The sequence below is a fragment of the Medicago truncatula genome, chromosome 8 (assembly GCF_003473485.1).
Source record: "Medicago truncatula cultivar Jemalong A17 chromosome 8, MtrunA17r5.0-ANR, whole genome shotgun sequence".
Classification (NCBI taxonomy): Eukaryota; Viridiplantae; Streptophyta; class Magnoliopsida; order Fabales; family Fabaceae; genus Medicago; species Medicago truncatula.
This window is the reverse complement of record NC_053049.1, coordinates 11,486,958-11,628,283: the sequence shown is the minus strand read 5'-3', so window position 1 is coordinate 11,628,283 and position 141,326 is coordinate 11,486,958. Positions and strand designations below refer to the sequence as shown.

Below are 141,326 nucleotides of genomic sequence, written 5' to 3'. Positions count from 1 at the left end.
TAAACCACGAGGTATGTTATTTGAACACCACTTTTTGTACAACTTATGGGACAATCAAGAATATAGAAAGAAATGTATGTTTTGACACGAAAACCAAAACAATAGAGAGAGAAAGTAATAGCATAATGAGTGTATGAAAGATAGGGTTGTCTCAAAAATTGTAAGAAAATGGTTGTACAAATATCATTTCTCTTAAACCACATAAATCTAGATTCCACCACCATCCACTCTCACCCCCATTTGAAGTTGTTGTCTGATTTTTTCTTTTTAGATTCTTATTTTTTATAAAAGTTGTAACAAACTTAGTCAACACTCTTAAAGTGATTATTTTTTAAAAAAGGTTATTATTTAAAAAACTATAACAAACTGGTTCAAATTATAAGATCACAAATTATTTTATTAAAACAATAATTACCTATTTTATTCTTTGTATTAAATTAAATAGTTGTATTTTTTTTTTTGGTGTGAACTCTGGTATTTTATGTTGAGACGGTTAGAGATTAATATTTCCAAATACCATGATTGTTTATGAGGTTGACATATTTCAACAAATGATGTTTTTTGTTGATATTATTCCATATTTCCATATGCATCAATCTAAAACAATACTCATAGTTAAACATTCAAGAGACCATATTATTCACAAGAATACCGCATCATATTAGTTATTATTATTTTGACACATATTAATTGTTTATTGTTATTATTATTTTGACACATATTAATTGTTTATTGTTAGCATAGAAAGTTGAAGAAAATGATTTCTTTTAACACTGCAATTTCTTTGTTTCTCCTTCAAACTACTAAGTCACCTTATTACTCTTTACGCATCATTTTAGATAATTAGGTGTAGTATACTTTATATTTGTTTTTGGTAATCATTTTTTTTTTAAATGAGTTCGGATGCTTATCTCATTAGAGTTAGAGTATTTTAAGACTCGGGAATGCTACCATTCCATTTATTTATTATTTGAAATTTTGAATAGGCCATTCCATCCCATTTATTATGACAATGTACTAGCTATCTTAAATATTACTATAATTACATTACATGATTTAATAATTAGAATAAAGGTATTCCAAGAGTTTGATCTAGTAGTAAAAAAAAACATGTTTTGGATTTGGAGGTTTCGGATTCAAGATTCGTTAGTGTCATTAGAAACAGGTAAATATAAATCTCTTTGTAAATGTTATTTAGTTCGAATGTCTTGTTTGTCTTTGACCAGGAGGCAGTATTTACTCACCCTAAATTTGTTTAGTAAAAAATTAAATTAAATTATCGAGCAAATAAACGAAGAAAAGAAAAATATGGTGTAGAGTATAATGATAGAGTAATGATACATGTACCACCTCATGTGGCAATACACCCTTTACACCCATACAAAATTCTGACACGTGGCAATCTGGACCCCACACAAATAGAAGATAAAGTGTGGTTGTGAGATGAACTTACCAAAATATCCCTAATACATAGGGTGTACAATGGGATGTAGGAATAAAGGGTGTTCATGTAACATTTTCCATAATGATATGGTGTTATAATTGGATCTAACAGCGTTTGCGGTATATAATGACAGTTTGGGTACAACCTAGTGTGCTTTTGAGTTTGTTGTACGTTAATTTTGAGGGGTGGGGTAATTCAAACCTTGTTTGTTAGGTTAGGCATGCAAAATGAGAATGGGTCCAAAACTGAGAGTAGGTTCGGCCACATAATTTATAAATTTCACTTCTTATTCTAACGTCATTAGTGGCTACATGAAGAAAGGAAGCAGAAGTTGCCAAAGCATAAGATAGAAATGATACATGCTCACTTCTAGTGACCTTAAAAACATTGCCATCTAAATAATCACACATGTACTTGGTGATTTGTTGGAAATCTCAGCAAGCTCAATGGAGAGCAAAGACTTTCCCCTTATCAAAATGTCACCACAATCACTCTTAACAATTTGAAGCTCTCTTTTGATGGAATGTTGCATTAGTGTAAAGTGGGTGATTTAAGGACAATAAGGAACTCAATGAAGGTGTACCCAATATTACTCCTCAATTCAAACTTTTGAGAATTAGGTTTTAGAAATTATGCTCTCACCTAGTTCATTTCAATTGTTGTAATCCTTCCCGTAACATAAATCATGATAAGTTGGAGAATGAAAGAGCTGATAAATGATATTCATATATTGCATTTATAGAACATTTTTCACCTTCTATTTTATATATTAAATTGTGCATTTTAAGCTTCCATAAGTAATTCTCAAGTCCAATAACACTATGCAACTTGCAGTACATTAACCTGACAGACACTGTTTTCTTTTTTTCGTGATTAAGGTGAACAATGGTTAATGATGAATAGCAGCTGTTTCAACATTCCCTCACACCCTCCCCCAAGAAATATAAATTTGAAACACACTTTATTTATAACACTCAATTACTCGCTCTCAACCACAACAGAAAAATGCACATATTCAAGTGTCTACAAAAATAGCATAAAGTTACTTCAGGTTGTAGCCAAATTGTCACAAGTGAAATCAATCTATTTTTACTGGTATATGTTTCCAGCAAAAACCAAAAACCAGTTGCTGAACTCTAGGAGCATTCGGACACTAGCTGTTTCATGTTACAACACACTAATCGGTTCACATGTTGACCTGTTTGACAAGTAAAACTGATAACCCCTTTAAGTTCAGATTCATTGATGTGAATATCATATTTATTTGTAATAGCAAAATAATTGCCTGTGGAGACATTGTCAAATCAGACGGCCACAAAAAGGATTCGTTATCCTTAAAATGGTATCCCTTTCCAGTGGTGAATTTCATTCTGTGGATGTTCTGTTTTCTAGTGTGTAAAATTTCATCAATCAATTACAAGAAATAAAGATGAAAAGTACATAGTTGATTTGAGACAGAATTGCAAGAGAAAGACAGCAACTACAATAAGATTAGTTACCAATATACAACATCTCAAACCCTCATAGTCAAATAACTTAACACAAAAAAGAATACAAAAACAGAACCTCAAAACAACTATGTCATCTATTAATTTCACTTCATCGGCATCAGCACAAAAGCACACAGGACCTCACAATGCCGCCTTATTTGTCGAGCTCCATTGCCTGCGCAGCTTTAGCTTTCGACAGAGCTGACAACCTGGTCTTCAAGTATTTCTTTCCCACCTTAAATCCACTTCCACCACCCTTCTTTTTCTTGTCACTACCATCAACCTAAACAAATTTTCCAACAAAAACAAAACCATACAACCATTAATCCTCAAGATTCACACAAACACTCACAAAACAACAATTCAACCTCTCTAATCTCAACTTTTAGTTTTCCTTCCAAGTTTTAAATCTAATATCCAGCTTTAATTGCACAATCACACACATAATATGTAGGCACCTATGAATCACCGCCACTTTAGATTGAAAGTGTTCTAATATGGGTCAACGCCTGACCACAAGTATGTCCCAAAGGGCTCCTCGCACAAGGAATCATTGGGGTTGTGATACCGGCTACCACACATGAGGCCAAGCATAAACAGCTAACCTGGTCCGTGGCACTAATCGCTCACGGGACCAGGCACTCACAGTTGTCCAAGTAAAGGTACAGAGACCAAAACCTTTAAACCTACTCTATAAATACTAGCTCATGGACATTAGGTCAGGTATGCTCACTTTTACCCACATACACTTATCATTCCACTGCGCTTGCTAACTTGTCTGTCGGAGCGTGTGCAGATACACCACCCTCATTCGCCCAGAGAAAAAGGCTGCAGTCGACAGAGGGGCCCTACTCAGGCCATTAAATGCCAACACCCAAGGATCTCAAGTCTGGCAGGATTAGAAAGTGTCTGGTATTTGACACTGACACATCTAATAACATTCGATTACTTTTATTTTCATAGATTATTATCGGTGTCTATGTCACGCGTGTTCTATGCTTCTTAGTTAGCGACATTCATTCAACTTATTAACATATTTGTTCATATCCATTTTATGTTCATCAAACACTTCAAACTCAACACCTAATTTTAAGCTACTATAAAGTATAAACTCATGTACTATCGAATGCTATGAAATAGCAAAAAGTAGATTATGGTTGACCCACTATCTCAATAATAAAAAAGTTCACAACTTTGGCATAAAAAATCAAATTAAATCTAAAACAAATATAGGAAACCCAAACTCACCAATATCATTTAAAAAACAAAATCATACCAATTTATGTTCATCAACTAACTTCACTATAATTCAGTTCAATCAAACACTGCAAACTTTGCATGGAGATTATGGTTGACCCATTATCCCGTTAAACAAAAAGTTCACAACTTTGGCATAAAAAACTAAATTAAATCAAAAAAATATACAAAACCCAAAATCAAATATTATCTTTTTTCAAAAAATGAAGTAAAAATCAAAAGCAAGCTCTTACTTTCATCTTGTTTTTCTTCGCTTGGAGCTTCTTTTCTTTCTTCTCCTTCTCAAGTTTTTCTCCTGAAAGAAATCGTTACAAAAATGAAATCAGAATGTGAAAAATTAGAAGATTAGGTTTGAAATTGGGGGGCAAAATCGAAGGTGAGGGTGTACTTCGGAGTTCGAATTCGTGCTGTCTCTTTCTCTTAGCGAGGTCGTTCTTCTTCGACATTTTTGCTTCGTATGTTGCAGTCTCAAATATGCTGTTGATTTTCAGAAAACCCTAATTTGTATGAATTTGGGAAAACCTTTTCTCTTCTAAGAATTTTGAGTTATTTTGCATTTGGTCCTTCAATTTTACCGGATTTATATGGTTTCCCTCTGAACCATAGAAAAAAATTCCATAATTTTTAAATATAATTTTTTTTTTCTCTCTCAAAAAAAAAATATATATATATAATTGTTTTTCTTATAATAGAATTGAAAAAGTGATATATTATAGACTTAGGTACCGTTTGGCCAGATTTTTTTTCGGTCTAAAAGCTACTTTAAAACAAAGTTAAAATAAACCTTTTTAAAGAAAAAGTTAAAGCTGTTTGGTTTCTTTATTTTTTTTAGTTCTAAAGTTATTTTTAAGTTAAAAGTTGTTTGGTAAAATATTGTACAAAAATTTGAATTTGTTATTTTTTTTTGTGGTGTCTGGGGTTCGAACCTGCGACCTTGCATATATTTATACATTGTCTATATCAACTGAGCTAAGCTAGAGAATAATTTGTTTTTTCTTTTCCAATTATATTGTATAACAAATTTTGTTATAAGAATATCATATTTTTGGTGTCATTTAAAAAGATAAGAATTTATATTATATGATATTATATTTGTTATATTGTTGGTGTCATTGAAAAATATATGTTTAGTTTTTTTAATGAGAAAAAGATATGCATAGTTTGTTACAATATAAATGTGTAAAAAGTTGGAAAAATATTAGAGTTTTGAAGGCCAACTTGACCCTCTTTAAAATAATAGTTGTCTTAAAGGTGAATTTTCATAAGATCTTATTGGTGGGTGTTAATGCGGCGGAGTCCTGGTTCATTGGATGCAGTGGGAATAAGGTGTGTACTGTTACAGACTCTAGAGATATGGAGATTCAAATAATTGGGGAATTTAATGTGATGTTGTTAAGAAAATGGTGTTGGAGGTTACATGTTGATTAGGGTGGGTTGTGATTCGAAGTGTTGACCGCTGAATATGGGTCATACGGGGGTCAATGTTTATAGGAGGTGGTAATTATGAGCCTGTTTTATGGTAGGATTTATGTCGGGTTAAGGAGGGAGTAGAGGAGAGTGTGAGGAGGTGGTTTAAGGAAGATTTATTGAAACGTGTTTGAAATAAAGAAGATACTTCTTTTTGGAAAGATCCCTGAGCAGAAGGGGGACTTTTGTTGATACTTGATGGATTTAGGTGTTTTTTAGATATTCATGTTGATTGCAATATTTCAGTGGCGGAGATGAGGATGTTAGGATGGAGGGTTAAGTCCCAAGAACGGATCCCTTCAAGGCTGCCAGCCCAGCTAATTTTTTTTTTTTTTTTTTTTTTTTATATTCAATCTCAAATTTTATATCATATATGTTTAATATGGAAACATAATTATATATGACGTATTGGTCTAGTGGTCAAGTGCATGTTTTCCTAACTCATAGTCTTGGGTTCAAGTTAGGACTATTGTTTTTGTCATTTTTTTAAAAGAATTAATTAATATAACATAAATGTAAAAATGAACATGACGGAATTGACACGGCATAAACTTCAATAATAACTCATCAACCACTAGACTACCGTGTTTGATATGTTTTATTGGTTGCAACATTATCATATATTAAAAGTTTGTAAATTACTCGTACATAATCAATAAATACATATAAAGGGATACAATTTTTGGGTGAGATTTTTTATTTCGAATTGCCCATTTATTTAAAATATTTTTATCTTTTTATAATGTTATTTAAGTTGTACAATTAAAAAATGTTAAATTCCACTAAAATATGAACAATTTTTTATTTTTAGTGTAATTAATTTCGCTAAAATAATTAGCCACATTGATAATTTCATCCCAAATCCGTTCATGGTCGGGGGGTCAAGGTGAAGGCTTTTTGTTTGGGAGGAGGATCAGATTATTATGTATTGTTCTTTGGTGGATAATGTATCTGATAATAGGACATGGAAACACGATCCTGAATAAGGATACTCAATTAAAGAAGTTTATCGTATTTTGTCTCAAGAAGTGCAAAAGGGCAGTGTGCCTTTTACGGAGCTCATTTGTAACAAAGCAGTGCCGCTTAAAGTCCCACTTTTTGCATGGAGAGTTTTGAATAAGAGGATTGTGACTAAGGACAATTTGGTCTGCACGTGGATTTCTTCATACTGGTTCTTTTTTGTGTCGTAGGGGCTTCGGGAAGGAAGAAATTATTAATCATCTTTTTTTTATTGTCCATTTTTTAGATGCATTTGGTCTTCATTGTTGAATAGTTCGAGGATTTCTTGTTATACCAATTGATACATGCACGCATGCTATGCAACTTGGTGGACATAATTTCTTTCGAATGGATATTCATCATTGTTTGCAAGTGGTTTGGTTGGTTTGTATTTAGGTCATTTGAAAGGAGCGAAATTAACAGATTTTTTCTAACAAGAATTTGTCTCTTGAGCATTTGATTGATAGGATTAAGCTGCATTCTTGGTGGTGGTTGAAGGCGCAAAGACCTACTTTCCTTTTTTACTTTAGTTCTTGATGGTGTAACCCTTTGTTTTTGGTGGTTATTCCCCACCTTGATGTTGTTCTTGTGGTTCCTTATTCTATCTTTTTTGTTTATATTTTTCGATTTTGTTGATTTTTATTTCAGGCACACCTTGTGCTTGAGTGGTTTTAGCCTTTTAATTAATATATTTCTTTTGGCTTCTTATAAAAAGATATATAATTGGTTTTAAAAATAAATGTGAGAATGATGTAATTTAATTATTGTTATAGGGGTGTAACAAAAAAAATGCTTAACTAGCAAAAATCAGCAAATTAATAGGAACAACAAAAAGAATTAAGTTATAGGGGAGTACTATGTTTATGTATATATCGTAAAAATTTGTCACAAATGCGGTTTATATCCTTGTACATGAAAAGTATGACAAGTGACATCCGTAAATAATAACAAAATAAGACTAGAATTAATTCATAACAGAGTCCACCACTAGAATTAGTTAATGGAGCATGAGAAACTCTGTTGGAATTGCTAAATGCACAATCATTTTGTGTTTTCCCTAAAGCATGACAACTACAAATAAAAATGATTACAAAAAAATATTTTATAAGCATCATTATGTGGAAAGATACATTTATTATCAAATTATACTAAGTTAAAGATAAGCTACAAATCTCAATGTATATGGTAAAAAAATAGTTACGTTTTATTATTTTCTAAGTCAACTTGAACAAAGGGTAAAACTAAAAATGAAAAAGCTTCAAAATTAAGTTTTGAAGTCAACAAGACTCGAAAACTACATTAGTGACACCACGGTGTTTGGCTTCGATATTAGATTAAGATAATGTTGGTTGTTGTTTGACAGCCCAAGAGATTAAATTATCCAAACAAGATAACTCTAATAAACTTTAAAAGTAAACTTATTGTTGGGGAGATCTGGGAACGTCATCGAGCTAAATGTTTAGGATTCGAGAGAGACATCAGACTCTTACCCAAAATCTTAAAGCATTAGACATATGTGTCTCCTCTCTTATATATCCAACTTTCTTTCATTCTTAGTCGACGTGGGACATAATGACTCACACTTGATTACCCAACACTTATTAAGATGGAGTTCTCTTGATCTAATTTACATTCGATAAACTACACACTAAATCATATATTCATTGATTAAAAAACTACGTTAACAATACCATAGTACTCGGCTTCAATGCTAGATTGAGAGAAAATTGAATGTTGTTTCGCATAACAAAATATTAAATTATCAAGACAAGTTAACTGGAATAAACTTTAGGGAAATGCTGACTAGTGTCTCTCGGACACTGGTTAAGAAGACTAACTAGTTAAAGAGATTATTATAGTAAAATATTTTTGGAATTTGTGTAGTCAAACTCATAAAAGTGTAAAAAGTATTATTTTTAATACAATTCTTTTTTGTTTTCCTTAACCATTATCTAGGAGACACTAGAGTTAACATAGTCCTATATGTGTTTGGATTCAGGGTTTAGGATGAGAAGGGAGGGGAGGGTTTACTTTTCATTTTTAAATTACAAATTATATAACATGTTTTTCTAAAATAAATTAAGTGTGATTAAAGTATTATATGATCGTTTATCATGTTAATATGTTAACTTTTTAAAAAACATTTCATAGTATCCTTAATTTAAGAATGAAAAGTAAACCCTCCCTCCCTTCCTCTCCTAAATCCTCCATCCAAAACACACTCTAAACTTTAAAATTAATTTTATTAAGGAGTTTTGTTGATCTTATTTACATTCAATAAACAATGTTATCTGACCCTAAACTTTTTGTGTTGTTTTTTTTTTCTTCCTTTCTTCTTTTCCTTTCTTTTCTTTTCATTTTGCATTGTAACAAAAAAAAAAAACTGCGTTATAAATGATATCTTCATTAGTTGGTTGCTATGTGAAACACTGGTCTGAGTGTTGTTCTCCACCTTTGATAAAGTCTGGCCCCAGGTAAGTTCAATATGAAACTTCCAAAACAATTGGCGGTGAATATTATATTATTGTTGATTTTATATATTTTTCGTTTTCAATGTGTCAATTTCATATTTTTTTTGTACTGTTATATCTTCATGTGTTATTATAAAAATAATAATAATAATAATAATATATTTATAAAAGAAATCAGATAGTATAAATTTAGAACTTCAATCTTCACCAATGGTGAGTTGAGCTAAAAGGATAGTCCCTCCACAAAATGATGAATTAAATTTTTATTAGACATGTAAAATAAGAGAACAATAAATGAGTTGAATGTATTATCATAAAAATGAATTTAATGTAACATAATTTTTTGATAAATTTATATAAAATGTGAGTTGATTAATTTTTTTACACAATTGCGAGTTGTACGATGAATTTGAGGTTAAAAAATGATTGGAGACAATACATTTAAATTCAATCTTCATGTTAAATCAAAACACTTTTTTTTAATTTAAATTAAGATTAAAACAAATTGATCCTATTCGAGAAATATATAAACCACTGAAAACACTTTTTTTCTAAAAGCCCCGGTCAAATGTTTAAGTTTAAGCAAACATATTGGATTCAAATCTAGGCATGAGTTCGAAGAATTAGTGTTTGTAATTGTACACAATGAATACCTAATTTATACTAAAACATATCAAAATCAATTATGTATTTTTAGAATTAGTTTCATATCTCGTAAATGTTGAGTCTAAGCATGTATTTACTATACAATAATTCAAGATCTGTTTTTTGAAGTGTAAAACAATCTGTGACGTGATTGATTTCAAGTAGAATTGTTTTTACTTTTAGAATTGATTTTACTTAAAGCAAAAATTTGTAGATTTTGAATATAGAATTGATTTTTACACACAAATCCCTTTATATCAATTTTTTTAAGAATATTTTTTGTCACACCAAACATACAATGAGTAATGTTAGGAACACTCTCTTTTGAACACTCTCTTTAACACTCACTCTCTTAATAGCCGAAACTAGTGTATGTCCCACTATTTTAAGTGAAACCAATTTTCAATGTGTGAGACCCACCTTGATTTAAGCCAATAATGAGGTGAGTGTATGAAAGAGTGTTGAAAAGAAAGTGTTGCGACATTACTCAACATACAATAAAGTTGTTGTAAAAGACCTACCCAAATAAAGTTAAGACTTTGTATTGTTATACAAAGTTCTTTTTTGCTTTTCTGATTTGACAATTAAAATTACTCTCGATTGAAAAGTCACACTTATTCAATAAGATTACTCTCGACTATAATTACGAGTTATAGTAAAGATAAATTGTTAAAAAAAAATTGAATTTAAATAATGATTGATTTGACCAAACTTTATATATATTTTAACTGAAGTTTAAACAACCAAAACCGAAAAATAAATTCTTTCGGAAAAAGAAAACCGAGAAGTAGAGAGTTAAAATACAAAATTGAATAAAAACATTTTCATATTGCCCCTCCACAAATCAGATATAATAAAATTAGAATTTCAGTCTTCACCAATGGTGAGTTGAGCTAAAAGGATAATGCCTCCACAAAATGATGAATTAATTTTTTATTAGGCATGTAAAATAAGAGAACAATAAATGAGCTGAATGTATAATTAATTAATTATTATAAAAATGAATTTAATGTAACATAACTTTTTGATAAATTTATGTAAAATGTGAGTTGATCAATTTTTTTTTTACACAATTGTGAGTTGTACAATGAGCTTGAAGTTAAAAATGTTTGGAGACAATATATTTAAATTTCATCTTTATGTTAAATTTTGTTTTTATTCTATATAAAGATAAATACAGTTATTGTACCAAAAAAGAAGATAAAAACAATTATACGTGGGGGGAAAATAAGGGTTGAAGTGCCAAGATGTCATTTTCTTTTCCTCAAAAAAAAAATGTCATTTTTTTAAAAAGATGATAAGATAAACTGTCATGTTAACTCCCTCATAATTGACCAAATAATAATAAATAACATTTGCATTTGAAAAAATCAAATATACTAAAATTGTTTTTCGTGTCTACAAAAAGTGAATTGAAACTTCCTTAAAAAAAAGAAGTGCATTGAAACATGCACTAGCAATAGCCAATATTAATTATAAATGAATTTAATTTTTTTAGAAAAAAAATGTTAAAATCTTCATATTTGGATACATTCATATATATATATATAAGCGACTTGAACACTAATATACCAAAATCAAAATTCAATTCAAGAGACAGAAATTAAAAAAATCTAACTTTTAATTTAAATTAACACTAAAGCAAATTGATCCTATTCAAGAAATAAACCACCGAAAAACACTTTTTTTAAAAAACCCCACTCGAATATTTAGGTTTAAGCAAATGTATTGGATTCAAATCTAGGTATCAGTTGAAAGAATTAGTGTTTGCATTGTACACAATAAATACCTAATTTATATTAAAAGCATATCAAAATCACTTATGTATTTCTAGAATTAGTTTCATATCTGGTAAACGTTGAGTCTAAGCATGCATTTACTATACAATAATTCAAGAGCTATTTTCTAAAGTGCACAACTAACTCCGATGTATTTGATTGCTTTTAAGTAGAATTGATTTTACTTACATAATTGATTATACTTGAAGCTAAAATTTGTAGATTTTGATTATAAAATTGATTTTCATATGTAAATCCCTTTATATCAATTCTTTTAAAAATAATTTTTGTTACACCAAACATACAATAAAATTGTTGTAAAAGACCTAACCAAATAAAGTTAAAACTTTGTATTGTTATGCAAAGTTCTTTTTTGCTTTTCTGATTTGACAATTAAAAATCTTGATTGAAAAGTCACACTTATTCAATAAGATTACTCTTGATTATAATTATGAATTATAGTAAAGATAAATTGTTCAAGAAAAAAATTGAATTTGAATAATGGTTGATTTAACCGTACTTTATATATCTTTTAACCGAATTTTGAACGGGTTAAGATCCTCTTCATTTATCACCCTCTCAATTTCTACCAATTATCACCCTTTCCAAAAAAAATTCCCCAAAATTTTGAGGTTTAGAAATATAATTTGGATTGCTTCACCTTTGAGTTGGTCACAATAAAGTGATCAATTCACATAAAAAGTATAAGGAGTAATACCAACTATTTACAAATAAATCAATTTTGATATTAAATGGACCCATATCCATAAGTCCATAATAAATCATAATATATTTTCTTTTTACAGTACAAATCATAATAGTTAAAATATCAAGTATTGATTTTCTTACTTTTTGTCAAAAAAAGTATTGATTTACTTACTTTAATAACTATGTTACTTTCTTTAGATTTAGACAAGCAAAATCCTACTTAATAATAAAAAAAAGACAAGCCAAATCCTAAAAATATAATTTTCCATCATCTCTATTACAATTAGTTAGATATCTTATGATTTTTTTTTTTATGTAAACCAGACATCCTCCGCATGTAACTGTATCACCTAATTCTTTGAATCAGGTAAAATCTCTATACAACTTCCTCCTCTATAAGATCGGCCGCGGATGATATAGCTACTCGTAGTCCAAATAAAATCTATCTCAATAGTCGGATTTCAACCTCCATCTTAAGATAACTTATGAAATTTTAAAAGAGAAAATCCAAAATTCAGATATCTGATATCTCAAAACTATTTTTTTTAAAATATCCGGCGAGAAAATGTGTTGTGCCAACAAATCATTAATAAAAAAAAAAATTAAAACAACAATTTGATTACAGACAGATCTTTGAATCTACATACTCATAACATGCACTCATGACATGTCGGTAATAATTCATTTTATTTTCCTTTTTTTAATAATTAAAAAAAAAAACAAAAAAAGCCAAAAAATGAAAATGTTAGAAAAACCAAACACATGCTCTATCATTCATCACCCTTTTCACATTCTTCTTCTTCTCACACAGATCTTCACTTTCTCTCTCTCTCAATTCATCTTCTTAGCTCAAACTCTTTCTGGGTTTTGCTTCAATTCTTCAAAAGATTCTAACTTTACAAAAATCTTTGTAAATGCTGTTCAAAATGTGGATCTTGTAAAAGCTATTGATTTTATCAAGAAAAAAAAAGACATATTTTTTTTTATATTTTTCAGGTTCAGATTGTTCCACTTTTTCCTTTGTCATTGGAAGAAGTTTAAAGGTGAAGTAGCTTTTTGAGGTTGTTGAAAAGGTTGTTACTTTACTCAACATTCTAGTCAATTTGAAAAAACAATGAAAAATTAAGACTTTTGAGTTGTGTTAAGTTGAGTTGCATTTCTTTGAACTAAATAAGTTGACTTTGAAATTTGAAAAAAGAAAAATTTGATGAAAAAAAAGATAGGTGATAGTGCTAAGATGATAGTAGGTAGGATATGATATATATATATATGAAGGTATAAATCTTGGTATGTGTGTGTTTATGATGTTTTACACTTTCAATAAATATTTGGAGGAATTGATGTTAGTACATCTTTAAGTTTAATGTTGTTTTGCTTTAAATGCTAAGATGCTAGAAGTTAGGTTGTCATAACTCATAAGTACTAATAGCATCTAAATAAGGGTTGTTGCTGTCATTAGTTTTGGTTGTGAGAACATGAGATCAACTAAAAAAGTAGTTTTAGATTCTGTGTTTTTTAAGCTACTTTTTTTCTTGTACTAGGTTCTGTGGTTTTAGATTCTGTGGTTTGGATTAAGATCAAAATTATTTATGTTAGCTTACCCTTTTACAGCTTCACTTAGACAGCTTTTGAAGTGATTAAACTTGTAGTTTTGACTCAAACATTTTAATGATACCAGGCATGAAAGTATCATTTGTCAGTTCATAAGATTGATCAAGGCACATCATTGAAAGTGGAAGAGGTTTTTCGTTACTTTCAAGTGTGATTTTAGTAAATCGAAATGGGGATTCAGTGTTCGAGACTCGTTCCATGTTGTGTGAATTCGCAAGTTAAGGCGTCGGTTCTTGAAACTCCAGATGCTGGTAGGTAGACTCATATCATATTTTGGTGAATTTGTTGGTATTTGATATGGAATTTTCTGATATCTGTTTATTTTAATTTTTTTTTCTTCCAGAAAATGATGATAGAAGTGAGGTTAGTAACTGGCCTATGTTCCGTGAGTTTACACTCGAGCAACTTAAGAATGCAACATCTGGTTTTGCTGTTGAGAATATTGTATCTGAGCATGGAGAGAAGGCTCCAAATGTTGTTTATAAAGGGAAGCTGGAAAATCAAATGAGAATTGCTGTTAAACGGTTTAATAGAAATGCTTGGCCTGATACTCGGCAGTTTTTGGTAAATGTTCCCTTCTTCCACCATGATTTATTCAACCACACTCTTAGGTTAAATTCTTTTGTCAATGACCATGCATTGTGAAAACCGATGTTATTGTTATTCTTTGTAATGCATTCAAATATATGGTAATAATAATAATGTTAAAATTGTAGATGTGTGACAGTGGACCATCTGTGATAGGGACATTCTAACTTAATAATGTTTTCTCTAAGGTTCTATTTGGATAAACAACTTAATTAAGTGTTTATTATCGTATAAGTGCTGATGCATAGTCTATTTTTATAACAAAAGATAAAATAAAGACAAATTGAGTACATGTAGACCATATAAGCTGTTTTCATAAGCTATCATGGAGAGATTTTGAAAATAAGCTGAAAACAACTTATGTACATGTCATAAGCTGTTTCCATAAGCTCTCTTAAACAGTCTCACAAGTGGTTATGCCAGCAGATAAGCTCTGATAAGCCAATCAAAACAGGTCTGAGTTCCTTTTGTGCAGCAGTCAATTTCTCAAATAACTCTTGGCTAGCATGTAGATTCTTCTCATGTTGTCTTGGTCAATTTGCATATGTATGGAACATGCAAGTGTATCTATTGCTCTACATTGTTGTATCTAAATGTTTAAGTTTCATTATTGCTATGAAGCTAACGGTGCATCCAGATTTGCTAGACACATTCCTTTCCCTCTTTCTTTTCACTTTCAATTGATCAAACCAAACGTTTCACAACTGCAGGAGGAAGCAAAAGCAGTTGGCCAGCTTCGTAACCAAAGATTAGCAAACTTGCTTGGTTGTTGTTGTGAAGGAGATGAGAGGTTGCTTGTGGCAGAATATATGCCAAATGAAACACTTGCAAAGCACCTTTTCCATTGTAAGTGCCCCTTTCATTTCTCAAATGACATCAGAACGTGTGCTATGACAGCAAATTACAATTGTTGATTATAGTCATAATTAGGATTAGTCTCTATTAATTATCGCTGATACAGTTTCTTATTCGTCCTTATTTTGAGAGATTGTCTGTCTATATATTTCTACATCCCCGTTGTGTAATGTGAGTCGGCCATTCTAAACTATTCAACTACAGTCACTTTACCACATAACTAATTTTTATGCGATAGTTCCAAAATTTCCAGTTGATTTGTCGAAATCGATTTTATAAAACAATTATATACTCCTAAGTTTTAACTAGTGTGCAAGTATTCTTCTCTCTCTAAGAGGAACAAACTGATTAAATGTATCAGATTTTAGCCTTATTATATGTTCACTTTAGATCTTCGAGGACATTTGATTTAGAAGATTTGGTCGAGCAAACCTTGTTTCAATATTGCTTTTAAAAAACATTTTTTTAAGCGTCAAATTGCCAAAATTTAACATGTCAAATTACAAACAACTGAACATGTCAAATTACCAACCCTTTATTCTTGATTCACGATGTTGCGCTTTGTCTCTTCCAGTGTCATGTTTTCTACAATATATTGTCATAATGATTATGTTATTAAAGTGATGCTTTATAAAACCTCAACCAGACCCTTGAGTTTATTTGGTGTGAAGTAATGTGTTCATGTACTCATGTCTCTAAATCAGGGGAATCACAACCTATGAAATGGGCTATGCGACTAAGGGTTGTTCTGCATCTTGCACAAGCTCTAGAGTACTGCACAGGCAAAGGGCGTGCTCTATATCACGATCTCAATGCATATAGAGTCCTCTTTGATGAGGTGAGTTTTTGTGCCTACCTTTGCATTCATCTAAGTAATTAGAATGATATAAAACGTGTTAGAATTTTTGCAGGATGGTAATCCTAGGCTTTCTACTTTTGGACTTATGAAAAATAGCAGGGATGGGAAAAGTTATAGCACAAATTTGGCATTTACCCCTCCAGAATATCTCAGAACTGGTATGTTATTGCCATATATAATGGCTATTGTTAGTTTTGTAATTTTTAATATTCTATTGAAGTTGTATTTAGTAAATCATATTTTCCGATCCTCGGAAATGTAATGGTTGGGCAATTTAGTCCCTCAAATTTACGAAATAGCAAATTTAGTCCCTCAATAAAAAATGTTTCTTTAGTTAACATCCATCAAAATCAATGAAAGACCTACATATTGATGGAATAATCTCTGGTTGCATCAAGATAAGCATAAAACCTTTAAAATTGTGGTGCTAAACTTGGAAAAAGGACTAAATTGGCCGACATTCAATTTAAGGGAATGAATTACCATTTTGTAAATTTGAGGGACTAAATTGACCGACCCTTACAATTTCAAGGACTAAAATGCTGATTTAGTTGATTTGTATTGCTATTTATATGTTCATTCATATTTTGTAAGATTTGAGCAACACATAATTTCTTGTATATCTTCCATTTTATGTAGGGAGAGTAACACCAGAAAGTGTAATATATAGCTTTGGCACTCTTTTACTTGACCTTCTCAGTGGAAAGCATATCCCCCCGAGTCATGTAAGTCATTCTTGCAGGGACCAAAGTTAACACTTAAAAGTGATATTTTATATTATATATGAACTTGAATATCTGTAATATTTTAAGTTTTTGGTAAGCTATAAACTTTTGCATATCTAATTATTAGAGAACTTGATGCAGGCCCTCGATTTGATCCGGGACAGAAATCTGCAGATGTTGACAGATTCTTGTTTGGAAGGACAATTTTCTGACAATGATGGAACTGAGCTGGTACGCTTGGCATCTCGGTGTTTACAGTATGAACCTAGAGAAAGGCCTAATCCTAAATCATTGGTTGCTGCTTTGGCTCCTCTTCAGAAAGAAACCGAGGTTGGTTCATTATAATTACGTAGTTAGGTTAAAATATCCTGTTTGAAATACTTGCTGCTTAGATTCTTTTGTAGAGTTAAGGCAGGGGTAGAATGGGATTCATATCTTTTATTAGGTTTATTTGCATAATTCCGATATCGAAATGATATTTCGACACAAATTTGATTGTAAATTTTGATAACAATTTGCATGGTTAACGCAATTCAAATGCAGTTGAATATATTCAGTGGGGTGTCAGTGTCGCAAGTCACAACACATTCACCATCCACTGAACATAGTTAACCACAATTTTTGAATGCCATATACCACAATTTAAGGTATTCAAATATACATTATATCCATTAACTATCCAAATTACGTTCAAATATATATACTATGATCAAATATACAGAAAGTTGTTGTTAATGACATTCAAAATGGTGGTTAGTTGTGTTTAGTCGGTGATTAATGAGTTGTGAAGCTTGTTATTCTCATTAATCATCAATTGACCATGCATTTGAACTGCATTAACTGTCTAAATTGTTATTCCATTGTGTCAAAATAACACGGCTCTTTCCTATATTCACATTTTTTTTCCTTGCACTCACATGCATTACGTACATGATGACAGCATATTGTAGTTAATCAAACTTGGAAGTGCACACATGATTATCTTTGTTGTAACAAAATGTATTGATACTCATTTATTCTTAGGTTCCTTCACATGTATTGATGGGTATACCCCATAGCACCAGTTTTGCATCATTATCTCCACTTGGTGAAGCATGTTCAAGAAAGGACTTGACTGCTATACGTGAAGTTCTGGATAGTATTGGTTACAAAGATGATGAAGGAGTTACAAATGAGGTTCTATATCTAAATCTTATTTTAATGAATTTCTACATAAAACTTTCAAATTTGTTTTGAAAAGATTGTAACTTATGTATTCTCTTTTCTGATATTGCAGTTATCATTCCATATGTGGACTGATCAAATGCAGGACATATTAAATTGCAAGAAAAAGGGGGATGCTGCTTTCCGACAGAAAGAGTTTAGAGAAGCAATCGAGTGCTACACACAGGTAGAGTTCTTACGCAGATAAGTTGGATTAATCTTAATTGGCTTACGCATATCACAATTAGACCTCTAGTCAATATTTTTTTAAAACCAAATTAATCAGGTAGTTGGTAGAGATTATTTACACATAATCATTTTGGTATCTTATGGATCCATCCTATTTTTCTTAGACTTAGTTTCTAATCATAGTAATTTAGTTAATGAGATTTGATTGTGTTTATACGCAGTTCATCGATGCTGGAACAATGGTTTCTCCAACAGTCTATGCACGACGCAGTTTGTGTTATCTCATAAGCGACATGGCTAACGAAGGGCTAAATGACGCAATGCAAGCGCAAGTTATTTCACCAATATGGCACATTGCATCATATCTTCAATCTGTTGCACTTGCAACACTTGGTATGGAGAATGAAGCACAAGCAGCACTTAAAGAAAGCACAACACTCGAGTCGAAGTGGAACGCGACTTCGAAACAAAAGTGAAGACTTTGTACAGAGACAAATACTTGTTGCTGATTGTGTCTTGCATGATGATAATTACCCTAAGAAACATAAATTTCATCTAATAGATTCACCTCAAAGAAATTGCATGTTCTTTTTATTTTTGAAGACTTTTTAAAGAAACAATGATTGAATGAATGTTGTTGGCAACACCCCCTCCCCTTTTTTGTTGGGTCGGCTAGGATGTTTATTTTAGCTCTATGATTTTATTTGATTGATTGAGCATGAATCAAAATTTTATTAAATTTTTGTTTTTAGTTTATGAAAGGTTAAAAAATGTGAAGCGTGGATGTATTTTTTGTGTTGGAATGTCAAGGAAGAGTTGCCATTTCTTAGATCCCAACCCATCATCTATTTTGTCAATTTTTTTTTTTGGTAGATAGATGAAATGACAAAGTTATTATAAACTCAAACACACAAGTGGAGGTACCGGAGTTCGAACTCCGGTCATAGCATCCGGCCTAACAATTTCAGCATTTTTGCCAGTTGAGTTAGGATTTCTAGATATCTATTTTGTCTATTTATTATTATATTTAATTTAACATACACCATCTCTCTTTGTAAATATAAAGTTCAGAAAATAATTTTATACCTAAATATAAGTTTGTTTTAGAATTTGCTCCTCATAGGAGTTAAAGTTGGTGTTGAGGCTTGATTGAACCTTGGTTTTAGGTTTTTTTTTCTTTCTTTTCTTCCCTTTCTTTTGTCATTTTTCAAAAATAAAATAAAAATATCCATTAGTTTTTGGTGGGACCTTATTGACTTACAAGGACAAAAACTAGTATTTTGGTGAGTGAGGATAATTTGGGGTTTTCAACAAACACATTAGTGTGTTTTTTGTGTGAAGTTTGGTCCAACGTTAACTGCTCTTCTGAGGATCACAACAGTACCATATTCAGCAACCATTTTTGGAAAGAAAAACCAATTCTTTTACAACTATATTTGTTAACTTTCTTCATCTTTCAAATTTCAACCATTAAAGATTGAGGCTTTTTCATGAATACTCATCAACAACCATTAATGGAAGAAGAAGATAACACCATGATGGAGGTGAGGGAAAGTTTCATGCTTCCCTTCGGTGAGGCGACGATCATTCTGGAGGATGTTATGGTTTTGGGGGTTTCTCTCTTTTTGGTGATCCTGTTTTCACATCCATTCAAGGTGAAGAAATGACAAAGGTGGAAAACAAATTGATCTCTGCAAGAAATGAACTTTACAAGACAAAAACACGTGCACCTAGAGCTTCACTATGGATGGAATTTTTCATGAGTAAAGCTAGTAAAATTGAACATGAAGCATTCATTTCTGCATGGCTTTCCATTTTTGTTTTTCCTCATAAAAGCTTGTTGATCAAAAGTTCTTTGTTTCCTATTGCTGTTCATCTTGCTAGAGGAAAACCTATTGCTTTAGCACCGTCGGTTCTGGCTTGCTTATATAAGGATTTGCGTTTGTTTAAGGAGACAATTGTTGGATTGACAAAAACTACAACAGAAGGTGCTAAATTTCCATTGAAGGTGGAGGTTAATGTACAATCACCCATTTACTTGGTTAAAGTTTGGCTTTGGGAGAGGTTCAAAAATTTGCAACTCAGTAGAGAATGGATCAAGATGTTCCAGCTTGTGTGCCTAGATTCAATGAGAATGAAACCATTGCTTGGAAAAATTACTGCAGACCCTTATCTGATGCAAGTTTATTCATTCCATCTAGATGATATTGATGCCGGTGTTTACTGCAGACCCTTATCTGATGCAGGTTTACTGCAGACCCTTATTTTGATGCCGGTGTTACCACACGTTATGCAACATGGTGGAAGAGAAGTGCAGGTTCATCAACATGTACAGCTCATGCTGAGATTCCACTTGAGTTTCTTCATCCTAAACTTGTTACTTTTGGAAAGCCTTGTGACTATAGTTCAAAAGCTAAGGGAGATGATATTGTTGATGGTGATGTTGAAGATGGCTTGAATTCTGAGAAAAACTCTGTTGATATTGTTACCGGCTCTGATAATTCTGTTGAAGATGGTTTGAATGCTGAGAAAAATATGGCTGTTGATGGTCCTTCTCCTTTGTTATCTGTTGCTGAGGATGGTAACCATGTTCAGTCTAAAGATGGAGATGAGAGCATGGAAGCAAGGCTGTCAAATGACGATATCTGCCAAGCTGAGACTCCAACTGAAAGGTATAGCTTTTTATCTGAAGAAAGCATAGCAGAACTTGAACAAAGAATCAACCAACTCGAAATAGTGCATACAAAACTGAAGACGAAAAGGTTAGGCCCTCAGTTGAAAATATTATTGGCTCATAAAACAAAAACCTTACCAATTGTTTACATATCTTACTTATTTCTTACTTCTTATACCCTTTTACTATGTTATTTATTATATCATATTAATGTTGGTACTTTGTTCTGCTTTTACTTCATTACTCCAACATGAAACTATATTAATGGCATTGAAAGTAATTTGAAATTCAAAGCATGTGCTGAAATCTGAACTGTATTGTTCCATTTCCAGTTGGGAAATCTAAAACATCACCACTTTCATTTGTTATAGTAAAATCTATTAATGGTGGCATTGAAAGTTATTTTATCTATTACTGTTAAATCTGTGACATTAGAACCTAGTGTATCCAGCTCAAAAAGTGTTAAGTTATTGTTGGCAATGCCGATTTTCTCTGTAACAAGCTATTTGTGTCTAATAATTATCATATCAAATTTTTTCATTTTCGTTGTTTATAGAAAATTGAAAAAAATATATAAATTGTTACATTTTAATGCTTTTCTTTGATTTATATCAAATTTTTAATCCTAAAAGGAAGGAGTAAAAGCACAAGTCAAGTATTACTTCAACCAAATTCTCTTTTTAATACATGTTAAAGAAAAAGCCTATTCATTAAGATTGTGAGTAACACCCTAACTAAGTGTTGTGTTACATTGCTGGCAACGCAGACGCAGGTTGTTACCGTGAAGCCACTTGACAGAAATGGATTTCAACAGAACAAGGAATTTCTCGCAGAGTTTTTAGCTTTTTGTCTTTTGAACCACCCTAATCTTTTCAACTTAGTAGAACTAATTAAAGATGGCAAGGTTTGTCTGGTCACAGTTGACAAACAAGACCATATGAAACATGAACTTTTAGGATATGGATGTTGGTACTTTGTTCTGCTTTTACTCTATTTATTATGGTGTTCTGGAAGAATATGCAAGTAGTTTTATCAATGGTGGTTAGACAAAATGATTGAGTTTGCTTTTTATTTTATGAATCTATATGTAGTTCATATTTTTATTCAGTTCAAATTTTAGCTATATTTGATCATCTCTAATTACTTGACTCTCATTCAAATAACCACCATAGTTTGTCTCTTCTATATATTTGTTTCATTTCAATTTGAAATTCTACTATTTTCTCTTGGCTGAAACAGTTTCAGGTCACCCTTTTTCTTTCATACAAAATAATGAAGTTACCATTTTTCTTTGATTCATTCATATCAATCATATAGAGTGGATGAAAAAAGAGATAAAACTTGTGCAGAACCTGTCATGCCTTATCTCTTCTTTGTCTCATAGATTTCATATTTGAAAGTTCAAATTATGTAGCTCTTCACAGTTCCACATCAATTGTCCAAGAGAAATTTTGTGTGAATGTCAATTTGTTTTGTGGTTTTCATTCTCTGCTACAATAATATTTATTAACCTGCCTTCGATTTATGTCTCTGTTATATCATAAAACATTCAGACTTGCTCTTTACGTATACAGGTTATCGATATATTCCCACTGAAAGTTACAGTATACCATACTAGGTAGTGACTATGGAATGGAATGATCGTTTGGCATTTTTAATGACAAATAGTTCGATATTAACACACGTGACCTATGCTACAGTTGTATGCTTCACTCACAATTTGCATATACATTCGGCAGTTCCATTAGGTAAAAACAAATACATATTATTAACACAACTTTTAAAAGCTTGGATATGGGTGATGGATGACCTTATTTGATGTGCAAAATACCTTGTCAATTAATAGTACATATACAAGGAAAGGGAAACACCACAGATGCATAATAGCCAAATACATAATTTAAGAGAAAAGGGGATATTAGGGTAAGAGGGATGCATCCTAAAACATGGTAATGATATTATTGTCTGCCTCTAGTCTATTGAACCACTACATTAGAACAGAGACTCACAAGTTCACATGGCTAAAAGAAAACCTTGACTCAAAAATAATAATATTCCTGTACAAGATGACAATGAATTTATGGATGATCCTTGTTGCTGTCCGATTTCCCTATATGCTTTTCTTCAGATTCTGATTTTGAACCCAAAAAAAATTCTTTCACAGTGCTTTGTGCGGAAAGTAGCTGCTTTTTAATCTGCCAATAAGAAATTAGGACATCAGATCTAAGAAAAAACAATTCCCACAGGTTTCCGTTAGATGATATGAAAATATATTTGTATTCACTTCAGATTGTAGTTTCTTATCCTAGAGTATCTTAGTATTCGGGTTAGACTTAATTCAATTCCAAAAGTTAACTCAAGGGGTGAGGATTACTCAAACTTTACAGGGACTCCTTTGTCAATATCTTTAGTTGTCGTGGGATCTAAACACACCACATCATGTTTAAGATCTGACATCTGGAGTGTGGACAAGAGCGGATAGTCCAATAAAATATCAGTCATAGGTTCTTATACCATCATAGAAATTTGATAGTCTTCACCTCTTAAACTAGTTTTTGGGGATTGAGTTAGACCTAACCCGCTGACCTCACTTAGTGGGAAAAGGTTTGGTTGTTGTTGAGTTAGACTTAACCCAATTTGTTGAGTGAGCCTATCCTAAATATGTTATTGGGCCACCTGCTGTTGTCCATGTTCCAAATGTTTAAGGCATGAAGGGATGTGTTTGTTAAGATCCAGCATCAACTAGGGATACATTATGACCAGAGTAGTCCTTACAAGGTTAGGAAAATCCTAAGCCATTAAGCTAAATTTTGGGGTTGAGTTAGGTCTAGCCTGAATTCTAAGTAGTTCATTCAATGTAACTTTAGATGGCCCGTTTGAGTAAATTAGCATTGTGAATATTACTAAGAAAGAGGTTTTAGAACTTTTCTAATCGTAAAGGATACATATTCTTCAACATTTGCAATGCCTCAGATTATAATTCAACCTAACTGGCCATATGTATCTTATGCTTGACCAATAAGCCTACTATGGTCCATTTTTCTAGATCTTTACAGAAGACAAACTAATGGAAATGGAGTCGTATCACAATTTACGAAAAAATAGAATCAGTGAAACCCTCGTGAGCAAATGATATAAAATAAAACAAATAGAGAATACAATTAATTCTAAAAACATAGCTATGGTTAAGGAAATTTTTATCTGACCATTGTCACCTCTATGATACACGACATAGATATTGCACTTAATGCCTTTAGCTGCTATCCATTTCATCAAACACAATTTCCATACTTTACATAGCATGCCATCAGGTCTTTTTTTTCCAAAAGCTTTCAATTTCTTTTAAGAGTTAAAACATAGTTAATGTGCTTATGGACCAAGTCCTACACAACATTCTCATTTCACAATGCAACTTCTAGTAAGAAACAACAACATAATGCACGGGCTGGACAACTTAACCCGACTTGCTAGAGATTCGACTAAGCTAAGAGGAAACACACATAAACGGGTGGCAGGTGCGGGCAAATGTTTGGTTAAAAATCATATCTACCAACAAATCTTCTTTGTAAACAAGAAAAATGAAATTAAGTCCCTAGTTTTCATTCTATCTGAACAACTTAATAAAAACATGATGAATAATACTAAACAAAACATGATCCTGTGAATATTTTTGAAGGGGGTAATATGAATATCCTCAGCTAAATGCATATGTTGGAATTGGCCTTAATCAAAATTTGGAAATAGAATGAAATAAAGCAATAATATATGTTGAGTGAACAAGAACATAACCCGAACATTCATGAAGAGAAGAAAGAGAGAGACTTACAGGGTCAAGAGCATTGGGTTTGGGGCCATAATCAGCGGTTAAGAGAAAATAGGAAGCGGTAATAGTTGCAACAATGGTTAATCTTTTCACAAACTTGTCCGTTTTTGGATTCATTAAACTCATCCTTCAGAATCAGATTGCTGTGTGTACGAGGTTATGGTTGGGGTTCTGGATACACTGGTTTGGTCGCTTGTTTTTTTTTTTTTTTTTTTTTTTTTTTTTTCTACTGCTTGTTTTTATTAGGAGTGTTAGATATAATCAAAAATGAAAAGTTATTATAATTATCTTTTATTTTTATTTTCCAAAAAAGGAGATTTTTATGAGTACAAAACAAACATATGAAGTTTTAGATTTTTCTAAAAAAATCTTTCAATAAAAATATCTACATTTTCTTAACAAATTAATTTTTCAAGTTGAAAAATTTGCTCTTGAGTCTTGACAAAACACTTTAATTTTTTTTTTTACTAATCGTATTAGATGGGATCTATGAAGCCCGAATACGTACTACGGATGCAGGTATAATGTGATACGACTAAGATACATCAACAAAATTTTTATATTTATAAAATACTTGAAAAAATTTTGCATTGATATGTTAGGATATCAACAAATGCAACAATAAAAGAAATCAAAACAAAATTTGTTTAATGTTGATTAATTGAATCTCATAACTCTTCTTACTTTCATCCACCAAAAATATATTTTTTAATTAGTTAATCGAAAATTAATTATATTTTTTAAATTAAATCATATACATCTATATACATCTCCATTGAATTTTTCACAACACAATCTCATTTTTTTACCCTTCATTTTTTTTAGATACATCTCTCTGAACTATCTTATAAGTATCTGTCGAATATCTTATAAGTATTCGATAAGATATATATTTTAAATTTAAATAATTAATTTTGATATTTAGTAGATACGTATCCGCAGTGTATTGTTGATATCCGATATGTATCCGACACGGGTGCGTCTCATAAGTTGAGATTCATACTTTAATTCATCATAGGATAACATTTGGGTGACATTAAGGTGTCAATGTGCATTGACAATCAAAATGTTACAACTAGCTTTCTACTATCTCTTACAAGGATTTTTGTTTTTTTCGTATATGACATTGAAATTGACCAATATCACATCCCAGTATCACCCAAATGCTATCCATCATGCGTACCATAAAAAAAAAAACACACACACACTTGACCAAGTTGACTCACTATGTCGACTCATCAACAGGTTGATGGAAGCCGAGAACCTACAAGAGAATGTGTTGGTGTTGGTGTTGGTAAGTCCTACCATCCACCAAGTAATAATAGTATCTTTGTCTCCCTTCTCAAATATCTTTTTTTTTGGTGGAATCTGTAAGGCATATCTGAAACGTGTAAAAATATGCTTCACTCACAAAAACATTTACTAGGTTCTTTTAAGATTTAAAATTATTAACTAACCCACCAACCACACCAACCAATTTTTAACCAACTCCTTCTCTTCTTCACTCTCATGCTCTCCTCTTCACTTCACCTTCACCTTCACCTTCACCATCTCAATGTACCATCCTCCCAATAACCAAATCAAACTCACAAACCTAACTTCCCAATTCACCCCAAAATGCCACTCACACCTACTCCAACAACTAATTCTTCAACCATATTCCAAATCCTACAAACACACCCCCCTAAAATGTTCTTCCACACCTCCCCCCACTCCAATAAAAACCATAATCACCCTCCTCCGTACAATCCCAGACTGGGCAGACCAAAACCAAGAACGAGGAATGCAAAAAAACAGAACACTCTACAACCACACAAACTGGGTCACACACCGTTCCTCTCTCCGTCACGTGCGTCACTTTTTCTCTAGCTTCTCCTCACGTGTCATCCTCTCTTTAGTCCCTCCTGTTCTCTTCTTCACTTCTTTCGCCGCCGTCATCGCCGCTTACAACTCCGCCGTCTGGTTCCATTACTTGCCGGAGTTTTTTCCTGTACTAAGAGCTTCTTCGCTTCCTTATCAACTTACTGCTCCTGCTCTTGCGTTGCTATTGGTTTTCAGAACGGAGGCTTCTTATTCGAGATTTGTTGAAGGGAAGAAAGCTTGGACTGCTGTTATTGCTGCTGCTAGTGATTTTGCTAGACTTGTTATGGCTACTGTTGATGTCAGTGGGAAGGGTGATTTTCAAGTTAAGAAGGAGCTTTTGAATTATATCATTGCTTTTCCTATTGTTCTTAAGGTATTCTTGCTATTCTCACACTCTTTCTATTTTTTTATTAACCATAGACGTGTTTTTGTGGAGGAAAATATCCCGTTAGTTATATAAGCTATGAAACACTGTCACTAATAATTTGAGAAAATGAAAGTCATTGAATGTAATTTTATGTCGATGTCGGACACTGACATGTGTTAGACATCAAACACGCCTTAAATCTGAGGTTCTGAAGTGTAGGTACAAGGTATGTATGAATCACATACACACACAACACTAACATGTAGACACCTGTAATAATTTGAGAAAATTTAAGTGATTGAATGTAACCACATAAGTTTGTGGAGGAAAATATTGCATTAGTTATATAAGCTATGAAACACTGACAAAAGATACCAGAGTCCAGACATAACATTGATATGTAGATACTGGTAACCATGGTAGTCAAAATCTATTGCTAGCACTTAAAATCTTACAATTTTACGATGTTGCTCCCTATTACTGTGTTCCATGCCGATTGGAATCGTAAATTGCTAGCAGACGGTGGAATCTCCGTGCTAGGTGGTGGAATCTGTTACGATTCTACATGTTCTGTTATTTATGGGTTTTCCTGGTCGGGTCACGCGACCTGATTTCATTTAAAACGACCCTCAAATATCCCTATTTCGAAGCTTTTTGTTGTTTTTATAAAATTCTGGGGGTTTTTCTCATGTTTTTGGTGGTTTTTAACTGTTCTTAGATGTGATTTGCTTCTGATTTGATACAAGTTAAGTTGTTATATAAATTTATAAAATTGGTAGGATCTTACAATCCCTGTTACGATTCATGATCTTGTGACACTTCCCTGATCTTACCTAGGAACCCCGATTTTGACTACCTTGCTGGTAATAATTTGAGAAAATGGAAGTAGTTATGTGTAACCACCTCATATATTGTTGTTGTGTACCTATGAGACATGTTGAACACCAGACACTCGTTTAATCTGAAGTGTCGATGCTACATAGGTTATAAGCAATGTTTTAATTTGTGGTTTCGGTTGCGTTATGATACTTGATATATTGCAAAAAATTGCAATCACCTATGTGAACTTAATCCCAATTGAATTACGGTTGTAGGGATATTCTGGTCTAGATTGATGTAACTAAAGACACTTTTGTTTCATACGTGGAGTAATAACTTAAAGTCTTGTTACCTAGAAGCTAATTCAACTTGAGTGTAAGTTGTGCATGGTTGGATTGCTAGTTATTTGAGGTCAAAATAGTTCAATGGTTATTGGGTATTCCTCAATTTTGCTTTTCTGAATGACAAGTGTATAACTTGTTGAGGGTTGGAATGTTGGCTACTTTAAATGCAGGACAGTTCAATGGTTGTTGGGATTCCATTAACTTTTTCAAGGATGATTTTGAAGGGTTTGTAAGGTTTTTTTTTTTCTTTCAAATTATAAAGGTTTGGACTTTTAATTGCTTAAGGTCAGATTAGTTCTCTGTTCTGGGTGAATGTTGGTTACTGAAGGTCAGAATTGTTCAATGGTTGTTGAGATTCCATCAATTTTCTACTTTTTTAAAGATAATTTTAAGGGCGTGTAAGGTTTTGTTCAAGTAGTGGGGTGGGTCTTTGGGTTGGTAGTTGGGGAGTTGATAGTGAAACTTAGTGCGAACAGTTTGAATGTGGTGATGTTCTATCTAGGGTTAGATTTAGTTGCTTAAGGTCCGTCAGAATAGTTCTATGCTTGCTGGGTTCTGCTCAATTTCCGTTTTTCGTAAATGATAATGCAAAAGGGTTTTTGTTATGTGTGTTCAAGCTGTGTATGTGTAGGGTTGAGTTTTTAGTTGCTTAAGGTCAGACTATGTTTCATGTTTGTTGGGTTTCCTTTTTTTTTTCTTTTCCTAATGACATTGACATAGTGAAGGGTGTCTGCAAGATTTTGTTCGAGTTATTTAAAGCAAGATTTTCTGGGCTGGTAGTTGTAGTTGATGGGTGTAAGTCACCATTTTGTTCAGACTAGTTCCATGTTTGCTGGGTTTCCTTTTTTGTCAATGATATATCGAAGCTTGTCTAGAAGGTTTTGTTCGAGTTGTTTAAAGTAAGCTTTTTGGGTTGGTAGTTGTAGTTGATGGGTGAAACTCACCATTTGAATAATTTGAATGCAGTGTCATGTGTTGTATGGTTCAGACGTTGAGAGAGATCTTCAACATTTGCTAGAAGTAGATGATATAGCATTGATCATGAAATCGAATCATCGACCTCGCTGCACTATTGAGTTTATATCGCAGAGCATTCGGCTACTAAAATTGGAGGATTCTAGAAGAAGTATCTTGGTAAGCAAATTTGTTGCATTTCAGTACAAAACTAGATATTGAATTTAGGTAACGTTTTTAAAAACAACTCTTCAATAGCCAGAAACGCAAATTTATGTGTTTCCTTGGTAATTAGGCAGAGAAGTGTTAGATACAAATATATTGAAATAAAACTTCTTTATTTTCAAACATTTTCCCTAATTGCGGTACAGGAATCAAAGATCACTTGTTTCCATGAAGGAATTGGCTTATGTGAACAGCTTCTGGGTATTCCGATTCCGTTATCATATACTCGCCTGACTTCAAGGTTTCTTGTCTTATGGCATCTGACGCTCCCTATCATACTTTGGGATGATTGTCATTGGATTGTCGTTCCTGCTACCTTTATCAGTGCTGCCTCTTTGTTCTGCATTGAAGAAGTATGTTCCTCGCCTTACTTCAATCTTATACTATTTAAATATATCAAGTTATGATCTTCTAGGATCTGTTATACTCCCTCCGGACTCAATTATCAGAAAAATACCTACTTTAACGCTTACTAATTAAGGACGATAGTTAATAACATTTAAGTTTCTTGATTTCTTGTAAAATACATTTACTGATCTTCCCCTAGTTATAATGGTCAATTGCTCACAATAATATTGAGCAATTAATTTAAGGGCAATTTGGAATAATAACATTAAATGCAGATAGATTAATTGATGCTTGCTTATATCTGAGAAACAAATTTAGACATTTTTTGCTTAGGATTGAATCTGGAGTAGTACCTTATAGTTAACAGAACCAGGATTTTTAGACTTATGCACATTTTATGTTCATCAATGTTTTATTCTTTTCTTTGTAATTTCACTAGGTGAAAAAAATTAAGTTGACAAACAAATGTTGAAAGAAAGATGAGAATGATAGTGACAATACTTTTCATTTCAGCAGTTGGATTTTTGTGAGTGGACTCTATAATTGTTTTGGAATTGCTTATGGGGTGTCTGTCCTTGCATATTAAGTATTTGGTATACTATTGACTGGACATTTTGGTGCTAAAGTTATGCCCAAAGACTTTAATTTGCTTTGCAATCTTAAAAATTTGGAATTTCTACAACCTATTATTGAAATCACAAGAGTTGCCAAACAGAACAAACCGTGGAATCAATTTCCTCTTTTAAAATAGATTTGGTGGACTGCCCCAAATCTAAACTGAACTCATACAGAAGTGATTGATTGATGGATTCTTTGAATACAACTCTGGTTAGCTAATTGAAAAATGATTTGTGCAGGTTGGAGTTCTTATAGAGGATCCATTTCCAATGCTTGCGCTTAATGATCTCTGCCAAAAGGCCCAGAAAGACATTCAAGAAGCAATTGCAACCGAAAATGTGATTCATGCACACCTTGTTGCAAAGCGAAACTACCACTCTAAAGAGCATTCACCAAATGGCTGGCCTAGTTCCTAAACAGAAGAGAATTTTGCTTTGAATATCTTCTTCTACTTTTACTTATGAGGTGGCTCTATATGTTGTACTTGTTTAGTGGTTAGGAATTATATCATGTAATTAATCATGATCATTGTGCTACACTTGCACTAGCTTGACAATTTCTTTAGGAAATTGCCTCAAGTACATCAATAGTTCTTTAGGAGTATATTATGCTAATGTAGTGCATCTGTATATATCATAAATTCATAATCATGTAAATATAATCTCATCAATTCAGACCTTCATTTTGATGGTTTATCAATGTATATTTAGTTTGAACTGTAGGTTCGAATAGGCATCAACTTCCATTACTTTGGAGACGACTTCCCTTTGATGCTGGCAACTAACCAGATAAAACAATGATGCCGAAAGGCTCAACCTCCTAATGACATTGTTCACAAAGTGTTTCAAGTCTCTCTAACTTCAGCACATAACTGTGACATGCCCTAATCTATAGCACCTTGCACTTTCAATTTGAGGTACCTTAGGTATGTTGATGATGAGGCCCTCGAAATACCCCCGATATGCTTTCAAAATTAATGACAGATCTAGAACTTTTTAACAAAGACAACAAAATAGTATAATATTTTGGTAGAAAAAAGTTATAGGCTTCTACAAAATTCTTTAGTTTTGACAAAAATACAACAAACCTAAGCTTGTACATTGTATTTTAATATTTTGAAAATGAGTGATTTTTTCATTGTCAATGTTTTAAAACACATCTCAATACGCAGGATACGCCAAAGAGATTACTCTTTCCAAAATTGCTTCAAAATCAAATCAAATATTTTTGACCAAAAACTTTATATTGAAAGATAAATCTGTGTTGAATTCAATCCATTTGCATTCCAATGAAAAATTGATACCAATTGTGGCTTTGTATTGCAGATTTTTATTTTCAAATACACTTCATTGCAAGTCAGCAACTGTAATATGATGTAGTCAGCAATTTGAAAGCATGTAAGCTACTATATTATCCCCTCATCCATCTATTTATGTGCACAGTTTTAAAATTGGTCTGTAATTTCATGCAATGTAGAAGCTTAATCTTCTGGTTTGTTTATAAGAATGTACAATAGGCAATATAAATGCAGAAATTGGAAATTTAAAAGGTACGTATCAATGTACTATAGTTTGAAGAGTAGAAGTTAGGAATTGAACAAATGCCATAAGTTACTCTGTGCATCATCTCTGAACCTGATAAGCTATAAAATTCAAACCACTTTCCACATGTTTATATTCCCTACTTGAGTCTATATACAAAATTTGAATTGAATCTAAGTTGGCATATAAAAAGGGTTAAGATAGGGCTGGTTTCAGTTCAAAACTCATATATAGAGCTCAAGGTTGATCTTAAGTTTCTAAGCATTTTTCTCGAGCTCAAGTTTAAGATTTGAGAGCTTTTCATCTTAATTTTCTCAAGTTGGTCATCTTATACACATATAAGAGCTAAACAGAAGCCAAATGAGGTTTTATGAGCAGTGAGTGACTTTCAAATCTAGTCTAGATATATGATAACCAAACACAATGATTTCTCCAATAATTTCAGACTTTACATTTCATAATACATTTGAAATCCATTCAATAAAAACTTATGAATATATTTTTCTCAAATTTCAGAAATTTATTTATTTATATTATTTGCAAAAAAAAACTGAAGAATCAAAATCATAGACCCAAGAGCAAGAGGTACCAACAAAGATATAACAGGCAAGTATCTGAAATAACAAGAATCAAGTCTTATCCTTGTAAACGGGGTCGGCTGCATGGATTAAACGATGCCATATGGTTTTATCATGTAACAGAAACATAATATCAAAACCAAGCTAATAAATGTTGTTGTAGCAGAGAACGGAAACCACAAAGGAAATCGACATTCACACAAAATTTATCTTGTGGCTCAGGCAATTGTTGGGGAACTGTGAAGAGCTACATACTTTGAACATTCAAATTGAAAGTTATGAGACAAAGAAGAGAGGCTGGTGCGGGAAGAAAAGCCTTGACAATTGACAGGTTCTGCACAAGTTTTACTCTTTTTTTCATCCTCTCTATATGATAGATAGGAATGAATCAAAGAAAAATGGTAACTGCATTATTTTGTATGAAAGAAAAAGGGTGACCTGAAACTGTTTCAGCCAACAGAAAATAGTAGAATTTCAAATTGAAACGAAACAAACATATAGAAGAGACAAATTATGGTTGGTTATTTGAATGAGATTCTAGGAATTAGAGATGATCAAATACAACTAAAAGTTGAACTGCATAAGAAAGCAAACCTCAAGCAGCAAGATACTTGTATTCTAGGTGAGTAAAACTAGTGATAATCACTCAAATAATCAAACAAATAAGGCACCGAAGTAATTGCAGCGAAATGAAGATCCACTGGTGATCAATAGTCATTAGTCATTTTGATACCAAATATGTAAAATGAAAAGCATGTGCCCCAAATCATTTTGAGTTAAATACTTATAACTCAGTATGAGACAATATCATAGCAATGCCAAATAAAAATATGAACTACATATATATTCATAAAATTAAAAGCCAACTCAATCATTTTGTCGAACCACCATTGATAAAACTATTTGCATACTCTTCCAGACCAACAAAATAAATAGAGTAAAAGCAGAACAAAGTACCAATATTCATATCCTAAAAGTTCATGTTTCATATAGTCTTGTTGTCAGCTGTGACCAGACAAACATTGCCATCTTTAATTAATTCTACTAAGTTGAAAAGATTAGGGTGGTTCAAAAGACAAAAAGCTAAAAACTCTGCGAGAAATTCCTTGTTCCGTTGAAATCCATTTCTGTCAAGTGGCTTCAGCGTAACAACCTGCATCTGCGTTGCCTGCAATGTAACACAGCACTTACTTAGGGTGTTACTCACAATCTTAATGAATAGCCTTTTTCCTTAACATAGTATTTAAAAGAGAATTTGGTTGAAGTAGGACTTGACTTGTGCTTTTACTCCTTCCTTTAAGAATTAAAAATTTGATATAAATCAAAGAAAAGCATTATAATGTACCAATTTATATATTTTTTCAATTTTTTATAAACAAAGAAAATGAAAAAAGTGTATAATTTGATATGATGATAATTATTAGACACAAATAGCTTGTGACAAAGAACATCGCCATTGCTGCCTGCCAGAGGTTTGAACCAACAATAACTTTCAATGCCACCATTAATAGAGTTTACTATAACAAATGAAAGTGGTAATGTTTTAGTTCCCTAACTGGAACAATGCAATTCAAATTTCAGCACATGCTTTGAATTTCTAATTACTTTCAATGCCATTAATATAGTTTCATATTGGACTAATGAAGTAAAGGCAGAAAAAAGTACCAACATTATTATTATATATGAAATAATAAAGTAAAAGTGTATAAGAAGTAAGAAACAAGTGAATCATGTAAACAATTTGTAAGGTTTTAGGTTTATGAACCAACAATATTTTCGACTGAGGCCTAACCTTTTCGTCTTCAGTTTTGTATGTGCTATCTCGATTTGGTTGATTCTTTGTTCAAGTTTTGCTATGCTTTCTTCAGATAAAAAGTTATACCTTTCAGTTGGAGTCTCAGCTTGGCAGACATCGTCATTTGACAGCCTTTCTTCCATGTTGGTGTTATCTTCTTCTTCTTCTTCCATTAATGGTTGTTGATGAGTATTCATGAAAAAGCTTCAATCTTTAATGGGCTTTGAAGGTTGAAAGATGAAGAAAGTTTAACAAAAATGGTTAGAAAAGATTTGGTTTTGTTTTGAAAAATGGTTGCTTAATATGGTAATGTAGTGTTTGTAGTAGTAATTAACGTTGTACCAAATTGTCCTTCACTCAATCTAGTACTACTTTTGTCCATGTATGTTAAGGTACTAGTTTTGTTTTGTCCTAAATATGTAGATAGATATATAGAGACTTTATTTCAAAAAATGTGTTTAACTTCGTTTCTTAACGAGGTTAATATCTATACACCGACAGTGTAAAACTTTGTTTATCTATACATCTAAACAAATTATAGTTCATGTTTATCAATTGATTTCTAAAATATGTTTATAAATATCTATGTTGTGTGATTTGATTGGATACACATGTAAAAAAAATAAATTACACTGTCAGTGCATACAAACTAAATCATTTCTTATTTATCTTTTCATAAAATAAAGGTTAAAAAGTTTTTAGTGACTATAACTATATCACTTTTCAAATTTGTTGACGAAGAACATTCAGATGACCCTTGTTTAGTGAAAAAATTTAGAGGGACTATAACTGCATTAACTGATATATTTATATGGAATAAAAACATATTTAACTCTAAAAATAATATTACTTTATATCATGTATTTAATCATGAAGATTGTGCTACACTTGCACTAGATTGACAATTTCTTTAGGAAATTGCCTCAAATCCATCCATAGTGCTTTAGGAGTATATTCTGCTAATGTAGTGGGTCAGTATATATCACAAATCCATAATCATGTAAATATAAACTCATCAATCCAGATCTTAGTTTTGGTGGTTTATCAGTGTATACTTAGTTTGAACTGTAGGTTTATAGGCATCGGCTTTTTGAACTGCTGTTTGCATTTTTGTTTTTAGAATGGTCCATCTTCCTATAATTGTTTGTTCAGTAAAGTAGTAAGGTAGTGCACAACAAATTGGTGTATGGTATACAAGACCTTTACTGTAGAGCTACTTCACTAAACAAACAATTATAGGAAGATAACCTCCCTTTGACGGGGAGACCATTTTTTTTGTTTAAAGAACTTTCTATCACGGGGGAGATGACCTCCCTTCGATGCCGGCAACAAACCAGATAAAAAGAAATTACTGCAAGGCTCAACCTCTTAATCACGTTGTTCACAGTGTTTCAAGTCTCAACTTGAGGTTACTTAGGCATGTTGGTGATGAGACCCTATTGGTCATCGTTACATATGATGTAATTAGCAATTTGAAAGCATGTAAGCTAATCCATATTCCACTCTACATGCTGTTACTTAAGCTTATTAAAAAAGACTGTTACTTAAGCTTATTAAAAAAGACTGTTACTTAACCATATAAAATTCCACATTTTCCATAATTATAATTCGGTCTTAAAACATTCATTGAAAAAACTGCAACAATTACCCTCTGACTCAGACATATTATGTAGCAGGTGGCAGATACACTTGGTGGTGTTAAACGAGCATCGTTGCTTTCATCTATATTGTTGCCATGGCCGCTTTTCACATATGGATTTTGGATAAACTTAGTGTAAAGGAATCGCGGACCAAACTCTTGTTTTTGAACCTTTAACTTGCCTCATGCGTCCTATCAGGGCTGGAATAAGAATAAAGAGAGCCTTATTTTCTACACAAGAAAATAAGGAGCTAGCTTTGTTTGATTTAAGCACCCAAACAATTGAAGACATTGAGGTTGAAGCCGAATTTGTTTATTTGCGGATCGTAATTTATAAGTAAAATGCTTTTACTTTTGGAGGAATGAATAATTAATTGCTTTTGTAATCTATTCTCAAAGCATTCACCCAAGAGGTTAATAAAAAAAAGTTATCAAGTTATTCATATGCATATTATATTGCAAGTTTTCCATAATTTAATGATTATCAAATATACCAGAAAGATTTTTTTTTTTTTCATATTTAATTTGATGCTTAACTTTCTTTTTATTTGCACTGTTATGGTTTCAGTGTGTGTAATATTGAGTCAAGTATAAGGAAGGTGTGGTTTGTCATCTTAGTAGTGTACATGCCTAATATTATATGTTTTCTTCCATCTATGTATGTTCATGGTTTTAAAATTGGTCTGCAATTGCATGCAGTGTAGAAGCTTAATCTTCTGGTTTGGAAATATAAATGCAGAAATTGGAAATTTAGAAGGTATGTATCAATGTACTATAGTTTGAAAGAGTAGAAGTTAGGAATTTAACAAATGCCTTCAGTTAATTTGTGCATCATCTCTGAACCTGATAAGCTTTTGAGTTCAAACTACTTCCCACATGTTTATATTCCCTACTTGAGTCTATATACATAATTTGAAGTTAACCCAAGTTGGCATACCCAGTTTGCCAAACTCCATGCAAAAAGGGTTAAAATAGGGCTGATTTGCAAAACTCATATAAAGAGCTCAAGTTTGATCTTGATTTCTACGCATTTTTTTCACGCTCAAGGTCGATCTTAAGTTTCTAAGCATTTTTCTCGAGCTCAAGTTTAAGAATTGAGAGCTTTTCATCTTATTTTTCTCAAGTTGGTCATCGTATACACATATAAGAGCTAAACAGAGTGAGTGACCTTCAAATCTGGTCTAGATATATGATAACTTAGTCGGGTCATGTGGTAAATTGTTCTCAAGCAACATTACCTCAGACAGACTCTCACAACCACATGCAATGATTTCAGACTTGACATTTCATATTACATTTGAAATCCATTCAATAAAAACTTATGAGTATATTTTTCTCAAATTTCAGAAATTTATTTATATTATTTGCAATGAAGAATCAAAATCTAAGAATTAACTGAGAATTAAAATCAGAGACAACTATGGCAACCAAGAGGTGCCAATAAGATATAACAAGGCAAGTATCCAAAATAACAAGAACCAAGTTTTATCCTTGTAAATGGCATCGGTGAATGGATTAAACGACGCCATAAGGTTTTATCATATAACATAAACTTAAAATAAAAACCAAGCTAAAAAATGTCACTGTAGCAGAGAACGGAAACCACAAAACAAATTGACATTCACACAAAACATCTCTTGTGGCTCAGGTTGTTGGGGAACTGTGAAGAGCTACATACTTTGGACATTCAAATTGAAATTTATGAGACAAAGAAGAGAGGCTGGTGTGGGAAGAAAAACCATGACAGGTTCTGCACAAGTTTTACTCTTTTTTTCATCCACTCTATATGATAGATATCATATGAATGAATCAAAGAAAAATGGTAACTGCATTATTTTGTAAGAAAGAAAAAGGGTGACCTGAAACTGTTTCAGCCAACAGAAAATAGTATAATTTCAAATTAAAATGAAACAAACATAGCTAAAAGTTGAACTGAATAAGAAAGTGAAGTTCAAGAAGCATGATACTTATATTCTAGGCAAGTCAAATTAGTGATAACCACTCAGCTAAGCAAACAAATAAGGCACTGAAGTTATTGCAGTGAAATGAAGATCCAATAGTGATCAATAGCCATTATAGGACAGACATATCTTTTGATACGAAATATGTAAAATGAAAAGCATGTTCCCCAAATCATTTCGAGTGAAATACATATAGATTCATAAAATTAAAAGCCAACTCAATCATTTTGTCTAACCACCATCAATAAAACTGCTGACCAGCAAAATAAAAGTTCATAATTCATATGGTCTTGTTGTCAACTGTGACCGGACAAACCTTGCCATCTTTAATTAATTCTACTAAGTTGAAAAGATTAAGGTGGTGCAAAAGACAAAAAGCTAAAAACTCTGCGAGAAATTCCTTGTTCCGTTGAAATCCATTTCTGTCAAGTGGCTTCACCGTAACAACCTGCGTCTGCGTTGCCTGCAATGTAACACAGCACTTAGTTAGGGTGTTACTCACAATCTTAATGAATAGGCTTTTTCTTTAACATGTATTAAAAAGAGAATTTGGTTGAAGTTATACTTGACTTGTGCTTTTACTCCTTCCTTTTAGGATTAAAAATTTGATATAAATCAAAGAAAAGCATATTATAATGTCAGTTGAAGTAATACTTGACTTGTGCCATTGCCGCCTGATTGAGGTTTGAACCAACAATAACTTAACATTTTTTGAGCTGGATCCACTAGGTTCTAATGTCAGTTTTACAGATTTAACGGTAATTGACGTGAGCATAAATAACTTTCAATGCCACCATTAATAGATTTTACTATAACAAATGAAAGTGGTGATGTTTTAGATTTCCCAACTGGAACAATACAATATAGATTTCAGCACATGCTTTGAATTTCAAGTTACTTTCAATGCCATTAAAATTTGAATTTCAAATTACTTTCAATGCCATTAATATAGTTTCATATTGGGCTAATGAAGTAAAAGCAGAACAAAGTACCAAATTAATATGATATAATAAATAACATAATAGAAGGGTATAAGACGTAAGAAACAAGTGAATCATGTAAACAATTTGTAAGGTTTTAGTTTTATGAGCCATTATTGTTTTCAACTGAGGCCTAACCTTTTCGTCTTCAGTTTTGTATGCGCTATCTCGAGCTGGCTGATTCTTTGTTCAAGATCTGCAATGCTTGCTTCAGATAAAAAGCTATACCTTTCAGTTGGAGTCTCAGCTTCGCAGACATCGTCATTTGACAGCCTTGCTTCCATGCTCTGATCTGCATCTTTAGACTGAACATCTTCGAAGACATGGTTACCATCCTCAGCAACAGATAACAAAGGAGAAGGACCATCAACAGCCATATTTTTCTCAGCATTCAAACCATCTTCAACAGAATTATCAGAGCCGGTAACAATATCAACAGAGTTTTTCTCAGAATTCAAGCCATCTTCAACATCACCATCAACAATATCATCTCCCTTAGCTTTTGAACTATAGTCACAAGGCTTTCCAAAAGTAACAAGTTTAGGATGAAGAAACTCAAGTGGAATCTCAGCATGAGCTGTACATGTTGATGAACCTGCACTTCTCTTCCACCACGTTGCATAACGTGTGGTAACACCGGCATCAAAAAATCTAGATGGAATGAATAAACTTGCATCAGATAAGGGTCTGCAGTAATTTTTCCAAGCAATGGTTTCATTCTCATTGAATCTAGGCACACAAGCTGGAACATCTTGATCCATTCCAAATTGCATAGCAACTCTATGTGGAAGATATTGCTCAATAGACTCAAAACCAACTAGCTCGGAAACTCTCAATGACATAACAAATGAGAGATTTTTTTTATCCAAATCCTTCTTAAGCGGTACCAAAGTTTCATCATTTGGATAAAACATTTCAAACTTATCGGCATATTGAACATATGGGCGCCAAAGAAAATCATCCTTAGCTGAATCTAATGCCAACCTCACATTATCAATTTTCAAGGGTTTAACCAAATGCCACCTCATCAGTACATGGTCTCCATTGTTGATCAACTTGGGTTTTGGTTGCAAATTTTTGAACCTCTCCCAAACCCAAACTTGAACCAAGTAAATGGGTGATTGCACATCAACCTCCAACTTCAATGGAAATTTAACACCTTTTGTCGGACAGTTTTTCAAACCAACAATTCTCTCATTCAATTAACGCAAATCCTTGTATAAGCTAGCCAAAACTGCTGGTGCTAAAGCAATAGGAAACAAAGAAGTTTTGTGTTTTCTTAACAACTGTCATTAGTTTTTAAATGGGACATATTCTATATATTATAGTATATTTTAGGTGGTTTAGGTTATAATGTTTCATATTTTATAGAAAAATGTTAATAAGTGTTTTATCTAGACATTGATTAAGAAAATAAATATAATAAAAACTTTTTAAAAGAAACCTTTTAATAATTTTGAAACAATTTAATTTGTTATCATTTTAATTTTTATCACTTCTTCAACATTAAATACATTCAATCATACAAGTGGTAATGTTTTCAAATTGTGTAGTCAAATTTCTAATATTAAAAAATAATTGTTTCAAAACAGTTTTTGTGTTTTCTTAACAACTCTCATTTGTCGTGGTCTGCCGGTGAAAAGCACATGTATATTCAACTACATTCATATGTGATCTAAGTGTATACATAGTCGAGGCCCTAGAATTTAATTACTTGGTTTTGGTTCATTTGTCTCAATTATTTTAAAGTTGTAAATTGAGAGACGAACTTTGTCGAAAATAATCTTTAAGACCAAATACTTGTCAAATCTTTTGAGGATAGTTTGTTATGATTAAATGAAGGTATGTGAATGATTGCTAGGTGTTGAATATGATGTTTATCATAAATTGTTGTATCTTCTCCTCACTTGAATTGTGAGAAATAGTATGGAGTTGTTGAACTATATGATATAGTTGATGTTGATTAATGCATATATGTTGGTTGATTGTTATATTGTTGGTGAATACATATATGTTAATTGATTGTGATATTGTCGGTGAATGCATATATGTTAAGTGATGGTGATTTTGTTGGTGATTACATATATGCTAAATGATTGATGGTGATGTGGTGATGACTCTTAATTGATTTATGACTTGATTGATTGTGTGGACGTAAATACTTGATAATACAATTGTTGTTGAGGTGATCAATATAAATGGAGGTTATTCTTTATATTGTTGTTGAATATTATGATGTGATTTTGCATTGTCGAGTCTTTGCTTGTATGTCCATGCATCATAGTCATGTTGAGTCTTGATGTTGTAAAAGAGGGTTACTCTTTTAGTTCGGTGATAATGTAAGACGGGTGTGAAATCTTACATATGATGTTTTTGTTGTATCATGGGTAAAAAAATGGTAATTGTTGGTTTTTTTTTTTTTGAACACAAAATATTTTTTTTACTTCAACTTTTTGACTGAAAGATAGAAAAAAATGATATGATTCAACCTCAAACCTATTTAAATATAGCCGATAATAGCGGAGCCCGCGAATTGATGTGTATTCGAATCATAGGACGACCTTGAGGTGATTTGATACCACGTGCATATATGTCTCGGAATTAGGCGCATATAATATTGGCATGAGTCTTAATTGTTGCATGTGAATTATGATTGTTGATGATGAGTGTGTTTGATGAATACATACTTGTGACATTTGTAATTGATTGGTTGATGAATTGTGTCATAATTGAATATGTGACTTGATGAATTTGTGCATTGGTGAAATTTGTTGAATGTTGTGATCTATGTGGATTGGTGTATATGTACAATTATAGACTTGTTGATGATTGTAAATAATTGAGTTATGCTCTAATTGCATGTCTTACTTGTTTGTGCTTATATACTCGGTGAATCAATTTGATGATAATTATTTTGATAATAATGATGAGGTGAGAATTGTATATATATATACATGATGTAGTGATTCCTTTGATAATGATAATTGCTTGCTTATAACTTTGAAATGATGAATTGTACTTGTTGAGTTAAGTATGCTTGCTATGCTATGTTAGTAATATGATAGTTTGAGGTGTATGGAATGGGGGATAATAATCATGTGATGCTAGTATTCTAGGAGGGATGGTTATATATATATATATATATATATATATATCATGTTTGATGTGAAGCTTACCCCAGTGGTTTCGACCGCCTACCTGTCTCTATGGATGGGTAGACAAAGTGCATGATTAGTTTGCTTTTGGTGATTGCCTGGATAGCATCTCCGTTATCGTTTCTTGGAGTCTTAGATTAGGCTCTGATTAGGACGTTGGTATTTATGTATTTGTTGGATTTATGTTGTTGAGATTTTGCCCATGTGTCGGGACTTGGAGATTTTTATGTTGATGTAAATTGATCTTATGACATGTATACTTTGGAGATGTATGATTTATATCCGTTACGACTGTTGAGAATTTTTATATATATGCATGTTGATTTGGTTTTTATTGTAGATGTAGCGTCTATTTCTTAAATAAATGTTTTATTCGCGTGTTTTATCGCTTTAATAGAAATAGGGCGTTACAGTGAACAAAAGTCGGGTGTTCCAATTCATGTTGTACCAACCATTGTTGTAAGTTAAGTTGGTTCCTAATACAATCGGTTATAAGGAAGACTCAGCAGCAAAATGTAGAAAGTCTTGCAACAAAGCCAGACAATATTATATAGTAAATTGGTCTGAGAAGCCAATTAAATGGGTTTGGTATGCAATTAAATGGGCTTAGTATGCAGTGGATTATCCCCTCCTGAGCCTTGTTACCTTTTTGATATTCTCAGGCTTGTAAGTGATCCACTCACCCAGATAATTGTACTTTTAGTAACAAATTTTGTTTTTGCAGTCCTGAATACCTAGCTCCAACAACGGCAGTTGAGTATGTTGCATGCTCTAGGAGGCAGTTAATTTTAAAGAGAATATACTGTAATTTTCATTATCATGCTATATTTCTTCCATTGTCCAGCTGTTGCTGCTATGGGTGGTAGCGAGGTTGACAATCTTCTTACTGGTATTTCCATTCAATTATCTAAACCATTTGGAACCGGACAGAAAATAAAGGTAGAAGTTAGAATCTTTTCAGTGGTATTTCAGTGGACTCCTAAATCTGTTGGATATTGTGCAGGTTGGGGAGATCCAAGGTGAGGTTATTGAAATTGCTTTACTTCGGACGAAGGTGTTGACTCCTCAAAACATTCTCATATGCGTGCCCAACTCTTACTTTGCTAAAAAGGTATTCCCCTCCTTAAGCTATATTATAATTATGAGTTCATATGGAAGTAATAAAATACCTTTGAAAGTTAAAAATTTAAGGAAGATGCAAAAAATATCTCACTAGCTATGTTATTTCCAGACAATTTCAGAGATGTCTGATAAGGATTATCATATGGAAGTTCATAAAATATCTTTGAAAGTTATAGAGTTAAAGAAGATGCAAAAGATATCTAGTGAGGTGAAAGAGATGTTGAGATCAAAGATCAAATGCCCTAGTTGAATTGAAAAAAGAGATTCCTAGCTGCTCTCTATCAAGTGTGTTTGGTTCACATTGTGAACTAAGTATTTCTTATAACATGAAGAACATGGTATGGCCAACACTATTCTCTGATGTTTTTTATTTTATTTTTTTAGTTCACAAATTGTTACATTGAATTTTTCTCATATTATTTCAGGCAATAGACAAACTGATTAATTCAAATGAGAAAATTTTGTTCAACATAATTGATATAATCAGGAAGAATTGGATTGAGCTAGCATATGAATGAATGACATAAAGACCTATTTTCGGTTTCACCTAGTGATATTGAGCTAGCTAGCTGCAATTGGTTGTACATGATATCCCTTTTTGTTTTTCTTCATCTTGAGATTGAGCACTGAGTTTCAATGTTTGATATTGAGTTGATTTCAAGATAGTGAGAACCTTTATCGTTTTTAGGCAAAGTGTTGTCAATGAATATGAAGATAAAATGAAACTTGCAATGAATGTAACATGCATAATGAAATAGACTAAAAAATTGCATCACATAAGTATCGTTGATATTCATAGTACTGAGTCTGATATTTTATTGTTTAATCATTTTAACTTCACTTCATTGTTGTATCAACATGTTTATGAAATTTTCATATGATTTTGTGCGTTTTCAGTTTTGTCGTTACTTATTTCTATATTAATGATTTAATTGAGACATGTTTTCTTTTTAAGTGTAATTGAGCCATGCTTATACATCTAATCATTATTATGTTTTTTCAACCTTATTAGGTCCTTGATATTTAATTTATCAAGCGACTTTTTTTTTTTTTTTTTTAAATTCTTAGATACCTTGGAGTTTGCTTAGCTACCTTTACTTCATAACCAAAAGTTGTTTAACATTGAATTTATTTTAATATAAATTAATATAAAAATATGACATGACATTTAATGATTGGAAGATGGGTACATATCCAACCAAACTTCAAGGGTATCATTGTGTTTACATTTGTTTATCACGAGATAAGCATACACAAGTGATCAATTTTAAACGGTGATTAGATCCAAGTGATTGAGCTCTCTCTAAGACGATATTTAGGACTAGATTTTACTTATCTAACGACCTTATTTCAGATTACTACATGTTAAACTATCTAACAATATGAAGTGTTTTGTGGCTGTTTTCATCTCACATCTGTTGATCTATGTTGCGAGAGTTATGTTCCTTTAGTGTAAAGACATCATCAATACTTTGTTTATAGTGAAGACATATCATAATTTCAGAATAATGGTTGTCAACTGTTCAAAAAAGAATAATGGTTGTCAAACCTGCGTCTTATACATAAAACACAAATGCCAAAATTTAGCTCATGGAAAAACGAGGATTATTGACATTTACTTTTCATTGTTTCTCATGTTATATAATCATCACTTTTGTTCTTGAGTATTTCTCATGTTTTATAATCATCATTTTTGTTCTGCTGAGAATATGGTACCTAAAATCAATCTGAATTTGTTTCAATCTTATTCATGACCTTGACTGGATTTTTGGTTTGAAACTGGTAATAAGTATGAACAACAATTAAATTAACAGTGTGTTTCGAAACATGTCTTATACTCTTTTTAATGCTCTAAAGTGTAATAGCATGTGTCTTTATGCAGGGTCGTTCCTTGGCAAGAGCAAAGAGCTCTATGGAATTGGGCCTCCGATTTATGGGGGCCCCAAATATTTGTAGGGATAAGGGTATAATTGTTGGGGTGTAGGATAAAAAAATAACACTTTTAATCTATCACTAAATGTTATTTTTTCGTAGGTAAAAGTCTATTTGTTTGTATATAAAAGTCATGTTTGAACCAATGCTCATATATTTAACTATAACTTAATTATTTATCGCTATAAGAGGTGTTAGATTTTTTTTATTTTATTTTTAATGAAAATTGTCAAGATTGCAACCGGGCCTCTAAATTGGCGGATGCTCTAGAGAACTGGTTATAGGTGGCAAAACAAACATACTACTCCCTCCGTCCCTTAATACATGACATAGTTGACTCCATTACACATTCCAATGCATAATTTTGAGCTTAAATATCTTGATTATATGTTAGAAAAAATCATGAAAATTTGATATTTTGAAAATATTCATCGAGACGAATCTAACGATATCTTATTTGCTGTTATAAATGAATCCCGCCCATTATTTTATATTACTTCACACATTCAAAATTATTTAAATTCAATTACATTTTCTAAAATATTCATACTACCCATTAAAAACTTTAAAATGAGTCCCAATGCTCTCATTATATACTCCAAAATTATAATTTCAATTCAAAAGGTTTTGTAAAAAAAAATGCCTCATTTGGCATCATGGGTGAGTAATGCCACCCATTACCCGATTTGGAATCAATTATCGATTACCACTAACAGTTACTTTAAACTTAAGATGCCATCATCGATATTTATGATCTAGGTTTAGTTTCTTGATTAGAAGAAATAAGATGATTAGATTTTCAAGGACATGTGGGCTGATTAAAAAGAATGAGATATGATAAGCTTAGATTTGAGTTTAAATCTACGGAAACATGACATGTTTAGTGTTTTTGAAAAAATACAAACTAATGGATCATGTTGCTTAACATTATCAAATCGATTAACCTGAAAAACGAAAGACAAACTTAAATTTCTAAGAGTCTAAGACGCTCCAAATGTGCTCTCAATAACTCTTTATTGTATGTTTTTTTTAACAAACTACGTTCCATGTTAATTTGTTAGTTTATGAGTTGAGAATAGAACCTAAAACTAAGTATCACTTCACTCATTGTCTCTTCTACTCCAACCACCAAATCAACATTATAATCTCTCTCTTAATCTTTTTATTAGACATAAACTCTCAAAACAAAGTGTTGCATGTTTCTTTGCTTAAATAACTCTCACTTATATTTGAGCTCAAGTCAATTAATTAGTTACTATCTGATTGATTATATTATTAGCTTTTTTTATAAGAAAAAATATTATTATCTTTTTATTTAATTTGATTAATAATAATACAAAAAAATATACCGACTTTAATGTTGAAATACAAATAAATAGAACATATAATATTTTCCCCTAAAAAGTAAAAATAAATAGAACATCCAATATTACGATATTCCAACATGTATTATTTTCCAATGCTATAATTGATGCACATGCATTTCACACAGGAAAACAAAGTGGAAAAGAGAATCCAAGCACTGTAGTTTTTAATTTAGCAAAGATGATGATGGTTAGGTTCATGCATTTGATTGAACTTTCCCAAGAAATTACGAGGAAATTCAATGTGACAATTTTCCAGGAAAGTGATAAAACTAGATCCATGGTTTGTTTATTATTTACTCGTTAGAACTTGGAAGTTGAAATTGTGAAACCGTCGTTTGGCAAGGAGAAAATGTGTCTCCTTTTCATTTTCTTAAAGTTTATAAAAAATCCCCGAAGCATAATTCAGTTGGTAAAAATATTACATATTATATGCAGGAGCCCGGGTTCGAACCCCGGACACCCTACTTCTCCATAATTAAAAAAAAAATCTCCAAAAAAACATGCAAGTTATTTATTATTATTTTTTTTGTTCTTGTTGTTTAGAAGTAAAAATTTATGTCTGAGCCCAGGTTCGAACTGGGGACCTCTAGTGTGTGAGACTAGCGTGATAACCGACTACACCACCCAGACGCTTGTGATATTTTGTTCCAAATATATATTTAATCATAACTTTAATATTTTATTTTATAAGAAATTAATTAATTATTATAGGACTAAAATCAAACAATCATTCTCTTATCTTGCAGTGCGATTTTCAGACGAAATCCCTAATTCCGTGTTGGTGAGTTTCATAATTTACTTTCAATTTCTATACTTTTTCAATCCTGAAACCAAATTTGATTTAACTTTTTCGTTTTAGATCTCAATTTTCAACCTTTGCTTTCAATTACAGCGATAAACAAATTGGGGGAAAATTCTCTGAACCTAGGTTTTATTAATTCAATTGTGGAAAATATGTAGTAGATGTAATTTAATCATGTCATTTTATTTTGATCAAGTTAAATGGTATCTTTTGTTTCATCTATTTTGGGATTTTAGGTTGAATTTCAATGCTCGCATAAAGGGATCATTTTTCATTTCATAATATCATGCTTAAGCCATATACATGTTAGTATGTTACATTGCAAAGAGAAAGAGATGAATTTTGTTTGAGGAAGAAATTTAAAAACTATCAACATTTGGATAATAATGTTTAGGTCTTTGATATGTTAAGTAAAATGTGCGTATTATTCGATCTGCAGTTTGTTTCATGAGACTTCTATTGACTTGATCGAAATGAATATAATAAAAACACCAAGTCATATGATTATGCTATGTCTTGATGAGAATATCAAACCTTAAAAATGTTAAATGTGTGAACCTTGTCATGCTTTGAGCTTGTTCTTTTGACTTTAAGAGCTGGATCTATCGTGAGTTTGTTGATTACGTGTTAGAATTTCAGTTTGGGAACATAATGGCTTAGATCCTTGACATACAATGTACACAAATGAATTGAAATGATGATTTGGCATCAGCTTTTCTGAGATGTACATTTTTATTTTTCAGGTCTTTTGAATTAATATACCAATGGAGCATTTAGATGACAGGGAAGTGTCAGAAAATAATGTTGATGAAGTAGAAGTCACTAATAATACTCCATTGATTTGTGGTCTTCCAGATGATATTTCTCTTTTGTGTCTGGCAAGAGTGCCTAGAAAATATCATTCGGTCCTGAAGGCTGTTTCAAAAAGATGGAAGGACTTAGTTTGCAGCGAAGAGTGGCTTTATTATCGTAGAAAGCATAAACTTGATGAGACGTGGATCTATGCTTTGTGCAGGGATAAATTGGATCATGTTTACTGCTATGTTTTGGATCCTACCTCGTCAAGAAAATCCTGGAAGCTCATTCATGGGGTTCCACCTCACGTAATGAAAAGGAAAGGAATGGGTTTTGAAGCTTTGGGAAATAAGCTCTTCTTATTGGGTGGCTGTGGCTGGTCTGAAGATGCTACTGACGAAGTTTATTCATACAATGCTTCTTTGAACTTGTGGGTTGAAGCTGCTTCCTTGTCAACTGCTAGGTAAATATCCTCACATCTGTCCCTTTGGAAGCTAAGTTAGTCACTTGAACTAATAAACATAAAAAAAAAAATGTATCCAATTTCCTCACCATTTTCTTATACAATATTTGAAAACAGATCTATCATTTTTCAGAAATTTTGAAAATGCCAAAACATTGTTGTCATTGTTTCTGAAAATCTATTCTTCCTAACTTGCTTCCCATATTCTCCATCACAATTGTTCACTACGCGAGTCTTCCATTTTCTCGTTAGCAATTTAAAATGAACACAAATTATAGAAAACAAAAACTGAAAATGTTTTTTGAGTAAACATTGTCTTAGTATTCTCTTGGAAATAAATATTTGGATCGACAAGTTTTTATTTTGAATGAAAATTGAAAATAAGGTTAATGGGAATACGGAGGAAGGAAAATTATGAGTTGACTGTAGCTTAACTCATATTTTGTCAAGTACCTTGTCAGCCTTCACTCCTCCATATGTTCCTTTCGTGTTCATATTTTTTACGAGGAACAACCTTGGAGCTGGTAAGTTAATGCTTCTAATAGTAATAGAATCTCCTACAGTTGCATAAGATTTAGGTGCGGCATTATATATAATATAGTATTTTAGTATTTGATTTTTCGCATGCTTAGGCAGGCTTGAAGACTTATGTTGTCCCTTACCTTCGAAAATGTGTTGCAGATCTTAATTTGATTTTCCTTCTCTTTTTTTTTTTTTTTTGGGGGGGGGGGGGGGGGGGAGTTTCTGTTTTCACTATGAAATGTGAACCTTTTTTGTGCTAGTTAAATATCAAACTATATTATTTTGCACACAGTTCTGATTTACTTTAAAACTCTTTCACATGCTTGTATATTTTACTTGGCAAAATATCATTAACGAGGAACTATTAGTTCATAAATTGTTATTGATTTATGCTTGACTTGTTTTATATTACTACTATTAAGGAATAAGGTTATCCCCTCATGCCTAAAGCACACCTGTCTTTTTGTAATTCATCTTTTTTGAAGCCTGCAATGAAAGTGGAAGTTTTGTTTTTTGTGCTCAACTATTTCATCAATACCTACTTTGGCCCCATGTTCTCTTGAAATTATAGTCAAAAAACGATCTCTATGTATTTTGTTGGTCAATTTTTACCTATTCAAAGCTAAAAGTGCTTGATATTATCTGTCATTAGCCCCTACTTTAATATAAGAATCACCATTCCTTCACAATTTCTTTCCAGGTGCTACTTTGCTTGTGAAGCAATGGACGAAAAACTATATGCTATTGGCGGCATTGGTTCAAATTCAAGTGATCCTCAATCTTGGGATACTTTTGATCCTTGCACAAATGGTTGGACATCTCACAGAGATCCTAATATCGTTCCCGAAATTGAAGATTCAATGGTTATGAACGGCAAAATATACATCCGAGGTGGCGAATCTCCTTTAACACCTCATGTGTATGCCGTTGTATACGAACCATCAAATGGCACATGGCAGCATGCAGACACCGACATGGTTTCAGGATGGAGAGGTCCTGCAGTTGTTGTTGACGGAATCCCTTTTGTTTTGGATCAGAGTTCGGGTACTAGGTTGACGATGTGGCATAAAGAGAGACGCGAGTGGATACTGGTCTGTAAGTTGTCACCTTTGCTTACAAGACCACCCTGCCAACTTGTTGCAGTTGGTAAAAGCATTTATATTATTGGAAAAGGGCTTAGCACTGTGGTTGTTGATGTTGGTGATATTGGAAATATGGGAAGGGCGATAACAGGTTCTTCTATACCGAAATTAGTCTCTGATTACAATGTAATTAGTTGTAAATGCTTATCAATCTGAAGAGTAAATTATTTGTATTATAGTGGTGTTCAGATACACGTATCATTGTTGCATAATACTTTTTTTTTCTTCCTTCTTTCTTTTGTATGATGATTGTATTAAGGTTTGAACTTATATGAAAAACTTGTTGAAAACAATCCAAACCTGTCACCACTTGTGACAATGTCTCATGCAAATTTGCTACTTTTTACAATTTGAGTAACAATGAATGAGAAATTGATTTTTGTTGAGGCACATAGACGTGTGGAACCTTCATTGTTCACAAATAACATAATTCTTTTACATTTTTTTATAAAATTTATTTTCAGACACCTTTTATTTTATTCTTTCATGTTTTTTTACAGCATTTATTATTAGATAAAAACTAATAAGAGAAAAATATATTCAAATTGCTTCTAAAAAAGTGTAGTACAAAAGTTTCTTTCTTTTTCCAACTTTTGATTCTTTTTTGACACTCACCTTGTGAGTGTTATTAAGTTATAATATTTTTTATTTTTTTTCCTAAAAAAATCATAATCTTTGTGAAACCATAAAAATAATAACAACAACAATAAATGTTAATAATTGGCTATTAGATGACACTATTCTTCCTGTAAAAAGGTTTCATACCATAAAAAATGCAGATTATTTTATGGGAAATGTTAAAGTGTGTCCCCGGGTACTAGTTAAGGGCCTTAAATGGTAATTTTTTATGAAAGTTTGTGCCTTCAGTGCATTGGAAATTGAAAACTTTGACATTTTTAAAGAATAATTTATTAATTTAACATGTTTAAAGAGTGTCCCGAAAACACTCGTTAACAAGACCCTTATTTCATTCATGAAACATTTCAAAATGTTGTTATTGATGTAAAGTTATCGTTACCAAGATTACAACGATATAGAATCCTTTTGTTAATAAAGAGATAATTAATGAACAGATGATATTCTAATCCTAAATGAAATAACTCCACTATTTTATGCAAGAAGGGGGATTTTGTGTGCCATAAGTAGCACCCTTAACAAATAAACACACATTGTTTAATTTTTTACTATGACCAGAAGGCCACAAATTAATATTCTCCATTCTAATGTTTTGGCATGGTTTATTTTGACTGCATTCAAAACTTGCTGCAACTTTTGTATTTCCACTTCCTCTAATATTTTTGTAAGCCACATTGCTTATTTGCACACTTGAAACCCCCTACAAAAAATTATTGACATAAATTAATATGGTATCCAAAATTTAGAGGTATTTGTCTATAGAGAACTCAAATCTATAAAAGAGTAAGTTGGGTATAAACGAATAATATTCAAACGTAGAATACAAGAACAAACCTTTTTGATGCATGGAGGATGTGAACAATAATCTTGATCAATGACAATGGGATTTTGCACATTATTCATCACAATATCTTCATATGTAAAATTAGAAACAACCAAAGTTTTCTTCAATTGAGACTCCCACGATTTGATTCTAACACCGTTACTTGTGCCATTAAAGGTACAATTCTTAACAACAATGTCATCAATATCTTCTTCACCTTCATTCCCACCAAGACTTCCGACACTAATTCCATGACCAGGACCACAAAAAACATCTGAAATTCGAACATTCCTAGTACCTGAGAGCATAGCAATGCAATCATCGCCGGTTCCAATGTTCACACTTGAAATATTTATTCCCTTTGACATCCCTATTTTAATACCATCTGTGTTGGGGCTATCTTTGGGGGCTGTTATTTTCAGTCCTCTAAGTAACATGTTTTCACATCCAAATAACACAAAATGACTTTGTTTGCTATCGATAGAATGCATGTCATGGACATAACCATTGGTGATGAAGTCAAATTTCATCGTCTGTCCAAAATATATAAAATTTTAATGAACAATTAGGAACGAAGATTAGCCTGCTAAAAAATGTAATTTTTTTAGAGAGTTTATGTTAGTAATAATATTGATTTGTATAAAAAATGAACTTACAATTGGTAGCGAGCGACAATTTGAATTCTTTTTGCAATCGTTAGTTTTCCAAGCAGAAGATCCTTGACCATACAATATACCACCTCCACCAACAGTTAATTTGTTAACATATCTAAAATTTATCCAATCACCATTCTTAAATGAATATGGATCACTTGGAGCTTTCAATAGTCCTTCAATATGAAAGTTCATCCAAGCATTGCATGGACCACTAAATACAACTTCCTTAAGCATATATGTCCCTTGTGGGATCAAAACAGTTGCTTTTCCTTTTCCACTCCATCTGCATGCATCACTCCATGCTTTTAAAAATGCCTTCATAAGAAAATAACAAATTATAGTTAGCTCATCAAAATCAAAATTGCAATTGTAAGAATTTAAAAGAAAAATAAGAAGGAATGAACATGTAAAATTACCGCACTATTGTCGGTATTTCCATCAGAACGTGCACCATAATTGATCACATTGAAAAGCTTGTTTTGAATTTGACGGTGTGCTTCTGCAATACAAACTAGTAAGCTCAACACAAACAAAAATTTTGCACCCATTTTTCAGATTTTTTATCCAACCTATGGTACTTAGGTTCTGACTTTATGAGATTAAGTAAGTACACTACTTTATATAGTACTTCTAAGAAATCAAGTGGATTTTATGCCAATGACTTCTTACTCATAAAAAAAAATTGTTGATGATTTCTTACCAAAAAAGAAAATGCCTATATAATTATTAGGATATGCCATTACATGTAAGAGAAATATTCAATATTTTTTATATTTTTGGAAACATTAGCGGTATCCATATATATCAATCAAATTAAAATACTTTCCAGAGATAAATGTCAAAGAAAATTTTAATATTATGGATAATTATTATCCGGGGATCAATTTTAGGAGAATATTTCATTGATTAGATGCCTTTGATTGACTGAAAATCAACGCTTATACGGTTTAATCAATAATTGGATTGGGTCATGTTACAATTAAGGAACAAAATAAATTAAAATAATTTAAAAAGAAATAATGTTTTTTTCTCAATAAATAAATATTGACTATAAAGATTTGGTAAAAAAAAAAAAAAGGTAGTAGAGATTAACTTTGATACATCCGTATCCAATCCAATAAGTTTAATTTTCTTAACTAAATTGTAGTTTTGATTTTGAACTTGATCCCATATTAGTTTTTTTGGTTAAATAGTTATATATTTAATTTATTTTAATGGTATATGCATTTGAAAATTTAATTTTTTAACTGAATTGCACTTTTCAAATTTGGACCCTGGACCCCTAATAAAAAACTTAGGGTGAAAACTCTTTATACCGTTTACTATTTATAATTGTTAAATTATTAAAAAAATGACTTTCTTGGCATCAAAATTGACCTTAATCTCAACTACCTTAAATTGAATGTATTAATAATTGAAAAACAGATTCAATGTCTTTTTTTTACGAACAGGTTCAATGTCTTTAAACATGAAAAATATTATTCATTTCTAATAATTAACCATTATTAAAACTATACTCTGCATATTTAAGTATTAATAAAACAAAAAATTAATAATATATAAATATCAAATTTACTATTTAAAAAATATATATAAATATGAAATTTTTAGTTTTGAAAAATCGTCTAGAATCTGTTTGGCAAGACCAAGTTAGCTTATAGCTTATAAGCTCATTTGGCTAAAAAAAGACCCGATTGGCAACAATCTTTTCATAACAAACTTATAACTTATTTTACGAGTTTATAGCTTGTTTTTAGATGTTATTTTAAGTATTATTTAAACTTATAGCTTATAGTTTATTATCTTTTGTTCCACTTTTACCGTTATTATTTTAACTAAAATCATATTTACCCTTTATAATTTAGGGAAAAGCTAACTTGTGTCCTTGAGGCATAAGTTAAGAAATCACATGATATGAGAAATATAAATTAAAGAATTGAAACAAGAGAGGGTAATAAATAATTAAAGATATAATAGAAAAAGTAATATTAATGTTTTGTTGACATTGTAAAAAGATGTATAATATGAGACAATTTTTTCTTCCCAAAACGACATATAATTTATGACGGAATGACTGTTGTTATAAGGAACAAATTGGAAAATAATCTGAAAAAACATATTGAAGACAAAGAAATGGAATGCAAACATATTAAAGACAGAAATGGAATGATTTAGGTTTATAACACATTGCATAATGTTTCCTTAAAAAAAAAAAAAAACACATTGCATAATGTTATAAACATTATACTACTATTTACAAAAGCTAAAGCATAACAACAAACCGTTTAATATTACCATAGGCGTATGTATATTGTATATAACATAATTTAAAACTTTTACAAAATTCATAGCATGTTGAGGACCAAAGATGTTTTGCTTTATTACTTCTGCACCTTGATCAAAAAAATGAACAAAAATATGCCCAAAGAGGAAGAACAATGTGTTCAAAGGATTAGGCGTGTCCTCCAGTTACACATCAAGGTAAATAAAACTATTTGGGATCTAATAAATTGATTTTTGGTACTTTGGTTGAATAAATATTTTATCCTAATCAAAACTTAAATTACATTTTCTGCATAACAGAGCTGAATCTTTAAACACATTCAGTCCCCAACAAAAAAAAAGGGTAAAAAAGATCCACTATAAAAGCAGAGGTCATTTGTCTACTCCATTTCTCAGCAGTTCACAACTTAGGTTTGATGGATTTGATTTGGAGATTAGCGTTCCTGGTTAGACCTTCTTGAATCAATGTTGCAAGAAGCTGCAAGTTCAACCGAATAGCACACTGTAAGACATTTAGCAAGGAATGTGTCAAGACGAATCAATGTAATTTGATAATCCTTTACCTCTCCCTTCTGATTGAACATTTGACCTATGACGAAACCACGTGCTTCATAAGCACTAGGAGTGAAGATCTGTAGAGTGGATTGAATTTCAATCAATATAACAGAAGATTAAGAAAAAAGAATTCAGAAGTAGACCTTGGTGAAAAGAAGAATTTTTTTTGAAAATTATCAATTTAATTGTTTCCTGGATCATCAACTGAAAACGTCATTATGAAAAACTCCTTTGCTTTAATTTCCCAAAATTTATAGAAAGAGTTTGATTTGCATACTCTATCAGTGTAATCAAACATAATATAGGTAGAAATAAAACAATCTATATGGAATGCAAGTTTAGAAACTAGCTTAAAGGTGAAAAGTTAGAAAATACAATACAGTAGTCTCATGTTTGAAGTACCTTGGTCTATTATACAATACTAAAAGGATATAGTATAAGTTATATCTCAACCATAGAATCTAGGCAAAGTAGATGAAATGGATGGATACTTTAGGTGTGATTTTAGATAGTAAAGTAACCCTGAAGTTCAAAGTGAAATTTTACTATACGACTAGGAGACCTATAATCTTGTAAGCAAATTTAATGGGCGATAAAGGACCAACAAGAAAGCAAAGTCAATGTTGCAAGATGAGAATATCATTACGGATGACGGAGAGTGGATACACAAAACAAGATAGGATTCAAAATACAATCATTAGAGATAAAGTTTTGGCAGCTCTGATTGTAAAAATGCTAGTGAAGTCTCATCTTAGGTGATTTAGGGATCAGTAGAGATGACCCGTAAAAGCAACAACAAAATACCGTAAATCAAATGGACGAGAGTCAAATAGTTAGATGGAGAATAAGAAAATCAACATGTTTAACTACAAATGATTAATCTTTGGATTTAATACATGACAAAACATTAAGGCTCCATGCAGTTGACCCCAGACTTGGTTATCGATGTTTTATACATGAGAAACAAGGAAACTCACCGCAAATAGCACCCACTCATCAGCTTTTAAGGGTCGGTGAAACCACATTCTGAAATGAAAATTAAAAAAGCATTCAATAAAAAGCCCGAAATCAAACTCATGCCTTGAAAACTTGTTTCGCATACCTTGCATATTATGAATTATAATGTCAACTAAATTACTTATAATGCAACTGGTAAGACTCAAATACTTACGCATGGTCCAGACTAACACCACGTGCCGTGAAACCTTTCCCACGATGTGGATTCAAACTTACTTGAAGAAATATTAGATCGGAAGCATATGCCACCACACACCTGCAAAGCAAAGTACAAGATACAAATTATATGTGAGAAAATCAGATGGATCTTCTTCAATCGTTGGAAAAATTAATTTACACAACGTGTAAGTATGCCCAGGTGACCATCCCATTGTTACTAAAAGGCAATCTAATATTATCTAAATATGCAGGTATAAAATAAATGCATTTAGTACAACCAAGTGATATTTTCAGCAATCTCAAATTTCTACAAACTCACACAATTAATCCTTTATAAGGAGAAAAACTGTTCATCCACGACACACAAATTTCAACCTAATTCAAAATAATTTAAGCATATCCAGAATTCACATGCATTCAGTGGCACGGAGTTCCAAACGATACAAGCATTGCATTTGGCATATCGGTAAAAGTTCTCCTCACAAAGTTTGCTAACACACTCAATGAACTGGAGTTACCAGAAAATTCTATAGTAGAAAGATGGCTGAGATACATTTTTTGTCTCTTTATCTTATTTTTTAGTTTCAGTTGGTCCCTTATCTTTTTAAAATTTTACTTGGATTAATTAGGGTGTGTATTGGATTAGGATTTTTAGTTTCAATGTGGTATTTTATGTTTAAATTGTGTTAGAAAATGACCAAATTGGTATAGCTTTTGTTACACAAGGGATAATTTCAAAACAAAGAATGGACCATATTGACCATTTCGAAACAAAAAATAAAAGATAAGGGACTCAATTGAAAGTTTTAAAAGTTAAGGGACCAAGCTAAAACTATATTACGAAAATGGGCTCAATTGATACTTAAAAGTTAAGGGCCCAAACTGAAACTAAAAATAAGATAAGGGACCAAAAGTGTACTTTTAACACAGGAAGATATGTACCTATGTAAGGCCTGATCATCTGAAAGTTTGTCCTTCGCTCGAAACCAGTATCTCAAACTGCATAGTGTGTTAACAAGTTCAGATAATAAGGAGTTAAAAACAGCTGAAACTTGACTGAAGTACCATTATGTTCCTTTCCAAATTTTTCTCACCAGAGTACTGCATGCATGCTACATAAAAAAGTAAGCAAAAAATTGCATTACAGGCTAACCTGGGAGGAGATTTTGTCTGATTTGTTGCAATTTTAGGTTCACAGAAACGTATCTCTATGGGCCAGGGAATGAACTCAGATGTAGCCACTTTGTTCCGGTAAGTTCTGAAGCAATAGATTTTGTCATTATGGTACATAAAATCATCATGGAGAAAAGTCAGAAAACCAGGACTAAATGTTACAGCACTCAAGAAAACCAGGAGTTAGAGTCTTAGTTTTTTAAACACCGATACAAAGAATCGTTTGCCAGCTTTTTCCTAATCAAACAGTAAAACCAAATTTTACAGGGAATATTTCGAGTTTCCATAAATTTTATTTTTATTTCTAGTTTGATATTTTAAATGAACAAATACAAGCCTTTGATCAAAAAAATCAACAATTAACAGTTGGTGTCAGGTGTCAACAAATCCTGTCTAAAAAGTGATACAGAAGTAGTCTGACATCTAGTTGAGGCTGTTAGAAGGTTATTTACTAGGGTGTCTTTGCCTTCCATTATCGTATATCGTTTTTTCAGTCATCATAAATCAAAACTTACTACCAAAATTATGTTTAGTTATTAGTAGGCAAATAAAGAAGCCAGAAAAATTCTTAGACAAACAATGCTTAGAAAAGCAACTCTCCACATATTAAAGTTCTTTTGGTTTGTCCCAATGGAGAGACTGATGATTAAGCACCAGCTACTTCGACTTGGAAGTCCCAGGTTGAAATCTAATAGTTCGAGCAATGATGGATTAATGAAAAGGATATGGGTTTCCCCTTTCATGTAACCCAACCTTTTAATGGACAAAACACTGTAATTTTATGAGCAACATTTTGTATTGTTGTCCAGAAAGATACGTTTTGATATAAAATTAGAAATTTCCAGACGGTTTAATAACATGCAAACACAATTGCACACAAAAACAGATATATAGTTAAATAGCAACTTTGCACCAACAAAATCTCCCGAACAAGAAATCTTACATTGGCAAGCGAGGGTCAGTTAGACGTCTCTCCCGTAACTCTTCTAATGGAAGAAGCTACAAGTAACAAATTAAAAAAGATATTAATAATCTGGCATCCACAACAAATAAAATTCGTAATGAATATAAGCTTTTATCTTGCCATTTCTGGTGCAGGGACTAATGGCATATCTACTTCCTGGTGGTCAAACCCTGATTCTTGTCTCTGTGGATCAAAGAAACAACAATGATAAACATGCTCTTGAATTTGGAACATAATTCCTTGACTAGAGCATAAGTTTATGTGTCAAAAGAACATCTGTCAGTCACACTGACAACAGCCAAATTATAGCTTTCAGTCATGAAAAAAGAAAATCAAAAGATAGATACATGGAAAATTATCATGGAAGAATAAAATCAACAACATTCGATTCAATGCATTTGAACCAACTTTTCCCCTTATTTATCTTGAAACAATGCAGAATTTCTAAATTATCATTCAAATCAGTTCTGAATGTTTTAGTAATCTTTATAAAGAAATAATTTCGTTAGCCTTTTTCTCCTACTCTAGCCATTCTTTCAGCATATGAATTTAATTTTTTAGTCATATAATAATATCCAGAAACCATAAATCCTTTAATAAAAACATGATGTCCCCCTATGCAGTTGTTTCACAGTTTTCGGAACTATAGAGCCATATACTTAATCAATTTAAATATCCTTATACACCTTATTTCCATTCATCATCTTCACTTTTAAAGCATCAAGCTGAGAGGTGACTACTTAGTCCTAAACTAAAATAATTTGTAAAAATTTAGATTCTTTTTAGTCAAGAATATATTACATGAAATGAAGCCAGCAAAGTGAATATGACTTTTCCGTTTTGCATTGCATCCACTTTCCTTGTAGCAAAACTCCTTCCGTCGCTGATACGATGAACTTGATATATAATAGGCACTGGAAAATAATTGTTTTTAGTATGTCTATTCTGTTTATTATTCTCTTCCAAAGTCAAAAAAATGAACTAGAAGTGCAAATGATGAAGTTTAAGTACGGGGATGGTAGTATGCATACATAGATTTACAGATCATAAAGAGTAAAATGCATGATTGTTTTAATTATCTTAAACGACGGAAACTTTATAATCTATTCTCAAAACAAAGTCAACAAGAAAACAACTTTAAAATATTATTGAACAGAACCCTAGAGCCCTTTTTCATGATTTATTCACTATATGACACTGCAATATAATTTCATGTTTCTTAGTTTACGGTTTACGCATGAATAATAGCATTCACGTCTCAATTCTCATCATACGAAAAGAAGTAAAAAAATAGAACGGGAAGTTATATCCACAGCAGAGCATTGTCGTCAAAGTTAAGTGATTAGACATGCTTACAGTTTAAGTCTCCTATGCGAAGAAAATAGGAATGCAAACTATGAAGTAACTTAAGACTGTCAACAGATTTTGATGCTGCAGCTAGTGCCTGCAAGTAAGATATTATCCTGTAAGAAGTCTGTATATAGGAGCTGCAACTAACATGAGCAGCCTGCTATAATATGAAGAAGATAATGCAGTTTTGTCACACCTGTCCAACCATCTGTCCCCCAAACACCTTTCCAAATCTTGGAGCATCTGGAAGAGTGATTCCTTGGAAGATATCTACCTTCCAAACAGAATAACAATAAGCTATAAGCTGAAGTCCAGGTTAAGCATTTTACTACTTACTAACAAAGAGAAACAATTATGTGCTGATATAATGTGGTGCTACTTGCTATGAAAGATAAACCTGGAAAAACGCATCAGACTATTTCTATTTACCCTTTTTAAGTGGCAAGTATATATCTATCCATATTCAATGATATTTAAATATCAGTATCGTCTTAGGAATAGGATTAGGATTAGGAATGACACCATTAGAGAGAGAGTGGGGGTAGCACCTATAGTAGAAAAGTTGGTAGTTAATAGGCTTTAGATGGTTTGGGCATGTAGAGAGAAGACCCGTAGATGCCGTGGTAAGAAGAGTAGATCAAATGGAGGAGAGTCAAGTTAAAAGAGGTAGAGGAAGACCTAGGAAAACTATTAGAGAAACCATTAGAAAGGATTTAGAGGTCAATGAGTTGGATCCAAATTTGGTGTATGATAGAACACTATGGCGTCATTTGATCCATGTAGCCGACCCCACTTAGTGGGATAAGGCTTGGTTGTTGTTGTTGTATCGTCTTTCCTTTCCTTCCCCCATTTTTATTAGCTTTCATCATATCCATGTAAACATGTCTTTTCAAAGTGTGATATGTAAGTGTAAGGATACAGGTATGTCAAAATGAGAATAACGTCATAAGTGGGCACAGTTTCTCATATAGAAGAATACAATATTATTTTTCTAGTGCAAATAATCATCCATCAGAGCCTTATTGTGCAAAGACTTTGTAGAAATTATATGGTTTTAGGTAGGAAGATGGAAAAGAGAGGATAAAGATTGTGAATAATAATATTCTCGTATATATAAAAGCACAGTGGGTGTAATAAAAATAAGATAAAATAATAAGCTCTATTCATATCAAAAGAAAACTATTCAGCCTCGTTAAAAATAAGGAAACAAATCATGAAATCAACAAAAAATATGAAACCTATTCATGTGAGATCATTAAAGATACTCAAAACTATTCTAAGATAAAATCATGATATCATGAAATATTCTCAAGAATTGTCCAACACATTCCAACAAAAAGAAATCAAGAATTCAAACCTCTAATGGTTCTAATTGCAATATATTCTCCACAGATGAGGGTCTCTCAAGACATTTTTCTGCAGTCCATATAAACTTTGGCCATAGCAGTGCCAAGTGCTTCCGAGGAAGTAATAAGCATGTTAGCTGTCACAGCAAACAAAAAAATTCGCCATAGCAGTAAATAATTCACTTCACTTGAGTGTATATCAGATTCTTCTACACTAGATTATGAAATTGGAAAGTAATAGGAAAAGAAACTAAAATGAAACCTTAGACAAAGCAACAACATCTGTGAGGTGAACTGTATTTGACAAACCTGAAAGTTGCACGTTCAAATTATTCTCAGATATTACTTGACAAAGCAACATAAAAATCTCTTGTATCTCTAATGATCAAATAAATCAAGAAAAAATATGACCAAACATAAATCAAGAAAAAAAATAAAATAACATGCATAAGAACATCAGTATACTTGGAAAATGAATGACTAGTTTAACCCATAAAAAGGTTAAAAGAGAGAGAGAACATAGAATTATGGTGGCAAAGTCCTAGAGGCCTACTTATGTGTGATAGTAAGAAATATTAGTACAAAGAATGAACCATTAGAGAAATTATGAGAAATTGACAATCAAAACCAGTCAACTGTTTTACGGCTAACTATAAGCAACCACATCCCAGGAAGAATCATGCTTTCTACAAGAGATAGAGACTTCATGTGAAGTTAGAAAATGATGACCTAACTGATGAACTTCACAGTGCAGAAGAAGAAAATAGTTAAGAATAACCAAATCGTGATGGCACAAACTACCTGACTAGCATATGGCGTATGGCATGAAAGAAAAATTCTTAACCTAAATAATGAAGTGCAATTTGAGGCGAAAGAAGAAGTTTATTACCACAACCAAAGTAGTCATATTTATTCAATTGGAACTCTGAACGACTTTCATCATTGTCACTAACAGATCCAACAACCTTGGCCTACAAGCAATGAGGCTAGACTTTTAGCAACAAAAAAAATTGGCCACATGAAATGCTAAATAAATGCAACTCGTTGTCATTTTATTATCCTCTAGATCAGTGCAGGATGATGCCAAAATTGTCCTACACTAATATCCAAAGCAATTCAATGCAATTTGGTTTTGTTTTTTGTTTCTGTAAGGTCTATGATATGAAGATATTAACATACCTCTCCATCCCATATGAAGTAAGTGCCATCTCCTGGTTCACCCTCACGAGCAACATAATCCCCTCGCTCTACAAAAAAGAACCATTGATTGAGAATTGAAACGCCAATGCTTGTAACCTCCAATCGATTGTTACAATTTTTCTAAATGTTAAATACTATAATAATTACCACGGATAAAGAGACTGCATAGTAAAATTACGTCTTAATGAAAAGTTTAAGAACAGTTTCACATAACTCATTGCATGAATTCCAATTCACAAATACAATTTTGAATTATAGGTCTCCACAACCACCAAGGGTGTATTTGCAAGTTGGATTTTGGAGGGCTGCTAAGTCTATATTTTGAAATATATTTGATATTTTAAAAAATTTGAAAGAACGTGTTACACGGGCATATAATATCATGGTGTTATTTTAATTTTTTAAAAATATCAAATAGATTTCAAAATATAGACTTAGCCTTCCAAAACTTTCCCAAAACCAACTCGCAGAGACATCCTAAGTGCTCTTTTAGATGACACTTTTGCAATAAGTAAAAGCATTGTAAGAATTAAAACCTATGTGTCCACTTATCCATTTTTCCGCCCTGACAATGTTTATGTGAGAAGATATAAATTGTTGATTCAACTGAACACACAGCGGAATGCATTTCACCGCAGTATCAAACATAGGAAAAATAGATTTTGGCATGTTTAGGGATTCTTCATTGGAAATTATGTTTCCTCTAGAGTTTATTAAAATAAAATTGAAAAAAGAATTGATTCTATCTTGAAACTAGAATTTATAGTTTTTACCTCCAAACGTGATTCTTACACTCAAATTATTGTTCAAATCACTTCCATACATTCACTTTTAACTTAAAATAAATTCACGACCAAACACACACAAATTCATGTTCACCATAATCAATTCACCTAATTTCACTTCATATCATTTCCATACTCAAATCCAAATATTAAACTAATCTTTTCATGATCAATTCTTCCAATCCAAAACATTAATTAACAAACAATTCACTTTACTTCATATTCATACAACCATATACAAGTTCTTCATAATCTCAATAGAACTGAAACATAAAATTGAATAAATACCATAGTGTTTAACAATCACAAGCTCTGATATCTTCCTTATAGACGAACTAGGCAGCCTCTGTAGCAACGGAACGCTTCCGAGAAACTCGAAAACTGCGAAAAATCACACAAACGAAACAAAACTAATCAAAATCAATTCATAAACAAATTCAAACACAGACGAATTGAAAAAACTGAAAATGAAAATGAGAAAACCAAACAGAGCGCAATTGGAAGTGATTTTCAGCATTTTGTAACAGAAATTTACCTTCTTCTTTGTGCTCCATTTTCAGAGAGTTCCAACGATTTTACCGCACGTGTAAAACCTTTCTGCGTTCTCGCACGCAAATTTTCATGCTATATATATGTATGGAAAAAGGAGGGGTGAGGATCTAGTGTGAGGTGGTGTAGTGTAAGAGTATGGACCTTTGGAGGTTTCGACCAATGGTGATGCAGCGATGCTGAAGATAAGTGTGCGGTGTGAAGTGATTAAAAGAGTTCGGCGTCCACGTGAACAACGATGGTCGGTGAAGCAAATTTCTATGTTTTTATTTAATTTAAGGTTTGACTGAAGTGTTAAAATGGGGACAACCATTTTTTTGTCATCTTGATAGATCATGAAAGCATTAAAAAGCTCTTGCTTCAAGTTATTTAAACACCAGAACAACATAACATGTTTATATTTGTAAGTTATTGGGGTTTTAGTTCCGCATGAATATAAATTGGTATTTGGAATAAGGTCATCGATGTCTTATCTTGTTTTCTACCGATCAACCTTATGATTTATCAGTCCATCTTTGTTTTATTTAGGTTTTCTCAATTTACACCATTTAAAGTCATAGATGTGTGACATGTGAAAAAAATAAAATCAATGGTTGTGATTAAAAGGTTTGGTAAAAACAATTATTTAATGAAGGAAAAAAAAAGTCTACGCGTGTTCATTCTGTTACAAGGAGCACTCTCCTTCTTCCCTCTCTTATAATCTCACAGCTACCTCTCCCTTTCCCTCTCCCTCCCACCGACACCCCCGTCGCCGCACCTCTCCCTCTATCCACCGGCACACTTTTCCCTTTTGCACCACATCACCTCACCTAAATTATCTTCGGTCAAACTCTTCTCTTCACCGCTGCCGCCGCTTCAAACTGTCATCGTTAAGTGGTTGTAACAAATGGTGATTTTATAACTTTGAGAACTCTTAACTGTTTTTGGCTTGTTCATGTAATATTCACTAATTTTGAATGAATTATATTCATCTGTCAATCGTGACCTTTGAGATTGAGGGTAAGTTGGGTGAGGTGAGCAAAAGGGGTGGGTGCAGTCGGTGGATGGAGGAAGACGGAGGTCAGTGGTGGCACTGTCGACGAGAATGAGAGGGAGATACAATGCAGTGAGGAAGGTGAAAGGAAGAATAAGGGTCGCAGTTGTTTATCAATCCAAACATAAGAATGAAAGCGAGTGGGCTGTTTTTTTCATTAAAGAATTGCTTTTTCCAAACCTTTTAATCACAGCTATTGATTTTATTTTTTTCCACATGTCACACATCTATGATTTGAAATGGGGTAAATTGAAGAAACCTAAATTGAGCAAAGATGAACTCATGATTCATACCCCCGCTCCATGTTGTGTGCCCTTGTATCCACGACCACATTTTATATTCTTCAACAACTTCAGTAGGAACACGCGTCTAATCAGTTTCTTTTGGAGCTTCGTCATAGGCTCTTACATGGCACCCTTCCTTATTCTTATTCTATTGTCAATGGTGTTGTCCTTCACAAAGGAAGGTATGTTCTTAGTCCATCAACACCTTTCTGCAACCAAGTCATCAATAAGTTTCACGAGACACAACGGTGGTCATGCGGGGTGTCAAACGCACCTTGGTTCAACTTACTACCAATTTTTTTTGGCCCAAAATGTGACGATTTGTGGAAATATTTATAGCGTAATACTTGGTATGTCAACAAATTAAGCATTCGACACAAGTTCACGTCGGCCTAACCCACTTGGGTTAGCCTAGTGGTATAGGCTTGGAACTTGGGAGTGTACCCCTCCTCAAGGTCTTAGGTTCGATTCACTATAATGTCAATTTGAGTGGGCTAATTTAGTTTATTCAAAAAAAAAAAAGTTCATGTCGGCCTTTTGCAACCACCTTTGACTCTCCATAGGCTGTACGGGAGGACATCAAAATGGATTTCATTACCGACCTTCCACCTTCGCGAGGACTCACCTTCATTTTGTCACCATTGATCGATTGTCAGAGTCTACCCATTTTGGCGCACTTCCCAGGTCATTTACTGCTTCTCAGGTTGCAAAACTGTATGTTTCTATGGTTGTTCATCACCATGGTTTCAATCGGTCCATTGTCTATGATCGTAACCTCGTTTTTCTAAGCTCATTTTGGCTGAAATTGTTTGAATTCAGTGGAACAAATTTGTCTATGAGTTGTGTGTATCATCCCCAAACCAATAGTCAATATGAGGTAGTTAAAAGAACTTTGGAGCAATACATTTGCGCTTTTACACAGATACATTCTTATTGAGTTTATCTTTTACCTCGAGCTGAATTTCACTATAATACAAGTTTTCATAGTGGACTGAAAATGTCACCATTTCAAACACTATTTAGCCGAAAGCCACCCTCCATTTTGCTATATACTCGTGGCTTTACTACCATCCCAACTTTAGATGAAGCTTTACTTGATAGAGACGAGCTTTTACAACTCTGAAAGCCAACCTGTTGGCAACTCAAAATTGTATGACACATCAAGCTAATGCTCACTGTTGTGACTTCACATTTGTGGTAGATGACCAGATACTCGTTAGCTTGCAACCTTTTCGTCAAAATTCTATCGGTCGTCAACGTCAACACAAATCATCAAAGAAGTTTTATGGGTCGTTCTGCATTACCGAATGTATTGGACAGGTTATGTATCATCTTTACTTATCTGAGAGTAATCATGTTCACCTGATTTTTCATGTTTCAAACTTGAAAAATTATCACGACCCTGTTGTTACTCCGTCTTCTGAACTTCCAGTTGAAAGCTTTGAAAATCAACCTATTAAGACCCCCTTAGCCATCGCTGCCACACACATTGTACTATACAACGAAATCCGCTCCAACATGTTCTCGCTCAACGGTGTCCTCCGTTTTGGTTTTGTCCTTCTTCTTTCTTTTTGTTTCTTTCCGTCGTTGTTTGCTTAGTAAAAAAAAAAGTACAATTTAAATAATGGAAAATGCTAACTAGTGCCCTTAGGGCAAGGACACTAATTAAGAAAATTAATATAAAAATTATGCATTGGAAATTGGTAAAAAGTAGAATGTTTAACTTTATGAAAGTCAAAAAGTTGTTGTTTTTAATAAATTTTTTCTATTTTTGACATCCTTAACCATGCCCTTAGAGCACTAGTTAGCAAAACCCTTAAATTTATTTTACTCAATATCAATGATATTTAATTATCATTATATATTAAACAATGTGTTGCTCTTTAAGAAAGTGAGCTGCTGCGTGAAATCAATATTTCTCTCCTAGGGTTTTCACCATCTTCCTTTTAGTTTTATCAGTTCTCCACTCTTTTTACCCTTGTGAGAGCTTGTTTTCAATCGTTTGTGCTTCAAACTGATTGTTGTGTTTCTGTTTTTTTCTTTGGGTTGTGTTAGTGGTTATTTCGAATGATTGGTGGTGTTTATGTTCTCTGTATGGTCTGTTCCTTTCTTTTCTTCTCATCTTTGTGATGCTATATCAACCTATAGGAGTATAGTTATTACAAAGGATCATGATGAGCAAGGAGCGATGGCAGTCTCGGGACGAAGGAGGTTTTATGTGATTACTTGTAGTACCCTTGCACTTAAGAATATGGCTAGCCTTTCTTCAGGTTTTAGGAACATGCTTTGCACTTTTAATTATCAGTTGCTTACGGTCTCATGTGGTATGGTGATTGTCTCTCATCAGAAAGCTCAATCTGGAACAGTGATACATGGTAGGGTATTTTTGGTATATTACACTTCAGTTCCTTGCATAGGATGCTACCTGGCAGATTACTACAAGTTTTTGAATATTGAATCCAAAAATATATTTCTAGATAGTTCTGGAAGTAACCTTCAGGTTATTCTTTCTCATAATAAATTTATTTCTTCTCATAATAAATTTATTTCTTCTTTAAATATGTTTATTGGATTCAATTTTATTTGGTGTGTATTATTAAGAGGATATATTTGGTTAGAAAATTCATTGCTTTACTATCAGCTCATGGGTGGAGTTTGCATATTTATATTTTCTTCTCATATATTGGTTTGTGGCGGTTTGTACATGGAAATTGGTTGCAAAAATATTTTGATTTGGTTCCAAAATATATTGGATATTCAGCTTCAATTTATGTTTCGTAAAGCAAGATTTGGTTGGTTTTTTATTGCTGGCTATGGGCTTTTTGGATCAACAGAAGGTTCTAGTATCTAAGTTTCCTGGTTCTATAAATATTATTCAGTACAAAGGAGTTCTCCACACTCAATTAAATTGCAATTACAAGCTTTTTTTCTTCTTCTACCTTCATATCTATTGCGATTACCTCACAATGGCCTCCAAGTTCCCTGCTAACAACACTGCTGCCAATCGGTCTGCTCATGCAAATTCCAACTCTGATTTGCTGGACTGCTGTTTGGTGGGCAGGCTGCTGATGTCTAAACCAGTTCACTTTAACTCGTTTCGTGATCGCATGGCTGAAATTTGGAAACCTGAACGTAAGGTCGAAATCTCAAGAATTGACAACAATCGCTTCATGTTTCAGTTCTTTCATCATAAGGACATGGAACGTGTGATTCGTACTGGTCCTTGGCTCTTTGATAACTTCCCTCTAGTGCTGCAGAAAGTCTCCTTCGGTGATGACCCAACAACCTCTCCGTTGGACACTATTGAGATGTGGGTTCAAGCTCACAACCTTCCCTTTGGCTTCATGACAGAATCTATGGGTATTCTTCTCGGCAGTCAGGTTGGTGGTCTTGTTAAGTATGATGCAGAGAATAACTTCGGTTCTTGGAGGAGGTTCATGCGTCTCCGTGTTGCTCTGAAAGTTGGAGAACCTCTTGTGGCGAGTTGGCAATTTGAAAGAGAGGGTGCTGATGTTGTTACTGTGTTTTTTCGCTACGAAAAACTCGGTAATCTTTGTTATGTTTGCGGTAGGATGGGTCATAATGACAACTACTGTCCGGATCGTTATGAGGACGACTATATTGAAGAAGGTAAGCGTTGGGGACCTTTTCTTCGTGCTGAATTCAAGGGTAGCAGTACCGGAGGGTTGGACTATAACACCCCGTTTTCCCAACATAAAAATTCTTAAAAACATTTATCAGAGTAAGCATCATAAACAACGGGATATCACATAAAACATAATCCAAAACAGTTAAATAATAATTTAACCAATATCTTAAACATTGCAGCGGAAAATCATAATCATAATTCATAAAACGTTTTGGCACGCAGGCCCCATCAAAAGTTCATAATCATAATCCATAACATTATAAAAGTAACATATTAGTCACGTAAGAGAACGAAGCATGCATAAACATAAACCCCATCCCGTTACGTATCAGAGCGACCTAGACGACACAGTGAGGCAAGGCCACTCACAGAAGCAACTGCACACTAAGCACGATCACCTGCAAGTTACCCATACGAAGGGCAACATTTTCAAGCAGAAGGGGTGAGATTTCATAACAAAATAATGCTAATCAAAGTAATTCGAATCATAATTAACATTAACATCATAATCATTCTTGGATAACTTTGCATATTCAAATAACAAGTATCACGTATTCATATATTCAACAATATCACGTATTCACTTATTCAACCGTCATCAACAACGTAGCATTATGGACATGACAATGTGACAATGCTCTTAGACTCCTTATATGCATGTGGTACCAATCGTCATCATAAGTATTAATATACTTTAATCGTGCGGAGGACAAAGCTCCTAATAATCGTGCGGAGGACAAAGCTCCTAATAAACGTGGTGAGGACTAAGCTCAATGAGATGCTATGCATGGACTCTTATGAACAAAACATCGTAATCAACATATCAACATGCATCCAACAACTTGGAGCTAAACGTCATCATTTCATCATATATAAATACATACAATGCACTTAGTTAAATAACAGCAGCAGCATAATCAAGTCACATAACAGGATGATATCATTATATCAATAGCACATCAATTATTTCATAATTAAACTTCCATATCTTACATAAATATACAATACCTTAATCATACTCAATCAATATCAACATATCTTAAACAGCTTACAGACTGCATTTAACGTCATCATTAGGTCTTATTATCATAAGGGGGTTCGCTCTTGATCAAAACGTGCGACACAAATCGCACAAACACTCACAACACTCAAGGCTGGAGGTGCTCGCGAGGCGAGGGTTCTTGCTCGCCATGGCGAGTACTAAACAATTCCCAAACTAAAGTTGTTCTGGGTCTAATCTTGCCCTACATTCATTCCTAATCATTACTAGGTATGTTCAGGCACACTAAGGCATTCAAGGTCCAACTAAAAAGGTCGAAACACAAAATCTAACATGCACTCTGCCTTAGCTCGCTATGGCGAGTAAGGTCGCTCGCTATGGCGAGCTGCATTGCACAACTCGCGAGGCGAGGAAACAGGGTTCGCGAGGCGAGCGATGAATGTTCATCACTCGCGAGGCGAGATTCATAGCTCGCCGTGGCGAGCGATGAATGTCGCTACGGCCAGACTTCCTAAATTCACAAAAACTCGACGTTTCACATGGTTCTAAGCTTGTTTTTGATTCCAAAGTTCGTCCTAAACATTATCTAAGGTCTAGGAACACTTTCTACATCAATTAAACCAATTCTCACCGTTTGATCATCAATTCTAAGGTTTTGACCTAGTTTTCGTTTTCTCCAAATCACTCCTAATTCTTGTTAACTAATCATCAGAATCACATTCAATTAACAATACTGAGTTATTAGTCTCACCCTTACCTGGTTATGAAGAAATCGCAGCCCTCTCTATGCTCTTCTCCCTTCTAAGCTTTTTCTCCCTTTTTCAAAAGTTTTCACGTACAATGAGTTTCTAAAATATTAGGTCTTCTCCTATTTATACCTCTTTCTAAAAACTTATCTTATCTCACTTTCTCCCCCAAAACTATCTAAAATATCAAAACAGCCCTTAACTAAATATTTTATATTATTTTCAAATCTTTATTCTATTTAACAATAAAATAAATCTCATATCATAATCAAATCCTCCAAAACTCATAACTTATCACGTCATCAATCAAATCACTAAATTCATCGTGAATCACCAAAACATAACAAAATCATGCATATACTATATAATTATAATATAATTGCCTAAACTCAATTAAATAACGATTAAACGAAAATGGGCGTTACATGGACAATCAATGGCTTCATGATAGTAGGAAGAGTGGTGGTGAGAGAGACGGTGCGGTGCAGGTTGGTATGGGTGAAGTGGCGCATTCTTTCACTCATGCTAAGTTTGGTAGGTTGAAGATTGGTAGGGATTTGGTTACAAAAGTGCTGCTGTTCTTTAAGCTTGTGAATGGTACTTAGGTGTCTTTTGATCCAACAAGGTGCTTATTGGAAGAAAGTGAGCCTCAAGAGGTTCCAACTACTCGTAATGCTACTCCAGTTCCGCAGCTTGCTACTCATGGTCCGCATAGTATTTGTGCTACTGAAAGTGATGAGGAACGCATCGCCCGATTGGTTCAAGAAGCTAGGCTCAAGAATCCTCTCTCAATTGAAAGTGCTCCGTTCGGTTTTAATGCCGCTGCCCAGCCTCCTATATCACAGTTAACAGCGTCATTGGCTAACATGCTGAAGGTTGGCCAAAGTGGAATGCCTAAACCGAAAGTTAGTGATAATGGTACAATTAAGATTGCCTCTGAAGGACCTAAGCAACTCAAAAGGCTTCGCATGGAAGATCGCGAGGACACTGTGGAGAAGACTAAGGAAGGTGTTGCGACGAAAGGCTCTAATGTTTCTGATGGTGGTCAAGATACGGCTAGCAAGGATGTTGACATGAGGGATAGGGGACTAGGTGGGATTAATAATGTAATGGCGGGACCTGAACACCAGGCCCGCCAAGGCAAATGAGTCTTATATGGTGGAACTGTCGGGGTTTAGGTAGCCCGAGCACAGTTCCTAATTTAAAGTACCTAGTCCGGACCTATAAACCGGATGCAATAATCCTGTATGAAACAATGACAACGTCTAATAAAATTGAAGAATTGAAATATATGTTGGCTTTCGATTACTGTTTTTCTGTTGACCGTATTGGTAGGGGAGGTGGTTTGGCTTGTTTATGGAATAAGAACTTTAATTGTACTATCACAAATTTCTCCCAGAATCATATTGATATGGAGGTAAATGACTCTGTTAGGGGAAGATGGAGGTTAACTGGATTCTATGGTATGCCAGAAGGAGGGAGGAGAAGAGAGTCTTGGAACTTACTTCGACATTTATCCAATATGTCTCCACTTCCTTGGTGTATTATTGGTGATTTTAATGATATTCTATCAGCTGATGAAAAGAAAGGAAGGTCTGATCGTCAACCATGGCTTATTCAAGGTTTCCGGCAAGCTGTTTTGGATGCTAGGCTTGCTGATATTCATATGGATGGTTATGCTTTCACTTGGTTCAAAAGTCTTGGAACTGTCCGCGCTGTGGAGGAGAAATTGGATAGAGCTATGACTAATAATAGTTGGTTTGATAAATTTCAGAACGCTAAGCTTGAATGTCTTACTACCACATCTTCTGATCATTACCCTCTTTTGTTGGATTGTGCTCCGCAGCCTGCGCCTAGTCCCGGTCAACGTCGCTTTCGATTTGAGAATGCGTGGCTTGTTGAACCTGAGTTTGGGCCTTTTGTTTCTCAAAGATGGCAAGGTTATGGTGATCGTCCTCTTGTGAATAAACTTAATCAATGTGCTGTGGATCTATCTAAATGGAGTATGCATACTAACCAAAACACCAGACAAGAGATTCGCAAGACTCAACGTAAGCTTGAAACTATCCGTTCACATGTGGATGCCTCTAATGTGAATTATTTCAATATGTTAAGACAGAGGTTAGATAAATTGTTGATCAAAGATGATATGTTTTGGAAACAACGTGCTAAGACATTTTGGTATCGAGATGGGGATCTTAATACGAAGTTTTTTCATGCGGCAGCAAGCACCAGAAGAAAGTTGAATAGAATTGAGCATCTTGAGGATGATAATGGTATTGAATGTCGAACTGAAGATGGTCTGAAGCACATTGCACGTGATTATTTCATGCATCTCTTTAAAAAATCACCAAGCTCGCGTGCAAGTGTCATTAATTTGGTTCCAACTTCAATCACCGAAGATGATAATGATATGTTGACTGCGAATTTCACCTTAGAAGAATTCAAACAGGCGGCTTTCTCCATGCAAGCAGATAAATGTCCAGGTCCAGATGGTTTTAATCCAGGTTTCTATCAACATTTTTGGGATACTTGTGGTCATGAAGTCTATCAGGCAGGTTGTCATTGGCTAGCTAGTGGTGCTTTCCCACCACATGTCAATTCTACTAATATTACTCTTATTCCTAAAGGTGATTCTCAGAATTCAATGAAGGATTGGCGACCTATTGCTCTCTGCAATGTTGTATACAAAATTGTAGCCAAAGTGCTTGCTAACAGGCTCAAACAGGTACTAGATAAATGTATCTCTATTAATCAGTCAGCTTTTGTCCCAGGTCGATCTATCTTAGACAATGCAATGGTGGCTATTGAAATTGTTCACTATATGAAGGCTAAGGCAAAAGGTAAGAGTGGAGATGTTGCACTTAAGTTGGACATTAGTAAAGCATATGACAGATTAGATTGGGATTACCTACGAGAAATCATGATTCAAATGGGTTTTTCATCTCGATGGGTTAGTTGGATTATGCTTTGTGTTGAGATGGTTGATTACTCGGTTTTGGTTAATGGAGCTTCAGTGGGTCCTATTGTGCCAGGACGCGGACTCCGTCAAGGGGATCCTCTCTCACCTTATTTATTTATCATTTATGCTGAAGGTCTCTCTTCCCTTATTCGTGAAGCCGAACGTTGCAATAATATTAGAGGTACTTCGATTTGCACAAATGCACCAGTTGTTTCTCACCTTCTCTTTGCAGACGATTGTTTTCTCTTCTTTAGAGCCTGTGAGAGTGAGGCTGTCTGTATGAAAAATATTTTGACTACTTATGAAGAAGCTTCGGGGCAAGCCATTAATCTCCAAAAGTCGGAATTATTTTGTAGCCGCAATACTCCAGATGATTTGAAGAATCTCATTGCTACTACTCTCGGTGTTCGTCAAGTGTTGGGTACAGGTAAATATCTTGGTCTACCTTCTATGATTGGCCGCAGCAAACATGCAACTTTTAAATTTATTAAGGATCGCATCTGTAGTAAAATAAACTCCTGGAGTAGTAGATGTCTCTCGCAGGCTGGTAGGGAGGTTCTCATTAAGTCTGTTTTGCAATCTATTCCTTCCTATGTGATGAGTATTTTCCTTCTTCCGGGTTCCCTCATAAATGAGATAGAAAAAATGTTAAATTCCTTCTGGTGGGGTCATAATTCAGCAAATTCTCGAGGATTACACTGGCTATCTTGGGAGCGGCTTTCAGTTCCAAAGGTATATGGAGGTATGAGAGTTAAGGGCCTTAAGGCCTTTAATATGGCTATGGTTGGTAAGCAGGCTTGGAAGTTGGTTTCTTCTCCAGAGTCTCTAATCACTCGTTTACTCAAAGCTAAATATTTTCCTCGAAGTGACTATTTTGGAGCAAGCATTGGCCATAATCCTAGTTATGTTTGGCGTAGTATTTGGAGTGCTAAAGATGTGATTCGGCGTGGTTTTCAGTGGAGTATAGGTACAGGTGAACACATACCAGTTTGAGATCATCCCTGGATCAGTAATGTTGCACGAATTTTACCTTCAACTCATCATCAATTGGAGTGGCCTTCCATCACTGTTTCTGACTTGTTGATTACACCCCAGAAACAGTGGAATATGGAGCTCATTAATACTTTCTTTGACTCTAGTACTGCCATAAACATTTTTAACACTCCGTTGCTTCCTTCAGTAACTCATGATATGCCTGTTTGGAATTTTGAAAGGGATGGTAATTATTCAGTTAAAAGTGCTTATAAAGATATTCTGAATCATGATATGGCAATTGTTCAACACCGTGTACTGGGTAATTGGAATTGTATCTGGAGTTTAAAACTGCCCCCGAAAGTTAAGAATTTTCTTTGGCGAGCTTGCCGCAATTGCTTGCCCACGAGAATTCGTTTGCAATCTAAAGGAGTTCAGTGTACTGACAGGTGTGCAGTGTGTGATGATTTCGGAGAGGATAGCAACCATTTGTTCTTTATGTGTAGTAAAAGTATGCTTTGTTGGCAACGTATTGGCTTATGGAGCCCTTTGATGGCTGTCTTTGATATTAATGTCAGTTTTCCAACCAATGTGTTTGCTATCCTACAACACCTGGATCAGCAGCAAAAGCAAATCTTCAGTGTGACCCTTTGGAGTATTTGGAAGCATCGAAACAATAAGGTATGGAACAACATCACTGATACAGCTCAAGATATTTGTGCTCGTGCAGGTTCTCTTCTTACTAGCTGGAGGAATGCTCAGAATATTCGGCATCCTAGCCCTCAAAATCCTTCCACCCCGAATGATTTGAAGTGGATTAAACCAAGTCCCGGTAGGTTTACTTGTAATGTTGATGCGTCCTTTTCTCAAGCTCGGAATCGGGTTGGTATTGGTGTTTGCATTCGAGATGAAGAAGGTCGTTTTGTTTTAGCCAAGACTGAATGGATGACTCCGCTGTCGATTTGGGTGAGGCTTTGGGTTTGTTATCAGCAATGCACTGGGTTCGTGATCTGCAACTAGGTATTGTGGACTTTGAGCTTGACTCCAAAATTGTGGTAGACAGTCTTTATGGTAGTACTAGTGGCGTCTCTAATTTTAGCGCAGTTATTAATGATTGTAGACGTCTGTTAGCTTTTGATTTAGTAACCTCTGATGTTAGGTTCATTCGGAGACAAGCCAACGAAGTCGCTCATAGCTTCGCTAGAGTGGCTTTGCGTCATGCTAGTTTCCATATTCATATTAGGATTCCATCTTGTATCTCTACTATTATTTTGAATGAAATGCAATAAGTTTCTTCTTATCAAAAAAAAAGAAAAAAGAAAATGAGCTGCTGGATATTTTCATTAAATTCTTCAAAAAAAAATTTACATCAAATAAAAAGTGTGTCGTACTTTTGACATGTATTGTAAAAAGTGTTACTTTTTTGACAATTATTAAATATTATTTGTTTTCCTCAGTTTTTTTTTCCTGAAGTATCTTGAGAATATTATTATATACCCTTAAGTTGTCAATTTGAACTATTCAAAATAAATTTTCGATATAGATCAAATAATTTATATTTTACATGTTCATGATAAAATTGCTTCATTAAAAAATTATCTAATTAAAATTATTATTAGATTAAAATTATGATTAATTTCAAATATTTAATTAGCAGGTAAAAGCATAAAAAAAGCTGCAACATAATTTATTAAATAAAATATTGTAAACATGTTAATATTTTTTTGAAGAAGTTAAATTAACCCACCTAAATAAAATATTGTAAACATGTTAATTTTTTTTAAAAGCTAAATTAACTTACATAATCTGACACTGGAGAGAATCGAACTTGAAATTTCAAGCAGGAGAACACTCATAAATTCAAAGTTAATACCATTAGTCAACCCAAGTGGGTTTGTAAATACATTAATTAGAATTAAACACGTGCAAAAAGTTATAATTAAATTTGTGCTAAGTAATTTTTTTAGTAATCTAATTGTATGCTTGATTTAATTTTTATAGGAGTCAAAATTGACTCAAGAATTGATTTTAACGTGTTTGATTTTCTTTTTAAAGAATGTTTTTGATTTTTATAAAGTATAATTGCTTTTGTTTTTAAAATTGATTATGCTTTATAAAATATAGCAATTATATTCAAATTATTGTTTAACTCACTTTTACTTAAATATATTAAAAAATAAATCATTTTACTTTAAACTCAATTTTAATCGTAATCATTTTTTCTCAACTAAAAACCAAACTCAAATAGTAAAATAAAAAAAAAAAACCAAACATAACTTTCAAGTTACAACTGTATAAATGGAATGGAATGGAATATTTATGATTCCTAACAGTACATTCTGAAAACCAACCCCATCGATGCCCTTGACTATCTGGTATGTTAGTCTCGCCTAACTCTCTCTCTCTCTGCTGAACCTTCAAACTCAATTTCTTCAATTTTCCTAAATTTTACCAACTGGGTCTCTTACAAAACTCTTCAGGCTCTCTAATTCACCTTAAAGTTTAGATTTTTATACTTTCTCTATTCAACTCCTTAGTTTTGTTCATTGGCACCATCTTTGTTACATATAATACTTTTTTGCTCACTTTCTATGCTTTAATTTTGCTCTAGTTATTAGGTTCGAATCTTCCGGTGCTAATAATTAATAATTCCTGTATTGGCCAGTCATACAGGGCTTTGCTCTGACTTCAATTGACTTTGATTGGACCCTGCTAGTGGACGGTGGGATTGATTCCTCAGATTAGTCGGTCCTTGAGCCCGGAAGAAAAAAACTGATCTAGTCATTCCTATTAAAATATTATAGGCTTTGTCAAATAGTGGCTATAGTAGCATTATAGCACTCTAGCATAGTGGAATTTGAACAAACTGTTATTTTCCGCGATTCACTGTTGACAATACGGGTTATTACCTGATCCAAATCCAATCCTAGTGTCTGAACTGTTATTTTGGTCTGGAACATTTGTCAACATGATTGAATTGAAGTGTAGGCATTGATGTCATTTATCTGTGGGCTTCCTATACTTGAGTGTGTTTATTGTCTGGGTTGTACTCGTTGGGCTTGGAAAAAATGTCTATACACTGCAGGCTACGAGAGTGAAAATTGGGGCCTAGCTACTGCAGAAGAGTTTGAGCCTATACCACGAATTTGTCGCACAATCTTAGCTGTTTACGAAGATGATATTCGTAACCCTCAGTGGGCTCCCGAAGGTGGTTATGGCATTAATCCTGATTGGATTGTCTTGCGGAAGGATTACGGGGATAACCAACGTTGTGTTACTCCGTACATGATATACCTTGATCATGATCGCTCGGAAATTATACTGGCTGTTAGTGGACTCAATTTAGCAAAGGAAAGTGATTACATCGTTTTGCTTGATAACAAGCTTGGACAAACGGAATTTCATGGTGGATATGTTCATAATGGGTTATTGAAGGCAGCGGATTGGGTTTTTGATGCGGAATGGGAGGTTCTGAGGAAGTTAATAGCGGAAAATCCAACTTACATGTTGACGTTTATTGGACATTCACTTGGTGCTGGGGTGGTGGCGTTATTGACAATGATAGCGCTTCATAATCGCGACAAATTGGGGATACAGAGAGACAGGGTAAAATGCTACTCCATTGCTCCTGCCCGATGTATGTCTCTCAATTTGGCTGTAAGATACGCGGATGTGATCAATTCTATCGTACTACAGGTCGGATAGTTTCCTTTTGTTATTATAAACTTAGTACTATAGCTTGATTGATTTGCTCAACACTGACATGTTATAAAAGGATACCATTATTTGTGAAAGTTGATCAAGACATGTACAAAGTGATCACATATATTGCTTTGAAATATTTCAAACAATAAATGAACACCTGCTTTTGGGAATTGGAATTTATATCACAATCATTCTTTCATCTCTGACATCTATTCTGTTATTAATTTGTTATTTTTATAGAAGAGATCATATGTAGAACCTAACCATAAAAGAGAGGGACCTTCCTGATTTCTTATCTATCAATTTATTAGTTTTGTGCACTAATCTTCTATACTTGTTTTCTCTTCCTAAGCAGGACGATTTTTTACCCCGGACAACCACTGCTCTGGAAAGCGTCTACAAGTCACTTTTGTGGTAAGATAATTTTCTGACTTCAGTTCAGTTTTATTGTATGAATTAATGCCGAAGACATCAACACTTAATTTTACCAAGCCATCTGAGCAGAGAGGCAACATTGTTTAGAGATTCAAGTGTGTGTGCATTGTCATGGAATAATTTAAAACTATTCATTCAAATTGTGCGTTATCAAACTGTCGCATGATGGCTCGTGGCTCCATGGCCTTATGGCATGGCGGATTCTGTATCAGCCACCGTAGGTATTAGGCTGCAACACCCTTAAGCGTAATTAAACTAAGTTCAGTTGAAAAATATAATGGGCCTACACTTAGTTCATGCTTCAAATCCAAAAGGGATTGTACTTGACAGGGTGATGTCAGAGACAGAAGTCATAAGGCCTAAACTTAACAGCTTTAAGCTCTTAGAAGTTTGTCCTTAATGACGCATCTAATCCTCTATCAGTCACTACTTACTTTTTTAACATTCTTACCTACTGAGTGTATTTTTTATATACCTATTTATCATATTATCACCTGAACAGTTGTCTTGGTGAAAAATTAGTTCCATTATTCATTAATTTGCGTCTGATTCCAACTGGTTAATATGGTATTTCCTGGTGAATGCCTAAAACCTTCACAGATTTTAGGATTTGTTGAATGGAGTGTGGTATGACGGGTTCATAGTTTTTATTTTATTTTAATTAAAGTGACATTAATGGTCATTTTACAAGTGTCTCGAAGGAGATTTGAGAATTTGAGCTATGTCCCCTTGAGGTTACCAGGTTAAGCTCTTATCACTTAGCCGACATGTTGTGGACAGTATGATGAGTTCTCAATTCTAACCACAGGAAATAAGATTTTTCAATTTTTCATTGGATTATTTAAATTCAGCTTTTGCCATTAGGATGAGCTCCAAACATTGTTATTTCTTTCATGGTTATGCATTGGATTAGTAAAATCCAGCTTTATGAGCTACAGTGGTTGTTTTCCTTTCTTGGCAGTTGGCCTTGTTTATTGTGTCTCATGTGCTTAAAGGATACATGCACACTGGAAGAGAAGAAACTTAGAGACCCAAGGCGTCTGTATGCACCTGGTCGTCTCTATCACATTGTCGAGCGAAAGCCCTTCAGGTACAGTATGGTGCTCTCTTAACAAAGTTTCACTGTGCATCTATTTATCTTGCACCATATGACGCCTTACTGAACTAACAAGGACGATCTTCTGATAGTCCTTGAACAAGGACGATCTTCTGATAGTCCTTGTGGTCATTGTGTAATCCAAAATCACAAATTTTAACATAAAAAGCTATTATACTTTGTAACTTTCTAATCATGGTCGAAGATAAGAAGAGCCAACTAATTGTGGAGGAACATTGATGAATTTGATCAAAGGGAGTTGATTTTATCCTATTAATTCTGTTCAGGAAGCATTCAGTAAACATTCTCATTCATAAGATTTTTGCTGAAAGGTTTACACAGCTGTAGACAAATCAATTTTTTTTTTTCTTTTTTAAAAGCTTTGGTCACTTGTGAAGCCTGTGATTTTTTTCCTTCTCAAGTTGGTATTAAAATTTTTATGATTTCAAATACTGGTTGTTCCAAACCCAATCAGTTTGTGGGGAGTGCCAATTATGAAACATGGACACGACACGAACATTAACACATCAACACAAAAAATAATTTGGAAAACTGAAGTAATTGAATGTAACCACATGTGTCAATGTCTTGTCAGACAACTGTACGTGTCAGACATGGGATATGTCTTCAATTTGAAGTGTCAATGCTTCATAATTAGGAGAAATGTTTAGTAAAAATAAAGATGGGTCCACAGATAAGTTGTATAGGTTTGCCTTTGTTCGTTGTATATAATATAATCTGTTATCTATAACATTGTACATAATAGAACAACATGATGTCATTACCTCCTTGCGAGAAAAGACTTCGGTCATTGGTTGTTTTGCTTAAATTGAAGTATACCTCACTAAATTATGGTTTGATGCATAAATATGTTAATTTTTATGCATATGTACTTAAATTTACCAAGTTATTGATTTCGATGTGTCAAATATTATCTGTATGCAGCAATAATTTTGGTTTAGCCTCCTGATTGCAGGTTAGGAAGATTTCCACCCATTGTTAGGACAGCAGTACCTGTTGATGGGAGGTTTGATCATATAGTTCTTTCTTGCAATGCAACTTCTGACCATGCCATCCTTTGGATTGAGAAGGAATCTCGACGGGCTCTTGATGTAAGCTATTAGCTTCTTTCAGTATTAGCAGAGTTTCTACCAAAACAGTAGACATGGCATACAGTTCTCAGTAACTTTTGCTTAATTCATTTTGAAACTCTGGCTTGTGTTCTGTGAGCGATCATAAATTCAAACAAATATTTGTTGGAAAATAAGGAAGATCATTCACTCTTTGCTGTATCAGAATATGGATACCAAGCTGAGTTTTGTAAATGCATTCCAGTTTTTGACAAAATATTTCAACAATAATTTAGATGGTTAATGCAGTTCAAATATATAGTTAATATGTTCACTGAATGGTTAATGAATAAAACAAGCTTTCACAATTCATTAACATTTCACTGAACATAATTAACCACGATTTTGCAGATGTCCAAATATACAAGTTATCAATTAACCACAGTTTGTGTTCAAATTTACACCTGAAAATCGTGGTTAATGATGTTCAAAATCATGGTTAACTGTGTTCTGTTGATGGTAATGAGTTGTGGCACCCTGTTATATCACCGAACTATCCATTGAACATGATTAACCATGTATTTAAGCCGTGTTAACCGTCTAAATTGTTGTCAAATAACAGCTCTTGTTTCTGTAGATAGAATAATTCTATTATGTGATTTCTAAAATTGTTTTTGTAAGTTGAATTCATTCTACCTCAAGGCTTTAATTGTAATTATTTGATATATGGTATTTCTAAAATATTATATTTTTTGCTTCAGTTAATGCTAGAGAAAGATCGGCATATGGAGATTCCGGCAGCGCAAAAGATGGTGAGGCAAGAATCTCTAGCTCGCGAACACAGCGAAGAGTACCGTGCAGCCCTTCGGAGGGCAGTTGCTTTGGATATTCCTCAAGCATACTCACCTTCCTCATATGGAACATTTCATGAAATTGATGCTGAGGAAGATTCTGGAAGATCTAGTGGCAAAGACTCTTCCTTGTCTCATAACAAACGATCAGAAAGTTGGAATGAATTTGTCGGACGCATGTTTGACGTGGACGACACAGGTCATATGGTGTTCAAGAAGACACCTCCTTAAATTATTTCTTTATATCAAGCTTCATGGAGCATTATTTGCTCCTAGTTTTGGGTCAAGGGTGAAAATTCATTGATTTACATTAAGCACCCATTTAGTTTAGTATGATATTTTATTGCGATGCTCATTTTAGCTTTGCTACCATGTGAATATTGTAATTTAGAGCCTATTTGGATTAAACTTCTTAGGAAATATTATAGAAAGAGAAATATGAATAGAATTTTGAAGACAACTATTAATTTTTAAATATCAGCTTCTGTTTGGTGTGACATTAAGTACTTATTTTGAAGACTTATAAGTACTTATTCTGCAAGTGAAAAATCATTAACTTATTTTAATTGAAAATGATTATCCAAATTCTGATACTAATTTGTATGTTTATAACTTTTGTATCAAAACCTTAAAGTATTGCAAATATGAGACAAAATATACAAGACTCACTTAATTTGATGAGCAAAAGTGTGCGTCACCAGAAAGATTTGCAATTGAGACAATCTTAAATAGGTTTGTCACTTTGTCCCAAATTGACTTTGGTTAAGTAGATGTGGTTTGCTGGAAGTATTTGATTGGATCCAAAAGGGACAAATCAATAGGTAACGAGTCAGTAACAAGAAGATCAAATCTTAAAGCACCTTTTTGAATATAAATGAGATACAATGCAATCATCATAATCCCACTGCAATCTAGTGCTTAGATTTTGTGTCTTTCTTTTGTTTGATAAGAGATTCTAATAACCATATTATTCTTAGGTCAATCATAACATGACCACCTTACACATCATTTTGTCTCATTCTTTTCTTGTTTTAGAAGCTATAGTAGTTAAACTGTTTTTATTGTTTATACTTTGTGAACTTAATATAAATGAAATAATTATGTTGTTCATGTGAATGCACTAATGTATTCACATTTCAATTTGACAAATAAAAAGATTATAAATAAATGTGTTAATATTGTTTATACTTTGTGAACTTAATTGCTTCGACTTATAAGGCTCCAACATCTAGATACAAGTTATTGACCAAATATTTAGTCAAACATTTTTTAAAAAGAAAGTGTGATCCATGCATAACGGAATTTATATATACAAAGTCATCGTGGTTGGGATGCTTGCTTATTACCAGACTGTCTTACATTTATTAATAATATCAAGTAGCTGGTCAAATGAAAATGAAACTATATAAAAAACATATATTTATTGTGAATTAATCAATCTAGTCATCTTTGATTAGTTTCTGCCTCTCATATTAGAAGTGAAGAACTCTCTTAGGTAATGAAGGTGAGACATTTTGAGTCACATTAGTCCCTCTATGACAATTTCAGAGATCAAAGACTAATGTGATGGAGTATTTTTAAAATATTATTAATTTTATGGACTAAATTATTGAACATCACCAACGAAGGTTGAGTCTAACAGAAGGGACTAGACTTCTATAATATGGAGATACAATATTCGAATCTCGGCTGAAAGAGGTACCTACATTTATTGTGTGACACTCCTCAGATAACATTACCTCTACTGTACTATAGTGGAAGAAATTTGTGGGAAACCAATTATTTTTTTGCCTAAAACCTATAATTAATAAACTAAATTGGTGTTTCACATGGTAAACTAGTATATGCACTTTAAGCAACATAATTTGTATATTTATTCTACACCTGTTGATTATTTTTATAGAAACATTTTTTTAATAAATCATGATCATATAGACTCCAGTTAGCCCACCAATCCATCATTCAGTTTAAACCAATGATTAATTTCCACAATAATAATTCATTTTATAAACCTATTGACTCTAAGCAAAAGCACCTAACAAGTTAGTTTGATTTTATGTTACATATCTTTGTTGGCACTTCTAAACTGTTTCTTATTATATTCATCATTCTTCAACTCCAAGCTTCTGACCAAACTTTTATACATTAAATAGCACAAAACTTTGGTAACAATATACCACCATATAACTTTTTTTCTCATCCTAAACATAATAATGTCCAATTCATATCCTTATGTTGATCTTCCTATTATAGACATTTCTGAACCATTAAAACCATCTTCTTTAACAACTCTTTCTAAAGCATGCAAAGATTGGGGATTTTTCCATATAATTAATCATGATATCTCTAAAGATCTTTGTTGCCAGCTTCATTTATTATCTAAATACATATTTAATCTTCCTTCTGATACTAAACTTAAACTTGGTCCTTTCTCTTCTATAAAATCTTATACACCTCATTTCATTGCTTCTCCATTCTTTGAAAGCCTAAGAGTTGATGGACCTAACTTTTATGCATCTGCTAAGAATTCTGAAGATGTTTTCTTTGAAAAACAGAATTCAAAATTCAGGTAATGTTTAAGAATTTTGTTATCCTTTTACATTAGTCCTTTTAATCAGAACTGTTTTTCGATTTCGTATGTTTTAGAGCTTAGAGTTTGCATGGAAAGACTTATTTGTGTTTACATATATTGGCATAAGAACTTGTGAGACTACTCGAGTTGAGAGAGTTTATGGAGACAGAAAGCCTGTTTGACTTGACTTATTTGAATTTATTTGCTGACATAAGTACTTCCGAGACTGCTTCAAAGAGTTTATGGAAACAACTTATAATACGTGTATAAACTGTTTTTAGATTATGTCCATAAGCTTTCTGGGATAGCTTATGAAAATAGCTTATATAAAACAGTTTGATTTTTTTTTATTTTTATATAGAAATAATAGCTTATACATGAGCACTTATATAATAAGAGCTTATGCTATAAGTACTTAATTAAGTAGCTCATAAGCTGCTTTCAGCTTATTTTCATAAGCTCTTCAAGATAGCTTATGAAAATAGTTTATATGAAAAAAGTTTGACTTTATGTTATCTTTTGTTATGAAAATAACATATACAAAAGCACTTATATGATAAGCATTTATAATTAAGTTGTTTATCCAAATAGGACCAGCTTGGAACATGTTCATAAGCTGTGTTCAGCTTACTTTCATAAGCTCTTCAAGATAGCGTATGAAAATAGCTCATATAAAAAAACTTTGACTTTACTTTATCTTTTGTTGTGAAAATAACTTATGAACAAGCACTTATACTATAAGTGCTTAATTAAGCTGTTTATCCAACCACACTCTAGTTTTTTTAATCTTTTGTTTAATAAAAAATGCATAATTTGTTTTTCTTTTTATATGTTTTCAACAGTGAGACACTAGAGAACTATTGTAGCAAGATGGCAGATTTATCAGAAAGAATTTTAAAGCTTGTGTTAATGAGCTTAGGAGAAGGATTTGAGAAGCTATTTTATGATTCAGAATTCAAAAAATGTCAAGGTTACTTAAGAATAAACAACTATACATCACCAGAAATTTTGGATTTGGAAGATCAAGTTGAAGGACTTGGAATGCACACTGACATGAGCTGCATTACTATCTTATACCAAGATGAAATTGGAGGACTTCAAGTGAAAACACATGAAGGAAAATGGATTGATATAAGTCCTTCTGAAGGGTCATTAGTGGTAAATATTGGTGATATGATGCAAGCTTGGAGTAATGATAAGTTAAGGTCTTCTGAACATAGAGTTGTTTTGAAACAACCTGTTGATAGATTTTCTTTGGCTTTCTTTTGGTGTTTTGAGGATGAGAAAGTGATTTTGGCACCAAATGAAGTTGTTGGAGATGGAAATAAGAGGATGTATGATCCTTTTGTGTGTTCAGATTATTTGAAGTTTAGAGAGAATAATCAAAGAGGAAGATTTGAAAAGGTTGGTTATACTGTTAGAGATTTTGCTGGGATTAAGTCTCAAATGTAAATTCATCATATCATATTACTATACTTTCTTTGATTTATATTATATTTATAGTGATCTAAGTTGTGAAAATGGTACATGTAAAATAAATATACAGAAAGACTTTGTTGATATTCAAATGTGAATAGTTAAATCATGATTTAAATTATGATTATGGTCATGATATTTGATATCGTAGAGAATCGCAACTGCATGTAGTTGATTTGTTATAGTTTTGAAAGCGACGTAGCCACATAGACATACAAAGCCATGATTTTGCAACTTAGGTCGTGCTCATGGTCATGGTTTCAAACTGCGATCACGACGTTGATACTTGATGTTGTATAGAATCACAATCAAACCTGACTGATTGTCTCAATTGTGAAAAATTACGGTCACAAAGACCTAAAAAAACCATGATTTTGCTAGAGGTCATATACCTATTTTTTTTTCTTTCAAAAGCTAGCTTTAAATATTTTTCATTATTTTATGGTGAAAGAGAACAAAACACTGTTAGTTTTAGATTTGTTACAGAATTGATCAGGTGTTTGTTTTATTTTATGATGATATATATTTGGAGTTTCCAATTGCACATGAAAAATCATGTGTTCAGTGCTAATTGTTGTTTTTGGTTGGATTTGTATAGCATTTATTGAACAATAGTACTAATTTTAAAACAATATATATAGATCTAAGAAAAATATTGAATGCTAAAGCCGCCTCTATTTTATGAAAATTAGTACCAAGTTGATATTAGTATGTTATATTAGCTTCCAATAACAAAATACTTGAGCACTTGATGATTCTTTATCACATGCATTTCAAGTATTTGAGAATCAGAAAATATTTTGAGCACTTGATCATTTCACATTTATATCAAAAGTAATAAATAGTAAATAATATGAAAAGTTAATGTTCAAATGATATCGTAAATTGTAAAATGACATATATTGTGAAACAGAGGTGTGCATATATTGTTCGATTTGTCTTGATAAATATTTTTAAATATTAAATATTTATAATTTTTTATTTTAGTTAATTAAAGATATTAACGGTTAAAGTCCACTTGGGTTGGCATGTCGGTATTGGCTTGAGATCTGGGAGTGTGCTCCTTCTCGAGGTCTTAGGTTCGATTCTCTTCAGTGTCAATTTGGGTGGGCTAATTTAGCTTCTTAAAAAAAAAACAGTAGTTAAAGTTATTCATTGACATGTGTGAAGTGGTTGAGTGCGACATATGTATTTTGAAAACGGAGGGACTACAAAATATATGTCATTGTTTTTTTTTTTTGTTAAGTAGTCTAGTGGCTAGAGCTCACACAATTTAATTGTGGAGAAGTGGAGTGTCCGGGGTTCAAAATCCGGCCCCATAAAATGCAATATCCCTATCAACCGAGTTAAGCTCACAGGAATAAATATATGTCATTGTTAGTCATGGTTTTTAATTTGTTTGTTTTAAATGTGGTACATTGATTTTACACAATTTGTGAGACAAATATATGTAACTTTGTGTGTTAATTAAATATATAAATTACATCAATTAACAATTATATTTATAAAGTATATGTTTTAACACAAAGTTTTTCAACAAAAATCAAAACACATTCTATATAAAAGAAAACACATTTTCTTTTGGTGTGTTTAATTGAACAACTTCAGAGAGTTCAAGAACCAACTTGTACGTTTCTTTGAAAAAGATTTGGTATGTGACTCTGTAAAAATCTTCACTCACATAGGGAATTTTTGTTTGATGCAAGACTTAATTATCTTTGATCTTTAATCTTAGGTACGTGTGACTTCCACGTTTTCAAAATGATATTTGTATAATTTTTGAGACAAGTCTCTCTCATACTTTCATTGTATTCGTAGTCTCTTTATTATTTTAATTTTTATATTAATACCTAAATTTCTTTGTATATTTTTTGCTGTCTCACAAGTAGTTCAAAACTTCAAATAAAATATATCTTGGCGGAATGCATGGGAGAGAGGAGATAAAGTACGTGGTTCGTCTTTTTTGATTAATTGCAGATTTAGTTTTAGGGCTATTGTGACACTTCTTGTGCTTTTGTTTGGTTTATGTTTTAAGTTTTAAAATATTGCTTACTCAAACAAAGATAAAATATTTGATTAGTGGTACTTGGTAGTTTCGTAGTTGAGTAATCTTGCATAAATTAAAACTCTTGTAACTTGTTGAATAAGATTATCAGTCACATAACTGAAACAATTGATTTACGTAGAAAAAGTTAGATTGAATGATTAATTAATAAATAAACTGAAATTGTCACACTTCATTGTAACTCTAGCTTAATACGTTAAGTGAATTAGTGAAACTACCATTTCAGTCCCTCTTACCCAAAATAATATATTTATATATCTAAAACTTTTTCCATGAATTCCATCTTTTAGACCCATAATCAAACATATACACATGGAAACAGGAATTTTTGAAGTACTTCTTGTGAATGCCAAAGGCATTAGACATACAAACATTGTTGGTATCCTTCCTTTAATTTCACTCTATATATTTCTTAGCATGTTAATTATAATACATGGATTAATTTTCTTTTGATTCTAAATTTTTTATTTTTATATATCATGAATATATTTCTATTTCCTTTGTTAAATTGAATCAATAAAGTTTCTTAGAGGCATTTTGTTTGTACTAACATTATAGGAACACCTTCTTACTATGTGATTATTGAGTGTGGGTCTCAGTCTCAAAGAAGCAAGGTTTCAAAAGGTTAAAATTTCTAATCTTGTAATAAAATTTTGAGCTCACAAACTCTCCGATACGACCCAACAGGTCCAATCAAATTTCAATCATTAAATCTAGATTGTGGTTTCATTTAATGGTTGAGATTTAATTGTACCGGTTGGACCAACCACAAATGATCAAGATTATAAATAAAAATAACTAAATTTTTAGATGTGATATGCAGGAAAACATGAGAAACCTTGTTGGAATGAAAAATTCATATTTGATTTCTCATCTTCTGATTGCAAGATCAACTCAACTTATCTTAAATGTAAAATCATGGACACAGAACTCTTCACAAATGGTGGCTTTGTTGGTGAAGCCAAGTAATTCCTTTCTCTAATTCTTATTAATAAAATCTTAAAATATATTCATATACTATCTTGTTTCATTTGTTCCACCCATGAAACAGGATTGATATAGGTGGAATAATCACTGAAGGAACTAACCAAGGATATATAGAAACACTACCAGCTGCATATAATGTGGTTCTTGAAGATGACACCTACAAAGGACAAATAAAGATTGGATTTAAATTCATCGCAAATGTAAGCATGAGTTTTTTTTGTTTTTTTGTTTTAAAGTGAGTAAAATTAATTGTATGTATATATGCTAATAAAAGAATCGGTGTTACTCAATGCAGAGAGAAAAGTATGTGATGAGGAATCAAGAATCCATTGTTGAGAAGAAAGAACCAAACCATTCAATTTGGGGATACATTTGGAGAACATCATGGTGGAAGTTTTTGTTTTCCTATAACAAAAAGATTAATTCCAAAGATAAACGAAAGAAGAATTAAGATTAGGTTATTACTTTTCTCACCTATAAGTTTCTCGCGCTCTTATTCAGATTTTAAAATCCAAAATGTTTTAAGCGTTTTTGAGGTTTTTATGTTGTTAATCTGAACGACAAAAGGTGCGAGAAATCAATAGGGTGAGTAAAGAAGGAGTCTAGGATTATCATTTGATGGACCAACCAAGATTAATGTATTCTTTTTTTTTTTTTTTTGCATGTTCTTATTCTGAATCAAGAGTGAATTGCATGATTCTAGACTTCATCGCTTGTTCAATGCAATGCTTGATTGACTTATTTTATGATATTTTGACTCATTATATAAGTGATTACTCACTTTTCTTATACTTGTTAGACTTCGTTTATTAGTTATTTTAGAGTGTTTTTCCCGCGAGTTTCCTATAGGTCGCTTGTTTGCAAGATTTACTCTTCAACCTTGAGGTTCTCGTTCAAGACTTGGCATCTTTGAAGAGTATTTTTATAGTGAAAGGGCATGATTTATTCTAAAACATTTTAAAAAAAATTCAATTTTAATATTTCTAAGGAGTAGAAAATTAGTATACATATTTTTAGCAAGGAAGTTTTATTTAGTTAGAAGATGAAATATATATTCACCTAATTCTTGCAAAATATACAATTTTCATCAATATTAGAACAAAACTTAACCTTAAGCTCTCAACCAGGATTAACTTCAGCATTTTGAAGAAAGGAGATACTGTATGTAAAACTCTATTCAACAAATGTATATAGGAATAAGAATATTTAACAAATTATATAAACATTTTTACAAGAAGAATCATGATAAAAATAACATGCTCCACTTTTGTCTTCAATTCATCAAATGAGCTGATTTTGATCCATTTAGGCCTTGATCTCCTGAAAAGAAGTCAAAAGAGATATATATTTCATTTCTTTTTCAATATTGAAATCTATGTGAGTGACAATTCTATTAATATAATTGAAATTGACTAACAGTTTGCACAGAATGAATGAACCAAGAAGTGAAAATTGATTTATATAGTGATTTTGAAAAAAGTAGTTGGACAATATCAGCAAGGGACTAGTTAGTAACAAACTTTGGCTATATGTAGCAATGAATGTGGTGAAAGAAGTTAAGAAAATTACTTTTGTAAATTGTTCAGATTCCAGATAACAAAAACAAATAATTCTGTTTATCTTCACAAGCAAGCACAATATTTCATAGCAAATCATAATGACTTATTCCAGGTATGACAAATGTAGCAGTGTAACTTTATTCAACAATGTGCATAAGATTGAATGGGGAGTCGATTTTTGCTCGGTGTGTTAGTCATCAAATGAACATTATAAACCTCATACATAGATCATATATGTCGAAGAAGTTAAGGAAAAACGTACCTGAATCAAGAATGCTTAAAGAAAAACGTCACCATTTATTTCTTTGACAGGGATGTGAGCAATTTTGGACCGATGCTTCCATATATAGCTTTCTAATACAGGGCATTCCCTTATGTAAAGTATCTTAAGAGAGTCAGGGAGGTTTTCTACTGGTAATGACCCAAGCTTTTCACAATAACCAAGTACAAGATTTTCCAACGAGGAAGGGAGGCAGTTTTCAGGCAATGACTCGAGCTTGTTACAAAAAAAAAAATTTAAGTGATATCAGCGAGGATGGGAGGAAGTTTTCTGGTAATGACTCAAAGTGTTCACTACACCAAAATGAAAGATCTTTGAGAGAGGAGAGGTATCGAAGCCCACTTCCATCATAGGGCTTCATTTTGTAGCGACAATCGATAGTCAGAGACACAAGGGAGATGGGTAGCAACGACTGCTTCATCAAGGTGTTAAGTATATCATCACCCACTCCAATAGTCAACCGTGAAAGAGCGGTCAGATCTTTGAGACCCCATTCCGTAACAGGCGGCGTTGATCTTTCCGACAAAATCTCAATTGATTCTAATTTGGGAGGTAGAGAAACATCTTCACAAAATGACAACTCTGGACAATTCAGAGACAAAACTTCAAGAGCAGTGAGCATGTCCATCCGAAGTTTGACTTGAAGTGATCCAATTGAGTCATGGGATTTGATTTCAAGAGATCGGAGGCTTGACGACCAACATGAAGGACTTTCTAAAATAAAAATGGAATCCAGACACCTACAATCATATAGTTTTAGTCTTTGGAGCGCAGGGAAACCATCAAGTGGAAAGGATGTAAGTGCATCACAGCTACTAAATAACTCAAGCGACACAAGAGACTTGTAATTGCTCCACGTTTCAGGAGGAAGGAATGATAAATTCTCACAACTATGAACACAAAGTGATTGCAATGAAGTAGGTAGACCCTCCGTAGGAAATGCAGTGAGAGACGGAATCTTATAGAGTCTCAAGTCTTGAAGAAAATTGCTGCACTGAATCAATTTTGGCACAGATGACAACGTGACACACTTTTCAATCGCTATATGCTGCCTCATACACGGAGAGTCACTCCCAAGTAAAGACAGTTCGGTCATTCCATCATTGATATCAATTTTTTTTATTGACGACAACCAATGCAAAGCAGATGGTGTTTCCAAAAGATGGGCACAACCTGTTATATTAATTTTTTCTATGCAAGGAAGGTGGCTAGGCAAATGTCCCCTTAGCTCATGACAACTATGTAACTCAAGAGTTCTAAGACGAGGAAAAGAAAAAAATTTGCCTTCAAAAGGAAGCCATTCCTTCCAATTTTGCATGTTGACAAATGTTATACATTCAAGGGATGAAAATGGTTGGAAGGAAGAATTAGAAGCTTTTCCTTCCTTGACACAATAGAACTCTTGGCCAATTGTCTCCAACATCAACATATTCCTTATACTCAGTTTCTTGAGAGATGGTAGTTGCCCTAGCGGTGGAAGTGTCATGCAATATTCACAATCATTGATGTAAAGGGACACCATTTTAGAAAATGAAGAATCACCCAACCAATTCGGAAAACTTGTCCCACCATACAAGTCAATGCTCAGTCCCTTCGAGTTTATTGGTGGATGCAACATATCAAGCACAACTTTCACTTTTAGCGAGTCTTCACTTAATTTTCCCCATTTCAGATTTAATATCTCAATTTGCTCTTTGCTTTTAAGGTTGGCATCTTCTGCCTCTGTGGCATCAATGACATTATGCAGGTTCTTGATGGTTAAGCTTCCTTGTAGGTGGGGGAATTTCCTAAGTTCTTTGATACTTGGTCCTACTTGTGGCTTCCCCACTATAAAATCTGTCAAAGTTTGGAGACTTTCTAGCCCACAAATTTCCATTGGCAACTCCTTTATATCCGTAGAACTTATATCAAGGTGACGTAAGTTGATTAAATTTCCCATATGTACTGGCAATTCAGTGAGACACTGACATCTTGATAAAAGCAAGGTTTGCAAATTGTAAAGGTTGCATATTGTATCAGGCAAGCTACCGATATTAGTGGAGGAGAGATCTAGATATCGCAATTGCACCAAATTGCCAATTGAATCTGGTAGCTCGAAGATGTTTGTATACTTTGATAGCGATAACACATGCAACCTTTTGAGTGTTGGTAGCAAATCAACAACCACCTTGGTGGATAAGTGAATATTAAAATCCGAGAAATCAATGGGTAGGAAGCTTCGCAAGCATTTGAAATTGTAGAAATTCTTAAACTTCATGAAAATGTCACGCACTTCTTGATTATATGACAAATGACGAATATTTTTAGAGATGTTACCACATTCAAGTCTGCAACAACTTTTTCCTGATATGAATGTAGCTAAATCATTGACAAGGTCATGCATGACAAACTTTTCTCCATGAGCATCATCATTTGATTGTTGAATTAACGATCTAGATAACAATTCAGCAAAACAATCATCGCCGAATTCCTCCACCACTTTTTGGCCATGACAATAATCCAGGAAGCCTTCTGCCATCCACAACAAAACCAATTTCTTCCTATCAAGTGGGTAATCCTTTGGAAAAATTGAGCAATAGGCGAAACATCTTTTTAAATGAGAGGGAAGATATTGATAACTCAAATGCAAAGCTGGCAGGATTGTATCATTTTTTAAGTTCCATATGTCGCTATGCAGAATTGTAGTCCACTCCTTTTCAACTACCTTTGAATGCATTAGTCCTCCAAGTGCTTTTGCAGCAATTGGCAATCCACCACACTTTCTAGCAATCTTCCTGCCAATCTCTTCTAGGTTTGGGTATTTACCCCGAAGAAATTCTTCACCGCCAAATGCATGCTTCGAGAGTAAAGACCAACAATCTTCATCAGATAGAGGTTCTAATTTATGAATAGGAAATGCGCATGCGACCTCTGCAACTTTCTCTTCGCGTGTTGTTATGATCACCTTGCTTACAGTTTCTCCATTAATCAAGGGAGTTATTAACCGATCCCAATCAAGATAATTGTCGTTCCATATGTCGTCCAACACAAACAAAATTCTTCTATCCTTCAAATGCTTCATTAATTCAACTTGAAGGATATCAAGATTATTGCTTTCCCAGACTTTTGAATTGACAGACGTTGTGTTTCTAACAACAGATTCAAGGAGGGACTTGGTTATCCTCACGACATCGAAATCCTCCGATACACAAACCCATGCTTTGAGATCAAAATGCTGTTCAACTTTTTCATCGTTGTAAACAAGTTGTGCAAGGGTCGTTTTACCGACGCCTCCCATAACCAAAATTGCAACAACACCTAAATTATTATATCTGCTGGTACCACAGTCTGATACCAACACATCAAGGAGTCTATCTTTATCTTCATTCCTTCCCACCATAACAGATTCATTCACCACTGAACTTGATGGTGTTCTACGAGAAACTCTACCTCTTACAGTTCTTTGCAAGCCCAAGATGTTACTCTGCTGGACAAAAGTTTGCAGCCTTTTACAAATCTTCTCCATTTCAGAATTGCTCTCTCCATTTGAGTTTTTAGTTGAAAGCAAGTTCCAAAACTGATCTGTAATGTTTCCATCTTGTTTCTTCTCTACCTTGCATCGCAAGGCATCATAGCTGATTTCATTAAGCAAATCCTCAGCATCAAAGATTGCATCTTTCAACCGATCAAGCCATTGTTTGATTTTGGGTTGAAGGATCTGCTTCTCTTCTGCATCATCAAGCACAACCTCAAGAGCAAGTAGTGTTGTTTCCATTTCTTCCATCAATGATTCATTCAACTTGGTTTTTGTGATATAATCACGAAACTCAGTTGAAGTTAGTTTGTCCATTAGGGTTTGAACTGAAGCAGACAGAAATGCACCTCCAATCAAAGCTGCAGCCATCTCTGAATGGTAAAGTAAAGAAGCAAAGGATAAAAAGTTGTAAATGAAATTTTGAAGAGATATGAAGATTGAAGGATAGAAGTGATAGCTAGTAAGGAGCAAAGACTCAAGAAGACTTGGATATGAATGAATTGATAATGATAACAGTACTATTTTTGGGTGGTTGGCAATGCATATAGTTGGATGAATGAATAGTAGTAATAATAATTGTATCTACATCTGACAAAATAATAAATATACAAAGAAAAGTTGCACAATTTTCATCTTTGAAGTTTCAACTATAAATAAATTCTAGCGTGTGGACCAATGCAATGAATGATCGATCAATTATGATGAAAATTGTTAGAAATTTCGATGAGGATAGTTTTCTTTGAAGTAGATATACGCATCAAGTACAATAGTGCTGGACGTGATAGAATGCGTTAAAAATCTTATATTGGATGAGAGATGAGTCTAAACAAGTGTTTATAAGTAAGGATAATCATCGTCTCACAGGTTGGAATCATCAAATTGTGTCAGGTCCAACCACAAATTCTAATATGTACGATTCTTCTTATCTTTGGTGTCAACATAGTGACCTGAATTGTGCAAAAAAAAAAATATAGTGACCTGAATGATGCTAGTTCAAAAAAAAAAATTGAATGTCTCAAAATTCAAACAATTGTTTTTCTTGTTTTGACAAAACTTTGTCCAACAATGTCAGATTTCGAGTTTATAGTTTATAAACTCGTATAACAAAAATGATATGTTTGGTAACTTTTTTTATGAGCTTATAATTTATTTTACTAATTTATAATTTATTTGATAATTTTTTATACTAGCTTACTTATAACTATAGTATAAACTTATTTTTTTTTTCTTTCAATTTTAACTCACTCGTCTTAACTGAAAAACAATTTAATATTGATGAAACATTTTTTTTAACTTCTATTTGTGAAAAACGATTTTCACCTCTACGGTAAAATTTGCCGACAAAAGTATAGGGAAAAAGACAAGCAGATTGATAAAGTTGATTGCATAATTGATATTATTGCATGAAGAAAGACTTGACGTGACCACCACACTGACATATATAGTCAATGATACAACCTCGTCTTTAATTATAAGATCTGTTTGAGAATTTTTCTATCCCCTTTTTTTTTTTGTCAAGTAGCCTAGCGGCTAGAGCTCATACAATTTAATTGTGGAGAAGTGGAGTGTCCGAGGTTCGAACCCCGCTCCTGCATATAATATGCAATATTCCTACTAACTGAGCTACGCTCACGGGAATTTTTTGTCCCTTTTTATAAGACCACTTTTCTATTTTCAACTACATTAATTATTTCTTTACATACATGTCCCTATTTATTATACATCTTTTTCTTCAATTAGCAATAAATAGAATGTTGAAAACATAAGCCAACCCTCTTTCTTAAAGGATAAAATTGTAAAAATAATAGTAATTACAAACATATTTAATACAAATATCCACTATCTTAATTCCCGTTATTTTTTCAAAAGTGTCTTATAATTAGGGACGGAGGTAGTAGTGTCCAATAATAATAATGTTGTGAATAGTTATTTGAGAAGGGCCACTTATTTGCGATTAATATCTTTAAAGGCCAAATACATTCCCGAATTATTTAAATTTCATGTTTGTTTTAGATAGATTATTTAAGTTTTTAAGGTTTTAGATAAGTTCTTTAAGTTTCAAGTTTGTTTCAGATAGGTTCTTTAAGTTTTTAAGGTTCAGATAAGTCCTTTAAGTTTCGAGTTTGTTTCAGATAGGTCTCTTCTATCAACTTCCATTAAGCCAAAGTTGTTATGTCCGTTAAACCAAAGTTGATCTGGTTGGGGAAAAAATTGATGTCAAGTGTCAAAGAGAATCACTCACCCATTTAACGGGCAAATCAACTTTGCCTTAACGAACATAACAACTTTGGCTTAACGGAGGTTGATAGAAATGACCTATCTAAAACAAACGTGAAACTTAAAGGACTCAGGGAGGTATTTGACCTATCTTTAAATGAATCTGAAAATTGAAAAGGTTTAGAACAATATGTTAGTACAAGTAACAAATAATTGATTGATGGTAGGTATGTTTACGTAAGAAAATTAAATGAAATTCTGGTGTGGAAACAAGACTTTAATATGTTGATGTGTTTATATATGCTCCTAAAATTTCAGTTGTGTTTCAAGCATAGAAAAAATTGGGGAAAGGTCGGTCTTTGTTGAGGATTCTATGAATATAATGTATAAATTTTATGTGCATCTCATACCCTTAATTGTGTCATCTTGGAAGCATGTTGAATTTAGGTATTAATTATTGCTTCAAAATATACTATTTATACAAATTATTGGTGAAACCTATTATCCTATTGGAAAAGGAGAATTTGCTAGACATAAATGTTTACATTATGTTTATTTTTTCTTTTCTTTTATTTCTTAGCTGATCTGGTTATGTGAAAAATTAATTACTGTTAAGTAGTAATTGATGGTGATTCGATCAAATGAGTAGGGATGGTAAAAAAATCCGCACCCGTAAATATCCGTGGATAAAATCTGCCACGGGTACGGAGCGGATACTTTGATGAATATCCATCGATAAAATAAACGGATTTTTTTAACTACTTGCTAATTAATGGATATGGATGTGGATTTAACGGTATCCACATCCGCGAATATCCATACCCGCTATTAAACCGAGTAAATTATGTAAATAACCTCAATATCATTCAACTTCCTAAGAAAACACCCTAGATATTGTGAGTGTTATCAGTTATTACGCTCCTTTAAAAGAAAGTAAAAATGGTTGGGATTGTTGAAGCAAAATTTTTGTTTATGTTGAATATGATGAGCTTTACTTATGTTTTTGTTAAATCAAAGAACTTTATTTTTATTAAATGTAAGGGAGTTTATTTATGTTTTTGTTGAGTCAATGATTTTTGCTATTATTGTAATGTGTGAATATTATGTTTTGCTAAAAAGAAAAGAAAATGCATCTTTGTTTATAAATTTTAGCTAAAAAAAAAATTAAACAATTTTTTTTTATAAATGTTATCCATGAATATCTGTATAAACCCACATATATCTAAAAATCCGCGGATTATTGGCTAAATGAATATCCGCACGGATATGGATAGGATACGAATTTCATATTTATCTATTGGAGCGGACACAAATATCACACTATCCGCATCTATGGATATCCATTTACATCCATACAAATGAGTAGATCAAATGAAGTTTTGGTCAATGGTTGAGTATAAACTACCAACATCAAAATTTCAGACTTAAATCTAAGTCATATTCACTCTTAGCAGTAAATATTTAGTCTCATCGAAATTTTGCCAACAACTAGAGATTAAAGGATGAATTTTATTCTATAATCATCCAAAAGCCCATTGATTTTCCATACAAATTTCTTTGCTCTTGATTTGTTTGCTATATTTTGGATTGTAAGATCCATCAGGGTATCGGCACAATTGCCCTCAATCATATGCTTGATTGTTTGCGATTCCAACACTTCCTCATCAATTTCAAAGGTATCACAGTCAAAACACTTGAGAGTCATCCTCATAGTCAATGAATGACAATGTTTATATAACATTTGTTGTAATTTTCTTATTACAATGTTATCAGCCATATATTCAACTTTCACAATGTACTTTCATGAATCTATTGAAACTCTGTGACGAGAATAAGTTATTTGAGAGGAAAAGAACAAGAAAAAATGAGAGCATGAGTGCATGACTCCAAGAAATAAGGGCAAGCTCCTAGAGGAGGATGAAACAAATATTAAAACATAGATTAGCGAGACCAAAAAAGACAAGGTTAGCAAGACCAGAAGAGACTTGGAGAATAAAGCCACTATTAAATTCCGAATGATTATAATTTTTTTATGAACTCTATGTAAGGTCAGAGAAAACCATCAATTTTATTAATCGTTTACAATGTAATTTATGAACAAATTGCGGTTGCGGAATTTCATTGTATATCTCAAGTCAAATCTGGTGTGAGTGAAAGGTTCTACCTCTACCATTTGTATCAACGATAGATAATCAATAGGGATTAGTTTAACAACTACCACAATACTTGAATATTTATGAAAAATGTTAAATCGCACGAGTATGATAAAACTTTTCACATAATTATCATATATTCTTATAATTTAATAAGGGTGTTATACCAAAAAATATATATAAGGGTAAAATATATTCTTACTTCCTCTAGAGGACTAAAAAGTTCCTTCAAATTTTAATCCTCTGAATTTTTTGTTTTCAAGTTTTGTTATTGTTTTACAAAAGTTTACATTAATTTCGTGTTCTAATCAACTTCTTTTGATGACATTTTTTTTTTTTGACAAATGACATGACATATTATTGATAAGACCATATAATATTATTAGTTTAATATTTTAACTATTTAATCTAAATTATTAAACTAATAATATTTTAAAATCTTATCAATTATATGTCATAAAAAGAGTCGTTTAAAATACAAAACATGAATTTTGTAAAAAAAAAAAGTAGGAACTAAAATTGAAAAAAAAAAATTGAGAGGCGAATAATCAAAAGAAAATTTTGGAATGTCTAAAATTGAAAATTAATATATTTAAAGGGATTAAAAAATATATTTAATCATTTAATAATAATCGAATACTTTAAGTACATATTGCCATTTCTTTAAATCATTTGACTCGTGTCCTCGTAAATATAGCTCAGTTGGTATAGACAATGCATAAAATATGCAAGGTTTAGGGTTCAAATCCCGACAACTATAAAAAAAAAAAAAAAAATCATTTGACTTGTAATTTTCACTAAGGAAACATCTAGCAACGTATTCATCAAGCTATCATGAGCCAAATGAAGAGCACATAGACCACATATTTTGAGAAATGGTTGCACGTCTTTGAGCATCTTGAAGCCTACTTTAGATTATATCAAATCAGTGTTATCGACAAAATTAATTAATTTATTGTTCACATGTGTAAGACTTTAAATAACAAACGTGATTCAACTAGCCAACTAGGCCAGCTACTCTACAGCCAGTTCTATTAAATTTCTCCACCAAATATATAAAAATGCCAAAGTTAAGAAACTTTACTTTTCCATGAAATATAAAAGGATTAGATTAGAACAAAAAAAAAAGATTAGATTATATGAAAGCTAATGAATGTGATGAAGTAGTTGTCTTCATGTCCTTAAAAGTTGACCCCATTATTTATAAAAAAATTGGACATTACAATTATGAAAATCACGGTGATCATATTCATGTGTACATGTTTAGCTTGCTATTTCATGCTCATATGGTTCACATGAAACCACATCAATCTAGAATGATCTAGCTATTTTATGAGCCATAAATTTCTTGTTCAAATGTCATTTCATAATAAGGGAAAAAATCTCCTCAAATATCAGCTAGTTTTAATGATTACGACAAAAATTAATTACCTTGTGTTTACACTTCATTATAAATAAAAGACCCAAAAATGAAAAAGCAAATAATTTCACAAAATTTTGATTTAAAAATTATGTTTTATGACAAGAAAAAGTATGTATTTAGTTAGTAATTTATGTTTTTTTTTTAAGAAAGTTAGTAATTTACGTTGTATAATATACCATTTTAATTAGTGTAAATTTATATATATAGTAACAAATTTCCCTAATATTATATAAATATAATAACAAATTAAAAAATTTATGTGAGTTGGATCTCATAGACTCACCGAGGTCATATATTATCTCAACTTTGAGAGCACTTAATGACGTACTTACATATCAGCCTCTAACGAAGTTTTTACATTGAGAGTAAAATTTGATTTTAGATTATACTAAAATATCAGTCGCATCTTTATCAACAGAACCCACTTATTTATTAAAGGCTTAAATATATCTTTCCTGTAAATATAGACCATTTGAACTTTCGTCCCTGAAGTTACTAATCCTTCCAATCTGCCCCTGCAAATATTAATCATTTGATTTTTGGTCCTAATTAGGTTTTTTTGCTGAGGTGGACTGTCATTAGCGACGTGGTGCCCATGTGGCAAGTGATGATTGGGCGATGTGGTTTGCTTAAATAGGTCTTTCATCCCTGCAAATATAGGTCATTTGAATTTTCGTCGCTGAAGTTACTAATCAGATGTAATTAGGGCCAAAAGTCAAATGATTAATATTTGCAGGGGCAGATTGAAAGGATTAGTAACTTCAAGGACGAAAATTCAAATGACCTATATTTGCAGGGACGAAAAACCTATTTAAGCCTTTATTAAAAAAAAAAAAAAAACTGGGCCAACCTATGTTTTCTATGGAAATTTATATTTAAAGAATCATTGTTAATTTTTTTTCCATTTAATTATACATATGTTTGACAATCATGTATGTATATGCATCTCAAACACCATTTCAATATAGAACACACCTTGCATGTCTAATTCAACTATCTTCTGCATTTTGATTTTCTCCAAACAAAGTTTTTTATTTTCTCTTTTTATCTCTTCTTTCTTCTTGTTTTATTCAAAAGAATCTCTTCTTTCTTTTTCTTTTGGCATGAATAAAGGCACAAAAGCTAAGGAGGGAACAGTTTCAAATGATGTTTAGCTAAAGTAACAGTTTCAAATTCAAACCAGACAAATAAAAAGGTTACATATTATAGAGACCGTTGCTTTTTCTGTTTCTTTTCTGTTTTTTCTAACCGTTGTATATTTGAAGTTTTAGAAATTAACTGTTTTTTTTTTTTTAGTCTTAGAAAGTTCTCAAATAATGCATTTTTTTCACAACACTTTTCAGTGAATTATTTTGAGTTTCAATAACAGGAAACATTCTTTGACAGCTTTTGCTTTTTTGTTACATATTCAAGTTTTCAGCTTTTCCTTTTGATCTATCTTTTTATTGTGTTTATAAGATCATTGTTTTGTTTACAACTTATAACTCAACTTCAGTGATTATATATGCAGGTGTTGAATAAATTGAGCATAGATTATTATTATTGAATTAAAATGGACAATTCATCAAATTTTGACTCAACTTCTTCTGATCAAAATGATCATTCAATCAGTGAAACTCCTGAGTACTCTCCATTCAGTGGTGATTCTTTCGCGTATTGTCGGAGTAACTCTGAAGTATCAAACTTGTCTGAGACTATTGATGATAATAGCTATGCTAGTGACCCTTCACCTTCACCATGGATGAATGTGAAACATGGAGCTGCTCTTTCAAGGTTAGGAATGAAGCAGAGAAAGCATTCATTGGGTGAGAAATCTGATGATCTTGATCTCTTGGAGTCAGGTTTGTTAAATGTCTAGTTTTTTTTGTGCGATTTCGCTGTGTGAATAAGTACAATCGTATAAGAATTAAGTGCTTATAGCATAAGCTTTTATCATATAAGTGCTAATGTATAAGCTATTTCTGTAACAAATAGTCTCATGAGTGTCAATGTCGGTTCAAATAAGTCAATCCAAACAAAACTTATATTAACTTTATGGATTTTTGCAGAGCTTGAAATGATGAAGGAAAGATTTTCTAAGCTTCTTTTGGGGGAAGATATGTCTGGAGGTGGTAAAGGTGTTTGCACTGCAGTTACAATATCAAATTCAATTACCAATCTCTATGGTAATTTTTTAATAATAACAAAGCAATGAAGTAGTTTGGTAATATTTATTGAGTAAACATTCATTTTGATTCTTATATGTGTGAGACGCTGTTACAATAGTCTTTCGTAAGTTAGTTTGGTCCTCGAATGCATCTTTCATTGGTCAATTTGGTCCATAAAAATACTAACAAAAGACATTTGGAAATTTTATGTAATTTCAACACATTCAGAGACTATAGCGACAACGCCTCACATATTCAATGACCAACATGATTGTTTACGTAATATATTTGTTTGTTTATTTAATATTTTGGTTTGGGAATTTGCAGCAACTGTATTTGGACAAAATTTGAAGTTGGAGCCTCTAAAGCCTGAGAAGAAAGCTATGTGGAAAAGAGAAATGAATTGTCTTATGTCTGTGTGTGATTACATAGTAGAATTTGCACCAACTGCACAATACTTGGATGATGGTACAATTGTGGAGGTAAACTATTGCTACACCTTAATTAGGCTTAGTGTGTATTTTAAATAGCGATCTTTTTAAATACCGGTGCTAAGTTACACTGATATAGCCGCTATTTAACAATACTTTATACTAATATCTCATAATGTGTCGTATATAATATCTGATGATATCTTTCAGATGATGACAAGTAGACCAAGGGCAGATATTTATATAAACCTTCCAGCTCTACAGAAGCTTGACACGATGCTTATAGTAAGATAAAATTCAAATGCTTTTTAAATTTGACAACATTGTTTTCATCCACAAAGGCTATGTTCCTTACAACGCAAGAATGCTTCTTTTACAGGAAATCTTTGATAGTTTCCAGGATACTGAATTTTGGTATGCAGAACAAGGGAGCATGTCAGGGAATTCGAACCGTAGTTCACATTCGAATGCAGGTTCGAAGGCAGGCTCGTTTCGAATTATTGCTCAAAGAAAAGATGAGAAATGGTGGTTGCCAGTTCCTTGTGTTCACACTGGTGGCCTCTCTGATAAGTCAAGGAAGCATTTGATTGAGAAAAGAGATTGTGCTAATCAAATTCATAAAGCAGCTATGGCAATAAATAGCAGTGTTCTTGCAGAGATGGACATTCCAGAAACATACATGGCAAATCTTCCAAAGGTTAGTCCTCATTTGGTCATCCATTTGCTTAAGACTTTTGTTATTTCCTAAGTTGTGTCTTAATTTCATAAGCTTTTTATTAAAGCCAATATGTAACGAGTAAATCAGCATTTTAGTCCTTGAAATTATATCGCCGGTCTATTTAGACCCTCAAATTTACAAAATAGAAATTTAGTTCCTTAAGTTGAACAATGTCTGTCAATTTAGTAATTTCTCACGATTTTAAAGGTTCTATGCTTGTATTGATGCAGCAAGATACTCTACTCTAGTCTAGTCAATATATAGATCTTTCGTTGGTTTTGATGGATGTTTACAGGGGCTAAATTGATTGGTGTTCTTTAACTTAATGGACTAATCTGCTATTTTGTAATTTTGAAGTACCAAACTGCTCAACCCTTACAATTTCAAGGACCAAAACGCTGATTTAATCATTTGAGTCTTTTAGAAAAATTTCATATATGGTACTAGTAGGGAAAATTGTATGAGATCTATCAGTCTTATGATTATCGCTTTCAAAACAATTACAAAAATCTAAGGATGATGTAGTCAACACTCGTATTCAAAATTCAGTTTCATGCAAAGCATTTAGTATGTATTCACATTGGTAGGTATGACTCATAGTTTACTGATAAGTGGACAGGTCTCTCAGTTCACTATGGTAAAAAGGTATTCTTGTAAGCTATGCCTTAGTACTCAAACATAAGTTGTAATCTGTAATCCTAAACTTGAATAGTAGAAAGGCACTGCGTTCACTCTACAGTAAGAAACGTAGGCACTGTTGGTTGAACTTTGTGATCAAATCTCGTGTTCTTTGTCTGCATTTTTTCGTGTTTGTTTTCTTTTGAACCAAGATTGATGTTCTATCACTCATGTGTTTTGTCAAAATGAACAAATTTTCCCTTTCTGACTTTTTCTCTTTTGAAACATAAATTTCTTTTAGAGTGGAAGATCAAGTCTAGGAGACACAATTTATCGGTATATGCATTCTGGAGACAAGTTCTCACCAGGCAACCTTCTTGACTGTCTCAAAATAAGAACTGAACATGAAGCACTTGAACTAGCAGATAGAGTTGAATCTTCGATGTATACATGGAGACGTAAATCTTGCCTAAGCCATTCAAAATCATCATGGAACAAAGTAAAGGAACTCATGGCTGAAACTGACCATAGTGATAAAAACTATCTCTTAGCTGAGAGAGCTGAGACTTTATTGTTTTTCTTGAAACAAAGATATCCTGAACTTTCACAAACCTCCTTGGACACATGCAAGATTCAATACAACCAGGTATTTTTAGCTGGCTATGTATATATTCTTATCATATGCATTATGCAACATATAACAGGATTGTGAGCTCATGAAATTGTGTTTTGCAGGATGTAGGGAAAGCAGTACTAGAAAGCTACTCAAGAGTATTAGAAGGCTTAGCATTCAACATTGTTGCTTGGATTGAAGATGTTCTTTGTGCAGATAAATCTATGAGGAACTAAAATGTATAGAAACCATAGTGTTCTTCTATTCAACACTTTCTTTTTGTAAGCCATAACTTTAGGATAACTTAGATAGGTAAAAATGACTACATTTCTCAGTGGTATTGCATAAGAAAGTTTTCACTTTCACTTGTTGAAGAATAATTTTTATAATCTTCTATTTCAAAATAAAAACAAAAAAATATTGTGAGTGTAATTGTATATTGAGAGTATACCTAATTTTCTATCATAGCCAATTGTTTTAAATGAGTCTGCTATTTTTTAATTGACCATTGTACTATAGGCATGACGATTGTTGATGAATGTTGGTTGAGATGGTAAAGAGTTGGGTCCATGTCCTTGTTCAACTTGAGTTGAAAGCGTGAAGATCCCTTTAGTAAATGATTTGTAACTATCTCTTTGAACTTTGTAGTCAACCATGACTCTATGAGTTAACCGGAAGAGTTTTTATTTTTTTCACTCACTCGTTCAAATAGACAGATTCAAGAATTTCAAGAAGTCGGGGCAACCGATTTAGAAATTTGGAGTATTCATTTTTTAAGTATAAATATACGTGATATTATGACCTCTATGATTTTTAATATTATAAAAATATTGAATGATTTTCTTATTTTCATATTTCTATCATGCAACATTTATCTTAATAAAGTTAAGGACATACATAACAAAGTGACTTGACTCAAGTGATTAACGAACTCCACCAAAGATCGAATAGTTTGGAAAAATCCGAGTTCAATTTCAAAATGGAACAATTATTGATCAGGTTTTATTTACCTTCCGATCGAACTTCGGAAGGATCCCTTATTCCTAAAGACCAGAAGTTTAACTTAAAAATTAAGTGCATACTCAATAAGTATACAAAAAATAACAGGAAGTTGTGAATTTTAAATTTTTATTCAAACAATTTTTAATCTTTCGCTCTTTCATTTCACAAATATTTTGTTTAAATTATTTTTTGAGGAATTTTTTCTTAATTTTTTTCTTTCTTTATTCATAAACATTAAACAATTTTGCAAAAGAAAGAGATTTTTTTAAAAAAGCATACCACCCTTTTGTCAGAAAAAGAAAATGTCAAGCATTGAAGAAGCCCGCTATTGTGAAAAATTAAGATGAAGATTTGAGTTTTTTATGCATCAACAACTAATTTTTTCAATATTTTATTTATTTACCATTGATAAAATATTTATGAATAATATTTTTTTTATGTATATTATCAACAAATATTTATCTCATATTTAAGTATTTTTTTTACAAATTGTCACGTGTTTTGTTATTTTCATTTTTTTTTGAGGTATTATTATTATTTTATCTATATCATATACAAAGGAAATATCAAATTTTGGTGTGGTTTTTCTTTCCAATTTTATTATTAAATCAAACTCTTTTAATTATAATTATATCGTTCTTTACTTTAAAAGAAAAATTGGTGAAGGGGAAATTATTATTATTATTTTTTTAAGAAACCAAAATATCTATATATATTAAATAAAAAGGATAAAAGTATGAATCCCCATCCTATGCTGGAAATGACTATAATACCCCTGGTTAATATTAATATTTTCATATCCTCTTTCCCTCTCTCTTTCATCTGAGAACACGTTCTGTTTCTTCTTCTCCCACCACAAGCAAATCGACCGGACCGAACCACACCACCGCCGGCGAGCTGCGACTGCGACCACTCTCCCTCCATCCATCATCGGTTTACCATCGCATCCTCCTCCTCAGCTATCTTCATCTCTCTCCACAGAAAACCCTAATTGTTGTAATTTGTAAGGTAATGTGAAATTGAATGTAATTTCCTTCAATTAATTATGATTCTGATATGATGATTACATGTTCTTTATTGATTGCCATGATTTTTCCATCTTTGGCAACTTAGTTGATTGCCACTGGTTTCCAATTCCATCCGTTGTTCTTTAATTGAATGTAATTTCCATGAGTTTAGTTGATTGCCATGAGTTTTCCATCTGTTGTTAAACCTAGTTATGTCTTGTTTTGTGGTATGGAGATGGTCTGGTATTCTTTGTTTTAGAGTTTAAACTTTGACACTTAACAGACTAAATGCTTTGTAAAGGAAAATGTTTGAATAATTCATTGTAGATTTGTAGTGGGATTGTGTTGTTTCATATTATGCATAAACAGTATGTCAATTTAAATCATTCTTCATTATATATAGTCAAAATTAAGGGTTTTGCAGACACCGTTCACGTTCAACAAGATTAAGGTAGCTTTTTCTTCTCAAAATTCTTCTTTATTTTATTTAATTCAACCCTAACCACCGTGATTACGCGCTAAAATCACTTATGCAAGTGCTTATGCCATAGGATAAACCCGAATAAGCTATAAAAAAAAAGCTCTTCGTAAAGTATTCTGATATATTTGTCAATTTGAACTCATTCATTTGTTTGTTTGATTTGAATGTTACATAGAACGTTTCTATTCATTAAGCATCACCTAATAGAGATTAACATTATGGTAGGTGAGTAGTAACTAAGGTTGAAGTGTAGACATTGGTGGCTTAAACAATGGGATCTAACTCATTAAAGGATTATCTAAAAAAATATGTGAGCAACCCTGATGATGACAAGAAAAACAAGAAGAAAAAGAAGAGGAAAACTCAACCACAACCAACTGGCTTGTTAGTTGTAGACGAAGATCCAACCTGGCAGAAACCTGTAGATCTTGGAGAAGAAAACGATGACAAATCGTCAGGTAAAATACCTTCTTTGGTTTCTGTATTATTCAATTAACTATATTTGGTTTCCTGTAGTATGCTGTTAATTCACAATAACCTTATTTTATTAGATGAGGAGAAGCCGATAGTTGATGAAGACATTGAAGTAAAGCGTATGAAGAGGCTTGAGCAGCTGAAGGCTAGACGTGCTTATCATGATATATCCGAGGATGGAAGTGGTTGGGTTCCACTTTCAAATAATGATACATCTCCACCCCGTAAACAGAGGGTTCGAAATGACACTCCTTCACCAGAACCTGAAGTGAATCCATCAACTTCTAATAGAACGGGTGCTGATTTATCCCCTTCGTGCCGGCAGTTGAAACGCTATGACACTCCATCACCTGAACAGGACTCACAACATTCTGGTGGAGGGAATTCTGATTTATCTCCTCCTCGTAAACACAGAGATCAGAGTGTTACAGATGTAGCTCGTGAACCAAGGTCATCTAGATCAAAGTTTGAAGATAGTGATATGTCACCTCCTCGACGGAAACATGTTAGTAATTCGAGTCCAGATATTTCCCCTCCTCGCCGTCGTAGTCATCAAACATCTGGATCCAATGGGAGAAAAAAATATGAAACTTCTGATTTGGAAGATCTTTCTCCACCTAGACGTGGTCGTCGTGATTCCCCCTCTCAAGATACTTTACATGGACAAGTGTCATCTGACCTTTCACCACCGAGGAGACGCCAGCATAGTGTGGCAAGGTCGAGTTTATCTGATGTTTCTCATCGTTCGGTGAAAGCTGTTTCGCATCAATCTTTGGACAGTGACCTCTCTCCACCAAGGAAGAATCCAAAGGAGTTATCCATTCCAGCATCTGTTAATGAAAGAAAAACAGGTTTAATTTCTGGTAAGGATATGAGAGAAGAGATCGACAGAAAAAGGAAGGATGATTTGTTGAGGTAATTGTTCAATTATATGATTTTTTTCCAAGCACATATTCTTATGTATTAGATGAATTCTCGTTAATATTCATGCTTAATGCCATAATGTTGTGATTCTATTTTGTTTACTTGTTTAGTTCCGATGCAAGCATGTTTTTTGTGGCAATGGTAGTATGGAATATTGAGTTAGTTTCTATCTGCTGTAGACATTTCAAAAAAGTCACACCACAAAGTTCAGCAACAAAGGCTGTTAACTGTTTGTTGATTATGGTTACGCTTAAATAAGAATTTTTCTGGTGTGAAACTGTGAATGACTTGAGAGTAATCCTTGCTAAGTCTTGTGGGTTATCAGTTTATAAATACAATCTGCAGCATAAACAATTTAATTCCTTAGTTTTAGGGATTGCTAAATTGAAAACAATAAGCATGCAAAAGGTATAGTGTATAGACTAGTAGTTATGAGGGATATCAACTGGAGCAACATTTAGATTAGCTTGTTTAATTTTTGAAAGAGTTATTAATTATTGAAAGCAAAGAAAAGAGGCACAACTAAGGCAATCACATCTCCAAAATTTTAATTCATGTATAATGCTTGATTCCTCTTCTTGATAGTTGTTTATAACTGGTTTATTGTGGTATGTATTAATCCTTAAGCTTTTTCTTACATTTATCAATGAAATTCATTGATGAAGAGATAAAAAGCCAGTAAAAATATATATGTCAAGAGCTAATTCTTCTAAACCTGAAGATAAGTAGAGGACCCAGAATAGCTTTATCTATGTCATTAATATGCCCAGGAAATTGTTCTGATTATTATCTGTTCCTTAATGCAGACTTAAACAGATGGACCCTGTCATCAGTGGGCGTGGAGCTGAACCTGTATATCGTGATAACAAAGGTAAAGTGTTGATGTCAATTTTTAGTTTATGTTTCTGTCCAATCTATTGGATTTGGGTATCTTGAGAGAAAGACCGGGGGCAAGGAACCAATGAGCTGAGAGGAAGGCCGGGGGCAAGGAATCAATGAGCTGAGAGGAAGACCTGAAGTTTAGTGTCGGTCAGTATAGGAGGGTTAAGAAAGGAAAATAAAAAGAGAAATGGCGTAGTTGTCTAGTAAGTTATTGCTAAGTGGAGGGAATACATGTGCAGGGACTGAGGTAAGGGATTCCGTTATACATTTTGGCATTGTGCAGATTTTCACTTAGGGCAGAGAGTACACCATCTCTACGAGGAGCTTAGCTTTGACATTATAGGCAGACATAATTCTGTAACTTGATTTTTTTCAGTAAAAATACAAACACACTTTTTCTTTGGGTCAATATCATTTTTTGATAACACGAGTTATTAAATCAAGCTGAATTTTGCAGGAGGACGCATTACCAAAGAGGAATATGTAAAGTCAAAACAGAAAGTAGACGAAAAGCCCAAGGTATTTTGTTTACTGCATATTTATGTACCGCTGTGTTTCATATCTGGATGTAGCTTCCCTTTAGTTATTTTGAGTGATTTTAGTCCCTCTATTTTAAATTTTATCAAATATGGTCACTTCATCAATATTTTGTTCACTTAAATATCTTAAAAGTCTCATTTTTTTTAATTGAAATTTTTAGCACTAGATGATAGGTTTGAGATATAAAATAATATCTAAGTTTAAATGTAAGAAGTTGCTAAAATTGAAAGAACTTTGTAGAATGCGAGGAACTAAAATTGCTCCAAAAACTAGAAGATCGAAATCGCTCAAAGCTAGAATTAGAGGGACCAAAATTGTATTTAAGTCTATATTATTTTTTAGGATCCAATTTGCGTTTATGTTATATGGGTGATTTAAAACATTCTTTCTTGATTTGTATATGTTAACATACTGAGGTGTTTCTTAAGGACTATCTGCAAATTAAAGTATGATGTTAAGATTGAATTAGTCATACACTATTCTGCATATGTTATCTCTATCAAGAGTGATTTCCTAGATGATTTTTGTGGGTTACTTTGAATGTTAAAGAAGTACATATTAGGAGGTTTATTTTCTTGCTCCAACATCAATAACCAAAGCCTTTTTCCCACCATGTGGAGTCAATTACATGGATCAAATAAATATCTTGTTGTGAATCAAATTTGATGAAAGACTACTAAATCTTATTTAATGGTTTGTCCTTTTGTTAGTTTTTAGTCTCCCTCTATTTTTATCTATTAGATTATCTTTCATTTGGTCTCTCGCTTCATACAAGTTCTTCTGCATGTCTTCTGCATGCATCTCCAAATCACCTAACATGAGACTACCATCTTTTCTAAGGTGTCCCAACTTTCTCTCTAATGGTTTAATTCTTGATTCTTTCTTTTCATGTGTAGTTGTTCATCAATCAAATGATATTCAAGACAGTAGGTATCAGTCGTAGATTGAAAATTATATAATTATTTCCATACAGAATATAGTGTAAGTTATGTGTTCCATGTATGCATATGTTAGCTGAAAGATAATTTTATTAATGCCTTGTGAACATATATTTTTCTACCTATATTACATCTAGAAAACAAAAAAACATCTATATTTATTTAGTCATTTTGTTCCTATGCTGTAACTGAAGTATGAAATTTTTTTGTATCGATGTTTTAAAGTTGATGTTATTCATGTTTTCCTAAGGAAAATGGCAAGTTGAGTTATTGGCTATCTTCTTAACTTTCAGGAGATTAAAATAGAATGGGGCAAGGGCCTTGCTCAAAAGCGGGAAGCTGAGGCTAAGCTAAAGGAACTAGAAGTTGAGAAGGAAAAGCCTTTTGCGCGGACCAGGTATACAGAAAAAAAAGTAGTGTTGTGGACTGTCTTAAATTTGCTATCTTATTACTGCAGTAACCTTTTACTTTCTTATTAAGTGTCATGTATTTAATCTCCAGAACTCCTCTTTTGGCTTTGTTTAAACATACTATAGAGCTTGATGTAGACAACCAATTTGCACTTGGTAAATTTTGACACCTAGGTTCTGATCTGTGTGAATTGGTTTGGATTTGATTTTTAAATGAATGGCAGTCTTTACTTGCTATAAGAAAGTAGTCAATCAATTTTCTTATAATTTCTCTATTAGCATTTAGCAGCCTTTCACATTAAAGCTTTAATCCACTTTGTTGACTTGAGAGTGATGATTGATTTGTGATAGTCTTAATAGCTATTATATTTGTTCAGAAGTATTAAGTCTATCACATTTTGCACTGGTACTAATGTTACTTCACCCTTTTATCTGGGCCCTCACCTCCACTTTTGAGTAAAACGTTCTTACCATTGCTTTCTTCCAAGTCTATTGTTGAACCTGATATGCGTTGTTTGCTGTTGTAGTTATAAAAGTTTATTTATGAAATGATTAGTATGTTACTGAAAATCTCTTTGGAAAACAAAGTCCTGATGTTGGTGTTTATCATGAGAGTTGATGTCATTGAAAAAAGGTTTATTTTTCCTTCTCCCAATCTCTTATATTGCTTTTGTTGTCTTCTTTTTAGAGACGATCCTGAACTTGACAAGTTGATGAAGGAGAGGGTGAGATGGGGTGATCCTATGGCACATCTAGTAAAGGTAATGCAACACAACATTTATCGCTCGACACGTAAGATGAATGACTTTGATCTGTTCTGATGACTGATGTTTTTTCGTGTCAATTATCATTCGCGCAGAAAAAATATCCAGAGCCTGTTCTTCCAAACTTGGGGGATAGTGATAAAATGAGGGAATCTGGTTTTGTTATTCCTCAAGATATTCCAAATCATAGCTGGTTGAAGAGAGGTTTAGAAGCTGCTCCAAATCGGTATGGGATTAGGCCAGGACGACACTGGGATGGTGTTGATCGTAGTAATGGTTAGTTTCATATTAGTCATATTTTTTGTACCTGGATTTTGTATCACATCTGTTACAAAAATATTGGAAAACTGTTCTAAATTATTGACTTGAACTCTTTCCTTGCTTGTAGGGTTCGAGAAGGCATTGTTCAAGAGAACTAATGAGAGACAAGCTAAAGACAAAGAGGCTTATCTTTGGTCTGTGTCTGATATGTGAAAACTGACATTATAACAGTATACAAAGGGTGGTTGATCGTGCAAATCTCCCAAGTATTCAGGGAACCAGCAACATTGGGAGGCATGTTTGTAATGAAATATGAACTTGAGGGATTTAATGTTGAATATGGCAAAAGATTGTGCAATGGGAAAGGCTTGGTTTCATCATTCTAGACACTAGATAATTGATAACCCATGGGGGCGTTTGTTTCAGGGATTCATAAATTAATCCCAGGAATAACTTACCTGGGAATAAAGTAGTGGGAAGTTTATTCCTGGGTATTTTAAAAAAAAGTGTTTGGTTAGTATTTTAATTTTTCAGGAATATTTTCAAAAAATGTTCCCATAAATAGCTAATTGTTGTTTAGTTTAGAATATATATTCCTAGAAAAAACATGATACAGTTACAAAAATACCTCTACCTTGTTTCTAAATCAATTTGAATTTATTTTACTACATTTTATTTTCATTATAACTTGAAGCATTTGAAAATACACCATGAAATAAAATTATGTTTTCATATAGTTGATTGATAGAATATAGTTGATTGATATAATAGAACAATATTGTTGAAAACTTGAATAGACACATAAATATTTTTTTGCACAAACCAAAAAGAACATAAAGAAATAATAGATGAATTACATATAATAACATACATTATAACAATGTCTTGATGTAGAGCATGTAAAAGAAAAAAATAGAAATTAATTGGCAGTTGAAAAAACATGGTGGTAGTGGGGTTTTCATGTAGCAAGGCAAATGTCATTCCTAGGAATAAAACATTCCAACTCCTTTTTCATGGGAATAAAAATAGGGAGATCATGGGTTAAAAATTTTCATGGGTATAATTTGTTCCCAGGTATATTTTTCTTTTACCTTCTACCAAACATGGGAAAGTGCATTCCCATCCTCATATTCCCAGGAATAAATTTTATAACCTGAAAACAAACACCCTAATAGTTTTTCTTGGTGTATAACTAGTCTTTGTTATTCAAATCCTGCAGGTTTTATATTGAAAGTGCATTGGATGAGCCAAACTTATGAGATATAGACCAGTTTTTCAGAGTGCATTGGTGTTTTTTTTGTTGTTGCAGCATGCAATTTTGACTAATTTAATTGTTTTTGTAGTTTAGAGTTGGGGACGGATCCAACAATTTTGATTTGCAGGGGCAGGATTTTATATGATAAATATTTATACAAACTTTTAACAATGCAAGAGTGATAAAATGATATCAACTATATACCATATAAATAGAACAACGGCTAATTTTTTCCATACCATACTCTTTTCTCGCGCACGCTTTTTGGATTATAAATTCCAAAAAAATGGAGGCTTTCCATGTTTTAATGTTCTTTAGAGGGTCTTATCATGAGCAAAATACTCGAGCTTATAAACACTAATGTTATTATATATTAGAAAAATAAAAGTCTTTTTAACATCTACACATTAAAATTGTTCTTTACATGTATTTAAAAAGTATGGTATAATTTCTTTTTATTTTTCAGCACTGTAAAAAATATATCTCTATATATGTGAAAAAAAACATTCAATATTTAATTTCAAATACATTTGTACATTTAATTTAATAAAATTCATGAGTTTTTTTTTTTTTTTTTATGGAATGAATTCCTTATATAATGGAGGCAATAAATTATTTTAAGAGGGAGCAACACTTAAAATATCAAATAATTAACAAATATAATGAAAATAATAGTGGGGGCAGTCGCCCCCAATCCACAAAGAGTGGATCCGTGCCTGTTTAGAGTGCCATTGTATGTCAGAGTTAATTACAAGTTCCAAAAAAAATTTTATGTGGTGATTGAGGGTCCGTTTGTTACAGATTAAAATAAAAATGATTTTGACGAAAAATAATTTAGAGATTATATTTTAAAGATTTTATGAATAATCTAAATTTATTTTGCGTTTGTTTAGGGTAATAAAAATTATTTTTTTAAACAAATAATTTAGTTTTTTTGGATATAACAATACAGGGGCGGATGAACATGACATACAGGGGCGGATGTACATTGAAGCATGGTATGGTGTGGCAGCTGCCACACCAGATTCTAGCCAATTTTTCATTTAAATCGAGAGATTACATCATTCAACACCGCTAAAAACGTAAAGGATGAATCTACGAACAAACTCACATCATCCAAGTTAATAGCATATAACGGCATAATGCCTACAAAAATATATGATGAAATTAAAGTGACCGGAATATCCATTGCCTCCGGATCTGCAACGTTGACGCCCAAATCTTTGATTGAACAATCGATCTTTCAATATGAATCAAATGAACACCGCACAAAGACTAGAAATCAAACAACGCCGCACAAGACGACGAACAACAAATCACCACACTTAGATGATGAAATTACAAAGAAAAAAAATCTAGATCTATGTGAAAATCACTTATTCAAATTGAAATAAAGAGAAGAATGAAGAGGGGTGATTTCAGGTCAAGAATTGACCTAAAACCACCCCTTAATGAAGAAATTGTAAGAGAAAACTCAAAGAGAGAAAATTAGGGTCAGTTTATTGGAGAGAGAAAGATATACAAAACAAAGGATTTTTATTTTTATTTTTATTTTTTTATATGCATAACAAAAGGCAGCTGAAGTTAGGGAAAGGAGAAAACACACACAAACAAATACAAAACGCGTTTCTTCTCTTCTCTACTCTCAGAATCGCGTTTCTTCTTCTCTTCTCACAATTCACAAACAAATTGCAAGCTTATGTTCTCCTCTTCTCACAACAAACAAACAAACCTCTCCTTCTTCCACTCTCAGCAGTCAGCAGCATCATTTTCTCTCTTCACTCCTTCTTCAAATCTAGTGTAAGTGAAATAGTCAATTGATTCTCTACTTTCTCATTCATTCTACAATTTCTATTTTAGGGTTTTAGAATTGTGAATTGAGAATTGGGTTTTTTTTTTAGGGTTTGAATTGAAGATTTTCTGTTGTTCTGCAAGCAATGAATGAATTTATAGGATGATAATTGCTTGTTTGTTTTGCTTCTGTTGATTTAATATATGAGTTACTCCTTGTCCTTGCTTCTTTCTAACATTGATTTGACTTATAGGATGATGATTGCTTGTTTGTTTTGTTTGTTTATAGAAAAACGATAGTGTTTATAGGATGATAATTGCTTGTTTGTTTTGTTTGTTTATAGCAAAACTATATTGTTAAATCAGTAGCAAAATGATTTATGGCTTTGTTTGTTTTGTTTTATTAATAATACAAGTTAAAAATTGCTTGTTTATGATAATTGATTATTGTCACAATTAGCACTGATGTTATTCTAGCTCATTTTCAACAAATGGATGGTAGACGATTTTCATTGTAATTTAACAAATGGATGGTTAAATGTTTCGTGTGGAAGTGCTGCCAGGTATGGGGAAGGGCTTTCTGTCATCTGGTGCAAGTTTTTGGGTGTGCTGTTTCTTAGTTCTGTTTTGGTGGGGGCTGTTAAGTGTTGTTTTCGTCCTGCCTGCAGAATTTTGTTTTGGTGCAGCTAAGTGGTGAGTTCGGTTGTGATGCAGGGGTATACTTCTGCTGGCATTTTGCTTGTTGTATATTCCGGCATCATGATCGAGTGGTTTTGGTGTTTAAGTGTGCCGCCTATATACGGTCACTTTTGTATTTTCTGCCGTCTTTTCCTCGAGTTGTGGGCGTGTCTTACACCCTCTCGACGGTGAATAATATTTTTCGTAAAAAATGTTATATATTATTTTTTGTATAACTTCTATTATAGTTTCTTTAAAAAATTTGCCACACTAATATGAAATGTCTAGATTCGCCCCTGCCTTTAGTAGAGAACAGCAGTAACAAATTCTATAGCATTGTGTCTGAGTTTTATCCTTATAATTATTACAGGTAGTGTCGCTGAAGAGATATCATTTTATTAACTGAGAATACAGCAATTGTATTTTCAAATGGCACTGGTTGTAATCTGTGGTCAACCATGCAGTGGAAAATCCAAAGCTGCATTAGCTCTAGTTGAAGCTCTTAAAGAACCATCAGAATTGAAATATCAAGTGAGAATCATAGATGAAGCTTGTTTTCATCTCGATCGAAATCAAAGTTACGCGAATATGCCATCAGAGAAGAATTTAAGAGGGGTTCTTAGGTCAGAAGTTGATAGGTCTCTGTCAAAAGATACTGTTATTATCGTTGATTCTTTGAATAACATTAAGGGTTACCGATACGAGCTATGGTGTTTGGCTCGTGCTGCGGGGATTAGATATTGTGTTGTTTACTGTGATGTTGAGGATAATGATTGTAGAAAATGGAATCAAGAGCGAAGGGAGAAAGGCGGAGATAATTATGATGATGCAATATTTGAAGATTTGGTAAGGAGATTTGAGAAACCGGAGAGAAGAAACCGATGGGATTCACCTTTGTTTGAGTTGAAATCATCATCGTCGTCTTCTTTGTCTGATTCTGCTTCTGTTGTAGATGATGCTGTCTCTTACATAACCAAAAAAGTGGACTCAAAAACCCGCGATGTGAAGATACTGCAACCAACTATTGCGACTCAAACTTCACGTTTTTCAGATGCGAATTCTCTATATGAGCTGGATAAAGCAACACAAGAAGTTACTAATGCTATAGCAGAAGCGCAATCTCGTGATCTTGGTATGCTACCAGCTAATGGCATTTCTATAGGGAAAGACTTGCCGCCAATCAACCTTTCAAGATCAGTTGGGTTGCCAGAGCTTCGTAGGCTGCGACGTACGTTCATGAAATTGACAGGGCAAACAAGTTTGAGTGGGAGACCTCCTCCTTCTAATTCAGATAGTGCTAAAAGAATGTTTATTGATTACTTGAACAGGGAACTTGGAACTTCATGAAGAAAAGTTTCTTATAACTGATTTTATCTGTGTGCTTGATTAATTAAATACTGAGATATTTTATATTTACTTAGACCATTGTTGTTGAATAAGTTGCTTTTTCACCCTCTTTAAGTTTTATTCTAATACTATTTTATTGTCTTTCCCGAATCCAACCTGTGATGTAAAGATGATAATAACACTTAGTTCCTCTCACATCTGAACATGTCTTCACTTATTAACATCTTGTGGTTTGTCCTTGAGAAAGATGAGTTGATATGAATGATGATTAAGTTATATAGCATTATAGCTACTACTGTCCAATTTGATATGTATGATAATTTCATTTTCATCCTAGCTTGAACTTTAGCTTGTTCGTGACTGAATCCTGATTCCTGGACACGAGAAAGGCCCGTTTGGATTGGCTTATTTTTGACCTTATGCAAATAAAAAAGCTTTTATGCAAATAATAAGCTATTTTTTATAAGCTCAAACGGGCATATAACTCGGAGAAAACTTTAACATAATTGTGTATTACACTAGCCCAATCAAACTACACCTAAGAGTAGTTAAAAATAATGGTGTTGATCACTAAACCATACAGAGATAAAGAATCTTTTTTATTACATTAGCTTTACACAAATATTTTTTTTTAGATTAAGATAGAAAGACTCCAAAGTAGTTTAGAAACTTGCATGGTCCTTTGTATGGAGAGACATGGCAACATGATCTCCAAACCTATGGAGGGAAGGGATGGTTGTCGTCGAGGATTGTTAGAGGGTCACCCACTGTCTCACTTATTTTTCGCAGAGGATGTTTTGTTGTTTGGATTGACTTATTTTTGAGCTTATGAAAAATAGCTCATTCATAACTTGCCCGTTTGGATTGACTTATTTTTGAGCTTATGAAAAATAGCTTATTTATTTGCATAAAAGCTTTTTTATTTGCATAAGATCAAAAATAAGTGAATCCAAACGGGCATATAACTCGGAGAAAACTTTAACATAATTGTGTATTACACAAACCCAATCAAAATACACCCAAGAGTAGTTAAAAATAATGAAATGTTGAACACTATACCATACAGAGATATAGAATCTTTTTTATTACATTAGTTTTGCACGATTTTTTATTTTTTATTTTTTAGATTAAGATAGAAAGGCTCGAAAGTAGTTTAGAAACTTGCATGGTCCTTTGTATGGAGAGCCATGGCAACATGATCTCCAAACCTATGGAAGGCAGGGATGGTTGTCGTCGAGGATTGCTAGAGGGTCACCCACTGTCTCACTTATTTTTCGCAGAGGATGTTTTGTTGTTTTCTCAGACAAAACGCTCTCGAGGTAGGGTGATCTCTAAGGTCCTTCATTAGTTTTATCGAATCTTGAGTGTGAGCATCAACAAGAAGCCGAGATCCTTTAATTCCAGTGGTGTAACTAGCAGACTGTAGGCCAATGCTTTAAACATATACAAGGGATTCACTTCCCAGGTAAGTTGTAAAAGTACTTATGCTTCACAATGATATGAGAACATAAGAATAACAACTTTGTGACAGAAGGGTAGGTTTCTCAACAAAGCAGGTTGGGTCACAATGGCTAATGTAAGATCCCTTGTTTCAATTTACAACATGCTAGTTTAGCCGGTTCCCTCAATATGTTTGTGACTCAATTGACAAGGGTGTTTGAAGGTTTATCTGGAAAGGTTGTTCGAATAAAGGACTTGCATTGGTTGGCCATATCACAGTCATGGAAGCAAGGGGGCTTGGGAGTTCAAAAGGCAAAAAAAAAAAAAAAAGAGACAATTTTTGTTCTGACATTCAATGTGTCTTGGAAACACAAGTAAATGACCAAAAAACCCAGCGGCAGTTAACTGCTGCCGGTTTCTCTAGTTACGAGTCAGCGGTAGTTAACTACAGCTAGAGATATTTTAGTATTTTACTTGTGTTTTTAGGAGTATTGAAAGTCAGAAAAGCAATTGTAAAAAATAAAATAAAATCATCTTACCTTCAAAATTGTTGCTGAAGTATATTTTCGAAAGAAAAAGAACACGTGCGTGTCCTTCGAAAAAGTATACTTTAAGACACATGGTTTAGAAACGTAGGGTGGAAAATGAAACTCTTAAATCCAAAGCATTAACAGATTTGAGAAAGGGTCATTATTGATTTTTTGTGTTCTCCCGAGTGAGTGGAGGTTCTCCATAAATTTGGAAGGTACAGACTCACGTAGGGTGGGTCTACCGAGGTTGATCGATCTTTGTTAGGAACGTGAGTTTCTTTTGAGCTTGTGTCAGCTTTCTCTGACATGAGTTTTCCGTGTAAAAGTTCGGGGCAACATTTATTTCTTGAAAAGATTTGCTTAGTCCATGTTGAGAGTAGCAGTGATAGGGGTTAAGGCATTTGGCCTCGTTAGTCATGGTTACTAGTAAGTCTTTGCTCAAGATTTTGTTTTCTTTTGGGCGCTTGTTCGGGCATCCTTCTTCCTTGCACCATGGTCCTCTTTGCATTTCAAACTCTCGATTATGTTTTTTTTAAGGGAAACTCTCGATTACGTTGTTGATGCGTTCTAGCGATGTGTATTTTCCTAGTTCCCCTTCATGGATGAGGGTTTCAATCAGGTATCCTAGTTCGATGCACTCCTCGGTGTTGTGTCTATTGCTCTTTTTGAAGTGAAGTATTTTCTTTTATTTATCTTGTGTCTTTTTTACAATTTTTCCAAGAACTGTATCCTCTTCTTCTTGTATATGGTGCTAGTACAATTATGTGAGATGGGTCCTAGTGCAATTATGTGAGATGGGTCCTCTAGAAGTGTTTAAGAGAGCGTGCTCAGAAAATCCGTCGGAGGGTCTGCGGCTTTATCTTTGTCCATCTTCTCGATGGTTGTCGTTTCGATGTCTATTGAACCAGGACTTGTCTCCTCGGACAACAAGGACTCAGACTTGTCGGTTATCCACTCTATACAACATTAATTTTTTTTCATCGATCATTCTCGACTTATGCAGGATCATTCTTTTTAGATCTTCTAGTCAGTTATTTGATTTGTCATAGTATTGCTGGTACGCGGTGTTTCAGATGGTTGAGGATATCGTTAAGTCATGAGATTCTCTAATGTTCTAGATCTTGTTACTGTGGTTCTTCACAGAACGGAGTGATGTATCTGCAAAAACACTATAATACTTAAATAAAAGAGTATTCAAGGAGTTTTAAGGTCTGTCTCAATATGAGAGTGTGTATTTTTTTTTTGTAGTGAGTTTCTCCTTTTATAGGTTGCTAAGAGTGTCACGTAAGCACAATGGTTAGGAGGTTGCGTCCTTTACTATGCATAGGCTAGGCAACCCTTTAAACGTAGTTGGAGGGTCCAAATATGGGTCCTTGTTCTCTATTATGTAGCTCGTCGCTGGTATATGTAGTTTGTAGTTGGATTTATGTGCCTCATTGGGCCTTCAGCTCCAAGATTAGGTCTTGGACCAATCCGAAACATTTTGTTAATTATATACGCGTGAGAACCATGTTCTACATCTTTTGTCAGTTCAGTACTAGAGGGCCGATCGAGTTAGACGCTTTGTTGGTCAGATTTGTTGAACATATTCAACAAAATTTGATCCGGCCAAGGAACTATGAAGAGATAAGGGCGCTAATGAATGCACCACACGAAGACATTAGTTTAGATGATCTGTGATTACGTGTTTTATGTATTATTTAATGATGTGTTAGTTATATGTTGTTCAACTAAGATGTTTTATTATGTTTTACATAATATATATATATATATATATATATATATATATATATTATCTAAATTTTCATTGTGTTACTTTACGCCAAACATGTTCATTTAAACGCTAAAATCTTCCGAATACAACTCATTTTTATAGGGTGTAAGTGCAATTCGGATTACATAATCTGGATTCCTTCAGCATAGGATTCTTTTGTATGGACCACAATGCACCGACAATTTATGTGGTCCACAACGTCCAGAGACCTCTATAAATAAGTGTTTCTGGTTTTCATCTTCATTTACAACAAAAACACACACCAAAGAAATCATGGAAATTTTTGTCAATGTGCTGAGGATCTTCCTCATGCTGTCGCAAATAGATTGCTCTCTATTTGACAGCGTGATGAAGATCTTCAGCATCCTGTCAAAAATATATATTCCGCTTGAAACACCTTGTCTTTCATTGTTATGTTGCATATTTGAATCTGAAAAGGTTTTTATGAACTCGATCATGTTGACATGCCGATAGAAATATGTCAGTTGGCAAGCTAGCTGGATTGAGTTCAAAAGTACCTCTTCGAACACCATCCTAGAATATTTTGTTGTTTATGTTTGTTTGTTTTAAGCTGCTTACTTGTTTTTTTGTGCATTTATTAATTATTTTCTATGTCATATTCTATGAATTCTCTCTAAAAAACCTCCAAAAAGGCATTATGGTATTGTTCAAATTATATAATCCAGAATGCTTTTGTCATTTCCGGATTATATAATCTGAAAACACTCAGTTGTTTTTGGGCAGTGGCGTTTCACCAATATATTGCCAGTTAGTGGAGCCATTAATGCATTTTTGAACGGTTAGCACCACAAACATGTTTTATTTGACTGGTTACGATCTATGACTTGTTTTAGGTTATAAACAGGCTTCCATCTTCAACAAATTTCTTCCTTTTTCACTTAACCTCTTTTCTTACATACATTTTCTTTAAAAAAAAAAAAAAGTTTTTTAAGAGTGTTTGTGGTGTGTCATGATCATTGTTGACCGTTCATATAACCAATGCAATTGCTTTGCAACTTATGCGAGGGTTACATAACGGTCAACAGAGACCTTTGACATCAAAGAAAACACCAAAAATCACATTTGGAAAGTGTCCGGATTTTGTTTTCTGGAAAATTTTAACAATCTGGTTCGGATCTGGGGACTAGGGATATTTTTGGTTTTTTTGCAGGGTGGGCCACGTAGGCGTTGAATAAGTCAAAATTGACCAAAAGGACCAAAGATGCAATGGGGCTAAATCATAGGGGGCCAAAATTGCAAATTTTTGAAAATTAGGGGGAGAAAAGTGCACTTTAGCCTAAATAATAATATGTATATCATAATTCAATGCAACATTTTCTAATATCAAGGACCTCATTTGGAAAAAGATGAACTCATGGAGACCGGAGAAATCAATCTTTATCTAAAGCCAGAAAAGAGGTGATGATCAAGTTCGTCCTTCAAGTCATTTCATCATACATTATGAGTAAAAAAAAGCTATAGTTCGTGTGATTATGACTATAGTTCGCTCTAGATATTTTATTCATTTGAGTTGGTGTGATTGTTTTTCTTATTTAGGTTACACAAGTTTTTGGATAACCATATAATCATGACATTGTGTAAAAAAAAGCTATAGTTCGTTGTATTAATGTTTGTCTGTATTCTTGTAGGTTGATCACAAGAACGGGTGATGTACTCTCCTCTCTTGATCTTGCAATCTTCATGTATCTGCAAAAACATTTCAACACCAAAATATACAGCATTCAAAAGTAATTACGCTTGTAAAGCATATTTTAAAATAGTAATTAGCAAATAAAGTTATAGATTATGCCAAAGTATGAATTAGTATATGAATATATAATAAAATTATTTGGCTTAATTTATAAGTACAATTTTATCTTTAAGCATAAGAAAATATACTAGTTTCCATTTTTTTAAATTATTTACGACACTGTCTATTTAATCTCTGAGTCCTTGGAGTTTCTTTCTTTTGAGCCTTTATGATTTCGTAAGAGTTAGTTCCTTCTCTTGATTTTGGTTTTCCTAGGGCGTCAAGCAAGTGTTAAGTTAAGTATGGAGAAATAAAATTTACATAATAGTTCTGCTTAAATAGACCTAATATGCATTTTATAACTTCGAATTTATTTCGATCCTGATTGCATTTTAAAAAGAGAGAAAAAAATGAGGAACTTTCTCCATTCCAAAATAACTTCGTATGCACACATAAAGGAAAAATGCAAATTTTCTACCTTTAAAAAGTATAATTTCAAACAGAATATTTCATATGAAAGTATACGTCAAAAAAATATGTTATTAAATAAAAAACATAAGATGGAGAAAGTTTTTCCATTTCCAAAAATTACAAGTATCTTGACATTGCTCACGTGATTAGATTTCAATGTTTATGATAAAAAAATTGCATAAACACTTAAGTTTCATTCTGCATTAAACAGAAATAGTTAAAAACAAAAAGCTCATTGAATTCTGGTTTTTCTTAATAAAACTTTAACTAATAAGCCTTGCTAACTCCTTAAAACAACCAATAAAAACATGCTAATAAATTACGAAACATGCATAATCAAAACTAACAATTCTTTCCCTTGCTAACCATACATATATAACTCTTTTCCTGATAAAACTCAGGCAGAAATGACATTATCACTGGACTTGCCAGGAAATAATTGAATGCTACAGTTCAAGTTAATGCTCATCCAGATCAACCATATAACTTTGAAAATAATCTAAATGTATGAAAAGAAACAATGTTTGAATGCCCTTGTGTGTGTTTGTGCCTCTAAAAGATACATAGACAGTAAGCACACAGGTGTGCATTACACTACACATGAATGAGCATGACATAGCTACATACCACTTTGACATATATTACTCAAACCAATTGGTGAGTGAAACATTCATCCCTATATATACAACAAACATTCTGAACCGTGCCGTAAAATGCACAATCCAGATGGGGGTGATCGACAGGTTAATGGTCAACCATACCAGAATCACAGGGTGAGCTGTGAGGACATCGCCTCGTCTTCTCAACAAACTCATCCCTTCACCCGAATTTCATAACAGCGCCCTCTCAGCTTCCCGTCAGTACAAGGGAAAGCACAAAATGGCATTTTTCATGCATCAAAAAATGCACCTGTTGAGAGGGGTTTGCACATTCCAATCCGAAACCAATAAAAAAATATGGTTAATCAACTATCATCATCCACAGCACCAACATATGTGAGGTCTGTCCTTCTCACCCTTACAGCCCCTTTAAGCCAGCTCGCAGCTCGAACATTAGTATGGTCACCACCACCTATACTAGCAATATTACTTGCAGAAGGGCAAGATCCAGCGCCGTCTTCTAAAAGCGTCCAAGGATCAATATCCAATTCACTGTCCTGTTGTTTTGACTTCGCTGATGTATTAGCTGCAACCCTTGATAGAACTGGGCTCCTGAGAGGGGGGTTAGCTGAACTACTGGAGTTAAAGCCAGGAATTGTATTGCTGGCTTGAAGACAAACAACAGCAGAAGTAGGTACAAGTGGAGGCTGGCAGGAGAAAGAGCTCTGCGTAGAGGGAAAAAGTACAGGCATTGCAGCTTGGATACGCCACCGGATAGTATCAGGCAGTTGCATACGGTCCAAGTCATTCTGCATCAATAAATAGATCATTAGACAAACAAGACAAGGAAGAATCGGCAAATGGCTAAAAGTTTTAGCAGTGCTCATATACAGCTATTTGTATGAGATATTACACTAGTAAAAAAACAAAAACAAAAGGTTGGGCCATTCCATGATTTAAAGGGTGAAAGTGAAGAAAGGATTTTATTTTCAATATTACTCCGATGAAGGCACAAGGACTCTTGAACTTATCGAATTCCAATGATATCCCAAACATGTCGGCAAAATACTCTAACTAAAAATAAAACGCCACCAAGGCAGACACTTTAGAAACTTGATGCTTCCTACGTCGGATCTTTCACTTGGTCAAAAAAGTTTCTTAAAATAACTTAGATTATGTTGAACTAAAAGTCATAATTCCTACGCCGGATCTTTCACTTGGTCAAAAAAAAGTTTCTTAAGGTAACTTAAGATTATGCTGACCTAAAAGTCATAATATTAGTCCAAAATGCCTTCTTATCAGACAAGGGATTAGCGACTCGACCAAAAGCTAAATACATCCACAAGGTGAAAGATCAAACCTGCATTCTCTCCAAAAATTCGCGGTCAAATCCAGAAACTTCCTTCGTAGGTTCATTGATAGACTTCGAACCAGGTTTCAGCCTAAGCCAACTTGCAGGATAACTACTCAACAACGCATGTAAAACTAACAGCAAACGATCAAATAGACCCTCAGCAGAAAAGTCTACAAATGCAGAAGCAGCAGCTTCAGAAGACAACTCTAAATCCTTCTTAGAATGTACGGCATTCGACAAAATATATGCATCCTCATACACAACCCGGCTGCCCAGAAGACGAAGAATTACAGGGGCCAGACTATTTCTCATGTTCCGTACAGATGGCTCCCTGCAAAAATGAACATATAGAACTGATAAACTGCCTCCATATTCTAGTATGCAAGAATTCAATAACATACATAAAACTAAAGCAAATTGCTATCATAGCACAAATAACCATTTTCATTTCTAAATTAATTGATTTCCAACAACCAACATTTAATGCTTAAATCTATTTGATTATTGATACAAGAAACAAACTATCACTGCCAGCATCTGTTACCGATGATAATACATCATATAGTAGAAGACATTATTTTTTGAAGAAAAAGAAAATCACATTGCAACTATCTCTGTTTTTCTCCATTTGAAGAAATCTGAAGAGGGTAGTTCAATAGTAAAAGGCAGAGAGAAACCAAGGTAAAACCATAAGTTAAACCATTAAAAACGAGTCAAGATCCTATACATTTTGGATCTCCATTTCTTCCATTATGAGAGATAAAATGGTAATCTCCATTTATTTTTATAAATGGAGAGGATCCTAACTCATTAAAAACATTTACATCTAATCTTTGAACCTAATACATGACAAGAAGTTATGAAGTTGTTTGAAACTTGTACCCAACTGCAGTTAGTGAGAAAAGGCTCTGTTGTTATTGTTGTTTAAGTAACCATTACTCTATTGAGGTCAAGATAATCTCATATTGTTCAAGAAAAATGTAGGTCTGATGTAAAAGAAAAAAATAAACTGGAAAGTGGATGATAATTTACACATACCTTTCGGTGCAGAGAATAGGTAGAAATCTCAGGAGTAACTGCAAACGAAGTGACACTGAAACACGTAGGGCTGCAGGAGATGGTGGAGAAGAATCTGTTGCACCTGCCGGTCGCCTAGCTAATCCAGGGCTTCCACCTCTTATACCTTTCTTGGTATTCACTTTATTTGTCTGGCCTTCAACCCCAGGAGGAGTACTTCCAACTGGCTTAACTCCACCTGTAACAGCAGCTATATGTCCCTCGATACTACACAATTGTTTTATCATATCATTAGCAAAGGAATTGCGGGATTCATCAGAGCTTTGGTATATGCAAGGAAGAAGCAACTCAATAAGAGCCCTCTCAGTCACATGTTGCTGGTTTATTCTTGAGCTTTCAGAGTCAAACACTTGAGACACATGAGAGAGTCTTTTAAGGCTCTTTTTCATATCTATCCCCTCATCGACAACTTCTCCTTCTTCTAGTGATGCCGCATCAAACTTCTTTTTGTCTCCTTTGATAGTCCCTGGATCAGTACACGGACTACACCAACCCCACGGCTCCCAATACTGCGTCTTGGAAGAAAGTTTTTTACTCTCGGCAATGTTATGAAGCCTTTGCCTAACTGTCTTCCGACCAACAAGGACATCTGGGCCTACAAGGAACCATTTAGCATGCAACAGCATTGAATCCTGTAGTGACCTACCAAAGAGATGTACCAACTGTGAAAAAAGAGGTGCGGCATCAGGTCTAACCAGTAACCTAGTAAGAAGTATTTCGATGAAATTACTCTCCTTCTCGGAAGCAGCCTTATCCGGACCAGGTGAGGCCAACTGTATGGCATCAGATAAAGACGCGTCATGTGTGTCCAGTTTTTCGATGAGGGTTTGTTCATTTAAAATTAGCCTGAGTGCAACCCACTGCCAGTGAAATTTGGCAGGCTGCAAGGTATCCAAAACATGCACAAGCTTATCCGGAAGCTTAGAATCGCCGTTTGCAAGCTTAGTTTTAGATTCACTGGGTCCAGAAACACGATTCACATCATCCTTTGTAAAAATAGATGGTGGCATCTTACAATCAATCATGGCATCCAGAAAAAGCCTAGAACGAAGAGGAACAAAAGCCATGGATTTTAAATGCATATCAGAGCCATTCAACTCCAGCAGGGCTGCAAATTCAGCGTCACTTCCATCTGCAACCATAAGATCATATAGCCCCTGACAGTCTCGAAAACATACATCACGAAAAGGCGAATGTTTTATAGCATCAGCTATGGCCATCGTTAGAGACTGATAAAGTTGATTCATGTCGTCACGAACTGCGACATTAGCATTCAGAATGAATGGCCGCCATCTAACAAATGCAAATATTGAATAGGCAGGCGGAAAGATCAGACTTAGAGGAAGCATGCGTTGCATTCTTGAAAGAGCTGAAATAGACGGTTCACCCAAGAGGTCCACCGCTAATCCTTCACAGAGGCTTCTGCAGTTTCCAATAAGCAATCTAAACCAGTGGACGTGAACTTCGATTGAACTATCTGCCTTAAAAGCCCCAACAGAACGGACATTTCCATTTGAATTGGATCTTGTGGTTCTAATACATTGTATCACGTCAAGTCCCTCCTTTAACCTGAGAATGGTAACCATTCTTTCCAGGCTGGTAACACCATATATAACTGCACCAACAACAAGCGCAGAAACAGCAGCAGCAATTTTTGTTGCTTTTGTAACCACAGTTTTAATAGAATTGTTTCCCAATTCATTTGAATTAGTGGCACTGGTATCATGGACTTCAGCAGAAGACATTTGAAACTGAGCTCGAGATGCTTTACTAGGAGCAAAAACACCAGCAAAAACATTAGAAGCTTCGGTTGCAAGGGCAATATCAAACACACGGCTTTGGCGTTCCCCTAGGGCTTCCTTAAGCAGGCGCAGACAGGTTATATGCATTCGCAGAATGCATCGGGCATAGTTCAATGACATTATATTTGACTGATTATTGCTAGATGAAAAATCAGGCATTTTGGCTAAAGTTGGACCCACACTGCCAACAATTGCAGAAACGGCAGACAATACCAAAGAGGGATCCCCTTCTTGAGCAGCACCCCCTGTCTGTTTTATGCTATCGATCAAACCCATAACAATTTGTTGAGCAATTTGATATCCATTATCCCATTTTTCTAAAGCATGACCTTTTGGAATGCCAGCAGCATAGAGCTTTCTATCTTTACCAAAAAGATATTGGAACGCCTCTTCAACATTACGTTGCACTATGTCTCTCATGCCTGCCCCTACTCTTGAAGGTAAACGGCTGCCACTTATCTTCTGACGGAAAAAATCATCCGGATCCTCAACTCCTGCAGGAACTCCAAAGGGCAACCCCAACTCTCCATCGACTGACCTAACAGACTCAAGTTCAGCAGAGAGTCTTGCATCACACGTAGACTTGAAAGTTTTCTCCCACTCAATGACACTAGCAACATTACTGTATTTTTTCAATAAATAGCGAGTAAAAGCTGTGGCGCCTGAATTGGACACCCTCCCATTGGAAGCAATAAGAGTGGCCGCACGATGCATTGTAGATGACAAAGCTTCAGGAATAAGGTCTGCCGCAACAAGAATGTTCTCATATCTGCACCAAATGGAATGCACAAGACAGGCTTTAATAAAATCTCTCATAACCCAAAAATACATAACTATCCAACAAAAGCATAAAGAATAAAAGGTAAAGACAACTCACTGCTGGAATGATAAAATAAGAAAGGGGGTAGAAGGATACGCCACAAAAAGTCATGGGTCACTTAATAACCAGGAAACTCACTACAAGCGCATTAAAACTTGCAACTGACTTAATAAAAATAAGAACTATTATGTTTTATTAACTTGTAAGTACAGGGTTTTGTTTAGGCATTTATGAGTAAATGAGAACAATGCAGATTCAATTGATACCAGCCTGATTTAAGATAAATAAAAAATAAGGATTGCAACTAATAAGCACTCAGATGCAACAGCTTTTACCATGTAGCTTATATATATATATATATATATATATATATATATATTAAAAAAAAAATTATAAAACGCATTTAAAAGGCTAAGCTGTTAAAAAAGCAGCAGAGACTGCATGAATTAGAAGGAAAGTTGGATAAAGGGAAGAGCAAACCTTCTCAGTGATGATAGAAGAAAAGCCTCTCCGACATCACAAACTTGGTTTTCCGCATTTCTTGGTAGCATCAGAACATTCCTCCCACTATGAATTGTAGAATTAGGGCTACTGAGAACCTTTGGCATCAACCAAAGGAGAAACTTGACAGCTGATACCAAATCATCAGAGATGTCAATCAAATAAAGTATCGCAGAAAGTTCATCTTCGCCAAGTTTCCACCGTATTGAGTTTCTATCATCCACCATAGAATAAGCCCTGCCAAATTGTCCAACTTTACCAATATTTTTTTCAGTTTCTTCAATCACCTGCTTAACAACGGTCAGCAACCAAGCTGCCACAGCCCTTTTCTCAACAAAACGAAGCTTCTTTAGTGCTTTTCCGATGAAAACAATATCCCTAGAGTCACATGTTCGCATGCTATCCACAGACCTTAGAGCATCTCCATCTACAGGAGTTCTATGGTGAGGGCAGCTTACCTTATTCTCACACATGTGACTAGTTGATGCCCCTTGGCTTCCCTCAATTCTAGAAGCTGCCAGTTGAGCAAGACTCATTTTCCGCACGTTCTTTTGACGACTCTTAGTAACCTGCTTGGTAGTCTTTTGAGGTTGGTCAACTTTGAGAGGTTCGGTGGATTTCAACCCCTTTTTCACCCACCATGTATCATCATCAGCTGGAACAGATGAGCTTCTTTCCTCACTCAACTTTTGTCTCTTTGCTCTTCTACATTCTTCACAACCAGGTGTGCCCTCCACTGGTTCAGTCTTGCCATAATGAGGCCAGGTAGGTTTTCTAACACTGCTTTCAGATTCATCACATCCTGTAGAGTTTAAATTAGATAAACTGTTAGGTAGTTGTAACAGTACTGAGATGGTTTCTTTAAGTTCTTCCATGCTAGCACCATCCTTTGCACTTTTAGACGATGCAGTGGATTGAACAGTTTTCCACTGGTCAGTTGACACTGTAGAAGTCCCATCCTTTGAAGAAGCTGGATTTCGTTTTCGTTTCAAAGTAGGTAATTTGGCATTATTGGCATTGGCATCGTCACGGGGATCGCTAGGAGAATTACGAAGTATGAGGCGGCGTTCAGTCAAGTAAGTTTGCAAGGCTTCAATGAGCTGCGGCCCTTCAGCGATCCCAGATTCTGTCAAAGCATCACGCATGAAATGCCCAGGAAGCTGCTTTAAGATGTGTGAGTGTCTCTTTCTCCGCTCCACATCAACCACATTGACATCCATATTCATGATCCCACTCACTATCAACTGGCGCACATATGCCAAGGGGTAAAAGATGCCTGCACGTATCAGTTCAACTATAAATAAATGTAGGCGCTTCAGACCTTCCCCTTTATGCACCACATGCTGATCAATCCAACAAACTATAATATCATGGAGAGGACCTGGGCTTTCAGATATAACTGAAGAACCAGTAGTAATGTAATTCTGATTATGCCTCTGACTTTCATGCTTTGCAGCATAACTAGCTCTGTGAATGCTTCGTTTTGCTCGTCTTAGTGAAGATTTCACATCCCTCAATTTCATCTTCAAAAGTCTAACTGCTATATGCACTTGGGAAAGATCTTTCCTGCCTGTAAACTTTATGTCACAAGGAGGGGTAGTACAAAAATCCCGAAAATCACATGTTGCCCACTCGCAGAGGAAAAACACTGAATGTATAAGAGATGTCTTTACAGTCCCAAACCATTTCAGAGATAACCTTAAACAAGGGCTTACTTTCACAATCCAACTTTCAGACACAGTTCCATCACAAAAATCCTCAAAAAGAAACTTGTAAGCTTCACGTAAATCACCAAGCACGAGAGAGTTATCCAAGGCTTTCGCAACCTTAGCAAGACAATGACTTGGATTGCCAGGGCTTGCAGCCTTGGCAAGATCTTCTGCACGTTTCTGAATACATAAAACAATGCGACCAAAATAATCTGAACTATTTTTTATCTTCCCTGCAGCTTCAGATGATTTTAATACAAAACTACCATCGTTCATTGTATGTGAGACTACAGAGGATGGTAAAGGAAAGCAATCCAAAGCTACAAAAGTATCTGGCACTGCAAGTATTAAATATTGGAGCATCTCGATCAGAGCATATGTTGTATATGCCCTTCTGGAATTATCTACTAGATCTGATCCACCTGGAGCAGGATCACGAATGACCCGAAGAGTTAATCCAGCAAGTGCACGTACATAGCTTTGTGACAGAACAATAATTTCCAAGAAGCCGTATATAATAGGCAATAACAGCTCCCAAACCTCAAGCAGATCTTTTTCCTGAAAGAAACAGAAATGTATTGAATCATAACCTAAAGGTCAAAATGGGAATAAGGTATATGCATCATGCTTTTAATTTCATGAGCACATAAAACCAGTTCAATACAAATGACGTATTAAAGGTAAATACCTGTAGTTGATTCAAAACCCAATCAATAACAAGAGAAGGAAGAATCAGCCCTTCAGCATGATGCCATTGCAAAAGTCGAACAATATACCACCATCTAAAATGTGAAGATGGTTCTTCACCAGCAGAAAAGGATGATAATGGATCACTTTTGTGCAGCAGTGTTCCAGCATACGGCATTTGCGGTGACCGCTCTCGATTCTGAAGAGTAGAATGAGAATTATTTTTTGAGAAAAATTCATCGAGCAGAGTTTGCAAGTAATGGATAACATCTTTGGTCCAAATCTCTGTACGAGACGGCTGAATTTTGTCAGCAGTCCCAGAAGAAATGCCAACCGAACCTGGTCTAACCTGAAAAGTTGAACCATAATCTAACTTCAGATATTAAGACTATAATGTAACTCAGCATATTTGGTATAAGCCAACATTGAAGCATCCCTACCTGATTCAGGTAAGTAACCTTTACAAACCAAGTGGCCCTTAGCAATGGAACATTATTTCTGATAAGAACCTCCAAAAGTGATGACCTTTTATAACCATGAGGAACATGGTCAGCCAAAGTGCATAACCGCTTGTGTGGTTGAGATAGGCCCTATAATACAATTTTAACTGGGTTAACTTACTGTTACAAGCATCCGTAATATCCCTAGACATTAAGAATAATCAAGTAACATAAAAAAAAAGTATTCAAGGAACTCACATGCACAACTACATCAAACTTGACAACAAAAAAAAAGGCCCAAGGAATTGGTTTGAGTAACTTAGGGCCCCATTTGTAAAAAGATTTTCTATTTGTTAATAAGGAAAAAATAGACTCTTGGAAGAGAATAATCGTCTGCATTTTAAGAAATAACAAAAATGCCAAAAGAATTATTTTCATTATTTCCGGAAATGCATCATCACAAGCTAGTATAATCTTCTATCCAACACAATGACTCATTTATTTAAAAACAATATCATCTTATTAGCAAGTTAAAATGAACACATTTTAGAAAATAAAATATTTTCACAAAGTAAACAGCCCTTAATATAGCAGTTATCCTATATTCATGAAAGCTAAAGCTTGTAAACTATTAAGCACATAAACATGAGGGGGCACAGTTATTGCGCACATGAAAGTCACACAATGAAGAAAGCAGAAGGAATAAGGCATAAGTATACCTCAATCCATTTCTTCCGGAAGTCCTCACCACACGGCCTTAGTTCAGGGAAAATACCAGGCTTGGCAAGTTGCAATCCCGAAAGAGGTACACCATATACTTGACCAGCCTGTCAAAGCAAATCATTAAGATCAAATATCTTCATAACAAACTGATACATGTAGACACTGCACTAAATCAAAATAGGTTGGACGAGAACACACAAATATAGATATATTATACATGCAGAATATTTTGCAAAGATAAATAGATCACGAGAAATAATGAAGATCATCACCTTCCGCTTCTGAGCACGAGATTCATTGATGGCCCTTAGACGTTTTTTAATAGCCTGGAACGAAGAACTAACAAGTTAACCCATGTCCACGTAGTCTTTCGATGAATACAATATAAAAATATATAATGGGCAGCAAATCTAGAGTATGATTAAAGAAATAAAAAAAAAATAGTGAACTCAAATATCTAAGAAAGACATGATACAAGGGTGTTACCTCTCTGCAATTATGCACAATTGGCTTGTTAAAATGTGGAACCTGAGTCAGTGAAATTTCTCTAGCTTCCTGAGTGATAAAGTAAGCAAGGCAGTGTAAGAAGATAAGGATGGACAGTTGGCCGTACTTTATTTGTCACGAACGTATAAATTTATTTCAATTCAATGCTAGAATAAGAATTACCAACGACAACATTTGCAATCACAATCCACCTTAGAGTGTAATAATAATTATTAAAAGCAAAAAACTATAACAACCAATGCTGACAAAAATACGAATTGAGTTTTATACATGCAGATTTATAGTTATATTCCATACAACTGGGATCTTGGTGTAAAAGCAAACTTCAAAGATTATGTACCAAAATTGAGATCATGCAGCAGCATGATGAAAAAAATTGCAAAAGAAGTATATGATAAATAAGGAGAATGAAAATGCTAGGTATGTACCAACCTATTTCTTTTCAAATGAACGAAGAATTTAATAAAAAGAAAAAGCAAGATACCAAAAAAAGTTACAGCATGTGAGGTATCATCATGAAATATTCAAACTTTAATAAAAGAATAAATAAATAAGTATATCACTCCGTAGCTACTTCACAACATCTGATTTGGAATAAACGTGAGTAAATTTGATGACATACCTCAAGTCCCTCAACTGTATCTCTATATCCAGATTGCAAATACTCTTTGGTCAGAGTCTCCTCAGGGCAGTTTGGTGTTTGGGGAAGAAAATCAGGAGCCCCAAGCCTAAGATTAAAATAATAGCATTTAATAGTTAAATATACAAGGTAATAACACCCATGAGAGTACAAACAGGGGAATATAGAGAAGAGACAAAGCGAACGATTCACCAAAAGGGTTATGATAGGAACTTGAATGTTACGGGGTGTCTAAGTCCCACATGTAGCATGGAATACTCATAGAATATTTAAGTGGCCTGATTCTTCCCCTGATAGCTAGCTTTTAGGGAGAGTTCAGAGTTCCGTATGTGCTTGTGTACTCAAGTAACGGTGATTTTTTAATGCGACAGTGATATGAAAATTTTGACCCCCTCCCCAAAAAAAAGTAAAAAATAGTACGGCATTTCTAATGAAAGCGAGCAATAAGGCAAAATTGTGTAATTATGAACAAAAAGTACCTAGAGTTCAAAGGTTCTTTATCACACTTCAACTTGTATGGATTTATGTTTAACTGTGGCTGTCGCCTGCAAAAACAAAACCATAGGGTTGAAAACGATTAACAGCATCAGATTTCTGATTTAACGCAATAAAAAATTATATCTATCACTTCATTACTAACTACTCCCTCCCTAGCTAACTATAAGCATCCTTTAAGGGAAAAAAAAAAAAAAATGTCCCTAAATGTATGCCCACTTTCAAATTACTAGATGCATTTATTATTTTTTCCAAATATAACCCTAATTAATACTACTAATTTGTCTTAAAGTATGAAACGTCAATGTTGAATACATATATACACAAAGGGTACTTTGGTAATAGTTATACACAACACTATACATTAATTGCACAGAAAAATTTCTTAATATATGTGAAATATATGATAGGTGCTTATAAAAAGGGAGTACCAAACAAAGTACAAACTGTGAAAATGATACTTTTAACAATATTACAAATGCAAGTACACAACAAACTCCTGTTACAGTAGCAGGATTTGGACTGAGAATTTCAAAATACATATTTAACACAAGTCCTTGTTGAATCTTTATGGCATGGATCAACAATGTGATTTTTTTTTTGTCACAATAAATTATATATAGGATAGTAGATCAAACAATAAATACTTGCTAAATTTTAAGAATTAAAACAAAATTACAATTAAGGAAGAAAAAAAACTAGCATTGAAATTTACCGCATAATAGGAAAACGCTTTGGTTGTCCTTTAATATTTTGTTTACTTCTTGAGCCCATGGTTATCAAATCGGGATTCGATTTATGAATGGAAGACCTATTTTCAAATTGTGAATTCAATCTTCCTATGAATCGTAAGACATGATCAATAATAAAAATATAACATTTTTAATTGAAAATGAGTAACATAAGTAAAAAACATAAGCTGATATATCATATATGAACTTCAAAATAATTCAAGATTCAAGTAATAGAAAAATAAAACAAGTATTCAACTAATATGACTGTCATACTTTAGAAGATCAAAATAGGATGCAAACCAATATGACACAAAATAGGATGCAAACCCAACCGTCATTATTATACAGAAAGAACATAATCAAAGTGGTAGAAACTTTTAAACCCTGCATTTACTAATTGTGTTAGAAGTAATACTGTCTGTCATTGTTAACTGTAAGGATGGATATGAGAACATCATATTGCTGGTCCATTATACCATCCAAGTACAGCATCAAAAGCAGACAGATAAATGGAAAAGAAGGAAGAGTAAAACATGGTTAATTATAAGCAGAGGATACTCATGAATTTCCCAAGCAATATATTCATGTTGGGCCATGAGGGGGAGCCTCACTGGGTTGAATCGTCACATTGGGCTAAGAGCAACCACACAAGTGAGATTGGACACCACATATTCACCCAAAACCTTAAGGCATTGAGTTTATGGGTCCTCTCACTTGTATGTTGCTCAACCTCAACTCTTCCATCCAACGTGGGACTTTAACTCACACAGTCACACTTGACATATCACAACAATTCATAAATTGAAAATCAAGCTAAACAATACGATTACTCAAGAAATAGATAGATGAACCCCACTCTGAAGTAGGTTCACAATTTTCAAAATGATATAAAATCTAATATGCTATTAGAGCCTATCAATTTGGACCACCTACCATTTAATTATATCTACACTTCATGCCCAATAGTGTTGGGCATGAGGGGTTGTATTGTAAAAAACTCACGTCCCACATAGAATAAAGATAAGGACTGAAATAAATTTATAAAAAGTGGCACCCCTCACCTTACAAGTTGATTTTGTAACGACGAGTTATGCACAACATAAAAAGATAATAGTTCACAATTTTCAAAATGATGTTAATCAAATAGGAAAAAATTATTACTTAAAAGCTATTATCTAACAAAGAAAAAATACACTAGAGCAAAAACAATTATGCACCACAAGCATATTTTTTTGGAATTCGTAATACATCACATATGCTATAGTCATTAATATTGAGAAGAATAAATTGGCAATAAGGGATGGTGCCAGAGGGAAGGCCCTCTAACCTTGAATTTACAGGGAAGTGAGCCGGAAAAGAAGAATCAGATCTTCCAGTATCCCTGGAAGATGGTCCGCCTATGGTACTGTTATTAACTGCACTGGTGCAGCTGCCAGCATGATACCTTTGCATTTCCTCCAACTATAGCCGGCATACTTCCCTCAGCATCATACCACTGAAACTAGCTGTAATAGTTAAACTGCATGATCAAAAGTATCACCAAGTTATTTCAAAGTCAAATTGATATCGTCAGCTACAAAAACAAAAAAGCTTATTAAAAAAAGTGAACAAATTAAAAAAACAATAGCATGTATGGCCAAGAGTTATTTGACTTCCCTTACCCATCGAAAGATAGGCATTGAAACCCTAATGTACCAAAAATAATGTATAACTAATTTAGACCATAGAACATGGGCACAAAACATTGAAGGCAGGATTTTACTATTCTGACTTACTAGCATACAAAGGGGTAACAATGGAAAAATATTAGTCACCCAAACTAATCATAATATCAACTCCAGTCTAGAGTCGGCAAATAAAATGCAAGACATAAGGCATATATAAAATCCCGAACTTTATGATTCTCATAGCCGACCCAACCCTAGTTGTGCTTTAATGGATTTTCTGCACATATGTCCAAACCACCAAAGACTGTTCACTAGTGTATATCTTACAAAGAGGGCTATCCAATCTTTTCCTATGTGTCATATCTTGTTTCATATAACAAAGAGTATCGCAAGCTTTATACTTATAATTGGAACAGACCTATTTCAATGTGATACTTATTGCATCAGATGTTTTCCTATTTTCACATCTATCTGTGCCTTGTTAAACCTGCATTCCATTAAGATGAAGTTGGCCTTCATACCAAAATCATGAATGGCGAATGGCAGAGTAGGACGGCCAGCCAAAAATCTGTTATATAAACATAGCATTGCAGCCTATACAAATATAAATGGCATTGCAGCCTATGGAGTTTGGATCAGAATCCACCATGACAATACCATGGCAGAACTGTGACAACACTGACCTAAATATCATAAATCTATAATGTGGTACTTCTGTAAATCTGTAAAATGCAAACAAAACCAAGAAAGTAAAAAATATTAAATGCAAACCCCTCAGAGACATCTTCCCTGACAGGCTGACTCGATAAGATGACAATAACACAGTGTCATTAATTAGCAAATGAGATTTTAAAAATTGAGGTAAAGCTCAACCATTTAAACCAGAAACTTTTCATTAAAAGTTTTTTACAGATGAATTCTAATTAAAATGGAAAATGTATCTACATGAATTGTCAACTAATCTAACCAGAAGAGTATAAAACCGCCACCAGTCATTTCGCCAAATCAATAATTGTAAAATCCCAAAAAATCTATCAAGTAATAAATTACAACAGCAAGTTGCAAAATTCAATCAAATCACTCCTGATCCATAACTAATTCAAAAAGCCACAGCTGAAAAATCAATAATAATGAACAATTTAAGACCCTTTTAATTGCAACATGTTTCTCTCTCAACTCAGAAACACCAGGAAAGTTTTCATTAAAAGTTTTTTACAGATGAAATGGAAAACACATCTAAATGAAGTGCTAACTATGCTAACAATGTAACCAGAAAAGTATCAACTAGCCACAAGTCATTTCGCCAAATCAAGTATCGTAAACTCCCAATAAATATATGAAGTTAATTAAATACCAACATAAAGCTAAAATCCCAGCAAAAGTGCAAAATTTAATCAAATCACAAATGAATTCCAATCAAAATGGAAAACATATCTAAATGAAGTGCCAACTATTCTAAGAATCTAACCAGAAGAGTATAAACTTGCCACAGGTCATTTCGCCAAATCATGAATCGTAAACTCCTAATAAATATATCGAAGTAATAAATAACAACAGAAAGCTAATAATCCCAGCAAAGTTGCAAAATTCAATCAAATCACTACTGATCCAAAGTTAAAACTTAATCATAATGAACAATTAAATATCCTTTTAATTGCAAAAAAATTCTCTCATCAACTCAAATCACCTAGCAGCTCAAATTACCCTCTGAACTAACTAAGCAACAATCAAAACATCCTCAAATGCAAGAAACAAACTTGAACACAGCCCATCAGCTTAATCATCAATAAAATCACACTTCAACATCAAATCCAAGCTACACAATTACAAAAACCTAAAAACCAAACCTAATGCAAGAAAAAGCGCCAGAATTGAAACTCCAAAGCAAGATCCAAAACTAGGGTTTTACAATTAGGAAAACAAAAAACAAACTTTCAAATCAAATTCCTTCTTACTTTCCCCCCAATTTCAAAACCCAATTGAAGAAATCATAAAAAATTACTCTTTTCGAAACTAGGGTTTCAGATTCAAAACACCCAAAATTTAAAATTGAATAGGTTTTTCAAAATAATAAGCAAAAGGGTTGAAGAAAATGAATACAAAAGTTGAAAACATACCTGAGAAGAAGATAAAAATCGAAACTTTGAGAATTAGGGTTGAAGAGAGAGAAAGAAAAATTGGGAAAAATTGAGTGTTTGAAAGTATGTGAAGAAGTTTGACTCTGTTAAGGAAGAAGACGATGATGTCTCTCTTGTTGTTCCTTCTGGTATGAATAAAGGGTGAAGGTGAAGGGATCCACTAATTTTTTTTATTTATTAAAACTATGCTTATTATATTATTATTTTTTTGACAAAACTTTATACTATATAATTAGAAAAATATAAATTTTGATATGATTTTTTTTTTCTTTACAAGATTTGAATTACGACTATTATATTGTTTTTTATGACAAATTAGAAGTATTTATTTTTAAAAGATTTTGATTACTAATTTTTTGACTAAAAGATTTTTATTACTATTTTTTCTTTGACAAAAGATTTTTATTACATTTTATTTTATTTTATGGAAAGCTATGATTATTTCCTTTTTAAGATTTTTATTACCATTATTATATTGTTCTTTTATTAGAATTTTGTTACTCTAATTGTAATAAAACTTTTGTTATAATTACTTTGCTTATAAGATTTTATTCCTAATCCTTAAAAAAATACTTTATTTCATTTTTTTAAATAGGAAATACTTTATTTCTAATTATCAAACTTGTATATAAAGAGAATAGGGAGACTTTGACCGATTATTTTATTATTCTAATTATACTTTTAAACAAATTTTCTTATAATAATATTATATTTTTGGCGTTGTTAAAAATTATAAAATTTTATATTATATTTGCTACATCTATACTTCTATACTATATATAAATGGGAAATCGCTCTAGCATCTAACCGACTTGCTCTTTCCCTTCCACAAATCCAAATCGGACTTCACCGATGTAGCCTCCTGTGGTGGTGGTGCGATGGGTGACTTATGTCCTCCGCACCACCGTTTTCTCCTCTTTCCGACGGCCGTTTTCGATTAGCACTTTCACGAAGATTTGTTTTGTCGTTGTTGCTCAGGAGCAGAGAAGTGTTGTAACTTCTTCTTCTTGTTTCAACATGTTGTTGATCTCTTGAGGATGTTGTTCGATCTAGTTCCTGGTTTTGGGTCGGTGGATCGTGTGGATCCCTTGGCTGGTTGGGTTAAGGATTCGTAGCATGTCTGCCGAGTTGGATTGGTTGGGTTTGTTTTTTTGTTTTGCCGATTTTTGTTGGGGTGGTTTATGTTGTCCAGATCGGTGACTGAAACTGGTTTTGACGGGGATGCTCCGTTGCGGCTACTCCATTGTCGACGACTACAGGTGTTGTGGCTTCTCCTACCTCTACGATTAATCATCCTTCAGTGCATTTCTGGATCGTCCGTCGTCGTAAGGATCGTGTTGGTTTGTGATTGTTGTTGCCGGTGGTTGTGGGTTGCATCGGTGGTCGTGTATCTATCAGACTTAGTTGTTGTTTTGCTTGATTTGGTGGCTGACTCACTCTGTGTTGGTGGTTTGTTTTGGTTGGGTCGATGGTATCAGTGGAAGTTTATTTTAATATCCCTGCAATTCAACCATTTACAATTTTGGGGTTCCCTTAAGATGAGTTAAAACCCTAAATTCATACTTATATTTAATCAATTTAGAAACTAAGCAATTCACTATTGTCTTGCTCCAATGGAATTCAGGTTGTCAGTCCTATTGGCTCCATCTAAAATATGGTATAAAAACGGACATATATGAATTAAATCAGACTTTAGATTATAAACTGAATAAATACTTTATTAATAGAATCCAACAAATAAGAAGGGGTTCATCGTTAAACCTAATCAAAGATGCTTAGTTGCACATGGAAATATACATCATTACAAGACAATAAAAAAACATACCCTACAGAGAACAAGAGAAGGATGGAGATCCTCTGCTTTGAAGCTCATGATGCTTGACCCTTGCCTTGTACTACTAGCTTTCTAAATGAATAAAATAGTGTGTAATGGTCTATATTTATGATGCATCATTACTTAGGGGTTAACAGAGTGAAAATATGATTTTTCCACCAAAATTACCTTGGAAAACAAACAAACAATAATTATTAGCCGCAGCCATATGCGAGGCGCATGGTTTGATGTGCAGGGGCACATGAGGTAACCCCTCTTGTGCAAATTCTGTAGTTTTCGATCCTTTTTCAAGTGTTCTTCCGTCTTGCAATGCTTTGGAACTTCAAATGAATTATCTTCACTCTGTATTGTCTTCAAATGTCTTCTAAGAACCATTGAACTTCAATTTTCATATCCTTGATCCTTTCACTTGATGTCTTGTTTTGCCGATTTACATGATTTCTCACTAAAAAGACTCAAAATACATATGGAGTTGCATGACCTATGATGAAACTGAATTATAACGACTCGAATGAAAACAACACAAAAATTTCTTCGAACCATTGAAAACTCCTCTAATTGACTTCCAATTTGCCTTTAAATACAAAGAAAATAACTAAAAGCATAGGTAAAAACATCAAATGTTATTCCAACATCAACTACACTTTTTTTTCTTCCACTCTTTCATCAAGACATTGTATAGTTTCTAGC

The 141,326-nt window shown here is 33.4% G+C and overlaps 17 protein-coding genes and 1 non-coding gene across 24 annotated transcripts; 10 read left to right on the top strand and 8 right to left on the bottom strand.

The window, feature by feature from the left end:
* Window positions 1–2,772: 2,772 nt before the first annotated feature.
* On the bottom strand, window positions 2,773–4,738 carry LOC25500892 (uncharacterized). Its single transcript, XM_013589392.3, has 3 exons — window positions 4,580–4,738; window positions 4,425–4,486; window positions 2,773–3,217 (listed from the first exon to the last, which is right to left on the bottom strand). The coding sequence occupies exons 1-3, from the start codon at window positions 4,635–4,637 to the stop codon at window positions 3,089–3,091; spliced, it is 249 nt and encodes an 82-aa protein (XP_013444846.1). The 5' UTR covers window positions 4,638–4,738; the 3' UTR covers window positions 2,773–3,088.
* Window positions 4,739–13,025: 8,287 nt separating this feature from the next.
* Window positions 13,026–19,040, top strand: LOC25500891 (serine/threonine-protein kinase BSK3). 2 transcript variants are annotated; one of them, XM_013589391.3, is made up of 11 exons: window positions 13,026–13,302; window positions 13,938–14,121; window positions 14,214–14,434; window positions 15,169–15,304; window positions 16,018–16,151; window positions 16,225–16,330; window positions 16,812–16,897; window positions 17,039–17,227; window positions 17,921–18,073; window positions 18,174–18,287; window positions 18,511–19,040. In XM_013589391.3, exons 2-11 carry the CDS (start codon window positions 14,040–14,042, stop codon window positions 18,763–18,765), a joined length of 1,476 nt encoding a protein of 491 aa, XP_013444845.1. In that variant the 5' UTR covers window positions 13,026–13,302; window positions 13,938–14,039; the 3' UTR covers window positions 18,766–19,040. The 2 variants fall into 2 exon arrangements, with proteins under 2 accessions (XP_013444845.1, XP_024629171.1); XM_024773403.2 differs by having other exon boundaries at window positions 13,026–13,332.
* Window positions 19,041–19,866: 826 nt separating this feature from the next.
* LOC112417492 (uncharacterized) lies at window positions 19,867–22,093 on the top strand. Its single transcript, XM_024773404.2, has 2 exons — window positions 19,867–21,051; window positions 21,730–22,093. Exon 1 carries the CDS (start codon window positions 19,953–19,955, stop codon window positions 20,745–20,747), a length of 795 nt encoding a protein of 264 aa, XP_024629172.2. The 5' UTR covers window positions 19,867–19,952; the 3' UTR covers window positions 20,748–21,051; window positions 21,730–22,093.
* A 614-nt stretch (window positions 22,094–22,707) lies between these two features.
* On the bottom strand, window positions 22,708–25,012 carry LOC25500890 (uncharacterized). The gene is made up of 2 exons (XM_013589390.3): window positions 24,790–25,012; window positions 22,708–23,158 (listed from the first exon to the last, which is right to left on the bottom strand). Exons 1-2 carry the CDS (start codon window positions 24,910–24,912, stop codon window positions 23,042–23,044), a joined length of 240 nt encoding a protein of 79 aa, XP_013444844.1. The 5' UTR covers window positions 24,913–25,012; the 3' UTR covers window positions 22,708–23,041.
* Window positions 25,013–26,129: 1,117 nt separating this feature from the next.
* Window positions 26,130–31,023, top strand: LOC25500889 (UPF0187 protein At3g61320, chloroplastic). The gene is made up of 4 exons (XM_013589389.3): window positions 26,130–27,022; window positions 29,146–29,313; window positions 29,505–29,711; window positions 30,564–31,023. Exons 1-4 carry the CDS (start codon window positions 26,342–26,344, stop codon window positions 30,738–30,740), a joined length of 1,233 nt encoding a protein of 410 aa, XP_013444843.2. The 5' UTR covers window positions 26,130–26,341; the 3' UTR covers window positions 30,741–31,023.
* Window positions 31,024–38,940: 7,917 nt separating this feature from the next.
* LOC112417312 (uncharacterized) lies at window positions 38,941–40,129 on the bottom strand. Its single transcript, XM_024772864.2, has one exon. It carries the CDS (start codon window positions 39,844–39,846, stop codon window positions 38,941–38,943), a length of 906 nt encoding a protein of 301 aa, XP_024628632.1. The 5' UTR covers window positions 39,847–40,129.
* A 6,821-nt stretch (window positions 40,130–46,950) lies between these two features.
* TRNAV-CAC (transfer RNA valine (anticodon CAC)) lies at window positions 46,951–47,024 on the bottom strand. The gene has a single exon. It is a non-coding gene; the product is annotated as a tRNA-Val (tRNA).
* Window positions 47,025–47,031: 7 nt separating this feature from the next.
* LOC25500884 (F-box/kelch-repeat protein SKIP4) lies at window positions 47,032–50,450 on the top strand. Its single transcript, XM_013589385.3, has 3 exons — window positions 47,032–47,175; window positions 47,940–48,454; window positions 49,677–50,450. The coding sequence occupies exons 2-3, from the start codon at window positions 47,961–47,963 to the stop codon at window positions 50,272–50,274; spliced, it is 1,092 nt and encodes a 363-aa protein (XP_013444839.1). The 5' UTR covers window positions 47,032–47,175; window positions 47,940–47,960; the 3' UTR covers window positions 50,275–50,450.
* A 773-nt stretch (window positions 50,451–51,223) lies between these two features.
* Window positions 51,224–52,781, bottom strand: LOC25500883 (exopolygalacturonase). Its single transcript, XM_013589384.1, has 4 exons — window positions 52,650–52,781; window positions 52,234–52,548; window positions 51,589–52,110; window positions 51,224–51,454 (listed from the first exon to the last, which is right to left on the bottom strand). Exons 1-4 carry the CDS (start codon window positions 52,779–52,781, stop codon window positions 51,224–51,226), a joined length of 1,200 nt encoding a protein of 399 aa, XP_013444838.1.
* A 1,807-nt stretch (window positions 52,782–54,588) lies between these two features.
* LOC25500882 (acyl-CoA thioesterase 2) lies at window positions 54,589–63,822 on the bottom strand. The gene is made up of 17 exons (XM_013589383.3): window positions 63,601–63,822; window positions 63,354–63,446; window positions 62,260–62,327; window positions 61,970–62,051; window positions 61,343–61,389; window positions 61,092–61,217; window positions 59,931–60,008; window positions 59,741–59,828; window positions 59,186–59,298; window positions 58,505–58,567; window positions 58,364–58,419; window positions 57,401–57,505; window positions 57,190–57,246; window positions 56,243–56,344; window positions 56,049–56,097; window positions 55,080–55,148; window positions 54,589–54,994 (listed from the first exon to the last, which is right to left on the bottom strand). The coding sequence occupies exons 1-17, from the start codon at window positions 63,617–63,619 to the stop codon at window positions 54,917–54,919; spliced, it is 1,293 nt and encodes a 430-aa protein (XP_013444837.1). The 5' UTR covers window positions 63,620–63,822; the 3' UTR covers window positions 54,589–54,916.
* A 12,745-nt stretch (window positions 63,823–76,567) lies between these two features.
* LOC25500881 (uncharacterized) lies at window positions 76,568–81,892 on the top strand. Of its 2 annotated transcripts, XM_024773178.2 has the most exons (6): window positions 76,568–76,635; window positions 76,926–77,956; window positions 78,321–78,379; window positions 79,362–79,490; window positions 80,473–80,608; window positions 81,328–81,892. In XM_024773178.2, the coding sequence occupies exons 2-6, from the start codon at window positions 77,255–77,257 to the stop codon at window positions 81,646–81,648; spliced, it is 1,347 nt and encodes a 448-aa protein (XP_024628946.1). In that variant the 5' UTR covers window positions 76,568–76,635; window positions 76,926–77,254; the 3' UTR covers window positions 81,649–81,892. The 2 variants fall into 2 exon arrangements, with proteins under 2 accessions (XP_024628946.1, XP_013444836.1); XM_013589382.3 differs by having other exon boundaries at window positions 76,584–77,956.
* A 1,548-nt stretch (window positions 81,893–83,440) lies between these two features.
* On the top strand, window positions 83,441–85,586 carry LOC25500880 (gibberellin 20-oxidase-like protein). The gene is made up of 2 exons (XM_013589381.3): window positions 83,441–83,986; window positions 84,832–85,586. The coding sequence occupies exons 1-2, from the start codon at window positions 83,631–83,633 to the stop codon at window positions 85,439–85,441; spliced, it is 966 nt and encodes a 321-aa protein (XP_013444835.1). The 5' UTR covers window positions 83,441–83,630; the 3' UTR covers window positions 85,442–85,586.
* A 2,256-nt stretch (window positions 85,587–87,842) lies between these two features.
* LOC25500879 (elicitor-responsive protein 3) lies at window positions 87,843–88,968 on the top strand. The gene is made up of 5 exons (XM_013589380.1): window positions 87,843–87,909; window positions 88,089–88,154; window positions 88,354–88,495; window positions 88,582–88,717; window positions 88,813–88,968. The coding sequence occupies exons 1-5, from the start codon at window positions 87,843–87,845 to the stop codon at window positions 88,966–88,968; spliced, it is 567 nt and encodes a 188-aa protein (XP_013444834.1).
* A 690-nt stretch (window positions 88,969–89,658) lies between these two features.
* Window positions 89,659–94,477, bottom strand: LOC25500878 (putative disease resistance protein At3g14460). Its single transcript, XM_013589379.3, has 2 exons — window positions 90,339–94,477; window positions 89,659–89,837 (listed from the first exon to the last, which is right to left on the bottom strand). Exon 1 carries the CDS (start codon window positions 94,237–94,239, stop codon window positions 90,577–90,579), a length of 3,663 nt encoding a protein of 1,220 aa, XP_013444833.1. The 5' UTR covers window positions 94,240–94,477; the 3' UTR covers window positions 89,659–89,837; window positions 90,339–90,576.
* A 6,736-nt stretch (window positions 94,478–101,213) lies between these two features.
* On the top strand, window positions 101,214–104,655 carry LOC25500877 (rop guanine nucleotide exchange factor 3). The gene is made up of 7 exons (XM_024772070.2): window positions 101,214–101,504; window positions 101,712–101,828; window positions 102,138–102,292; window positions 102,452–102,526; window positions 102,621–102,938; window positions 103,879–104,223; window positions 104,313–104,655. The coding sequence occupies exons 1-7, from the start codon at window positions 101,216–101,218 to the stop codon at window positions 104,424–104,426; spliced, it is 1,413 nt and encodes a 470-aa protein (XP_024627838.1). The 5' UTR covers window positions 101,214–101,215; the 3' UTR covers window positions 104,427–104,655.
* A 1,346-nt stretch (window positions 104,656–106,001) lies between these two features.
* LOC25500876 (BUD13 homolog) lies at window positions 106,002–112,519 on the top strand. Its single transcript, XM_013589377.3, has 9 exons — window positions 106,002–106,200; window positions 106,906–107,138; window positions 107,232–108,069; window positions 108,885–108,949; window positions 109,418–109,479; window positions 110,732–110,835; window positions 111,537–111,609; window positions 111,708–111,888; window positions 112,001–112,519. The coding sequence occupies exons 2-9, from the start codon at window positions 106,952–106,954 to the stop codon at window positions 112,084–112,086; spliced, it is 1,596 nt and encodes a 531-aa protein (XP_013444831.2). The 5' UTR covers window positions 106,002–106,200; window positions 106,906–106,951; the 3' UTR covers window positions 112,087–112,519.
* A 2,197-nt stretch (window positions 112,520–114,716) lies between these two features.
* On the top strand, window positions 114,717–117,224 carry LOC25500875 (protein KTI12 homolog). Of its 3 annotated transcripts, none has more exons than XM_024773562.2 (3): window positions 114,717–114,928; window positions 115,483–115,612; window positions 115,968–117,224. In XM_024773562.2, the coding sequence occupies exon 3, from the start codon at window positions 116,027–116,029 to the stop codon at window positions 116,942–116,944; it is 918 nt and encodes a 305-aa protein (XP_024629330.1). In that variant the 5' UTR covers window positions 114,717–114,928; window positions 115,483–115,612; window positions 115,968–116,026; the 3' UTR covers window positions 116,945–117,224. The 3 variants fall into 3 exon arrangements, with proteins under 3 accessions (XP_024629330.1, XP_024629329.1, XP_013444830.1); XM_024773561.2 differs by having other exon boundaries at window positions 115,474–115,612; XM_013589376.3 differs by lacking the exon at window positions 115,483–115,612.
* Window positions 117,225–123,261: 6,037 nt separating this feature from the next.
* On the bottom strand, window positions 123,262–138,967 carry LOC11444032 (mediator of RNA polymerase II transcription subunit 12). Of its 3 annotated transcripts, XM_003627535.4 has the most exons (14): window positions 138,782–138,967; window positions 136,325–136,516; window positions 134,979–135,074; window positions 134,248–134,313; window positions 133,751–133,856; window positions 133,108–133,176; window positions 132,894–132,947; window positions 132,618–132,725; window positions 131,899–132,048; window positions 131,460–131,807; window positions 129,042–131,329; window positions 125,901–128,510; window positions 124,869–125,193; window positions 123,262–124,317 (listed from the first exon to the last, which is right to left on the bottom strand). In XM_003627535.4, the coding sequence occupies exons 2-14, from the start codon at window positions 136,447–136,449 to the stop codon at window positions 123,874–123,876; spliced, it is 6,789 nt and encodes a 2,262-aa protein (XP_003627583.2). In that variant the 5' UTR covers window positions 136,450–136,516; window positions 138,782–138,967; the 3' UTR covers window positions 123,262–123,873. The 3 variants fall into 3 exon arrangements, with proteins under 3 accessions (XP_003627583.2, XP_024627949.1, XP_024627950.1); XM_024772181.2 differs by lacking the exon at window positions 134,979–135,074; XM_024772182.2 differs by lacking the exon at window positions 138,782–138,967 and having other exon boundaries at window positions 134,979–135,102; window positions 136,325–136,460.
* Between the last annotated feature and the right edge of the window lie 2,359 nt (window positions 138,968–141,326).

Excerpts from the sequence above, each read along its gene's own strand:
- LOC25500892 (XM_013589392.3), bottom strand. The coding sequence starts at position 4,637 with ATGTCGAAGAAGAACGACCTCGCTAAGAGAAAGAGACAGCACGAATTC. Across the intron at positions 4,487-4,579 it reads GCACGAATTCGAACTCCGAA|GAGAAAAACTTGAGAAGGAG; the intron begins GTACACCCTCAC and ends GATTTCTTTCAG. Across the intron at positions 3,218-4,424 it reads CGAAGAAAAACAAGATGAAA|GTTGATGGTAGTGACAAGAA; the intron begins GTAAGAGCTTGC and ends AAATTTGTTTAG.
- LOC25500891 (XM_013589391.3), top strand. The coding sequence starts at position 14,040 with ATGGGGATTCAGTGTTCGAGACTCGTTCCATGTTGTGTGAATTCGCAA. Across the intron at positions 14,122-14,213 it reads TCTTGAAACTCCAGATGCTG|AAAATGATGATAGAAGTGAG; the intron begins GTAGGTAGACTC and ends TTTTTCTTCCAG. Across the intron at positions 16,152-16,224 it reads ATAGAGTCCTCTTTGATGAG|GATGGTAATCCTAGGCTTTC; the intron begins GTGAGTTTTTGT and ends GAATTTTTGCAG.
- LOC112417492 (XM_024773404.2), top strand. The coding sequence starts at position 19,953 with ATGACAAAGGTGGAAAACAAATTGATCTCTGCAAGAAATGAACTTTAC.
- LOC25500890 (XM_013589390.3), bottom strand. The coding sequence starts at position 24,912 with ATGAGTTTAATGAATCCAAAAACGGACAAGTTTGTGAAAAGATTAACC. Across the intron at positions 23,159-24,789 it reads AACCCAATGCTCTTGACCCT|ATTAAAAAGCAGCTACTTTC; the intron begins GTAAGTCTCTCT and ends TCTTATTGGCAG.
- LOC25500889 (XM_013589389.3), top strand. The coding sequence starts at position 26,342 with ATGTACCATCCTCCCAATAACCAAATCAAACTCACAAACCTAACTTCC. Across the intron at positions 29,314-29,504 it reads ATTCTAGAAGAAGTATCTTG|GAATCAAAGATCACTTGTTT; the intron begins GTAAGCAAATTT and ends ATTGCGGTACAG. Across the intron at positions 29,712-30,563 it reads CTTTGTTCTGCATTGAAGAA|GTTGGAGTTCTTATAGAGGA; the intron begins GTATGTTCCTCG and ends TGATTTGTGCAG.
- LOC112417312 (XM_024772864.2), bottom strand. The coding sequence starts at position 39,846 with ATGAGGTGGCATTTGGTTAAACCCTTGAAAATTGATAATGTGAGGTTG.
- LOC25500884 (XM_013589385.3), top strand. The coding sequence starts at position 47,961 with ATGGAGCATTTAGATGACAGGGAAGTGTCAGAAAATAATGTTGATGAA. Across the intron at positions 48,455-49,676 it reads GCTTCCTTGTCAACTGCTAG|GTGCTACTTTGCTTGTGAAG; the intron begins GTAAATATCCTC and ends ATTTCTTTCCAG.
- LOC25500883 (XM_013589384.1), bottom strand. The coding sequence starts at position 52,781 with ATGGGTGCAAAATTTTTGTTTGTGTTGAGCTTACTAGTTTGTATTGCA. Across the intron at positions 52,549-52,649 it reads GAAATACCGACAATAGTGCG|GCATTTTTAAAAGCATGGAG; the intron begins GTAATTTTACAT and ends TTTCTTATGAAG. Across the intron at positions 52,111-52,233 it reads ATTGTCGCTCGCTACCAATT|ACGATGAAATTTGACTTCAT; the intron begins GTAAGTTCATTT and ends TATTTTGGACAG.
- LOC25500882 (XM_013589383.3), bottom strand. Across the intron at positions 57,506-58,363 it reads ACTGACCCTCGCTTGCCAAT|AACTTACCGGAACAAAGTGG; the intron begins GTAAGATTTCTT and ends CTATTGCTTCAG. Across the intron at positions 55,149-56,048 it reads ATGAGTGGGTGCTATTTGCG|ATCTTCACTCCTAGTGCTTA; the intron begins GTGAGTTTCCTT and ends TCCACTCTACAG.
- LOC25500881 (XM_024773178.2), top strand. The coding sequence starts at position 77,255 with ATGTCATTTATCTGTGGGCTTCCTATACTTGAGTGTGTTTATTGTCTG. Across the intron at positions 77,957-78,320 it reads TCAATTCTATCGTACTACAG|GACGATTTTTTACCCCGGAC; the intron begins GTCGGATAGTTT and ends CTTCCTAAGCAG. Across the intron at positions 79,491-80,472 it reads GTCGAGCGAAAGCCCTTCAG|GTTAGGAAGATTTCCACCCA; the intron begins GTACAGTATGGT and ends TCCTGATTGCAG.
- LOC25500880 (XM_013589381.3), top strand. The coding sequence starts at position 83,631 with ATGTCCAATTCATATCCTTATGTTGATCTTCCTATTATAGACATTTCT. Across the intron at positions 83,987-84,831 it reads AAACAGAATTCAAAATTCAG|TGAGACACTAGAGAACTATT; the intron begins GTAATGTTTAAG and ends TGTTTTCAACAG.
- LOC25500879 (XM_013589380.1), top strand. The coding sequence starts at position 87,843 with ATGGAAACAGGAATTTTTGAAGTACTTCTTGTGAATGCCAAAGGCATT. Across the intron at positions 88,496-88,581 it reads GGCTTTGTTGGTGAAGCCAA|GATTGATATAGGTGGAATAA; the intron begins GTAATTCCTTTC and ends CCCATGAAACAG. Across the intron at positions 88,718-88,812 it reads GATTTAAATTCATCGCAAAT|AGAGAAAAGTATGTGATGAG; the intron begins GTAAGCATGAGT and ends TACTCAATGCAG.
- LOC25500878 (XM_013589379.3), bottom strand. The coding sequence starts at position 94,239 with ATGGCTGCAGCTTTGATTGGAGGTGCATTTCTGTCTGCTTCAGTTCAA.
- LOC25500877 (XM_024772070.2), top strand. The coding sequence starts at position 101,216 with ATGGACAATTCATCAAATTTTGACTCAACTTCTTCTGATCAAAATGAT. Across the intron at positions 102,293-102,451 it reads ATGATGGTACAATTGTGGAG|ATGATGACAAGTAGACCAAG; the intron begins GTAAACTATTGC and ends GATATCTTTCAG. Across the intron at positions 102,527-102,620 it reads AGCTTGACACGATGCTTATA|GAAATCTTTGATAGTTTCCA; the intron begins GTAAGATAAAAT and ends CTTCTTTTACAG.
- LOC25500876 (XM_013589377.3), top strand. The coding sequence starts at position 106,952 with ATGGGATCTAACTCATTAAAGGATTATCTAAAAAAATATGTGAGCAAC. Across the intron at positions 108,070-108,884 it reads AGGAAGGATGATTTGTTGAG|ACTTAAACAGATGGACCCTG; the intron begins GTAATTGTTCAA and ends TCCTTAATGCAG. Across the intron at positions 110,836-111,536 it reads AAGCCTTTTGCGCGGACCAG|AGACGATCCTGAACTTGACA; the intron begins GTATACAGAAAA and ends TCTTCTTTTTAG.
- LOC25500875 (XM_013589376.3), top strand. The coding sequence starts at position 116,027 with ATGGCACTGGTTGTAATCTGTGGTCAACCATGCAGTGGAAAATCCAAA.
- LOC11444032 (XM_003627535.4), bottom strand. The coding sequence starts at position 136,449 with ATGCAAAGGTATCATGCTGGCAGCTGCACCAGTGCAGTTAATAACAGT. Across the intron at positions 133,177-133,750 it reads ATACAGTTGAGGGACTTGAG|GAAGCTAGAGAAATTTCACT; the intron begins GTATGTCATCAA and ends TTTATCACTCAG. Across the intron at positions 131,330-131,459 it reads GGGTTTTGAATCAACTACAG|GAAAAAGATCTGCTTGAGGT; the intron begins GTATTTACCTTT and ends TGTTTCTTTCAG.